This window comes from Ostrinia furnacalis, unplaced genomic scaffold (assembly GCF_004193835.3).
Source record: "Ostrinia furnacalis isolate ACB-3 unplaced genomic scaffold, ASM419383v2 OfSCF1066, whole genome shotgun sequence".
In the NCBI taxonomy this organism is placed as follows: Eukaryota; Metazoa; Arthropoda; class Insecta; order Lepidoptera; family Crambidae; genus Ostrinia; species Ostrinia furnacalis.
Window position 1 is genome coordinate 26,445 of NW_021131305.1, and position 102,458 is coordinate 128,902.

Below are 102,458 nucleotides of genomic sequence, written 5' to 3' on the forward strand. Positions count from 1 at the left end.
CAAGCTCCCAAATTTAATTTGCGGATTTTTATTTTTATTTTTGAAGTGCCACCGCGGTCTCATGCGAAGTGGTACAAAAAATTGTGTTTCATAATGGGTGGATTTTTAAAACCGACCTAAAAAAAGAAGTGAGTCAAGGGTTTCCAGGTCCAAAAACACAAAAGCCGGACTCTGTGCTGACTGACTGACATATCAACGCACAGCCTAAACGGCTAAACGTAGGCACTTGAAATTTAGAAGGGACATAGCTTAGGTACCGTATAAGTGCACTAAGAAAGGAATTCTCGAAATTCCCACGGGAACGGGAATTAGCGGAAAAATCCTTTTGTATGAAAAATCTAAACCGCTTAAGTTAGACGCTTGAAATTTGGCATGCAGGTACCTTAGTAAATTTAGATGAAAAAATGTAAACCGCGTAAGATAGATGAAGGGGGTAAAACGGGATCCACGCGTACCTACGAAGTCGCGGGCGGAAGCTAGTTTTACCCTAAAAGCCGTATTATATAAATAAAAAAAAAGCCGGACATGACATGTGACTGAGGGGGGAGGGGGGAGGGGGGGGGGGGGGCAATTAGTGTCATAGCTTACGAGTGAATAACTACTATCATCATCGGTAGCCGAATGTCCTGATGCGTGCGCTTCATATTATTCTGTGGTTCGACTTTTGCCTGACGCGGCAGCCAAATAAAAAACCTAACAAAAGCCGGACAGGCCGACAATATTTGGCTGGCCAAATCCTAAAAGTTAAAACTCCCTAAATTAAATTATAGAGCGATTTTAAAAATTCTTTGTTTCGTTCGATAAGTAATACTCCCAAGGTGGACCCATCATCACTAAGTCAGGATCTGATGATGGAATCCAATGATGGGATCCTAGGAAAATGAAAGGCAACCCTCAAATTATTTTTCTTTCTTTCTTTCGCAAAGTAAAGCACAAATTACAAAGTTTTGTATTATATTGTTTGAAAATCTTTGAATGCAGTTCTATATCTTTTCAAAAATAAATGAATGTTTTCTTTGAGTAAAATTAACTATCCACAGTATTAAGAGTACTTTCCCTCCAGGTGGCATTACAAAATTCCACCCTGTATAGTCATACTTTCATCATCATCATCATGAGGAACACAGGTCTATTTTGTTTCTTTCAAAGCCATCTTAGCGCTGAATAGCAAGCTATGCAGCGCTTCCAAAAAATAATGTACAATATGAATTACCGACAGATGCTACCTACATCGACGACAATTTATATAATTGACATATTGGCTAAATATAAATACATCACTGGATTATAGACTAGAAATATTGTCTCTAAGTGTACGCAAAAAGTGCGTGAGCGATATTAAATATGCCGCCGGAGATATTTTAACACCGCGATGTAACTGAGCACAGCGACATCTATGAATTGAATGCGGCACTTTTAATAAAACAGAATTTTATTATTTCATACATTTTTCTATTACGCGGTCTACACGCACTCAGATACGCATCAGTAGCATGATTGATTTATGCCATAGATTAGAGACAAAGGCTGCCCAAGTAGCAATTGGTATTAATGGCAAAATCTTACTTGTCTTAACCCTATCTAAATTTACACTTAAGCTAAAACCAAATTAACTTAGAATAGAGATTTTTTTCTTTAACACTTTATATTCTCCATCGAGCGCTACTTAAGNGATTATGTTCGATACAAACAATCATTAAGTTACACTCACCCCAACCGCGTCTCCGCATTGCATCGAATCCTATGAAAATGTGGTTTTTGGACATAGCGATACTTATTTTTCACAATTTTTATTTTTAAAAATTACTGGTCGATAGGTTACTTTATTTTGATGAATAAATTTTATTAAAAGTTTTTTTCTAAAACTGATAGTTTAGCTGGAAAAAAATATTTTCCATCCCAATAGTACGCCGGCTGCGCTCGATTCGGATATAATGACGTCACGCGGCCCTGCGTACGTTGACTTTTAGCGGCAAAAACGGCCTATGTTTATTACTTAATATCTTCGTAAGTAATGGTCCGATTTGGAAAATTCAAAAAGACATATCTTTCTTATGTCTTAAAGATTAACGTAGATACTAGTTTTATTGAATTTTCTACAACAGTACTGATCCTCATTCACCATTTGACCATTCTTTTAAAATATTATGTCTTGACTGACCCTGCGGTAGTTTAGGTACCTAAATTAACATAGATAGCTAATATTCTTATACAAACAAGTGTTTTAACAATTTGTTTACCTTCCATTAAAATGCTATTCTGGTACTTAAATTAATGCCAGTAAAAAAGTCGACATCACGTGATTAAAACTAGGTATTTACATGACAATAGATGCAATTAACAATTACTTACGAGTACATACACGTTGTTAGTACCTAGGTACTTAATACTATGTTTTCAAATTAAACACATCCTTGATAAATCGATGATGAACGACGAGGATCTCGATTTGTTTTAAAAAGATGAATGATGATGGTTGAAGATGTTAAGACTTGAACTTCCCTTAGATTCTATAAATAATAAATAAAATTAATGTCAAAAATTTTAACCCCGTGTTAATGATTCGTTATTAGTGTTTGTAACACTGGGTAAAATCAAAATCAAAAATCTTTATTCAATTTTGACCAGTATTTTGGCACTTATGATTATATTATTTATTTTAAATAACAGGCATTTAACATTGAAAAAGTTAACATTGCCGCTAAAAGGCCAATAAAACGGTCCTAGGTCGATCTTTTCAATAACACAAGAAGTAGTCGAACTTGTTTGCCTAAAAATATGCATTTATTTAATGGTTGTTGCAACTTCCTTGTGTTAAAAACACTTACAAATCTTGTTTTTCGAAATAATTAACGTAAAGCTGCAAAAACGACAACGTTTCTTCTACTGATAATCCAAATACACATAGCAAATTATAATTGCTTGTCAATTTGTTGATAATAAAATAATGGTAAATTGACTCATGAGTAATTTACTGAAAATAACAGCTCGCGGAACATCATAATTTTAGAATAATGTAAGTATGTAAACTTGGGATGCTATGTCAAAACGAAAAGGTCGTTAAAAAAAATAGGGAAAAAAATAATGAATTTAAAAAGGAACGAAAAGAACGTAGCAAATGTACCTAGTATGAAAAGGTCGTAAAAAATAAAGAAAAAATGAATTAATTAAAAATGACGTATGACGGAAGTTACTTCCTATGGTACACCATGCCTTATAATGTGTATGCGACATTAGTATGCTGCATTCGTAGGAGTCACACAAGGACGTAAGTTTAAAATTTTAAATGTCCTTGACTTTAATATTATTTTTATCTGAATACCCATTACTCCTTACCTTTATTTTTCTGGTTCTAAACCTGATGGGTTATTGCTCGAATAACCTTTATAGGTCACAAAACAAACTAAAATTCTTTATTTTAAAAAGGCCAAGTTGGCGAACATTTTAAGCCTTGATAATACCTACCTTACTAGAAACTAATTGAAATTGAAGATCAAGAGCATAGTTTTTCGTAATAACTATCGAAGTGTAAATAAGTAGGATAATTTAATAAGTTTGTAGGTACAATGTTTTCATAGTATTTTTATTATTGATCAATTTACACAGTAATATTACCAACGAAGAATCACGTCATTGTTTAACTTTTTACCTATCATCATAGCTCATAAGTTCGTAACTATCAACTAGCATCTTTAAATCAATAGTTCAGACATGTCAGTCAGACAAATCTCATTCAAGGATCAAGGAAGACAAAAAGTCGCCAAAAAGCATTTGTGGTTTTGGTTATGCTTCTAATTTGGGCTAATAAAATCTATCTCTGTAATTGCTAGTTTTTAAAACGTTAATAATTATAATAATTGCAATTAAAAAGTCTTTTAGTCCGTGCCAATAAATACTGTCAATAACAAATAAAGCCAAAAATCTACCTAATTATTTGCGTAAACTTATCTTTGATTGCAAAATAAATTAAAGAGACATTATGACGCTATTCTCTGTTTGATTTTTATCNTTGGTTGGTACATAGTTTATATAAAATAACATCTTTATGTTTATAACATCCCCAAATTTGAAACCGATCAGCCAAGTAGTTTTTTTCGTAGACACAAAAAACCGGTTCCAAAACTTCAAAACGCTCTCCTGGAAACTTAACATTTTGAAGATACGTCGTTGTTCGGCGACGCCGACGAAATACACTAATCGTCCGGGTGCCCTAATTGGTCCATCTACTGTTCCCAATAGGTTACAATCATTTTCGATCACGAGCTTTACCTAATGGTATTGATGTTAAATAAATAATTTTATAGGTTCCAAAATATTATAGCGGCCGCCCGCGACTTCGGACGCGTGGACCCCGTTTTCCCTGCTGTGTAAACCTCACGGAGCCCGAGACCTTTCCAACGAATGCAAAACCGTGGAAATAGGTTCGTGCGTTCTGGAATTATAGCGTCAGGAAGGAAAACCCGACTTATTTTTATATGTATAGTAGATTTAAACGAAACATAAAAGTCACTCCAAGTTAGTAATGTCTCTGACACCACCTGCGCGTGAGAATGAAATGCATGTCATCGATATTGACGAAGAAATGGACGACATTATAAAGGACACCGAAGGGAAGCGAGATGCCGAAACACTGAATGCACCGAAAAAGCGACTATTAGAAGTTGAAAATGCGAAGAATGCAGCAGTTTTGTACGCAAATGGTAAGTAAGCTACTAACGTAAACCATTGAAGTTAAAGTAAGGGTCATCAGTGTGCTTACCATGAGTTTACGTTTGGTGTGCTCGATAGTGACTGCGTAAATTAATGACATTAAATGTATGACAGATTGTACAGCGCCCCTAGCGGCTACATTTAAGAACTAAAATCTTCATTAGAATTTTTTGACGCACTCGATAACGAGCACACGAGAGTTTGGGAGCTACGTCGAAACATTTAGACAAATACCTGCACAGAACATCACCTCACCTCACGATGAACGCTGACTGACTAACAATTAATAAATTTTCACGTTTGAAAGTCCAAAGGCATTGACCACATTCAGCAGGCTAGCCCATTAAAGGGTTAAATTACAGATCAGGTCTCTATTTTCAGATAGAGATCTAGACTTAAAATAGAAACATCGCTTTTTTCAGTGTTTCCCAGTTTATTCTAGATGTAACACGATTCTCAGTTTAGAAATGGATAAAGATTTATTCAGTATCATCATACAAAGTAGGTAACAAAAGTTAGAACTAGATAAGTTTAAACCTTCCGTGCTCGGGCACGTTAAGCCAGATCAGATAGACGGCTCGCTCATAAAGTCTGGCACTGGTTGTTAAGCATTGGCGATAAAGTAAAAGCAAGTGAAATATTACCAAAGCTAAAAATATCTTATCACTATTCATGCTTTATAATGCTGGGGTTGTCTTTGTTATTTTCATTATAACTTTTGATGGCTCTACCTTTTGCGGCATACTAAAAATTACGCGAAACTGCCACCACCATACAACTTAACTAAGCCTACCTAAAAGCATATTTTTCCGACCCGTCGCTAGTCGTTAGACAAGCACTTAGGTGGGACACCTAGTTTTAAGTTTCTTTTCTCTTCTTTACTTTGGTGTTAGAACGCTAAAATCACAAAAATAAAAATAACCAATTTGAAAATTATAAATAACTTGAAAAAAGATGCGACTCTAAACGCTAAAAATTTAATAAAAATAACCAAGTCTGTAATTCCATAAAACTATCATCCTTTCATAATTCCAATTTAATCAAGGGAACCTCGACAGAATTTCAATCTCTACCATGATTAATGGTTAACTCATTAAACTTCACCTACTTTAAAATTAAATATTGGTAAAGAGAGCTTACACCATGGCTTGCGTGCAGGTAATGAAAGTGTCACCATGACTTATCCAGGGTGAAACTATCGAGAGCAGATATTGTATTTAGTTTCTTCATTTTTAGGGTTCCGTAGTCCTGAAAAGGAACCCTTAACTATTTGTTATAGGTGATCGTTTTAGTCGGAAATTTTGAAAAGACCAGATTTCAGAACCCTATCAATTTTTAAGGAGTAACATAAGATAATTCTGAATAAGTGTCTCTTTAAACACTCGACATTGCCGAACAAATACTCACAATTGAAGCCATTAAACAGCTTTCGTTTTTTTTTTCTTATATGTTGTTTGCCTTGCTATTTTTACCCATATTTGTAGGCAAAAGACAAAAATAACAGATTGACAAACAATAATAAATTCAGATCACTATCTTAAGCTCACGTGCAGTGTGAACCACAGATCCGGCTAGTTACACCCTGTATGTAGAGTGAGAATTAGTTCACTCAACGCAGTATTCGCAATATAGGTACAAATAGCTATCATTAATATATCTCTTTAAATATTATTATAGGAGGCCACTCTTGTAACATAGTCTAATTCAACGTTCTTTTAAAATATGTCAGTCAAGAAGCCCTACGGTAGTTTAGGTAGGTATCTAAATTAACATAGATAGCTAATATTCTTATACAAACAAGTGTTTTAACAATTTGTTTACCTTCCATTAAAATGCTATTCTGGTACTTAAATAATGCCTGTAAAAAAGTACGCATCACGTGATTAAAACTAGGTATTTACATGACAAAGTTGCAATTAGCAAAGAACTACGAGTACCTAATTAATTACTATACCGTTGTTAGTACCTAGTTACTTAATACTAACTTATGTATTCAAATTAAACACAATATGCTTTTTAATCAATGATGTTCGACGAGGATATCGATAGAGATGATTATGATGAACGTCCCTCAGGCTCTATAAAAAAACTAATAAATAAAAAAATATATTAATGTCTATGCACCCCGTGTTATAATGATTTTGTTATTATTTGCAGCACTAGATAAATTTTTAAATATTTATTCAATTTTAATCAGTATCAGATCAGTTTTGGCACTTATGATATTATTTTGGCAATGATTAATACTTATTTAAGTAACAGGCATTTAACATTGAAAACGTTGACAATAACACCGCTAAAAGGCCAATAAAACGGTCCTAGGTCGATCTTTTCAATAACACAAGAAGTAGTCGAACTTGTTTGCCTAAAAATATGCATTTATTTAATGGTTGTTGCAACTTCCTTGTGTTAAAAACACTTACAAATCTTGTTTTTCGAAATAATTAACGTAAAGCTGCAAAAACGACAACGTGTCATTTAATGATATATCTAAATACACATAGCAAATTATAAATTGCTTGTGAATTTGTTGATAATAATGCTGTTATTTTCAGTAAATTAATATCATGATTAATTTACTGAAAAGAACAGCTCGCGAAACATCAGAATTTATACTCGTAATAGATGTAGATGTAAACTTGGGATGATGTCAAAACGAATAGGTCGTTAAAAAAAGGGAAAAAATAGTGAATCGAAAAGAACGTAGCAAATGTAGTATGAAAAGGTCGTAAAAATGAATTAATTAAAAATGACGTATAGCGATCGTAAGTATCGTAACTTAGTATAGTTAGGAAGTTACTTCCTATGGTACACCATGCCTTATAATGTGTATGCGACATCAGTATGCTACATTCGTAGGAGTCACACAAGGACGTAAGTTTAGCCATTACTCCTTACCTTTATTTTTCTGGTTCTAAACCTGGTGGGTTATTACTCGAATAACCTTTATTAGGTCACAAAACAAACTAAAATTGTTTATTTTAAAAAGGTCAAGTTGGCGAACATTTTAAGCCTTGTTAAAATACCTACCTTACTAGAAACTAATTGAAATTGAAGATCAAGAGCATAGTTTTTTTCCGTAATAGGTACCTATCGAAGTGTAAATAAGTAGGATAATTTAATAAGTTTGTACAATTTTTTCATAGTATTTTTATTATTGATCAATTTACACAGTAATATTACCAACGAAGAATCACGTCATTGTTTATCTTTTTACCTATTATCATAGCTCATAATTTCGTAACTATCAACTATCATCTTCAAATCAGTAGCCCAGACATGCCAGTCAGTCAAATCTCATTCAAGGAAGAAAAAAGGCGCCAAAAAGCATTTTTGGTTTTGGTTTTGCTTCTAATTTGGGCTAATAAAATCTATCTCTGTAATTGCTATTTTTTAAAACGTTAATAGGTATAATAATTACAATAGATACTGTCAATAACAAATAAAGCCAAAAATCTACCTAATTATTTGTGTAAACTTATCTTTGATTGCAAAATAAATTAAAGAGGATATTATGACGCTATTCTCTGTTTGATTTTTATCATAATTTATTCAATACATTGCTCTAGCTTCTGGACAGCTTGTGTCTTAGTCTAAGTTTTTCAAAATAATTATTTGCTTCACAAAACACCTCGTGAACACACAGCATTCAGCATAGTATCGTTCAGTAAACATGAGCCCGCCGGCTCTGCAAGACGCAGACCACACTTGCGCGAGCGCACCGAAGGATCACGTACTAACAATCGAGCCGGTTATCGATTGTGTCAAAGATACCGTTCTGGATATCGATACAGATATGGATAAAGGTAATTAATTAATTGTGCAAGTGTTTATAGTTATTGTAGTGACGTGGTATTAATGATATTGTGTCAGTAAGTAGCTAGTAAGTTATAAAACACTGCGCTCGTTGCCGGCGTTTGGATCGAAACAACGTTGCTTCCATTGTTGACAGTGCAAATATGTCACACTTACATAATCGGTTGTTTAATTAACAATGGAACATTGCCTTTAAACTTAATTTACATATTTTATAGTAGGTACGTAGTTTTTATCATAGAACATAATTAAAAATTTTATGTAAGTAGAAGGTTCTGTAAAATCATACTAAAAATTGTTGACAAATACATACATACACTCGAAAAACATAACCCTCCTTCTGGCGCAGTCGGGTAAAAATGGTAATCATCGTTTCAACTTCTTAATAACAATAAAAGTCAAGATTTCAGTATATTAAAATTTGATTCTTTATTGTGGTTTCATGAAATAATAGTATCGTACCTACCTTCTGGACGTGCATTTTTATGACTACTTATAGGTAAATCGTTAATTAAGTAGGATTTTGCTTCCTGCTTAGCCCAAAGGTTACTTAGCTGGCAGAGAATGCCCAATTCCATTATGTACCAACTACAATAAATAAATAAATAGATAGCTATGGTACATTGAATTCAACTAATATGAACTACTTACCTACCCTTCAAAAAATTATACAAGTATTTTTTCTATAATTACATATTTAGAGGCTTGTTCGTGGAAGTTTATTGTTTCATGACCCATTTTTATGTCTTTACTTATGAACTACCTCTTGCCCACTTTGTTTGGCCATATCTATCCATAGATTACTCTACTAATTGAGCACAATCATTAGGAACGAATATACGTAACTGAACAAGTAATTAACATGAAGGTCAAAAAACAACATAAGCGAGCTTAAGTATTGACAGGTAATAAAAAAACTTATAAAAAACATTATAAATAATAAATAAAAATGTTCTAGAACATGTCGGTAGCAATTGATTGATAAAATAGGAGGAGCTTAAAAGTTCAAAGTGATTATACAGGGTGGCCAAAACAGTGAGGTCTAAAAGAAAAATTTAGATTCCTTACATCAAGGTGTACCTAAATCACCCCCATGTATATAATACGATTGTGCTTAGTTTAGGAGATAGAGTTAATTTTGTGATATTTTAAAATTTTATGACCTAGTAGGCTTTAAACATTTTTATCTTTTTTTTGGGTTGACTTTTTTCAGATTTCTTTTTTTCGACAGATTTGTTATTAATTGCAGATGTTTTAAAAAAATAATTACCTTCCTATCTTTGATTTAAGATACAAAAGTTTTGCTAGAAACATTAAAATTATGCTTTTATCAGAACACTATCAAATTTTCAACTTAAAAGTTTAAGTAAAAAAAAGAACTTCCATAGGTCCAAAACGATTTTAAAAACTGCGCCGTTTCCTGAAAATTCATAATAATACAAAAAAACTTGTACTTAATGGGCCACTTTTTCCTGTAATCGGTCCACTAAAGTGGTAAGTCGGAGATTCCGTTACATGTTTTTGACTTTCTTAGAGTGAATTAATATTGGGAATCCTCTAAGTTTACATTACGTAGAACAGATTTAAAGCTGTAACTGGACAGAACATGTTTTTATTCTCAACGAGGAAACTCTTGCCCTTCATCACACCTGGTGGAAACTGATGATTATGCTGAAGGTGGAAGGGAACTTCAACTACAAAGGAACTATGGCTTCCTACCTCCAAATTCCGGAACACATTGTTATTTTAAGTAAGTTTTGATGAACATAAACCAAATATTCCTCCTTCTTCTTCTCACTGTAGTAGGTATTTCAAGGGTAATAGTAAAATGTAACAACTGCCTCTGTCTTCAAGTGGTAAGAGGTAAGCTTCAGAGGTCCCGGGTTTGATTCCCAGTGGAGGTGAAATTTTCTGCTCGGTTTGGTTGGTGGTAGGGTTTGATCTAAGTCTGCCTGGCTAGCAACTCTATTTTCCTAAGTCTGTCACTATAACAATAATGTTAAAAGCATTACTGTATTCCGGCATTTGGAGGTAGGAAGCCATAGTTCCTCTGTAGTTGAAGTTCCCTTCCACCTTCAGCCTAATCATCAGTTTCCACCAGGTGTGATGAAGGGCAAGAGCTTCCTCGTTGAGAATAAAAACATGTTCTGTCCAGTTACTGCTCTAAATCTGTTCTACGTAATGTAAACTTAGAGGATTCCCAATATTAATTCACTCTAAGAAAGTCAAAAACATGTAACGGAATCTCCGACTTACCACTTTAGTGGACCGATTACAGGAAATAGTGGCCCATTAAGTACATGTTTTTTTGTATTATTATGAATGTTCAGGAAACGGCGCAGTTTTTAAAATGGTTTTGAACCTATGGAAGTTCTTTTTTTCACTTAAACTTTTAAGTTGAAAATTTGATAGTGTTCTGATAAAAGCATAATTTTAATATTTCTAGCAAAACTTTTGTATCTTGAATCAAAGATAGGAAGGTGATTATTTTTTTCAAACATCTGCAATTCATAACACATCTGTCGAAAAAAAGAAATCTGAAAAAAGTCAACCCAAAAAAAAGATAAAAATGTTTAAAGCCTACTCGGTCATAAAATTTTAAAATATCACAAAATTAACTGTATCTCCTAAACCAAGCACAATCGTATTATACACATGGGGGTGATTTAGGTACACCTTGATTTAAGGAATCTAAATTTTTCTTTTAGACCTTACTGTTTTGGCCACCCTGTATAGCTGGCTGACAGCTTAATAACAGCGTGGCTCTATCAATCGATATGCAATTGCAGTTCTACGTCAAAGGAAAATTATATGTTGCTTTTTATTTCTATTTTCTAAGTGATAGATAGATCAAAAACCAAAAATACATATGTAGGTACACTAAACTGAGAAAAAGTTATTCGTTCGTTCGTTCGTTCGTTTCAGCCGAAAGACGTCCACTGCTGGACAAAGGCCTCCCCCAAGAGAAAAAGTTATATTGAAATGTAATGTAACGTAAAAACAAGGAAAAGAAAAACCCAATTGGAGCGGTCTTATCGCTAAAAAGCGATCTCTACCTCAATCTGGGAAGAACTGTCATAGCGGTAATGTCTGCATACCATTATTTTTATTAATTTAAACATACAGTTTAAACTTATGATGGAACAGTTAAATTTATATCTATACTAATATTATAAAGAGGAAAGATTTGTACTTTTGTATGTTTGTACTAGGCTCAAAAACCACTGAACAGATTTTGATGAAACTTTACAGTATTATTGTTCATAATCCAGAATAACATATAGGCTATAATTTATGACGATCTGTGACAAACGAAATTTCACGCGTGCGAAGCCGCGGGCGGAAAGCTAGTCATTAATAACACATACACATATCAAGAAACAGTGCCTATATTCAAAGCTTTTTGAATAAATATGACTGTAAGTATGTAAATACAAAGAACACTAACGGTTTCACGGTCCTCAGTTCCTCACATCGATATTTGAACACGGCTGCATAATGACAAAATTTAATAAATTATCGCATCATCAGATTACAGGGACATTAATGTTTATTTAACCTTAACTTTTGCAAATATTACGTCTTTTAGGTGCCAGTCAACTTATAGAATATTATGTAGGATGTCATACAAGTCATACAACTACATCGTATTTTTTTATTTTATTTTGACCGAACCAGGAACCGAACCTTGGGCTTGGACCCACTTTAAAGCCTACCTAAAATAAAATTACATGACCAAGAAGATTATTGAATTCAGAACCACAATAGTTGTTGGATTGTAATACTTCAAGATTCCAGTAGATGTCACTATTTCTAGCAGCGAGTTTTTAGCTTCTGTTTTTCTCAAAAATTTATTTTAGAGACAATGACCTTATAGCTGCTAAGTTTTCCTCTTACCTACCTACAACCTATTTCAATGCTCATTAATATAAATTCTTTAGAAATTGATTGAAGTGGTATTATAATCTATTTAATAGTCGAGTAAGATAAATGACGTTTTGGTGCCGGTTGGTGGGCACCCTAATACAACGTCATTCTCACCGTATTTTATTTATAGTTCCAAAATACTGTACCTCTAGTACGAAAAACTTTCGAGTTCGTTTCGTTGCGTATTCAAAGTGTCATCGAAAAATTTTGTATGAAAAATTAAACAGCGCCCCCTAGGGCGGCTATAATATAGGGGGCGCTGTTTAATTTTTCATACAAAATTTTTCGATGACACTTTGAATACGCAACGAAACGAACTCGAAAGTTTTTCCTACTAGAGGTACAGACTGTCCTGTCGATGACATTGACAGTGGGGCGCCACCGTCAATACTGGATCGCTGGTTCATATTTTTGCCATGTTGGAAACCATATAGTTGAACGATGGTAGCGCCCCCCTGTCATTGAGTTTGGTGGGACAGACGCGTGGGTCATCTATATGCCGATTCGTACGATATTATTAAATACAGATACAGAAAGAGCTTCGTAAGCTTCAGAAATCCCCTTTTTTCAGAACAAGGGAATGTGTCATTTAATTATTTTTGGTCTCTATGCAGTGATATTAACTAGTATTTCGAGCACAACTCTAGTAGATTTGTAATCTGTATTAAAAAAAAAAGACAGAAGGAAAACAGCTGGCTGTCAACATGACTGATGACAGACAAGCAAAGCAAAAACTTGCTTTGCTTTCTGTTTCTGTCTGTATTCCATATGTATTACTTTTCTCTATGCTGTATTCTATTGAATCGGCAATGCTTGTAGTGTGCAGTCATATTTTTTAATTATTACGCCTTTGCGATAATTAATCGTAAATTGCTTATTAGCGGTTTGTTATTTTACGTCATTCCAGTGCGGTGTTGTTGTAATTTAATATAGGCTGATTCCGTAATAAAACTCAGACACGGCTCTTTACTCCGTAATCTAAAAGTTTCGCAATGGTTTTGGGTAAGTTTCTATAAGGATAAATACAACAAAACATCAACAACTCACAGTCAACTCAAGACTGATTCTTAGGACTAAACTTATGTCAAAGAATTGTAGACTTTTAGCTTATATTTTAAGGTTTTTGTACAATATTTGTCTGGTTAAATTATCTAATGTTGTCGAGGATTTGAGCAGGTAGGTAAAGGAACCGGTTTTGTAAATTACATAATTGTTTATGGATTAAATTCGAAAGTGGTGAACTGGTGGATTATATCACTCCTATGCTATCAATTATTCCTGGTTTTCGTCCTGTAATCAATCCTGTATAGTTCTTGCAAGTCACGAAGGCAAGTTAGCTTTACTTGTGTGTGTACTAGTACATGCACATAACGATAGTGTAATGGCTGTCAAAACTTTGAAAAACAAACAGTAGCTAGCCACACATGTAAAGCTCACTTGCCTTCGTGGATAATTGCAACAACTATACTAACAGATCATGAAGTAAGTGCTAAAACTACAGTATTTGGAGCAGAATTAATAAAATTGATTGCTAGCAAAATGTTCTTAAGCTTCAAATTGGTGTAATTAAATATTGAACAAAATCATAGTCACAATAAACATAAGAATTACTAGACAATTTGGAATCAGGTCAATGAATACTTCCAATTTCATAGAGGTCGGTCATTCACCACAGTACAGACTTGATAACATGTTATTATCTCTTGAATATTAATGGGTCTTATTTGTGTTGAGTAAATGTTTGTTTGTTCCAGGAAATATTTCTGAATTGAAGGGCAAATCAGCTAATGTTGCTGAGGTGAGTGAAATTAGTAGCTTAGTAACTAGTATAGTATAGCAGTATGTCTTCATAACCTAGTGTATTACATACTTTGTAGAATTTACTGTTGAAATGTCACATTTTTGGATCAAACATAATAATTACAGGATGTGTATTTTTTTCTAGCTTTAGGGTTGAATTCCTTGCTAGAACAATGTGTTTAAAAAAATGGAATCATATAATTTCTCTTTTTTGTTTTTTTTTTCTTTTTGCTATATCCAATATTCCTTCCTATAGATATAGACATATGTGTTTTTCTGATTGAACATTTTTCGCTGAATAGGTACCTACATCAGGGGTTCCCAAATTTTTTTTGCCAAGGAACCCTAATTGATTATACTTTTCCTAGCGGAACCCCCGTACTACTCCGCCCGCACGCCATGCTCCTCCCTTGTGCGTAAACAAGTCGGTGCGAGCGAACAACGTCGGTCACGAAACGTGGGATAATATTTTTTACGGAACCCTTGCGGCCTTTCCACGGAACCCCAGGGTTCCGCGGACCACCATTCGGGAACCGCTGACCTACATCACGTCATTGAATGCTTTATCATCTAGAAATGCACCAAATTCAAGAAAACTAAAATAGCGTGAATGTTTTTTTCAACACACGTGTTAGTGATGAGCGAGTTAGATGAACCGGCGCTCCGCCGCGGGCGAGACCTTGACCGGCAGCGAACATGCATTTAGCCATTTCTGTTCTTTGTGTTACTAGGAGCTAACATGTATTTTAGTCTAAATGGTTGTTGCTGTTCTTTGTATAAAATACATAGGTAGGTACGTCGCCGCCCCTATAACTAAGTATAAGTTTATCATTTTTGCCATGTCCTCTCTCCTAAGATCTACATAAAATAGGTCTACCTATTTACCTACACTCGTTCGTTTCAGCTAAATGACGTCCACTTCTGGACAAAGGCCGTATCCAAGTATTTCCACAACGACCGGTCTCACGCATTCAGGTGCTTCCCGCGACCCTCACCAGATCGTCATTTCACCTAGCTAGTGGGAGGCCTGTCCACACTACGTATCTTCCGGCCCGTGGTCGCCACGCGAGAACTTTTCTACCCCAACTTTTCTGACCATCTGCTTTACGAGCATTGCCACTTAAGCTGGCCAAAAGGGCTTTGGTGTTCCATCTCCTCATTTCTGATTCATTATTTACGTAGGGTAATAATACTATAATCGTCTCAAGTAACCCAGATATTCCTCTTCAGTCCGTGCAGCGAGCCCGCGACGCTTTCAACAGAGGCGTCACAAAACCCGTAGAATGGAGGCGACAGCAACTGGAGAGCCTGATGCGAATGTACAAGGAGAACCAGCAGGCCATGATCGATGCCCTCAGGGAGGACCTGCGGAGGAGCAAGATGGAAGCCGTGCTGTTGGAGGTCGACTATCTCATCAATGACTTGACGAACACGCTGCATAGCTTGGATGAATGGGTCAAACCTGAGAGAGTGAGTAGTATTATAACTCAATTAAAACGCTGTAAACCTAATTAGTGACAGAACAGTAAATTTTATATCTTTTGGGAGCTCGCCTTCTAAATTGATTTAGGAAACCCTCCAATCATATTTGGTCAAAGCCATCACCGAAATCTGTATTGTTGTTTGGTCATTTATTTGATAGATAATTTTAATTTTACTGTCGCCATTTACATGCCATTTCAACAGTTTAAAACCCTATCTTCTATTTTAGCCATCAAAAGGCCTGGTGAACATACTGGACGAAGTAGTGATCTACAACGACCCATATGGCGTGGCCCTGATTATCGGCGCATGGAACTACCCTCTGCAGCTGTTGTTGCTGCCAATGGCTGGCGCCATAGCCGCCGGCAACGCAGTGGTCATCAAACCCAGTGAAGTGGCCGAGTCTTGCGCCAGATTTGTTGCTGAGATGGTGCCTAAATACTTGGACAATGTAAGTCTAATGTTCTTCTGGTGATTGGTGTGTAGAACTACAATCTGCAGCTATTGTTGATGCCAATGAATAGCGACATAGCCGCTGGTAACGCAGTGGTGATCAAGCCTATTGAGCTGGCCAAATCTTGCGCCCAATTCGTCGCTGAGATAGTGCCTAATACTTGGACAATTTGTTTGTTTATGACTTCTTTCTAAGTCATTGATAGACAAACTGAAAAATGATACTTTGCCCTGAGATTGTTTATCTCTCAAACTTTAATCCAATAAATTATTTGTTGTATCACCATCGCGAGCGAAGTTATCTAAATGAATTACTTATAATGATAAACGATTACAAGTAAAATTAAATGTGTAAAGAATATAAGTTTTGGTCATATAATCATGCCTAGGTAGGTACTATTAATTACATAGGAAAATCATCATAATGTCTACAAAAAGGCTCGATCGTTTAGCCATTAGCTTAAGTCAATTTGAGTGAAGGACACAGGCCTCTACTGCCTCTACTAACTACAATATACATGTCACATTAATGATACAGAACATTATCAGGCATTTTAATATTGATTTACGTGTTAATATCATTTGTAGTTAATAGGTAAACTATCTACATTTACCTACAGTATGTAGTTGTAGATAGGGTAATTGCTCCGGTTTTCCGTCTAGCTCCTGTTTTCGTATATTTGACCGACTTGCCACAAACAAATACGGAAAATTAGAATACAAACCTAACTTTCCGTGCGAGTTTGGACTTGTTACAATCTATAATATCTAAGTAACAGTTCTGCCTGCATGAAAATGTTATTTGACAAGAAATAACTCCAAAAAAATATACGTTAGTTGTTGCTGCACACAGGTGAATGGAAAACGTCGTCAAGTTAGAAAAAAAACGTGCCGGTAGGGAACTTTCATGGTATGTTTAATTACTGTTTTACCTACTTTACGTAATGTTTTTGGCACGTATGTCTAATTATTAGCATAATAAACACAATTTTAAGGGTTTATTAATGTTTTTGTATAGTAATCTTAAATAATTAAGTGGACTAATAGTAACATAACAATTTTGCAAGATTTTGGTTTTCGTCCACGTGGACGGAAACCCTGACACCTAGTTAATAATTTAATTAATCATTTTACTTCAATGAACCTACAAAATACAATGTTTTTTCTTCCAATGTGATCTTTATTGCTATTACATTAAACTTTTTAGTTTACGTCCACTTTTTAACTGTGATGAACCCATAAAATCCGTTAAAAAGATGTGGACGAAAACAAAAAACAGCTTTGAACGTTGTTGTGTTTTCGTCCATGACGTCATGAGCAAGCACTGGGGTGGACGAAAACCAAAACAAGCTATTCCTGTAGATTAATTAGTTTTCGTCCATTTGTCCTTCGACCTATTGAAATATTTTCCTAAATTTAGGTAAGAAACTTATTTAAATATTTTTGATATCATTTGAAAGCTAACAAAATTACCTTTCAAATGATATACCACAATCCATAGTTACTGTATTGTAGAATTGGTTTTAAGTTAATAATTCAACTGCACCCTTTCTTTTACACAGTGGTCGAAAACTAGCGTACACTAGGACGATATTCATTTCGCATCACAAAGTTGGCAACTCCGATAATTGGACGAAAACTAGCGCACTTACCCTACTAATATTTTGTTTTTATGCTTTTTATGGCATGCTCATAGGGTACAAAGTACAAGTGGAAACTAAACAAAACTGGTTTTATAGCAACACACCAAATCAGTATGACGCGTTACGATGCGTTTCGTAATCATTATCTAGTTCTAGATTTTTACGTGATATAATCAATTTATAACAGTCAATTTAATTAGAATCTTCTTTGGGCTAAATGTTACTCATATTCTAAAATTTTAAGCAAAATTTAGATTACATTATAAAGTAGGTACAATTATTGCTCGTTTCTCTTGACTATGTTTACCGTTTTGTTTGTTTAATGTGCATGAACATCAATAATCAATTATGTCTGCATAATTAACCTGATCTTAAAACCGAAATTGATATTTAAATATACAGAAACAAATTTACATTTAAATAATGATGATCAACCGCCAGAAAAAGTATCTAATAATTTTACCTTAAGAGTAGGCGCACACCGTTGATTTTTAGTTGGCCGATAGTTGTGCCCGATTTTAAATTGTATGAAGAATCGGCCAAATCGAATCGGCGTAGTGTGCGCACTTCCATACATGCCCATACTGAGCAACTGCCCGGCTAAACTATCGGCCGACGAAAAATCAACGGTATGCGCCTACTCTAAATATCTACGTTACTATACACGTGTATAGTTTAATGATTAAGTACTAGATAACATTGAAACACCGACAATGCCATGAGTCAAGGTGATGAACATAATTTTTCCCTACAATTACCTACATGGGCGATTTGCGTTTAAACGAATCCAATGAAGTTAGAATCAAAATCATATCATAATAGAATCATTAGCAATTAACTTTTAACTTACAATTTACGAGTTTAAGTTGCAATAAGTAAATAATTTTTATTATTGTTTTATTATTTTAAAATCGTCACCCATGACACAAGCTCAATTCTCTGCATAAGTAATTGTTTAGTTTATTATTATTCCTTTAGTTGACGTAGAAATTGTAGGTATGTGTTTACAAGATAATAATACCTACGAAATTTAGTCACCAACACATCAGACACTTTTGTAGAAAACTAACACCTATTACAACTCCTCAACACAAATGTTTACCTTGATGTTCAGTCGTTGTTGTTAGTCGTTATTCTCATATACAGTGTGAGTCACGTTAAAGTGTACATATGAAAATAGATGAAACTAAACCTATTTTTATCGACAAAAAAGAGGTCAAAAATTTTTTGACATTTTTTTTTAATTTTTTATAGAATTTTTTTTCTTCCAATTACTTATAGTAAAGAAAACGTAATAACTTTTAAACTAAGCGGTATATCCTGATAAAATAAAAACAGTAATAATGCTAAATAGCAGGCGATACTAAAAAAATACATAAAATACACAAAAAAGGCCAACAATAATAAAAAATGATACTTTTTGAAAAAAAAACTGCTTTTAAATTCGTGTTTTTTTGGTTATTTGATAAATTTCTCCAAAAAATGCTTCTATAACCGGTAGTTTTTACTACTTTGTATTATTCTCTATTGTATTACCGTCGTGAAACCAAAAATCGCATGTCTCTATCCCTATCACAACATTTGCAATGATCGTTTGAACTAAGCCTCTCCGAGCGTGCTATTCAACGCTTCGTTAACAACGAAACTGAAAATGGCTCTAGATTTGTAATTTAGATAAAGACAAGTTAAATTTAAATAAAAACAAAAGATTTCGAAGTAAAATAAGCATTTTAGTTAAAATTAAAATTTTCTCTACCTGCAGGCGGAGAATAATGTTGTGGTAGGCCTTTGTTCAAACGCTCATAGCAAATGTTGTGATAGGGATAGAGACATGCGATTTTTGGTTTTACAAAGATAATACGATGGAGAATAATACAAAGTAATAAAAACCACCTGTTATAGGGGCATTTTTTGGAGAAATTTATCAAATAACCAAAAAAACACGAATTTAAAAGCAGATTTTTTTCAAAAAGTATCATTTTTTATTATTTGTTGGCCTTTTTTGTGTATTTTATGTATTTTTTTAGTATCGCCTGTTATTTAGCATTATTACTGTTTTTATTTTATCAGGATATACCGTTTAGTTTAAAAGTTATTACGTTTTCTTTACAATAAGTAATTGGAAGAAAAAAAATTCTATAAAAAATTAAAAAAAAATCTCAAAAAATTTTTGACCTCTTTTTTGTCGATAAAAATAGGTCTAGTTTCATCTATTTTCATATGTACACTTTAACGTGACTCACACTGTATTTAACTGGGGGCTCTGCTAATAGTGTTAAACGAACTCTACGAATCCTTGCTTAAAGTTCCCAGTTGACAACGAACCACTAATCTACTACTTTGCCTGGCCCATTCCCATTTTATTTGGGGTCGGCCCTCCGCGTCTTGCGTCCAGGCGGCTTGGTCCTGGGTTGTCTTACTGTTAACTTGGGCTTCTTTAAGGTCGTTGTTGATTACGAACATCCATGTAATTCGGGGTCTTCCTCGTCCGCGGGGCTTAGTTTGGATGTCTAGCACTTTTCTGGTCATATGGTCGAGTGGTCGCCTCATGACGTGTCCGTACCACCGCAGACGGCTCTCCTGTATTTTAGTTGGGATAGGTCTCACTTTGAAGGTGCCTCGTGTGTGTTTCTTACATGGTCTAGCCTAGTTACATCACCTGCCCATCTGAGCATCTTCATCTCAGCGCAGTGCAATTGGTTTTCGTACTGCTTACGAACCCCTAAACTAACCAATGAAATCTCCAACTATCAACCAACTAATTATTACAGGATGCCGTGGTGGTCGTGCAAGGTGGTGCCGAAGAGACGACTGTGTTACTAAAAGAGAAGTTCGACTACATCTTTTACACTGGAAGCACTGGTGTGGGAAAGATCGTATACGAAGCGGCCACCAAGCATCTCACACCAGTGACTCTGGAGCTGGGAGGGAAAAGGTAACTCCACTCAACTTATTAAGATTCTAAATCGTAAAATAATGTATGATTTTCTCCATCAGTGTGCTACTTTGGAGAATTTGTTGTTTTGACCCCTGACGAAAAAAGAGTTACAATAATGATTGAATGCTATGTGTGTGTTATGTGTACCGTAGCTCTTAAACGAATGATCCGATTTAGATGCTGTTTTTTACGTTTTTCTAGCAATGGCTCTTAGATTTGTTTTATCAATATCATTTCAGCCATTTCAATTAGCTCTTAGTTTTAATTGGATGCCTTTTTTAACAGATTCGAATTTGATTTTTTATACAACAGTCCCTTGAATTCTTATCTTCTTCCACAGCCCTGTATACATAGATAGCTCAGCCGACTTGGAAGTGACTGCCAAGCGTATACTATGGGGCAAGTTCATCAACATGGGCCAGACATGCATCGCGCCAGACTACATCCTCTGCAGCAAAGAGATCCAGGACAAGTTTGTGGAAGCCTCCAAGAAGGTCCTGAAGTCCTGGTACGGTGAGGACCCTCAGAAGTCGCCGGACCTTTGCCGCATCATCAACAACAGGCATTTTAGGTGAGATTTTACGCTTCATAACTTAAAATTTTTGGCCTTTTATGTTTTTAGTATAGACCTTATTTTTAATCAATCAAAAAAGAACTCTTTTTTGTTGAATTTAGCTACAGCCTCCCTAGTGGCAAAACGCCAGAGCGAAGCGATGGCATTCCGAAACGTTTTGCCACTTGTCTAGGTGGGCACTGAAATGTAAATCAAAATATATCCTTTTATGTTGTTGCTATACAAATGTCTGATGGAAAAATTATGTTGACATTAAAATTAATCACAGTGGCACGGATTACGCTATCTGTAAGATAAGCCTCCTAGATAAGTATATGAACTTATGAAGCAAGATGAACGGGCCAGTAGGCTTATACTTATACGCTGTTTTTGGGTCTGGCCTTTGCTTATACGAGCATCATGGAAGCATTATTAAGACATTAGTAGCTCTACTATCGTCAAATTAATAGCATTACAAATGAAAAATCTTTAGCTGTCCAAGAAAACAGGCTATTAAGATCGATACAATGTTTCTCATTTCAAAGACAGGTACTTTTCTAGAACCTTCGTGTAAGGATTATAATAAAACACAAAAATAACATACAAATGCAACGATTTCGAAATCCCATAACCTGTTTATGCTGCGTTGTGATTAAAATCTATTTCTGTACGGGCAAACAAATTCGAGGCGATGACGCACTGTGCACTCTGCCCTGCCTGACGATAGAAATATGTATTTTAGGTTCGAGTCGATATCAAATAATGGTCACATTATGTACGAGCACTACACTTGAATCATGTCAAACGCTCGTATTCACAAACTCTCGTATCACTATGAGGTCTCACAGTGCGCGTGGACGCACAGGGTGACACACGAACCAATCACAGAGCGCTATTCAACGCTGTGCGTTCGATTTTCTGCTTCACTTAAGCAAGCATCGTTTGTGAATATGGGCGTAAGTCTTATTACAGGGGATCAAAGGTTACTACATTGGTCTTAGAATCGGTGCATTCAGCCAGGAATGGCAAAAAGGCGACTATTATTCTTTTAAAATTATGTTTTAGTCTGGCGAATAACATGGTGACGTGAACAGCAACATTTTTGAAGTGCATAAACAACATAGATAGCGTGAAGGAAAAATGGCTTATTNTGGTGGTTGAACGTCATATTCCATAACTTCAGCTTTATAATATTAGTATAGATAAAACATTTTCATTTTCATTACAACTCCTCAACACAAATGTTTACCTTGATGTTCAGTCGTTGTTGTTAGTGTTACATAAACATGAACTAAAAATAAACTATTGTTCTCAAAATTTACCTAACTGGGGGCATTGCTAATAGTGTTAAACGAACTCCACGAATCCTTAAAGTTCCCAGTTAACAACGAACCCCTAAACTACTACTTTGCCTGGCCCATTCCCATTTTATTTGGGGTCGGCCCTCCGCGTCATGCGTCTCCAGGCGGCTTGGTCCTGGGTTGTCTTATTGTTAACTTGGGCTTCTTTAAGGTCGTTGTTGATTACGGACATCCATGTAATTCGGGGTCTTCCTCGTCCGCGGGGCTTAGTTTGGATGTCTAGCACTTTTCTGGTCATATGGTCGAGTGGTCGCCTCATGACGTGTCCGTACCACCGCAGACGGCTCTCCTGTAATTTAGCTGGGACAGGTCTCACTTTGAAGGTGCCTCGTGTGTGTTTCTTACATGATCCAGCCTAGTCACATTACCTGCCCATCTGAGCATCTTCATCTCAGCGCAGTGCAATTGGTTTTCGTACTGCTTACGAACCCCTAAACTAACCAATGAAATCTCCAACTATCAACCAACTAATTATTACAGGATGCCGTGGTGGTCGTGCAAGGTGGCGCCGAAGAGACGACTGTGTTACTAAAAGAGAAGTTTGACTACATCTTTTACACTGGAAGCACTGGTGTGGGAAAAATCGTATACGAAGCGGCCACGAAGCATCTCACACCTGTGACATTGGAGCTGGGAGGGAAAAGGTAAATGCGCTTGGTATATTATGTTTGTTTTTCTTTATCAGGGTAGGTAAGTCAGTCAACTTCTACACACTTACACCACAGAATACATAATAGTAGCAACAGAAATTGCACTCCTTTGTGTAGGATCAGATGCCGACATTTTAACGGTAATAATAATAATGCAAAATATCCAACGCACCTGGTGCATTCGAAATCGCACCTTACTACTACGCTCACAAGAGCGCAATTTTTTTGTGTTCAGAGTTGATATACCTCACAGCTCAAGCGTCAGGGTTGTATAAGCAAAGTAAAATAAATAAAAACTTAATTTTAAGAAGCATTTATTGTATTTACGATTGGTAAACTTTAATCTAGTGGTGTTTGTATAATCGTACTCTCTAAAGTACCTATTAATAAACTTCAGTGTTGCGATATTTCGAAATTGGACAAACAGTTTTAATTGTGTAGTGTCGGAAAATAGACACGGTGAAATTAAATAATTTTTTTGCTACCTTTTTTTTGTCATAAGTATTTCATAATTATTTACAAAGTGTAGCTTTTTTAAATTATTTAAATCACTACAGTTAATTATTATTCCTAAATATTACGATTTTCCATTAAATAAGAATAACAGTGCTGTTGGAACAATAAACCTTGATTGCGACGATGATCGACCGAGCGTGTATAGGTACGCGTGTGTAAGTACACAGGCGCGTGGCGGCCCTGACTGATCTGCAACTTCAAGTTGTCGCGCGCTGTAGGTAATTATCTCGGCCGGCATAGGCGAGTGACGGAGGCCTGCTTACACTTCTTTTATACATTGGAATAAGATGCCGACAACAGAGGGCCCCCGCTGAAAATCAGTTTCAAGACAAGCCCTGGTGCGGTCATGATGTATGCTGAGCGGGTGCCTTTTTGTCAGAGGGGCACAAGCAGCTATCTGTCCATTTTTGTATCTTCTTCGTTATGTACCTATGTCTTGCGTGCTTGTATGTCTTTCTTTGAAATAAAACACTATTCTATTAAGATTGTGTTATCAACTTTTTGGCCACTTTGTGTATCACGACTGTACAAATTCTTGATGCTTTGGACATTACTTATTTTGACCCCCGACGCAAAAAGAGGGTTTTTTAATTTAGATGCTATATTATGTCTGTCTACGAGCTTAGCTCTTAAACGGATGAACCGATGTGTATGTGATTTTTTTAAAGTTTTTCTAGCGATGATTCTTAGTTACGTTTATCAAAATCAGTTCAACTGTTTCAAGGCCCCTAGCTCTTAAAATAGTGAACCTATTTGGATGTGGCTTTTATATTGGCCAGTACATTGCAGCCTCTTAATTTTTCTTTTCTTCCACAGCCCTGTATACATAGATAGCTCAGCCGACTTGGAAGTGACTGCCAAGCGTATACTTTGGGGCAAGTTCATCAACATGGGCCAGACATGCATCGCGCCAGACTATATCCTCTGCAGCAAAGAGATCCAGGACAAGTTTGTGGAAGCCTCCAAGAAGGTCCTGAAGTCCTGGTACGGTGAGGACCCTCAGAAGTCGCCGGACCTTTGCCGCATCATCAACAACAGGCATTTTAGGTGAGATTTTACGCTTCATAACTTAAAATGTTTGGCCTTTTATGTTTTTGGTATAGACCTTATTTTTAATCAATCAAAAAAGAACTCTTTTTTGTTGAATTTAGCTACAGCCTCCCTAGTGGCAAAACGCCAGAGCGAAGCGAAGGCATTCCGAAACGTTTTGCCACTTGTCTAGGCGGGCACTGAAATGTAAATCAAAATATAGGTATCCTTTTATGTTGTTGCTATACAAATGTCTGATGGAAAAATTATGTTGACATTAAAATTAATCACAGTGGCACGGATTACGCTATCTGTAAGATAAGCCTCCTAGATAAGTATATGAACTTATGAAGCAAGATGAACGGGCCAGTAGGCTTATACTTATACGCTGTTTTTGGGTCTGGCCTTTGCTTATACGAGCATCATGGAAGCATTATTAAGATGTAGCGTCAGCGTACACTGCATTTGTTTATTAGACAAAACACAGACAGGAGCCAAAAAGAAAGTAGCTCTGCTATCGTAAAATTAATAGCATTACAAATGAAAAATCTTTAGGTGTCCAAGAAAACAAGCTATTAAGATTGATACAATGTTTCTCACTTCAAAGACAGGTACTTTTCTAGAACCTTCGTGTTATGATTATCATAAAAAGACAAAAATAACATACAAATGCAACGATTTCGAAATCCCATAACCTGTTTATGCGGCGTTGGTGTGATTAAATTCTATTTCTGTACGGGCAAACAAATTCGTGGTGATGACGCACTGTGCACTCTGCCCTGACGATCAGAATTCAGAAATATTTATTTGTTTTTACAAGATATTATTATTACAATTGGCATATCCACAACACATGTTGACTCAATGAGGGTTTTCGCGAATGAAAAATCCGCCAGATGGCAATACGTAGACGCGAGGTCCAAATGCTGCATGATTGGTTATTTTTGACATGACATTGACAGACATGTCAAAATCCACCAATCACGCAGCAGTCAGACCCCACATCCACGTCCCGCCATCTAGCGGATCTTTCATTCGCGAAAACCCTCATTGAGTTAAATGACTAATTAGTCATGCAAATATTGAAAAAAAATTTTGTAAGTACAAAAGAACAATAATAAATTACAGCGTTTGAATGTCATGCTTTACAATAAAATAGATATTAATTAGGTTCGATTCGATATCAAATACTGCAAGTCACATTATGTACGAGTACTACACTTGAATCATGATGACAGAGGAACAAAGGTTACAAGATGGGTCATAGAATTGGTGTATCCAGCCAGGAATGGCAAAAAAGGAGACTATTTTCTTTTTAAATTGTGTTTTAGTTTAACATGATGACGTAAACAGCAACATTTTTGAAGTGCATAAACAACATATAGCGTGAAAAATATGCATAGTGTTGCATGAATGACCTTAAGGCCGCTTGTAGACGTCCGTTTTTTTGACCGGACAACGGCCCGATTTTTTCACCGGATTTAGCGGTGGCGTATGGTTTATAATGAACGTGTGCACATGCATCGGACATAGGTCCGGCGAGAAAATTGACAGCAAACAAAGGATATCCGTTTTCTGACGGTCCGTCGTCCGGTGAAAAAACGGACGTCTACAAGCGCTCTAACGCAGCCTTCTTGTAAAAGAACTAAACAGAACACGTCACTAAAAACATTGTCTGTAAACATTGCTAAATAACTTCTTGCGGAATTTTAATTAAGTAGATTTTGAAAGTTTAGTCAATTTATAATTATTTTGTGTCACAATAAATTATAAAATATCATAAGAAAAAAAACAAAATGAACCTTATTCCCTTCCAGTCGAATCCAAGCGGTCCTCGACGCGAACAAAAGCAAAGTAGTTGTCGGTGGCAACTACGACGCCAAAGACAAGTTCATTGAACCGACCATCCTGGCCAATGTGTCTCCCTCTGACAAGATCATGGAGGACGAAATATTTGGGCCACTTCTGCCCATTGTCCCGGTGGCTGACGCGTATGAGGCCATCAAATTCATCAACGAAAGGTAAGATTTGAAAGTGTGCTGAGTTTTGCAAACATTTTTCGCGGTTAGATGAGCCTTTTGAAGTTATTATAAGGTGGGATAAGATGGAAAATTCAACAGTGAACCCAATAATATAAAACAGAACGTTATTATTCTTCAAAGTACGGAACACGGCATACCTACCAAGCAAAAAAAAGGCGCTCTGTATTTTTAATTACGAAAATTACTAAAAGGAAACTTTTCAAGCTGATGGTCATGACTTTTCCGTAAAAATTCACTAGTTTACAATAGACGTCTGCATTTTGCTGTTGAATTTCTGTCATCTTTTCTCCTACACCTTGTTTTTATGTTCTTAAGATGACATGTCAGTTTTTTAAATAAAAAATCTTGGTTTCACTCTAAATAGTGGCTCATCTAACTTTTTACATATTAATATCTGATCGGCAATGAAGAGACTTTTTGCCGACTATACATTGTTTGAAAAGGGCATCCATGAAAAGGGGTATACTTAATGAGATATTTGATACGCAAAAGATACATTTATATTAATATTTTAATCATCATCAACATACACATAAAACGTAATGTTGCAACGCAAATGTTACGTACAAAAAAGTGTTTGTCAAACTTTTGCTATTGTTTTTTTGCGTTCATGTTGCGTCCAACCATTGGGTGAATTTTTTTATTGTGTTTTAAAGTCATTGGGTTTATTTTGCTTACTTCATCTTGGTTTTGTGTAAATTAAAAATAAATATTAATTTATTACTATTGGCAATTAGCATACGTGAAGGACTTTGTTTTTTTCTTTTTTTTTATCCACAACTAACAATTTTTACAAAACTGGCAACTTTTTGTTTTTTTTTATGGAATAGGCAAAGGCATTTTTCCAATTAAATGTAGTCTCGGTCAATAAGGCTGACACTGCATTGGTACATCACAATACCAGCTGATCTATTGCCTTGATATAGGGCAAGATATTATTTGAAACATGGCCAATATTTTTTTACACTTAGCCAAAACAATAAAGTTGCTTCTACAGAAATTGTAAATTATTTTCATACATACACATAAGAGCGCATTTTAAACAAATACCTTCAATGTGAATGAGTATTTAAATTAGTGTCTGAAGTTAACATCAGTCGTGACCTTCATTTACATACATAGTACTGTAAATGAAACATAAACGTGTACAGGCCGTTTTCACCTCTATAACTACTACTGTTAAGGTATTTTTCTACAAAAAAATCAGTTAAAAACTTTTTTCTTGTCGGTAACAACATGTAATTTTATTTCAAATAGTTTTTACAGATGAACATCTCTTTTAAGGGAACTATTAAGGAATCAATTTAGTGTGACTTTTAGTAATGTATCGTTTGAGAAATTTGTCACAAGGTTTTTTGAGTAAATCCTTGAGATTCTTTCAACATTCCGTCACCATTATCATGTAAAGATGACGGTACATCAAGCTAAATACTATGGCGTCTTCTGTAGTTATGATAAGGGTGATTTTTCAACGGAAATGGCTGTTGAATGTACGGACGACAACTTAATATGAGAGTTAAACAGTGGGATCTTCGTTCGTTTCGTCCAAATAACGTCCACTGCTCGACAAAGGCATCCCCAAGGATTTCCACAACGACCAGTCATCAGATCGTCGGTCCACCTAGTGGCGTCTTCACCATCAGCATCATTATCATTTCAGCCACAGGTCGTTCACTGCTGAACGTAGGCCTCCCAATGATTTCCACATCGCTGGGTTGGTAGCGACCTGTATCCAGCGCCTTCCTGCCTGCTACCTTTATGAGGTCGTCGGTCGACCTTTCGGGTGGACGTTTCACGCGTGGTGGCATATTACCTCGTTGTAATACAGGCTATCTTCCCACAAAAATTATGGGCTGTTAACTGTATTGTATGTATTTTCTTAAAGGTTATTAAACCTTTGTTTGTCACCTGTCATCCCTTGCAATAGAGGGAAGTCGAACCTTAATTTCGAACTCCTATGTTCTTCTGATTATATTAATTTCGTTGCGGGTCCAATAACAGTTTCACTTTCCCCCGGGACAAACTTGACCTTCATTGGTTGGGTTTTTATGGTGGTCAAGCTGTAGATCCTGGCTACACAGGAGTTGGAGCGGTGGGAACGAGAGGTGGGAATAGTCCCGATAACTGTATTGTATAAATAAATAAATTTTATTTATTTCGGACCAGAATAATCTATATTTGTGTTAGTAACAGTTACAATTAATACGTACATTACTTATAAACTACTTAGGGTTAGTAAACAATTAAGTTTGGAAAATTTTAATAATAATCGGAGAGTTGTAGCTCTCCGCTACTGTTTTTAGAATGCTGTTGTGACTATCTCTCACTCTTATTAGCAGAGAAGCTATTTTCTTGCGTATTATAGCTTGAAAACCGTCCGTACGGGCTTGCGCAAACATTTCCGACGCACTGCAATACCGAGGCAGTCCTAACAGCGTCCTAAAAGCATAAAGTACTTATAGGCTATCAGATTTTATGTGAACGTGACATTTCAGGCCACTGCCATTAGTGCTATACCTGTTCAGCAAACAGCGCAGCATACAAAAGCTGTTTACCGAACAGACCCGCTCAGGCAGTGTCGGTATAAACGACACTATTATGTTTTACGGCGGTAAGGTTTCCAACATCATCATTCGACTCCTTTGCAATCGCATTACAGTCTTGATAAACATTACAAGAAAGTAAACAAAGTTAAGTCAATGTTATTACATATTTTTAATAAAGATTTAACCATAGAGTTCTAGCCATTATAGCACTTGTAGTATACAATCTATAACAGACTTTATGATCTGTTTATAAGGTCAGCGATTCTCAAACGATGGGGTCCCAACCCCACGGCTTTAAATATAATTTGATAAAAGAATTGTTGTTGAAGTTAATAGAATTCTGTCTAGAAGGCAATAAAATAAATGAAACTATCTAAGCTAAATCTTTACTTACATTTGACAACTTGAAAAATAATAAAGTATGAAATAAGTCGTCCACAAAACAATGTTTATTTCGACTGAATGTTTTTGCAAAAAAGAGTCCATGGGGCAGGGTCATTATAAGGTTAGGTTAATTCACATTTTATTTCCTTCAATAAGCTTCGAATTTCTACTTAATGGGTACGGTGTTGGTTATGGTATGGTTGGGTATGGTGGTCAGTGGTATTGGTGATGGTTTCTACTTGACATATTTAGTTCTAGTTTAACATTAATTTTTAATCGTAGTTCACTAATTAAATAAACTCTGTCTGTTAGACTCAGAGCAGAAATGTTTATAACAGTAATTGTCAGAAACTACCGACATGTCATCGACATTCATAATGATGTATAAATTACTTAAAAATGTCGATAAAGGGCAAGGCCTAAATACATATTGAAGAATAGAATTGATACATTAATCACTGAATTATATCTTCAAGAATCTACATAATTTTCAAGACATTACTGTAAACATGTAAATAATAAGCTTTGTTTATCTCCAATTCTTCCCAACACTTTCTGCAACTGCATCTCAATTATGTATAACTAATCGGTGGTGGGGGTGTCCGGCTTTGTAGAGAGAAGCCGCTAGTGCTGTATGTCTTCGCGAAAAACATGGGCGTGGTCTCCAGCCTCACAAGCAACACCAGCAGCGGCGGCGTCTGCGTCAACGACACCATGATGCACATGGGAGGTTGGCTCGCACACACTTTACGTTTGCTATTAGCTTGGACACAAAATTATTCCCCCCTCTAGTGAGCTCAGACCAACGAGAGACGAGTAACCGGCCGGTCTCGCCACTGGTCACCAAGGACTGGTAACTAGGCCGCAACAGGAGTCAACGACGACGTAATGGACATGGAAGGGTGGCTCACACTCGCTTTACATTTGTCAAAATCCTTCACCTCTCAGAACTGACCAATGAGCGACGGGGGATTTGACTGCAACTGTCAATGACACTATGATGCACATGGAAGGTTGCTCGCACACTCTTTACATTTGTTAGGACATTTTCTCGTAGCGTGGTCTCCAGCCTCACAAGCAACACCAGCAGCGGCGGCGTCTGCGTCAACGACACCATGATGCACATGGGAGGTTGGCTCGCACACACTTTACGTTTGCTATCCTCGATCATTTCATCCACGTAAGCGCGCCCCACCAATTTTTGGTCGAGGGAAGCGCGGGGTGCGAGAAGTTTGCTCCAAACGTCATTATTGTAGTGTGCATGTGCACTCATGGATAAATTTGCGTGTACCGATAACACTCAAACATTAGCGGAAGAATGGTGGGGCGTCTTCGTGGAAGAAACGATTTATAGCTTGGACACAAAATTATTCTCCCTTCTAGTCAACATAGACTAATGAAAGACGAGTAACCGGCCGGTCTCGTCACTGGACACCAAGGGCTGGTAACTTGGCCGCAACAGGTGTCAACGACGACGTAATGGACATGGGAGGTAGGCTCGCACACACTATTGCTTGAAACTTTGTCTAAGTTCCCCTTTAGTCAGCGCAGACCTACGAAACGTGAAACTTGGCCGCAACAGCTGTTAACGGACGCAAAAGACAGGTTGGCTTGGCTCGCACACTTTACGTTTTTCAAAGTCCCACTTTAGTGAGCATAGATGTACGAGATTCAAGCGACTTAATTGCTTAACAATTGTGGTAGTGAATGGTAAGATTAAGTATATTAAGCAAGCGTCTCTTCAGAATTTTGTCGAAATAGTCTCACTATTTAGCACATTCGCAATTTGTTCGCCTCTCTGTTTTTAAAATTAGCTGCTTAACAATGTTTAACAACTGCAGCCTCCTTTAATTATGCAATCTATCATGCACAAGCTGCCTGCCATGTATGCCTAATTTTCTTCTATACATTTACATAAGGTGCATGTAGCATGACATTTTGTCTATTTTTTTAAGTATAATATTACTTATAATTCGTAAAAAAAACATGTTTCCATGACTTCTGTACTGTCTGTTGTCTGTGAACTTGTTTTCACCAATTTCTTTGTCGTCTTCCTATTTTTAACAAAGAAAACATTTTACTATTACCTATGAATGTATTTTAACTCTTATCTTCTAATATGTAGCATGTTTTATTAAATAAATTGTATTATTTCAGTGGAGACGCTGCCATTTGGTGGCGTGGGCAACAGTGGTATCGGCGCGTACCACGGCAAAAAAACTTTTGACACATTCACGCACAAAAAGAGCTGCTTGATCAAGAACTTCGCTGCCATCGGAGAGAAACTTGCTTCGTAAGTAATCTTAACAAGATTATATACTTACGTATCAAAATTCTTGATGATCTTCCAGAGATATGAGAATTGCAACAATAAAATACTGTACTTTAGTAATATACTCGTAGTACTATTAGTACTATTCTGGGTTACAGCAACGTAAGATTGAGTTCCACAGGACCCATAAGCATTTTCATTTTACACAACAGAGGAAGTAGGGAGTCAAACACATAAGTTTGAGAAACGCTGACTCTATTCTATAAACGATTTATTGATGTTTTAAATAAAAATCCTTCTAAGAGTGTGGTGACCGCAAGTCACATCGGTAGAATCTAGAGATGGGCCGACTAGTCGCCGACTAGNGCAAAGACCATAGTCGGCCCATCACTAGTAGAATCCTTCCTCTGACACACCGGAGTGAGGATAGGTTCTTTTACCACACAATCTAATTAGATATTGTCGCGAGATTGTGGTGTTTGCAAGAAGTTTTGTCTGGAAATTATTGATTAATGATGTCAACTGTCTACTACCCAATTACAGCTCACATCTGTTATACAATACACCGATTTGATATCATAAATTAAGACTTATTTTCCCAATTCCAGGGGCCGGTACCCTCCATACACGGAAGGCAACCTTAAGTTCATCACCAGCATGATGAAGCCCATGCACGGGCCCTCGCTTAAGTGTCTACCGTACCTGCTGACTTTCGCACTCGGCGCCGGACTGGGCTACGGAATATTCTATTGGACTAAGGTAAAGAAGTAAAACCTCGTACTCTTTGGTTGCATTTATATCTGGCCACAAAAAAATAGCGACGATAGGCCTTTATTTATTTTCATATTGTCTATGGTGCATTTGTTACTGGCCATAAAATGTAAGTTAGCGACTATAGGTATTTATTTATTTATTTTCATGTTCTCAACGAAGCATTTGTGTCTGGCCATAAATGTAAAAAAAGTTACCGAAAATAGGTATATTTATATAATTATTTGATCTGATAATTATCAACAATATTACAAAATACGAGTAGCACGACCAAAAACACTTACGTGTTACTTACTTAAATGCAAACAATAATAAAGCATTACACACTGACATTTACATTTACCTGTGAATAGGATTTTTTCCACTGGTAACCTTTTATCTGCTAGTAGCTCAAATGTTGCTATATTAATATTACTGTAATTTTAAAGTAGATAGATTATGTCACCTTGTAAATGTAAGCTTATTTTCCAAAATAACTACATTACCTAACTCCCTAAAATTTTCTAATCACAAACGTATTTTAAAGCATTACATGATTGGAATTTGTAGTAGCTAAGATTTTAGTTTAATATCTAAGTAAATGTAACAAAGCTTAATATGAATATCTTAAAAATTATACATTTGTTAAAATTAATCCTGTTGTTTTATTAATTAAACCAAATTCTTTCCATCGTTAAAGCCATTTTTCATGAAATAAAAAAGTCACAGAACATTACCAGATTCTATTTGAATTTGCTTTAAAATACATAAAACTTTTAATATTTTAAAAGCTGTGGTAGATGGCCAAATAACTATCAACTGCATATTAAAATTCCAGCATTTTAGACATACAAAAGACAGACATTAGCAGAAAAGTTCATAGCAAATATTGTTACTAGGATATTATAAATATTTTGAGATTTCGCTGCTTACAGCTATGGTCAAGAAATTTTTAACTTCAATTGTATAAAGTGCTCACTTTTAACCATGCTTATTGGAAATAATTTTCTCTCTTTAACGAGTTTTTGTCTATGACCTGGAGTCATAGACAAAAAACATACAAATGTATAATGTTATTCTACTATCACACTCACACTCACAAGATAAACTGAGTTACAGTATAAAATCATGCCGAATAATCTATTGACCAATATGTTGCAAAAATGGAGGATTAGAAAAATTTTAAGTCACATAGTACCTCACAACACAGAATACTAGGTACCTGTAGGGATGTTGAAGCGAAAGGTTGACTGACTCACTCACTCATCACGAAAACTCAGAAACTACACGTGCTAGGAGTCTCAAATTTTGCATGGGGGTTCCTTTTAGAACGTAGGTGCTCACTAAGAACGGATTTTACGAAACTCCACCCCTAATCTCAGATAATAAATAATACTCCGCTAGTCTCAGGTAATAGCAAAGAAACTGGTTTTGAAAGATCGGAAAAATATGACGCCATCTACCTATTGATTAGTAGTGGGTAGTTGTCAACATGATGTGTAGGTAGTACCTAAAGCCCGGTCTGTAAGCACGTAGAATTTTGTCCAATGACCCCAAGCTACCCATCCTTATCGCTCGCGCGTAATTATATTGCTGTCGCGACAGTGCGACGGGCGTCCGCAGTGAGTGTGCGAGCGCGACAGCAACATAATTACACGCGAGCGATAGGGATGGGTAGCTTGGGGTCATTGGACATAATTCTACGTGCTCACAGACCAGATTTTAGTCGATGTAGCAAGATTATAGTCATAAATACGGTGCTAAACACAGCCTCTAAGAAGTTAATATTACTGACCGATTTAATTTCGTAACCGTTTGGTTACGACTGTAAACTCATTTAGAAATTCGTGTTATTTAACATTTAACAATTTGCTTTTTTTACAGGCTACATCAGAAGAATTGTGAAGAATCGGCCGAATCAAAATGATAAAATATTGTTAAGTATTTATAGGTGCCTTAATGTTTTGGAAAAAGTTCTCTATGTTGTTATCATATTAACAAAATCGTGAAAAATTGTTTATTGTTCTCTAAAAAGTGCTATATTTTCATATTTACCTGAGTTTTTATACATTTCTTTATGCATTTATTTTTTTGTGGTTTTAAGTTTAATATAATTGTATGTAGACCAGCTAGAAACTTAAGCTCATTCTATATTTTTGAGCACTGATTTGATTATAATAATAATTTTATAATTAATTTAACTTTGTGATATACAGGGCTGTCTTTGGAAATCGGTGGTCCTAATTATTAAAATAAACGAATAAAATATAAATCGCATTATTTTCAAATTACATGGTATCACACAATTCTTGCACAATATTATATTTTACACACTGCAAGTTATTATTTCTTTTTATAACATATTTTATAATATTTTTTATTCTTATATTTTTCTCCTTGTAAAATCGACAAAGTACCGTCTAGTTCAAATTAAAAAATAAATCTGCTCATCGGAAAGAATTGAAGTCACGAAAAACAATGGAGGATAATAAAGTTATTCCTATTTATTTATTATCTAAATGTTTGTATTTAACAAAAAAGAAACGATAATGCATTGTAATTAATATTTTATTTGTGATGAAATTTAATATTATGAAAACCATTTTAAAACAAATCATAGTTGTATAGCTTGTTTATAGAATTGTTTGATATATTTAAAATGTAAATAGGTTGAACTCCTATTTTACTTTTAAGGGTTGAATTGTATTAAGGGGGACAATTTAGTGTTTTTATAAAATAAAGTTATACATTTTAGAAAACTTCTTTTATTTATTTACGCCTAATGCCTATATTGTGGATGTAAGAATGACTAAAGATTATACACGAGTTGTGCAATGTAAGCATAGTTTACTTCATGTTATTAGATTATTTACTCTTTCGTGGAAGTTATGCAAGCAAGAGGTCCCGGGTTCGATTCTCGGTCTAGTTCAAGGCTCGAGTCTGAGGTACAAGGAAACATCCGGCAAAATCCATTGTCATTTTCGTTCTAGAGGAATCAGTTCGAGGCATGACGATTGATGTGTTGCCAGCCAGAGGGTGCTCTAACTGAGCCTACTGGACAGCATCTTAGTTATATGACCAATGTACAATAAAAATCACAGGTCACCAAGACCTCAAGCTATTCAACGGGGAGGTTACTCCCCAATACCTCGTCTCCGCATTAAATAATCTATGAAATAGACCCCTTACTACAAATTTTATAAGATGCTGATTGTGCTTGAGACCATTTTGTATCTAAGTTTAATACAGAATCTGCATATAGGATTAAAGGACAATATGCCGGTCAGACAATACAATAACACCGAAGCTTGCTCTGTATTCGAAGCCGCCTAGCCGAGACCCACCCACCCACCTGCGGAATGTATAGTGGAGCGCCTGACGATTCTCTAATAGCATTGATCATCGAATAGGCGTATTTAATTTATAATGGAGCCGTCATGCATACCAAATTATTTTTACTGCAGATTTTGGTTGACTGGAAATAATAAATTATACACTGTAACCATTGTTGCAAAATTAGTTTAATATTATATTTTACCTGATTTCGCTAAAAACTTGGAGGGACTTGAAAATATCATAAAAATTCCTTCCAACTTATTTTTGAAGTGTATCCGAACGGGTGGAGAGAAATGTCAAAATATTTTTTTAAAATGGTATCCTTTTTAGTTGTCTAGAATTGATTTTTGACGGTATTTTCCCAAAAACATTAAGGTAAGAAGTACTTTTAAAGTTACAAAACATTAAATTCTATATTATAAACTTAAAATTTATTTACTGGATCACACTAAAATAATCTTTGATTCGTCACCACTTGGACAACTTTTTAAACCCTGCAACACTGTCTGATTTTATGAACGAAAGTGCTTGTGATGAGCAAAGACGAATAAAAAAGTGTCGATAAGCCAATATTCCGCAGAAATTAGCCAGAATCTTCAGGTATCTACAAAATATAATAAATAACACCCTCGCATGTGAGGGTACTATGTGGTGGTGCTGTTCTTCTTCCGCTAGTTCAGGTGCTTATTCACATTGAGGGCTTGTCTGACTACTCCCTACCCATATTCCTATACGGCGGCCATATTTATAAGTCATGAAAGGCGTTGACGCTCGACACCATCGTAATTATTTGCGTTGTATTGTTCACAGGACCGATGGCTGCGATACGCAAAAAATTAGTAATCGTCGGTGACGGTGCGTGTGGTAAAACATGTCTCCTAATCGTGTTCAGTAAGGATCAGTTTCCGGAAGTGTACGTGCCGACAGTGTTTGAGAATTACGTCGCCGACATAGAAGTGGATGGCAAACAAGTGGAGCTGGCACTGTGGGACACGGCCGGGCAGGAGGACTACGACCGGCTGCGGCCGCTGTCGTACCCGGACACCGACGTGATCCTCATGTGCTTCTCGGTGGACTCGCCCGACTCGCTCGAGAACATCCCGGAGAAGTGGACGCCCGAGGTGAAACACTTCTGCCCGAACGTGCCCATCATCCTAGTGGGGAACAAAAAGGATTTGCGCAACGACCCGGCCACAATCAACGAGCTCCGCAAGATGAAGCAGGAGCCCGTGAAGCCCCAGGAGGGCCGCGCCATGGCGGAGAAGATCAACGCCTTCGCCTACCTCGAGTGCTCCGCCAAGAGCAAGGAGGGCGTGCGCGAGGTGTTCGAGACGGCCACCCGCGCCGCGCTACAGGTCAAGAAGAAGAAGAAGACCAGGTGTTCTCTGCTGTAATTGTGCCGTTGTTGGGAGAACTCTGATTTATGAATCGTTCGCATACTGCCTGAAAACTTAAGTTTGTAACGACTCGGACTGCAGCAGTCGCGACGTCGGCCAGTGCTTCCTCCCGATACTGACAGCTGCAGCGACGTCGCGGCGCGCGTTGCACGCACACCCACTATATTGCAGTATTCGTGTGGTTACACTTTCACAATTGGTACTTGTATATTTTATAGATTATATCTATAAAGGGTAAGCGTAAATGCCTTAACTAATATGGTCGGGGGCGAGCGTGGGCCCCTCACCTGCGGGCCCACCTGAATTTTCGTGCTATACTATCATGTTATATAACCGATTAGCATTTCTTCAATATAAAGATTATTCCTCGACCAGTGTCGTCTCCCTGAGACTTGTTTAGTTTCGTATTTTGTATTTTAATTTTTTCAATAAAATAGTTATGTATAAATTGTGTAGGTGATGTTTATTTGACATGGAGCGCGAGCCCCAATTCTCAGCTAAGTGCCTGTCAGCTAGACGCGTCTCTGAGACGTCCATCTGATACTGATCACGATTCTGTAGGGCAGTTTTATTGTAATCTATTGTTTGTGTGAAATTTAACTTCCCATATTGCATGATATAATATAATTTATTAGTAATAAAGGAACCCCATGTTTTAACAATTCTTTTCTAGACTCTTTTTGACTTTTATAAAATTTTAATACAGCATTTATAAATCAAAGGTGTTTAGGATGGGGAAATATTTAAGTTAAAATCAATCATCTATGTTATGTTTTATTAGTATTGTAAGTACAAAATTATCTTTCAAATATACATGGATTAACATAAAATAATTATTAGACTTCCTTTTATAATTTAAGATATTTTGGATCTATTCCAATTACAAATTTATTAACTAATCATTGACCGTTTCAATTTAGGAATTCCTTGACATCTTCAGCAGTTGTAATGGATTGAACCTCCGTTTGGGTGCAAACATAAGTTGCCTCTGTTTGAATGTGGTATCTGTTCGGTATGGAACAGTAGTTCCATCAGGCAGGTGCTTTTCCTGACCTCTTAGCTCTGGCACCCAATCTGCATACACCAAAGTATCCACTACAGCCAGTTTTTCCATAGGAGTTGGTGTCAGTACATACAGCATTTCTTTTTCTAAGTCGATGCCTCTTATAAGACCTAAAAAGTAAAAAATTCCACAGTGAAACCATAACCATTATCAAAATTTAATCAGGTATTTATTGCAGCAATTTTATTGATAACACATTGCGACACTACCCAACAGTTTCTTTTAGCATTCAACATAAATTCTGGGAAGATCACATGAAACGACTAACGGTAAAATGCCTGTCACCTAGTTGTTTGCATGTATTAACACTTTGTTTTTGTTTGACCCTGAGACATTGATAACATTAATATCCTTTTTATATCAAACAATGAATATAATTTTGATAATATCAATAGGTTGAATGTAAAACTTATATCAATGAAATATTTTATGGGTCACTTGTTGCATTTTAATAGATGACATCATTAGAGGAAGCCTGTTACGTTGGTTATCTGTAGGCAAAACGAGTATGATTCATCTGTGACATCACAAATAGTAATATTTCAATGTCATTCAAAAGGGGACTTGTATTTTACAAAGGACTAATTAACGATAGTCTTCTTTTTTGCTATGGACAGGTGCTAAATACGTCATATCAAAGGTCACGCTTAAAACCATAAGGGCTACTTTTGTTTAACTTTTCACAAACAGCAGAGATAATGTTGATGTTGTACTTTCATGTTTATACATAGAAGTTATCAAGGGTAGGGCGGATGTTCTTTAATGTTCATCGACGACTCATGATTTAATTCAGATTAATCTTTAAATTATGAATAATACATTATGCAAAGATAAAGCGAACATACCATGTCCGTGGCAGACGAGCGGTTTATCTCGGAGGGTAAACACCTTGCCACTGTTATCGTGTGTCGTCAGTTGACACAGCGCTATTATTTTGCCATTTATAACTTTCGTCACGGCTTCATTTGTGATTTTTATATTCAATCCGATATGTAGGTCGCTCAATTTCACCCTGAAACAAAAAGCATGGCGTTATTTATAAATAGAAATAGATTTCGTGCAACATAAACAAGACTTCTTGCCTTTAGATCTGCGTAAAGTTATTTTTTAGGTTGGTTAATGACGTCATATATTTTCGACGACTGACCACAACCAAAACATGACACTAATTATTCGCGCTGAGCCGATTAGTGTGAATCACATTCGATTCCGGGAGGGACCATTATCTTGTTAGTCACCAGTCTGCAGATCTATGTAACGAACGGTGCTGATACTGATAAGTAAAAGTCGTTTTATATTATTTTCTTAATTAAGGCAGTTAAGTACTAAGAAAGTACGAATCGAAGAAGAATCTTAACAGAATACTTCCAAAGATCTTATTAGATTTAAAACCTATTACATTTGATCTGAAGTAAAATAAACAGTGCTCGAAAAATACGCAATATGACGTCACCAGCCTCCATGCATACTATAATGATATTTATGAATAGCTGATGCTGCAAGTACTTACTCGAAGGGGGTAATTCCCAATAACGTGGCGTCTGGAGTTTTTAACATCTCACCAAAATACGCTAAAAAGTTAAGATATCTTTCATCTCTGGGCGCCACCGAGGTTTTATTCTTTCCAGAATTCGTTACGTGATTCGCTAAAATGAATTTATAATTGAGCCCCATGTTTGGGACATTTCTGAAAATGAATTCGTGTCTATATCGGTCATCGTATAGCTTCATAACATTGTGTGGATTTAGATGTGTTTCGAATCTCTTTTTAGCGTTTTGGTGGTCAATCTGCAATAGGTATGTAGGTTGTACTTGTAAGATGACTAGTGCGATTAATTTCAGGCCCATAGCGTTGCACATTCCCATTGTGTTGACGATCCAGGGCATTGATTTCAATTGCTTGTCGTTGTTGCAGTGTCTAATTAGGTCGTGCACTGCCGCAGCGTAACGTCTCGGGTTGTCCATTGTGCTGATCATGCCTAAGTTCAACATCCTGGAAAAAGAAAGTTATGTAAAACGTTTATCGCTAAAAGTTTATATGGTTTGTAAATATCGTAAACCACGACTCGACAGACGCGTCAAAGCTCGGATGGCAGTATAGACTAAAGATGTGTTTACACTGTAACTTAGTTGACTTGCGAGATAATCGAATTCTTCGCTCGCTCGGCGATATCATAAAAATGTCTCAAGCTTCGCGCTCACCACGTACAATGTCAATATAACTTAAAACTGCGGCCTGTGGTTTGCGACACTACGGATTTGCGGTGACCGCCATGCCCGAGTGATTTAGTAGGTAGCTGGAGAATGTTACAATGCAGAAGATTTGTTTATTAGGTCAGTCTGGTTTACTAGGTCTATACCCTGGAGATAGGAGAAGAAACACGGTTTACCTACGCATAGGCCATAGGTGAATATCATGATCAGTTTGAACTTGATTGCTACTTGTGTAAGAATCTAGCAGCTGACTTGTTAACAGGTGTACCGCGTTTTTGTAATGCTTACGTTAGCTGAGCAGCTGAGAGCAGATGTTTTCGCGAATTCCTTTCAAGTCGGAAGTTGTCTCCGATTCTGAATAAATATCGCAACCAAAAGTTTCGATGTCCTCCAGAAACCAGAAACGTTTTTCTCCATCAACAGAAAGAGGAAAGAGAACAAAATGGTAGGAGACAACGGGAATAGTTGCATAGGGCCTGCGCTAAAACGTACCGCCACCACGTAGGCACGTCACACACATGCAATCCCGTTTCACGCGCCGCGCTGCACAAACTATCGCGCGAGCTGTTTTCTATGTATAATAAGCATGTATTTACAAAAAAAAAGTATTTAAGTATGTTTATATCCGTTGTCTAGTACCCATAGTACAAGCTTTGCTTAGTTTGGGACTAGAAGCGCAGTGTAAAATGTCCAAGGATATTTATTATTATTATAGCTTTGGCGTAGGCTTAGTGAGCTGCCACACTGGCGGATTGCAAGCGTTTTCAAAGCGGAGCGGCGGCGTTTCTAGGCGGAATATGTTCGCCGCGCCAGCGTGTTCATTGCGTCGCCGCTCCGCTTTGAAAACGCTTGTATAATCCGCCAGTATGGCAAGAATATTTGAATGTTACAAATCAGTCTTACTTGACTGGAGTCTTCAGATGTGTGAAGTTAGGTCCCAACAGTGGCTCATTCACGACTGTAGCCGATATATTCCCGGCGACCGTGAACTCCGCCTGTCCAGGATCCAGGTCTACCACCAGCACGGGACCCCGCCCCAGGAGGCGGTTGACGCAGAACCGCAGAAAGGTGGACTTGCCGAGCCCTTTGCCGCCGCACATTATACCCCGACTTTGTGGCTCTGAAAATAATATTTTACAATATGTTAGTGCAATCTCATAAGTCATAAAAGTTAGTAATCGATTGGAAGAATAGCCAGGGCATACCACTGAAGGATGAAGAGATGTTGAGAGCAGATTCATACTTTAGTGTAACTGTGTAACATTATAATAAAGAAGTAGTTATATGGAATATTTTCATTATTTTTGAAAGAACATTCATTCCAGTCACCAAGCCGCCAGGAAAAAAATCCTTTCTTGCATTATCATCATATGCATTTACTTATAATGTGCAAATGGCATCTAACAAGGAAATTATATGATAATTTTTACTGAGGATATTGATTTATTGAGTAAAAAAGGTTAAGGATAGTTTTCATCATCAATCTTTTCTAAGAAAATAATTATATTACCTGAACCACAATGAACTGCTTGCTTCCAACATGGTATCTCTTCAAATACTGTCCATGGTTTTGTCAAATATAAGGAACAGCCTAGAATTTGAGATGGTTTCCTCAACATGTTGTCCACATGCTTCCCCATTTTATTGAACAAATCCGCTGCACTAAAGTTGTTTTCTACAAAATCTATTTTAGGGCTAGAAAGCTTTTTTAAACACACAACACCATCATTTGTTCCTAGATCTGTGACTATCTCTTCAGAGTCAGCAATAGAAACACCTTCGGAGGACAATTTTCTGAACAAACCGCTGGAGATATTCTCACTTTCAACTGTCTTCAGACAATACGCATAGTTATAATTTGGTGCATATACATTACATGGCTTCTCTGTCAATGTGTGCCCGAGTATTTCCATAGTGCCTACCAAAGCTTTTACTTTTACTTTGCCATGGATGTACAGTTCTGCCGGATGTTTCAATACTAAAATACAACAGGAATGTCCATAGTAAACTTTTATTGAGCTTAAACGACTAACGTCTACTGTTCTCAGTGACGTATCTTTGTCTGATGTATCTTCAGACAGCAGGGTGGTGTCACAAATGCTAGTAGTTTCAGAATGTGGTTGTGTACTTGTATCATTATCGGAAATATTTACAAGTTTGTCCATCTGTTCTTCATTATCAGAACTGAAATATGATTGGGAGTTCATGTTTTCTTCGTTTATCTGTATGTCCTCAACGGTCATATCTTCTACAGAAAAAATGCCAGAATTATTAGTTGAACACTGATTTTGGCATTCCGATGGAAGGTTCTTTGTGGTGGGATGTTTGTATTCACCAAGAACATCATAAAGGCTTTGTGTAGCCATGTCAGTTGCAGATATTGATTCAAAATCTGCAGAGGTAGCATCACTATTGCTACTGTCATGTGACAAGACTTTTTTCTTTGCTTCTTTCAACATATTCGCCCCATTATCATTGTCACTTGAACTGTCTTCTAATTCGTCAATAATCATCTCTTCTCTAATTTCTTCAAAGTCATGATCAATATTCTTATCAATTTTTCTTTTTTTACCCCTCTTTTTAATTAGTCCTTCCTTCTCTAATTTTTCTTTAATCTTATTTGCTAATGAACCATCTACATCAAATGGCTCAGATTCGTCAAAATCATTTTCTGTTATGCTTTCTGCCACACTTGTGTCTAACGATATCATATCACTGGTCATGGAGCATGAATCTAATGTCACCTCCAAGGAAACATTGTCAGAAAGTGTTTGTATATCATCATTTAAGTCAGAAATTGAATCTAGACTAGCAATTGAATTGTCACTGATATTTTTATCAGAAGTTGATGGTTTATTTGTCTGAAGCTTTTTGGTATGCTGACTACTCTTTTCCTCTTTGTCTGAACCTACCGTCACATTGTTATCATCCATTTCAATACTCGAATCAGTGAGATTTAGGTCCGAAAAACCACTTACTGAACTAGAATCCTCTTCAAACCTTTTGGAGTCAAAAGTATCTTCACAGCTCTTTATGAGATTACTGTCGTTCTTCTTGTAGCCATGTAACATCTGTTTTAACTGTTTCTTCACCGCCACTTCTGATTTATGGTCTTTTCTTGATGAATCTCTCTTTACAATGTGAGCTTTTTCGAAGAAGTCCATTTTCAAGATTTCTCAATTAATTTGTACTTAGATACCCTGAAAGTTGATAAAATATAATTAGAGAATAAGTTTTTGATTTAAAATATAGTCTTTATGTCCATGTTTATGTATTAATAAAGATGTTTTTCTAAATTAAATAAAAGCGGCAGGTACCTCCACAAACCAAAATCGATATTTTCCACGTTGACTTTGACATGTGTCAATTTGACATATTCAACTTTTAATTTTTGTCTCAGGAAATGAAGAACCTAGTATTTACATGCTTGCTAAAAAATATCGAGTGAAATTAATTAAAGGCTGGTTCACTTCCATTCCAGACAGAGCACTAAAATTTTAAGCTGATGCAGCTTTTCTGCAGCAGCCAGCCGTATCACCTCCTCAACATGTTGGGCACAGAACAGCTCTGCTATTTCTCATTCATGGTGTAACATCGTTTCTCTACTGCATGCTGCAACCATTCCTTCGCTATAGTTTAGTTGCGAAGCAAGGTGGTTGTACTAATAATCGTACAAATCGACCGTAAAGTTGGCTCGAAACGAAATTTTCGACTGATGGAGGAGACAATATGCTATAGCAGCGTTCGTTCGAGAGACGTGAGAACTCAAATTTTAATGTTCTTTGGATATGCAAGGCGTGCGAAGGTATTATAGTTCCAAAATACTGGACTGTCCTGTCGATGACATTGACAGTGGGGCGCCACCGTCAATACCGGATCGCTGGTTCAGATTTTTGCCATGTTGGAAACCATATAGTTGAACGATGGTAGCGCCCCCCTGTCATTGAGTTTGGCGGGACAGTTCAGCGTGGTTCATCTATAGTGGGGAACGGGATGCTCTGTGTCTGCACATATTTTCGCTATGCTGCCGCCCCTGGCTTCAAAATGAGATCTATCGCTCGATCCATTTCGACTAAACCGGGATAATTATGGAAATAAAAAAATCTGACTGGACTGAATCTGGTAGAGAAAGATCAAAACAAATATTTTGCCTGTGTCATAGAGCACTGTTAAGACTATTGAAACATACTGTCGCCATTCACCTGACTGGGATCGGATGGATCAGGATAAGTAATAAAAAAACCAAAAACGTTTTTAAGAAGTTTAATTATGTATAACCACTCCTGCCTCGAGATAAATACATTCCATGATTGTATCAACATTCAATACAGTCCATACGAATGATAACTACACTTACACCATTAGCGGAGACTGTGCTCGCCAGGAGCAGAATTTCCGCTAATAAGCTACTTAATATTTTATTGCTGGGTTGACATGGGATTGTACTGAGTAATCAAATGCCGGGTACAATGTCATGTCGACGCCTATTCGCGAAGTCTACGCTAGGGGCTTCACTGGGAAGAGAAGGTCGCGATGAAGTCAGTGACGATCTTCTTGAGGGCGGCGTCAGATTCGGGCGTGATCTGTCCGTCCTTGGCGATGGTGGCGAGCAGGCTCTGGTGGCTGGTCTTGATGTGCTGGGTGAACTCCTTCTCGAAAGCGGTGATCTTGGTGGGGTCCAGTTTGTCGAGGTGTCCACGGACACCGCAGTAGATGATGGCGACCTGAGAAACAAAAAAAACATCATATTCTTGCTCATAAGGCATCTATTTTAAAACTCGTGGAACTAACAGAAAATGGGTCAACATCAATTATCAAACGCTACTCGCGTTACTATGTGTATGATGGGATATTTCCATTTCAGTTTAGTGAATGAAGGGCAATTCACGCTTAGAATATCTGTGACGTCACATCTTTGGCAAACGAGCGCATCCGTTGCCGTGGCAGCGTCGTCGAGCTAAATACTGTACTATTTGCTGGCGACTATACAATACTATAGTAAGAGGAACAATGAATGAATGACCTAATGTAGCATTTAGCTGGTAGACATTGTCAGCGACACTCAAAGAAGCTAAAAAGTTCGCATCGCGTTATTATTACTATTGGAATAAAGCAGTGTTGCCAACTTTTTGGCATATTTTGTGTGTCACGACTATTTGAAGCTGACTGTACCAGTCCCAATATTTTGTGTAGCATTTTAGTAACGCGCGGGTTTTTTACTACAAATGTCTAAAGGCTGCGTAATTCCATTTATATCGCTACAAACGCGCTTCAGACATAGAAAAATGGTGTCCTAATAGAAAAAAGTAATTAAAAAGTTCCCTTACCTGCTCCTCAATAGCCATGGGCACGTACTGTCCCTGCTTGAGCAGTTCAGTGAGACGCATACCACGGTTCAGCAGTTGCTGGGTGGCGGCGTCCAAGTCAGAACCGAACTGGGCGAAGGCAGCTACTTCACGGTACTGGGCCAACTCCAGCTTCATGGAACCGGCCACCTGGTGAGAGGATTGGGTTTAGTTGTGTATTTTGTGATTGTTTATTGGGGTCTGGGTAAGGATGAAATGAAAATAAATCTCGTTTCCATAGCTAAACTTTTGTGTAGCCAGGATCTTGACAGAAAAAGGGATGATATTACTTAGGTCGCCACATTTGGGTTATAGAAAGATTTTTTTGTAATCTACTGGAGAGACGCGTGCAGATATCTCTGTTTGGATAATTTGTTATGTTTCGCCAAACTAGAAAACAGAAACGGCTACAAGCGTCTTCTATACGCGGTCGAAGTCGCGGGCGTAAACCTTTGTACCCATATTATGTAGTCTGAATCTGATAGTTGATTCAATAGATAGAATAATAAATAAACTTCAAATTTTGTGGAAGAAAAGTTATGTTTCCGGGACCGCGTCGTTTTTGCTAGTTGGTAGGGCAGTTCGCTTATTGATGTGTCGTTGATGAAGGAACACATAAGAACTCCCATGCTATTGGGTACGGGTAGTACCCAATCCAACGCTTTTAAGTTACTCATACGTTTTGGCGCGCTTTTAGCAGCTGACCGAATCTATTAAGCCGTGAAATTATTTGAGTAGAGCAGTTATCTAAGATGTACCTGAAATGTCATGCACTAAAAAACAACCAACCTGCTTCATGGCCTTGGTCTGGGCAGCGGACCCTACACGGGACACGGAGAGACCGACGTTGATGGCCGGTCGGATACCCTTGTAGAACAGCTCAGTCTCCAAGAAGATCTGTCCATCAGTAATGGAGATCACGTTGGTGGGAATGTAAGCGGACACGTCACCGGCTTGGGTCTCGATGACGGGCAGAGCGGTCAGGGAACCACCGCCCATCTTGTCGGACCTGGGGAGAGAGATTTGTTGAATATTTGCACATTGTGGATGATGGGTGGTGCTCAAATGCCACAATGTTCCTACAGGAACAATATCCACATTCATCCAGTCATCAGTATCGGCTGATTGGTATGCGGACGTTTTTTTTTCAGTTATTTTGATCGTATGTCTTCCTACTGTATGTAAGAGGAGAGTCTGGGTGTTAGAACAGATATTCGATCTCTAAAAGTCCATTTGGTTATGCTTGTAGTAACTACTACTTGTATGTAGAGTAACATTAATCTCTTTTTCTATCTCTATACGTCCGAAAACTTGGAAGCATATGCAACTACGAAAGATAGAATGTTTTTAATTTTCTTGCAGACTTGTCACGGGACATGGTATTTTTTTTATGCAGAACAAGGCAGGTATTTGGGTTAGGATGGTAAATATCTGCCCTATAAGTGCCTATTCACTCTCGCCTTGAAAAGGCTCGGTTTATAAGCATTCGGGAAAGACAGCAGTAGGCAGCAAATTCCATCTATCTATTATCTTCTTCTGTTACTTGCTTTGTAACTATTTTTTAACTACAATAAAGCTTATATTTTTTGTAGATTTCCTGATATTGTGATTAGCTTACATCTTGGCGGCACGCTCGAGCAGACGGGAGTGGAGGTAGAACACGTCACCGGGGTAGGCCTCACGACCCGGGGGACGACGCAGCAGCAGAGACATCTGTTTACAACATTTTTTATTATTATTTTATTTACTATCACTTATAAATAAATAAATACTCCATAAAGGTTCGTTTCTAGCAGTTGTCTTGGTTGATATGGAACCATCTACCATTTAGAAAGAGAATACAGACAGTAAAATTATTCTTTAACCTTTAACCGACGAGGTGCGGTCTCACAGACCGCTCCGGCTTTTGAAATTTCTGGATTGCAATGTTCTACTTACTCCCGTGTTCCGAGCGTCTCAGTACCTTCGAGTTTAGTTGCCCAAACGCCATTACAGGTAGTGGTTATATCGACGAGGGCAGTTTTAATAAGATAATTCGATTTAAAGTTCAACAGCGGTCTGTGGGACCGCACGTCGCAGACTACGTGACATTTTTGTACCATACTGAAATTGGCGTTTTTGTTTTAGACGACAAATTTTTCGTAAAAATGATGGATCCTGGGGCACCACAACCTAGGAAAAGACATTTCCTAATGATATATTGATATTTGAACATAATATTATGTAAAATATGGTAGTCTGTAAAAAAATACCGCGAAACTGGTGGTAAAGCAAACAGTGACATGTATTCTAGGCTCTGACATGCCAAATCAGCCTGATGTCATTGCACCAGCTGCAAAAAAGACGTACATTTTAGTCCACCTAACTTGAAAACGAAATTATCTTACAGGTGCTACCTATGCATTCCGAAAATGCTTGTCATGCGGTAAAAAAAAAGGCCTGATTTTGCCTGATGTTTACCCTACATCAATTTTTTTTGTGCATGTAATTTACGTGTCATTTATTTTTATTTTATTCATTATGTTCTCTATATTTAGGAAGGAGTATAGTTTTTCTTGCTTTGATTAAAATTTACAAGTTATATAGGTATTATTGAGCTCTAGTGTAATTTCAATGAAATTAAGGGTCAAAAAAGTTTAAGCCATATTTAAATAAAAAATATACATTGATTCCTCGCAAATTATACGTATGTTTATTTGTAATACTATAATGTTCTAAAAAAATATAAAACCAGTATACTTTTATACAAAAAACATTACTTTTTGAGTAAACAGCGGTCCCACAGACCGCACGTCGCAGACGGCGTGACAAAAAAATCACGTCGTCGGTTAAAGGTTAATATCAATGAGTGAATTGAGATCACTGAAATCAGAGAGTTATGCCCGTTTTCACCATCAATCCCTAATTTTTAAGTGACCCCTATGTAAACAAAATTCCTGTTATTTGTTACCATAGGGGTCACTTAAAAATTAGGGATTGATGGTGAAAACGGGCATTAGACAAGTTAGCCCAAAGAGAAGAGATAATTCAGATGGCAATGATGTAACTTACACTTTGATGTGAGAGGATGGCTCTGAATTGACTGTATAAGTAGCATAATTAATTTGAACTTCTTCAGGAAGTGATATGGAGCATTTATTCCCACTTGATTCTGTCTTCTCATGCTGATTATAATGCAAAGTTCTCACAAACCTGACGGTAGGCCACGGCCTGCTTGGACAAGTCGTCGTAGATGATCAGGGCGTGCTTGCCGCTGTCACGGAAGAACTCTCCCATGGCGCAGCCCGAGTACGGAGCCAGGTATTGCAGGGGCGCCGCGTCAGACGCAGTGGCGGACACGATGATGGTGTAGTTGATGGCACCTGGAAATTGTGTTCTGTGATAAACGTCGTAAGATACAAAATAGAAGACAAGCTGATGGTGAAGTTCATTACACCTGGGTAACATTGGTATACTGTATAAAATACACAATAAGATATGCTAGCCTCTGGTTAAGTTTACATAAATTGGTTCCTATTGTAAAGCTATGTGTATGTGTTACAGGAAATGTATGAATTCTAGGAATTGTATACTATTCCTAGGAAATGTATACAATTCCGAAGCTATTTAGGAAATGTTTAAAATATTGCTTCAGAGATTTTTTAATACGCTCATATCCTAGGAAATGTATACTTTTCAAAGGAATTTTATAGAATTCCAATATTGTATTAGGAAATGTATAAAACTAAGCGCCACAAGCGCCTTCGCGTGATCGGGTGCCCCTCGGTACGCCTAAAATTTCATTTAGCCAAACCACATCGGCCGATAGGTACTTTGAACTCACAATTATTATTATTATTGTTTAGCCTGCTGACAGTTGTTTTCGCACTATTATACTTTGGCCGAAAAAAATATTTGCATAAAATTTATTGGCATACCTTTCTTTCGGCATCACGCATATTACGCTGAAGTATTTGTTTTTCCCTAATTTTAAAACTCTTTTATTAAACTTTTATTGACATGAAGGTTTTAGTACTCCTGTAGTACAAAGTCTCGGTTAGGTTAGGTTAGACTTGCGACCTTACACATACACAGCTGCCGCGGCGCGGTAGCGCCATTTAAGTTTCGGGAGAAAAAAAAGTGGCGTAATAAAAATAATTTTGTGTAAAAAAATTTTAGGCTTAAAATTTGTGTGCCATAGACAACTAGGCGTATAAAAAATTTGGCGATTCGATAGACCCCGCGTAATCGGATGATGCAATATCCTCCCCTCGCACCGCATGTCCACTCGTAGGTAATTATTGAAATCTTAATTACATTTCCGATTGCTGTTTAGAAAATGTGTAAATTTCCTAGGAAATGTGTGTAATATAATTTACATCACACATTTCCGGGTGATTTTAGGACTTATACACAATTCCTAGGAATTGTATACAATGACGGATTTCATACATTTCCTGTAACATATGCACAAATCTGTGTGCACCAAGATGCAACATTCAAAAGTCGATGACCTATTTTAAATCCAGTTAGTGTGACCTAGTTCATGGAAAATCTATAATAGGCATTATGTAACAACTGGCAAGCATTTTGTGTGGGAAAAATGGGGGAACTACGAAGACTTGTTCAGTAATTCATATAAGATGAACATTCTTTTCCAGAACTAGTGTTGCTGTTCTGATTTTATTTTAGGACTTTAATTCATAAACAAGTTCCAAGGGTTCGTTTTGAGTGTTTCTTGCTGTATTTCTCCACCGCTATATAAAAAATAGAGGCTTCATCATCCTTCAGTGATTTTTGGAAAATGCTTACATATTCTTCAAGTTTAGGTATTCTTATAACGCATCTTAGTCTTGCATGACTTCAAAAAGAAGAAACTATTCTATGTTGAATTTTTAGGTGGCAATATAATACGTAATAGCCAGCATTTTTAAATGGTATGTAGCACCTAACTGCTCCAAGCAGAGGCCTTAGTGGCATGTACTCTTTAGTAGGCACTTTGACCATCTTCTCCCAGAAAAAAACACCTAGAAATTCTTTGACAATGTAAACCACTTACCAGCGTCAGTCAGCCTCTTCACGATCTGAGCGACGGTGGACCTCTTCTGTCCGATGGCGACGTAGATACAGTACAGCTTCTTCTTCTCATCCTCGCCTTTGTTGAAGCGCTGCTGGTTGATGATCGTGTCGATGGCCAACGCAGTCTTGCCGGTCTGACGGTCGCCGATGATCAACTCACGCTGACCACGACCGATTGGCACGAGCGAGTCGACGGCCTTGATACCTGGGTAGATGGTGTCAGTAGAATCAATGGGTTCCAAGAGATTTTTGACGTAACTAGCTCGCGCCGTCTCGCGGGGTTTGCGAAGTGGCGTGTGATGCAGCCCTGGGCATTTCAAAGTTTCTTTGCGGGTTCTAAGACATGGCGCATGGTTCGAAGTGATTTCTTTACACATTTTTTTTCCATTAGAAGTGGCGCGATTAAGTAAATTAACATTATAACAGGCTATTCTTGATAAGTAATTTGATTTAGTTAATGTCACAAAGTCTTCTACTTATTTCATATAAGTTTAGTAGAATGATGATTGGAAAACTTTATGTAATTTTCCTATTCTTTTGTGTGAAAAAAAAATTAAGAAGACTGTAATTTTCCTATTCTTTTGTATGAAAAAATTAAGGTCAAGAGTGACTATTTATCTTCAATAGTGCAGCTTTTACTTTGTGAATTGATGATGTAAATGAAAAGATATGAGACACTTTCTGTAAAACTGTTTCTGTCCAACTTTCTGTCTGGACAGTATTTCAACAAATTATACTGCAAATAAAATATAATACATACCAGTCTGCATAGGCTCGCGCACAGACACACGCGGGATGATACCGGGGGCCTTGATACCGACTCGCATACGCGACTTGGTGTCGAGCGGTCCCTTGCCGTCGATGGCGTTACCCAGAGCGTCTACGACACGGCCGAGCAGTTGCTCGCCTACTGGCACGTCGACGATAGCGCCGGTACGCTTGACGATGTCGCCTTCCTTGATCAGCTTGTCGTTACCGAACACTACCACACCCACGTTGTCGGGCTCCAAGTTGAGGGCCATACCCTGGGTGGAAAGAAATTTGTGAAGATTTTAAAGATTTAGACAAGCTAAGTGCCGCCGTGTGGTGACGGCAGAGTAGAATACATTTGTCACCAACCCCTACTCTTCCCGCGGGTGTCGTAAGAGGCGACTTAGGGACTACACATCAAACAGAGAATGGGCAGCAGCGCTCTCTGAAAAACATCAATCTTTTATACTGCGATCTCCAACCCGCCTGCCAAGCGTGGAGATTATGGCAAAACCCTCCACTATAGTGGAGGAGGCTCATAGTCCAGCAGTGGACTGTAAAGGGCTGTTGATGAAAGGGCTGTTGATGAGACAAGCTAAGGTGTTGCTAGGATTGTACTAGCAAATGCCTTGGATATTCGGGGGCTTGGAGTATATCTTACAAACCTGGCAATAGCTTTGCCCTTAGTTATTAAAAGGACATAAAGTCATGGAGTATATCATAAAGAATAGAAATTATTTGGCACACAAAATGCAAAGGACAAAGTGGTCCGACTCATTGTGACAATGCTGGTTTTGCCTTTAATCATAATCATTAGTTCATTTAGTCTCCACTGAAATATAGGAATTTATGGACTGCTTTGCTTATTTTTATTTGACTCATTATTAATATGTTTTCAAATAATTCCTGTGTAAACCGAAATCTTTCTTACCTTGAGACCAGAGGAGAATTCCACCATCTCCTCGGCCTGGATGTTCTTAAGACCATAGACACGGGCGATACCATCACCAATGCTCAACACACGGCCAGTTTCTTCCAAGTCAGCCTAGAAATAAAATAAAACCTATGAGTATTTAGGCACAATTTAGACCTCTGACCTATAGAAAAAGATTTTAAAATAAAATTCATCTATTGACTGAGATTTTATCTCCTAAGTTAAAAAATTTTCTATTGTATTTTTTATTCAAAGTCAAACCAATTTTTCCCTTAAATAGTAAGAGATCAAAAACTAATATTGAGGTTGTGTGTCAGAAAAGAAAAACATATCATACATTTGCATCAAGATCAATAAATAGGACCAAGATTTTTTTTTTTTTCAAAATAAATCAATACCCACATTGGTTGTGATAACCACGGAAAAGCACGTAACAACATCCTGTAACTTACTATCAATGGAGTAGGTACGTCCCTATAACCTCTCTGACAGGGATGTGTTTATGTAATAATGTAATAGATCACTGACCTTGGGCGCGGCTCCGAGAATTCGCTCCTCGAGGATCGTGGAGATCTCGGCGGCTCTCTGGCTGCAGGAGACATGGATCTTGCGGGAGGCTACCGCCACGGCGGGCACCGCGACCTTCGATACCTGTGCCACCGAACATAACCAAAGTCATCATTACCACATCACTTAACGACACTATATAATCACTACTGCTCGTCGTCCAAGGGTATTGGACGATTACTTAACGTTCATCACCACTTAGCAACCCNCTGTCTCAGTGATTTCCAAAGGATTGTGCCCTTTTTTGCTTACCATTGTCTTGGGGCATAACTTCAAGATTTCTTGAGTGCGACTATTTTCTTGGCCAAGACAACGGCTGGAATTAGGCTACTAGTCTTCAAGATATCTTCAATGCCGTATGAAGATAATCTGTTGCTACTTGGGTGAGTTGCACCAACTTACTTTGACCGTAACTTTAACAATAACCGGTGATTTTTGTATGGATTTTGACAGATTTTTGACGTTTGTTAAAGTCAAAATAAGATGGTGCAACTCAGCCTAAGAGAGACCAGAGGGTCTATTGTGAGTTTACACCAAACGTGCTCACTAGTGAGCGCGTCAAAAATGACATTAAATGTATGACGGATTGTACAGCGCCCCTAGCGGGAAACGTTCAAGAACTAAAATTTTCGCGCTCACTTGTCTCAGCCCACTGTAAGTACGTGTGCTGAAATCCGCATTACAGGAAAAAGGTACTATAATAGGGTCTATTTTGCTTTTTACCGAAGAAGGTTTACGGTGCCAGAAGGATGTATTTTAAAACTATCTATGCGCTGAATAGCAAGCTATGCAGCGCTACCAAAAAATCCGGTACATACAATATGTATAAGTACATAAATAAATGTAAATAGGAACTACATTATATTAACTGGTATAAAACACTAGGGTCTCTAAGTGTAGATGCGAAGAATGTGCGTGAGCGATATTAAATATACCGCCGGAGATATTTCAACATCGCGATGCAACTGAGCACAGCGACATCTATGATTTTAAAGCGGCACTTTTTACTACTCTCTCTAAAATACTTGATATCAAATAAAAGGAAAACCAAGAACTCATAAATTATTTACGAAAACTGAGGTGGAATTGTGTAAAGCAATCGTTAAAATTTGATAGTTCATAACGTACGATTATTCTGTCAAACGCTTTGTTTAACTGACTTTATCGTACGTTATGAATTGTCAATTGATTACGATTGCTTTGCACAGTTTCACCTCTGGTATGGTATGGAGGTGAACTTTCAGAAATCTATGAATGCAGATTTCTTTTCTAAAACAAAGGATTTTTTTATTTGAGTAAAATTTTCTATCTACAGTCTTAGGACACACTTTCCCTTTAGGTACAAAATTCTACCCTGAATTTTAGATAATTTAATTCAGGTCATGTCGAATGGCACATGGGTGACATGGACGAATGTCGAATGTTAGGTCTACTTTGCTTTTTACTCGACTGCACCAGAAAGAAGGTTATGTGTTTTTAAAGCTATCTTTGCGCTGAATAGCAAGCTACGCAGCGCTTCCAAAAAATTTGACAGCAACTCGAATAGCCGTTATTGTCTCGGTAAAGGTCTAGATCGACGACAATGGGAACATATCGAATATACTACATCACTGGAATAAAGACTAGAAATAGTGTCTCTAAGTGTTGATACGAAAGTGTGTGAGCGATATTAAATATGCCGCTGGAAATACTTTACCATCGCGATGTAACTGAGCACAGCGACATCTATGATCTTAAGGCGGCACTTTTTTAACAAAACAGAAGAGATGTTTAGAGCTATTTATCCCATCAATCCCCAAGCAATTAATTATTAGTCTTTCTACTACTATTTAATACTTTCCAAGGTGATTTCGATCAAATACGAGTAAATAAATTGACAGTTTTGACATTTTCCCATACTGAAACTGTCAATGTGTCAGTTATATCATGAGTTATTCTCGCATAAAAGTTTGGTCGAATCGAGCCTTAATGGGACACTGATCGATTAGTACGGCATCTGTTCTGCGCGACAAAACATAGATGTCGCTGTTCTACGTTGAATCGCGATGACAAAGTTTTTCCTGCGGTATATTTAAGGTCGAGATTGATTTTTGTGGTATTGGTAAAATGTAAATTTCACAATCACAATAGTACAAGCTCCCAAATTTATATTTGCGGATTTTTATTTTTATTTTTGAAGTGCCACCGCGGTCACATGCGAAGTGGTACAAAAAATGTTGTTTCGTATTTATACATATAGGCAAATGTTTGAGTCTTATTGTGTGGGTGGCTATTTTTAAACGACTTAAAAAGAGGTGGTTCTCAATTTGACTGTTTTTTGTATGTTTGTTACCACAGAACTTCCTTAAATATAAACCGATTTTAAAAATGTTTTTTTTTGTTTAATAAGTAACGTAAGTGCGCCTATTAACGACCCCCCAAAATTTGTATCCTATTACCGCCCTATTTTTCTTTCTTTCATAAAAGACATAATAACAGGTTCCAGAAAACACGTTACTTAAAAAATATCTAGATATGTTTATTGACTATCAAAACGATTAAAGTTTGTGTTCGTAAATAACCAGTAAACGGAGTTATTTCACATTAAATGGGACGCGCCCGCAACGGACGCACTTTTCATACTGACGCGCTCCCAGCTACTTAAGGTGCACCTTGTTATTAATTAGCGATTTTAACACATTTAAAATGAGTATACCAACATGTTTTTGCATAACAATATTAATCCGTACTCTAGTTTCCTTAATAAACCCTCAATATAGCCCTCTCGCTGTATTTATGTGGCTTAAATACAATTTTAAATAAGGGCGGTAATAGAAACACTTTTCATAATTTGTTTTCTAATACCGACCCATGGCGTTGTTAGAATTTTGATTAAGTTTCTTATTTTAGTATTTATATCTTTAATTACGCATTTAACCTCCACTTTGTTGTCTTGATCGATTCATAAGAATATTTCACATAATTAAATCAATTAACGCCATACATTAATTGTCATAGGTTTGGCATAAAACTGCAATGAACATTAAAGAATATCTCTAATAATGTATGACAATAGATTTTATAAAAACCTGTTAAATTCTAATTAGTACTTATTTGATATAAAATAAAACCTAATAGAAATGATACTTCACTGATCACGTCTTCGTTAAAGTAGATATTTTAGCTGGTTACTGTTTTTTTTTACGGTCGGTAATAGAATAAAGTAATATTCATACTTAATTCTATTACCGCCTCATAATTATAACGCCACCTGCGAAGACTTATAAGCCTGTATTTTGTATATAACTAACATTTATGACATGACACCTAACCAATCATGCGTTATCACAACTACTATGTAACTTTTTAAGATCTTTTGGATTAATAAAAAAAAATTAAAATAATTATATAGACATTGTCCAATTGTCCATAGTTTAAATTAAAATACACAATTACACACAATTAAAATCAAAAACATCAGTCAAAAACGAAAGTCAAATTAAAAATAAAATATTAAATGCAAATTATTTTTTATTAAAAACTCAAATATACATAGTTTAAATAATGACCCCCACTACTCACTAGAAGACCTGGTATCGCGTAATCAAGTATAATTGAGGAATTTATTATTCTACTATTTCTGCTTGATTATTTATTTATTTTCGAGAAGCGTGCCTTTTCTCTTTTAACAATAAAAAAAAATAACTTGAAAAAAAAAAAACAAATTTAACTAAAACTAAAAGCAAAACAAATTTAACTTGAAAAAATCAAGTGGTTCCCGAGCCTGTGAGCGGGAATCGAACCCGTGCCTCTTGGAATATACCCAATTGAAGAGCAATATTCTTAGCGGTCGGTAATAGAAACAGAAAAAACGTTAATAGAAACACACCTCGTCTATAGGTCGGTAATAGAAACAACTGCTTATTCAGATTAAATTGCTATTTATTAATTATTGTGTGATTGAATACTCATTGTTACTACTTGAATTCAAAGATTACTTCATCATTGTTATAAATAAATTAAAGTGTCTTTTCTATCACCACGTCTTATATCTAATTTTCTAAAGTTTATCCGAAGTCAGCTTAAACTGGCGGTAATAGGCGCATTTACGTTAATACTCCCAAGGTGGTAGAAATTGAAAGGAAACCCTCAAATTATTTTTCTTTTTTTTTCGCAATGTAAAGCACAAAATGACAAAGTTTTGTATACTACTGAAGTCCATTAAACAATCAATCAAAAGCATTAAAACAGATCTGCCATGTTTTCCGTTCAACTACCTCCACGGCATTTCGAGTTTATTTATGTCCCTATACCAAACATTCAACATCCACTTATGGTATGGTGTTCGTTCGTTCGTCCAGTCTGGACGCACCATTAGAATGAGGCCTAGGCCACACCTAGGCTTGCAGCGGGACGTATACAGGGTGATTTTGTTATCATTGTCCAAATTTTAACTCAGAATCTGTAACTTAATAGATTTACGTAAAAAAAATTTTTTTTTTCATATTTAATTATTTTTGTCCGCTGCGCGCCGTTTCAAAATTAGCACACGTGGATAATTTGCTTCGTTCATGGAAAAATACGTATACACGGTTAACTGCAAATAATAATAGACATAATTACTCGTTAGCTTTACATCAAACCCTAGTGGTTTTTAAAGCTATCTAAATGTAATTGTCTCAATGTAACTGTCTTTAAGTTGTTAAATAAATTTAAAAAAAAATTGTCCGCGAAAATAAGCCTTAACCTTTAAAACTTAAGATAATAATTATGGGCACCCGCGAATCTATAGAGTTTATAAAAAAAAATGGATACTGATAACAAAATAACCCTCTATATGCCTACTTTCATCATCATTTCCGCCATAGGACGTCCACTGCTTAACACAGACTTCCCCAAATAGGCCTTTTTTGCTTTTTTCAAAGCTATCTTAGCACTGAATAGCAAGCTATGCAGCGCTTCCAAAAAATGATGTGCAATAAGCATTATTGACATATTGGCTAAAAATACATCACTGGATTATAGACTAGAAATAGTGTCTCTAAGTGTACGAAAAAGGTGCGTGAGCGATATTAAATATGCCGCCGGAGATATTTTAACATCGCGATATAACTGAGCACAGAGACATCTATGATTTTAATGCGGCACTTTTAACAAATCAAGATATGGTCAAAGCTGTTTAACCCATCAATCCCCAAGAGGTCAGCGTAACAAAATAATTGATAAATCATAATAAGTTCCGATTACGCTCTTATTTTAATGAATAAACTATTATTTATTTTATTATTATTATTATCTATTGTATCTCGATTAACGGGGCTCAAAGGGTGCCTACATCTACGTGATTGGTTAAATTAATTGCAGCTTTTACGTCTCCAAGTCAATGCGTGTTGACATTACAGAAGGTGGAATTTTGTATCGCCACACTTGAAGGGGAAGTACTCTTAATACTGTAGATAGAAAATTTTACTCAAAGAAAACATTACTTTATTTTTAAAAACAAAGAAAACTGCATTCAATTGTTTACGAAAATTCTCTTGCCACACCCGGTGACCAGGGAATCGAACTGAAAGTCTGTTAAAAATTACACACTGTATTTTTATTGCATCGATCATCGATCGTTAGGATTCATTATAATGATGTTAATCTCTCAAACAAACTTAATAAATTAAATGAAAGGAAACCATAAATTATTTTTAAATTATTTTATTTATTTACAAAAAATGTTATGGTATAAGTAGATAGTAGGGTTTCTGCTCGAGCTTTCTCGAACTCGAGAAAACTCGAGAAATTTGGCTTCATTCGAGACGAGAAAAAAATTACCGGAGCTCGAGAATTCTCGAGTTTCGATTTTGAAGCTTTAATATTCTTGAAAGCCTATTTTCTTAGACAAAAGTAAGTTTTTTTTATTATTTAATAGGTTAACATTGCTTTTAGACTGGCCCAGTCTTTCGTTTTTTAACTGATTTGATTTGCAAGTAATAATCTCAATCGAAACTAATAATGTTCACTTACGAGTATGCTACATTTATTATGTTTGTTTAACTGACTGATTTAAAGATTGAAAAATATGTTAACTGTCTGATAAGTTAGGTACTCGTAAATACGTTTATTCAAGTCTTTATATTTAAGAAATTTAAAAAATTTCTAAAAAGTTTTTTTTGTTTATAAATGTAGGTTTAGTTAATTAGGAATTTGGATTCGTATTCTTTGGAAAATAAGTGATTCAATTGTAGCTCCAGATTGTTATTGTTAATTATCCTTAAATTACACGCGACTTTATGAGTTTTGTTCCTTTAGTTAATTACTAAGTTATGATTATTAGTTAGTATTAATTATGAAGGAAGATTTTATTTTTTGTTTATTTCCTTACCCAAATAAGTGATACTAAACTCTAATTTGATTGTTGGGCAAAAAAGTAGGTATATTAGATTTAAAAAAAACTGTGTTTTTATTAAATTTCAGCCGATTTCAACAGTTTTAATTAAAAGACTCGAGACTCGAGAAAACTCGAGACTTTGGCTTCGAGAATTCCCGAAACTCGAGAAAAAAAATAGGTCGAGAAATCAGAAACCCTAGTAGATAGTGTTAAGTTTTCATAAATCGTTGGAAATCTTTGAATTCAGTTCTCTTTCAATTAAAAAATAAACGAATATTTTCTTTGAGTATTTTCTGAAACGGTTGAAACGAAAATGTTCTATCTAAAGTATTAAGCCTTGATCACACGTACCGAGTAAACGGGCGAGACAGTAAAATGTTTAGGTACTCGGTCGAGACAGTTGGGTGAGCGAGTCACATACTCGAGCGCTCGGCCGAGCACTCGGCGTAATGTTCATACACACCGAGTACTCGGCCGAGAGCACTGTCTCGCCCGTTTGCTCGGTACGTGTGATCAAGGCTTTATGGGTACTTTCCCTTCAGGCGGCATTTTCATATTCCACCACAAAGCTATCTTAGCGCTGAATAGCAAGCTATGCAGCGCTTCCAAAAAAAATGCAATATCGTAATACCGACGCCAATTTATTGGAACATAACGAATATACTACATCACTGGTGTAAAGACTAGAAATACTGTCTCTAAAAGTGGATACGAAGAATGTCCGTGAAATATATTAAATATGCCGCTGGAGATATTATTTCAACATCGCGATGTAACTGAGCACAGCGACATCTATGATTTTAAGGCGGCACTTTTTACAAACTACTTATAACCCCTCGGGGTAAGCTAAATATGCCAGTGTTTTGATTCGGTTCAGTAAACCCGCGTTCCTTGGATCATGAGTCGGCCAGTCTGACAACTTCACCATTTACCTTTCGGTTAAAACAGTTTACTACCGAAATTTATTATATAAAAAGCAAACCAATTAGTGCCTTTTTCCTATGATGCGGATTTCGACACGCGTGCGAATCTGGTCGTAAAAAATGACATTAAATGTATGACGGATTGTACAGCGCCCCTAGCGGAAACGTTCAGAACTAAAATTTTCATATTTTTTTCTAACGCGCTCATTAGTGAGGACGTTTTGATGTAAACTCACACACAGATCCGCACGCGTGCCGAAATCCGCGTCACAGAAAAAAGGCACTTATTGCTTGCGATTTACCCTTTGAGTTTGTTGATTGCAACGAACACAATAGGGTCTATTTTTCTTTTTAAAAGCTATCTTTGCGCTGAATAGCAAGCTATGCAGCGCTTCCAAAAATCCGGCAAATATTATGTATAGGAATACAAATGTAAATAGGAACTACATTTTAATCTTTGGTATTTAACACTAGGATAACCTCTAAGCGTTGATACGAAGAATTTGCGTAAGCGATATTAAATATGCCGCCGGAGATATTTCAACATCGCGATGTAACTGAGCACAGCGACATCTATGATTTTAAGGCAGCACCTTTTAATACTCTCTCTAACATACTTGATATCAAATGAAAGGAAAACCATGAAATCTTAAATTATTTACAAAAACTGGTGTGGTATGTCACTTTATTTAAACTTATTAATTACTTTGGAGGTGAACTTTCAGAAATCTGTGAATACAGTTTTCTTTTCTAAATTTCTAAAATAAAGGATTTTTTATTTGAGTAATATTTCCTATCAGTGTTCACAAAATTCTACTTTAGAGTATGTACCTACTACTTTTCCTTTAGGTGGTACTCGTATTACAAAATTCTACCCTGTATTTCAGTGGGCTGCAGAGTGTGAGTAAAAAATGTATGAAAATTTTAGTTTTTGAACGTTTCCCGCTAGGGGCGTTTGTACAATCCGTCATAGTACATTAATAATGTAATTTTTTCACTAGGCCCTCTGATAATTTAATTTACCTAGGTCATGTCAAAATATTATGACACTAGCTTTCCGCCCGCGGCTTCGCCCGCGTGGAATTTTGTCTGTCACAGAAAAACTTTATCGCGCGCGTCCCTGTTTCAAAAACCGGGATAAAAACTATCCTATGTTCTTTCCCGGGACTCAAACAATCTCTATGCCAAATTTCATCAAAATCGGTTGCGAGGTTTAAGCGGGAAAGCGTAACAGACAGACAGACAGACAGACAGACAGACAGACAGACAGACAGACAGACAGACAGACAGAGTTACTTTCGCATTTATAATATTAGTTGGGATAGACGAATGTCGAATATTAGGTCTACTTTGCTTGTTACCTAACTGCATCAGAAAGATGACTGTGTTATTAAAGCTATCTTTGCGCTGAACAGCAAGCTATGCAGCGCTTCCAAAAAATCTCGTAAAATTAAGACCTATGGTACCAAATACAGTATCATATCGAATAATTATAGGAACTACATTATTACACTGGACAATTATAATACTATAATTAACTTATCTACCTATGTGTTAATAAGAATGTCCGTGAAATATATTAAATATGCCGCTGGAGATATTTCAACATCGCGATGTAACTGAGCACAGCGACATCTATGATTTTAAGGCGGCACTTTTAACAAAACAGAAGTGATGTTAAAGGTGTTTAACCCATCAATATCCAAGCTGTCTCATATTATGACTGCGTAACAATTGATTTATCTATTAGGCACCTTTATGTCACTCATTAAACTTACTTTTTATTTTGGATTGATTTGACATGACTTAAATTAAATTATCTTAAGTACATGTTGAAATTTTGTAATACCACCTGATGGGAAAAAACTATTTATACAGTAAGCTGTAGATACAAAATTTTAGTAAAAAACATTTTCTTTGTTTTTGAAAAGAAAGAAAACTGCAAAGGTACCTCTAGGATCAAATTTGTAGGATTTTTTTCCAAAAATGATGATAGCAAATTTCCGATAACGTACTATTTATACCTATGCATAATGTTAAACATAGGCTTATGTCAACATAATATACCATTTACCTAACACCCTGCAAAACAAATTATTGTTTATGTTTACGTTACGTTACTCTATAAGAATACGAACAAAGTAAGAAACTTCTACACTCCCACACTATCACACACGTTACCTCAGACCACCCACCACACCACTCACACTCACCACACACCACACGTTTAAATTATGTATTTTCCAACATAATTAGTAAGAAAATAAACCTTATATTAATTCTTGCATTGCCATGTTAGTTTAGTTTAGAAGCATTCTTTCTATTGCGTTATTTTCGATTTAAGAGGTGGAGACCTGGTGTCTTGTATTACAGGTGGTCTCAACCCATATCAAGCACCAATCTTCACAATAAGTAATATTGGTTAAAAATGCGTTATATTGTTAGTACATGTAATTGAAAACTTACTTGTGAAGAAATTAATAAAGATTTATTTATTAATTTATTCATTAATTTACTTTTCCCTTTGAGTTTGCTAATTGGGACTGATAAAGGTCAACTTTGCTTTTTCCCCGACTGCGCCAGAAGGAGGGTTATGTGTTTTTAAAGTTATCTTTGCGCTGAATAGCAAGCTATGCAGCGCTTCCAAAAAATCATGTTACCTACAATGTAAATCTACATTAGTAAATACAGAACATGTGGATGAGGGTATTATAATCTAACTGGTATAAAACACTAGGCTTATTGTCTCTAAGTGTAGATACGAAGAAAGTGCGTGAGCGATATTAAATATGCCGCTGGAGATATTTTAACACCGCGATGTAACTGAGCACAGCGCGATCTATGATTTTATGCCGGTACTATTAACACAGCAAAAGAGGTGCTGCTTTTTGCTAAATTGATTTCCGCTGCAAGAATAACGTGACATCTTATAAAGTTGTGGTTTTAAAAATATTACGTTATTCTTGTATTGCGACGTATAAGTTAATTTATGAAAAAAAAACGGCAATTTTTTAATTTCTTATCTAGAAATTAACAAATTCAATGCAGTTAGTTAACATCAAGGAAATAAATAAAAAATTTATACTTTGTTTTTGATTAATTATTTTGATTTAATGAGTTAGTCACCCATTAATGTTTCGTACTAATAAATAAATAGTGCTGCTTTAATATACAAGCAAGCAGCCCATCCAAAAATAATCTGTACTTAGTAAGACATAAGCACTCCGCAGTACATTGCACAGAATATGACGTGAACATACTAGGTATAGTGTTTATAGTCTACCTATAGATACATAACACTACACAGTATATTGCGCAGAACATCACTGGAATATACTATGTATCGTGATACTGCCGAGCAGGACGTTCTACAATAAATACACGGTTGAAAAAACTTCGATACCGCGATTCAAAGGCGTACAGCGACATCTATGAGCGTGAAAATGAAGCTTTAAGTAACTTTGAACTTTCGTAGCTAAGTAGCTACGTAAAATGTAGGTACCCATCTTTTGCAATATTGTAAATAATATGAGTATTAACTTACAAACGAAACGAATTTTATAGTCACACGAGTAGTTTAAGAGCATTCAGTTGATATATTAGGGCAAAACAGACTAGCTTAGTTTTTCTTAAAATAAATATACATACTAAATGCTTTTTCTGTTATTGAAAATGGCTTTTTCCCTTTTTTTATTGAAACAGAAAAACTTATTAGGTACTTTCCATCATTCTTTAATTAGCGCTGCCCGAATCCAAGCAGCACCTACAAAAATTTTGATACAATAAATATCGGTGTCTTTAATAAATTAACTTATTACTACTGACTGGGTATTATACTGGTATCGTAACATTTTAAGTAGAACCGCTTAAAAAAGTTCTTATGCTTATGTATTAACCTGAAAAAACTTTGTCACCGCGAGTTAATTGGGCACAGCGCCATCTATGAGCTCGCTATGATAACGTGGAGGAGGAAGACAAATAAATTCGACTGTCGTGTGAATAAACAAGTGTTTATAATTCGAACGGATCGGTTTTTTGCGGGACACTGCATACGGGATGTACGTGTGGATGGACTTTAACTTAATATTAAAACAATATACTGCACAGGATGGCAAAAACGGCTGCTCTTATAGTTCCGGAAAAAAATGGCTGTGACATACGGACGGACAGACGGACAGACAGACATGACGAATCTATAAGGGTTCCGTTTTTTGCCATTTGGCTACGGAACCCTAAAAAGGGTCTTGACAGACGGACGGTTGGACAACAAAGTCAAAAGTGATCCTATAATGGTTCCTCCTTTTGAGGTACGGAACCGTAACTTATTTACTAGACTTATGTACTATTATGTACGTAAAGCTGCTTAATGTGTAGTTTATTTAGTCAATTAAAAGTAATGCCGTATACAATGTCTATACACATTCCTTTTTTATTTAGCGCTGCTTAATTGCGACTAAGCAGCACCTACAAAAATTGGTTACGATATTATCATTCATTATTTATTAATAAATTACCTATTAATAAATTAACTTATATCTACTAACTAGTATCAGACACTGGGACCGTAACATATTAAGTAGTACCGGTTAAAAGAGTTCAGGTGGTTACGTAGTAATCGGAAAAAGCTTTGTCACCGCGAGCTAAATGTGCACAGCGCCATCTATGAGCTCGCTTTGACAACGAGGAGTGAGGAGGAAGAAAAATAAAAACGACAGAATGCGGTGGAGATTGTGACATGTCATTTTTATGTATTTTTAGGTATTACACTTTTTTTTGTTACGATAATTAAAGCAAAATAATTAAGTTTGGTTACATACTAAATTGATGAATCAGTGAGATAAGATAGCTTTGTCGCAACTATTTTATTACGCGTCTATAATGTAAATTTTATATGTATTTACATGAAACGTAAACGTAGCCGCCGTAAACGTTTTATATTATATTTTACTAGCTTTTGCCCGCGGCTTCAGCCGCGTGAAATTTAGATTATCACAGATCGTCATAAATTATAGTCTATGTGTTATTCTAGGTTATAAACAATAATACTGTAAAGTTTCATCAAAATCCGTTCAGTAGTTTTTGCGTGAAAGAGTAAGATAAGATAGGAAGTAAGATCTATAAAAGTAAAACTTTTTAAGCCTCATCTAATAAGACATCGAAGGTAGTTTTATTATATTATCCGGAATCGTTATTTTTATTTTTCTACCCTCAAATTATTCATAATAAATTGTTAAATAAAAATATAGGTATTATTTTTAATTCGATTTCCGGTGTAGCCCCGTCGAAATCGAAACGTCAGGCAAAACAGGCAATTTTTATCATTGCGTAGGGCCCTTTCCCACGACAATCCAGTACGGGGTCCAGTAATGCAGGATCCCGCAAAACTGGACTGTTATGTGAACATAGGTGTCTGTTTGAAATTCGAACGGATCGATTTTTTGCGGGACACTGCAAGCGGGATGCTCGAGTGAATGTTAATGTATAAACCTGCAAAATACAGTTCCCGCATAAAACGGGATGTCTCTGTGGGAAGAAAATTAAAAATTAAAGGATCTTTAAAACCTAAAAGTCATACCAGTCATACTGAGAACACACTGATTTTTATTGGTCAAATTTTATTATTTAACCACGAGGCCGAATCCACTTGGATTCAGTTTGAGCGTTATTTTGAATGAGAATTAATTAGCGCTGTTCTGCCATAAGCATCCCAGCACCTCAAAAAATTGGCTAAAGGCAAATTAACTCAATGTTAATAAATAAGCATAATCACTGGATTCGTTACAATCACTGGTACCGAGTGAAAGACCGGCCACTTTAAATACACATGCCGGTAAACTTTATCACCGCGAGTCTACTCGGCATAGCGCCATCTAGTTGTTTTTTCTCGTACTTTCTCCTTCAGGCATAAATATTGACTGATGATGCTTTTTTGTTCTATTCGACTCATGATATCAAAGAGATTTTTTTGTCTGTATCTATGGTTGAACGCGTTGAGCATTGTTGTTGTTGCAAAAACGGAAATTATTCAAACAATTTTCACGCGTACGAAGTCGCGGACATGGTTACAATAAATAATGACAATAAATATTGTCAAAAAATTAGGTAGATCTTAAAAACCCGAAAAACTTAATTGATTAAGTATAATAAAATCATACATTTTGGTTTTCGATTGGCTGAATTCAAATATATAATTAACACACTCCACTCATAACACAAGCTTATTTATATTATTATTACAAGCTTTATATTGACTTCATTTGTTATTATGTGTGGGACAAATCTTGCAATGATGGAGTCAGGAGGTGGCCATAGGAACTCCTAAACGAAACGGCGGAAGATTGAGATTGAATTAATTTACTAACAATATTTTTCGTGGGAATTATTTAGCACTGCTCGGCCATAAGCATCGCAGCACTTCAAAAATTGTTCATACTCTTCTTATTATTAAAGCAAATTAAGCCTAGTACAGTACCGAGTGATAGATCGGGCCCTTTAAATACACATGCCGGAAAACTTTATCACCGCGAGTCAACTCGGCACAGCGCCATCTAGTTGTTTCTACTAAAGCCTGGTCCGTGAGCACGTACTAAAACTCGCACACTCACTGCGGGCGCCCGTCACACAGTCGCGACAGCAATATAATTACGCGCGAGCGATAAGGATGGGTTAGATGGGTAGCTTGGGGTCATTGGACAAAATTCTACGTGCTCACGGACTAGGTTTTAGTACTTCTACTACCGTACTACTTTTTTCGAACATAAATGATGCTTTTCTGTTCTATTTGACTCAAAGAGTTTTATGTTCATCCTAGTCGTAATTATGGTTGAACGCATTAATCTCAGGAACTACTGGAAGGGTCGAATTAAAAAAAATGTTTTTGTCTATAGTCCATTTACATCACGCAACAAGCAATAGGAGCTGAGTATCTATTAAAATTGTTCCAAAATTGGGATTGCACGCGTAGTAAGTCGTAGGTAAAGCAATAAATAAACATTTTAAACGAAAAATATAGGTACCTAAATCTTAACAACTTGCAAATCATACTCAGGTACCTACTTATTATTAAAATCATACCTAGGTAGAGTGTTTTGATTGGTACTTAACTAACGCCCGCCGCCCACGACTTCGTACGCGTGGATCCCGTTTTACCCCTTAAGGGTTGAATTTTGCAAAATCCAGTCTTAGTGAGGAGCACCTACTTTCTAAAAGGAACCTCCATGTAAAATTTGAGACTCTTAGCACTTGTAGTTTCTGAGATTTAGTGATGAGTGAGTCAGTCAGTCAATCAGTCAGTGACCTTTCGCTTTCATTAGATAGACTAAATCAAAGACAGAATATTAGACTGAGATTGTTAAGTTTATTTTGTACGGGAATAATTAGCACTGCTCTGCTATAAGCATCGCAGCACTTCAAAAATTGAAAGATTGATATTGAAAAGTATTAAATAAGCAAATTAAGTCTATACGTGGGCATTGTCACTGGTAACGTTGCTATCACTGGTACCGAGTAATACACCTGACACTTTAAATACACAACTCGCAAAACTTTATCACCGCGATTCAACTCGGCACAGCGTCATCTAGTTTGGTTTTGGTGATACTAACTTTCTTCTACAAATTGTAAGATTAGACATAAAATTATACTTGATGATTTTCTGTTTGATCGAGATTCTAAATATTTTTAGGAAAGGGGTTACGGTAAGAATCATTTCAAATAGATTTTGCTGTACAAATTAGAAATTATTAGTTTTTTGACTGTCTCAAAAGATATTTTTCGAATTACCGGTCTAGGAATCTAGGAACTACTGGTCTGATTTGAAAGATTATTTTTGTGTTGGATAACTCATTTTATCGAGGAAGGTCTAAAGCTTGATAACATCACCCTACAGCCAATAGGGACGAAGCATTAAAAAAATGTAAAATGGAATGCAATGGATGGAAAATATAATTCAAACTATTTTCACGCGTACGATATCTCGCGGGCACAGTTAGTAAGAGATTATTTCTGTGCTTAGGTAATTTTTGGTCAATGTGGCGCGAACAATGTACGTACGTGCCTGATTTTTTTTATAATTATTAGATGAATACTAAGCCCAGCTGATTCAGGTATTTACATCCAAAACACGAATGTTTTTATCTTTAGGACAGCCTGTATATTCTGTATACTCCGTAAAGCTGGGCACACATCTATTAACGTCAAGCTGCCAGTCTGTTTGATTTATACATGCCCTACATGAGCAACAAGCGTGTGTCATCTGATCGTCTTGTTAGGGTAAACATGTCAGGCGATAATGAAGCTTGTTATAAGTGTTATATGGGTTATATTCGTTCACACATGACTGACAAAATATTCGTTATTGGAAAAGACAATGCCGGAAATTGGCGTCTTTTTTTTTTCGCGCGGCCATCGACCAAACTTTGTTTTTTGATTACAAAATAGTGTAATAAACCAAACTTACTATGACATGTATACCTCTAAACTCAGTCTGAACTGAGTTACAAGCATTAGAAGTTTGATGATTTTCATACTAGATTTGCTTTTTGCGCGCAAAGTTTTGTAAGAAATTGCAACAATTGTTGCACTAATTACTACTTACTTACTTCTTACTCTAATGCTTGTAACTCAGTTCAGACTGAGTTTAGAGGTATACATGCCATATTAAGTTTGGTTTATTACACTATTTTGTAATCAAAAAACAAAGTTTGGTTGATGGCCGCGCGAAAAAAAAAAGACGCCACTTTCCATACTAAATCTGGCATTGCCATTTTAGCAGACTTTTTGGGATATACAGAATCAGAATCATCATTTATTGCTTTAAATAATAATATGGTACAGAAGATGGATAGGACAGTAGTTAGGACAACTATAGGACAGTTTTCTCCTTAAAATCAATACAGATCGAATATGAAACACATGAAAAAATAGTATTGGCGCCTACATTTCTTTTCATAGCCAGAAATTTCACTTTCTTAATTTTGCTTACCTACAATAAAATTGATGCTGAATATTCGGTTACCGATTGTATTCAATTTTAGATAACAATATTTAGAAGAAATAAATTATTTCTTTCTTATTTTCTATCATTTGAGTTATATCATCGATCGACACACGGGCTGTCATGATTTTTAATCGACTTCTTCAAAAAATAAAGTATTAGTAGATGAATAACTACAAGATAAAATAAGTAACCTAAATGAGCTTATACTAAAAGGTTTTCTTCTAGTGCCTTCAAAAGTGATAAATCAGCGATGATATTAGCCAAAATCTACCAAAATTTTTACTAATGCACAAACATTAATACAAAACAACACCTGTTTTACCTTCCAATCTGCGCACTACCCCATGCAGGAAAACGTCATCAATATTATATTCAATTATACCAACATAACCCCACAAACGGAACTCAGACCCAACTGTAAGTTACCGGAAGTTCGCGGAAGCGGCCGACTGTAATGGCCGCCGAGCGCTTCCGGTAATGGCCAACTAAAACAATATTAGGCTTACTGGGACGAAGTACGGAACTAAGGTAATGTGTTTGTGTGTATAGACACATGATGAACAGAATACTATAGGTCTGGCGCTTAACTTAGACAGTTAGTAGTGTTTTCAGAACGACAAACGTCAACGATCCTACTAAAGCCTGGTCCGTGAGCACGTAGAATTTTGTCCAATGACCCCAAGCTACCCATCCTTATCGCTTTAATATTAAATATAATTATATATTTAAGCACGGACCGGGCTTTAATATTATAAATGCGAAAGTTTGGATGTCCTGATGTTTGTTACTCTTTCACGCCAAAACTACTGGACTGATTTTAAAGAAACTTTACAGTATTATTGTTTATAGCCCTGAATAACATATCCCAACTAATATTATAAATGCGAAAGTAACTCTGTCTGTCTGTCTGTCTGTCTGTCTGTCTGTCTGTCTGTCTGTCTGTCTGTCTGCCTGTCTGTCTGTCTGTCTGTCTGTTACGCTTTCCCGCTTAAACCTCGCAACCGATTTTGATGAAATTTGGCATAGAGATAGTTTGAGTCCCGGGAAAGAACATAGGATAGTTTTTATCCCGGTTTTTGAAACAGGGACGCGCGCGATAAAGTTTTTCTGTGACAGACAAAATTCCACGCGGGCGAAGCCGCGGGCGGAAAGCTAGTAGGCTATAATTTATGACGATCTGTGACAAACTAAATTTCACGCGGGCGAAGCCACGGGCAAAAGCTAGTATGTCATAATTATGTACCTGCTTTAGATTTGTAGGTTCTGTCACGTCATAATAGCAATCGTTCGTTCGTTCGTTTCAGCCAAATGACGTCCACTGCTGGACAAAGGCCTCCCCCAAGGTTTTCCACAATGAACGGTCCTGCGCTGCCCGCATCCAGGCTCTTCCCGCGACCTTTACCAGATCGTCGGTCCACCTAGTAGGAGGCCTGCCCACGCTACGTCTTCCAGCTCGTGGTCGCCACTCGAGAACTTTCCTGCCCCAACGCAATAATAGCAATGTGACCCCGAATTTCTTAGAGAATATTACATGCGAAATGACAAAGCTGCAAACTATTGCTTTGCAATTTAAATGAGCGTTTGCATGAATACATTATAAACTGTTAGATTTTATTTTAATTTAGATTTCTATTTTACTTAAAATACTATACTTAGGTTAGAAACAAAATACGGCATTGGGAAAAAAATTCACACGAATTATGTTATAAAAGCGCGTAAAGTGGAACAGCTTTTTAAAGATAAAATACCGTAACATATTGTTTTTAGATTTAGCTATACGCTGCTTCTTATAGACAGTATCAGAATCAAACCCCTTAGAAAAAACTGAACTACCTATGTATTTATTATAGAAAATCCAAACTACGATCGGCATTGACTATACAACACCACAAGGGCTTATTATAGCATTTTACACAACAAAAATGATACCCAAACAAGCCTCCCTGAGGGCAGCTTTAGAAAGGCCAAGACGGTCAATGCAAATAAAAATTGATAGATAAGAAAAAACCATATTTCCATCAGGATCCGGGACAATTTGGGAAAATACTCCGGATGCCCCGGTGTTGGGGTCGCAAACGCAACCCTACCGGGATATCGATAGGGTTGGGATTGTTGGATGTATCGATATCGATAAGTATAGAAAGAAAGAAAGAAGAAAAAATATTTATTTGACATCTAATACAAAAACAAACACATAAAAACAATGGAGAGAAAAGAGGAAAAAATGTTGTCAAAGAGGTCACCCACTCAGTTCATTTTGACAGTTGACATGTTACTGCTAAGTGGTTGTCAGTGGGTAGCTTCTACTGCTTCTACGCAGGGGCATTAAGTATAGATTATTAATTGAGTGGCCTTCTTATGACAGGCTAAAGAACAGATAAAACATGGGCACGTGCAAGTTTTAAAATAATCTGTCTTCTCCTGGAGCGATTTATTTCTGTTTGAAATGCTATAGTTTTTGAAAACAGCTTTGTGCTGGTTTATTTAAGTCTGTTTACTGCTGAATGAGCTTTAATTACCTACAAAATAATTAACTTATTGCTGCATGAGATAAACGTCTTTACTACATTTTTATGTTTGGTAAGATTTTAATTTGAACAGTTTCGTAGCCAAAATGATTTTAAAAATATGATTGTTAAATAAGTTTAATATTTTTCACAACAAAACATTATGGAAACTTAAAATATAATACGGTTTATGTGTTTTTTACTGTATCTTATATAATATTAATATAACTCTATGTTTCTCAAATATAAATAAATAAATAAGTACCTACTTACTTACTAACTAAGCGTTTTTGTTAAGCCACTCCTTGGATATGCTGCTTGGCAAAAGCTCTTTCTTAACAATTTGCTAGAAAGATCAGAATTCTAGACCCCCCAGCACCCTTAACTTTTGCATTTATTAATAGATCCTGTTAAACTTATTTTCTTTTAACAATTATCATCAACCTCAACATTATAAAAAGCCCTACAGTAATATCGAATAACTGCCTATTTCTATCTTCGAACGAGCGGGTCCCAAAACCTTAAAGAAATCCATAAACTATCGAGTTTTCCCCACACTAGTATCGGTACGGTTTTTGCCCTTTTTAATCGACAAGCCTTCAAGGAATGCCGGGTGCCGAATTATATTAAGTGGCAGGGCAGCATCAGGGGACCACGACATAATAAGATGTGCACCTATAGATTTTAGTATGGAGGAAAAAATGTGCAGGGGTCTTACGACATAAAGACAGCACCTATAGATTTTTTTAGATAGGTAGGGGAAAAACTGTGCAGGGGTTCCATAAGTTATGTATAGAGGGGCCTTAAGTGGTTCCTTTCAGAAAAAAGTTAAACTGAATTTAAATTGAATGATGATCTTTATTTTATAAAAAACATAAACCTCCTTCTGGGAAATTCGGATGAAAAATAACTCGCATGAAAATTAAAAAGTTATTTTTCCAGTTCTGCATTTATGACTACTTACTCGTCCACTTTATTAAAATAATAAAACTTTAATTCAGTCTCTAAATCTTGGGGGAGTTGGCCTTTATTAAACACGATTTTATTACGAACTAACGAATACTTACTTAACAAGTTTTTTCTATTACATTTTGAGGTAGTAATTTCCTAGTAGTTAAAATATTTGTGTTTATCGTGGAAGCATAATATTTTACTTTAAAGCTCTGAGTGTATTTTTTGCTAAAAATATTCGTGAAGGTATTTCAAATTTCTTTTCATCACTTCTATTATCATCTAGAATCTAGACTAGATCATAGTCGCATTTTCTAGAGCAAAATCATAGAAAAACAATATTATTTATTTTAATAATTTACTCGTATTCACATACTCTCAAATCTTACAAAGACGTGTACGTCTGATATCTTTAAGACATCAACTTACCTTCTAAAGTTCTCAATAAAACTTTAGTAAATTCATAATTAATGTACCTATCTAACTAGCTTTTGCCCGCGGCTTCACCCGCGTGAAATTTAATTTGTCACAGATCATTATAAATTGTAGCCTATATGTTATTCTGGGTTATAAACAATAATACTGGAAAGTTTCATCAAAATCCGTTCAGTAGTTTTTGCGTGAAAGAGTAACAAACATCCAGACATCCAAACTTTCGCATTTACGAGTATAATATTAGTAGGATACGAACAAAGTAAGTAATATAAACAAACTCTCAAACTAACTAACAATAGAAGTCCCAAAGTCATACCAAGCTTATATCTGTAACTTGCAAAGCTCGATCAGTCGATAGCTTAAAGTTTAGCCTAAAGTTCCAAACTCCGAGGTCTTTGGCCGTTATAAATCTAATTGTGCCCTCAGAGATTTTATGTCAAACTTCAGACATCTTAAAGCTGATAGTTCGAAGTAAACTCATAAAATTAACTGTGCTGACTGATTGGTTTGTCAAACAACTAACAAAAGTAGGTACTAGAGATGTTTATTGCCTTAGTTTATTTTGTTACAAAAGGCAAACATTCATTGATTAATTGTTTTCCATTGTTATAAAACCTTATTTGAATTTAGTGACATACAGATAAAAAAATTAAAAATGGTTATTTAAAGTCCATATTTAACTAAATTAGGGTTTTGTAATTTTCTATGTTTTTGCTATTCACTCTCAGTACGCAAGTAGGCTGATTGTAAAACATTGTCTTTCATTTTTTCTTTCTTACCAAAGTGTGTTGCAGTTTTAGGGTCTCAAAAATTCTATTTTAAGTATCCATAGAAATAAAAGAAACGAGTACCTACATAAACCATCTTACCCAAGTCTGTCACGACGATAGTAACATTGTTTTGTTTTAGCAGTTCAAGGTAAGAAAGTCAGATAGGTAATTTTTGTTTGGAGATTCCGGTCTTTGGGCTAAATAAACTTATTCCAACAAGTTAGATGCAGGCCAAGAGTATAAAACTAATAACTACACTTACCTGATTTGCACTTAGCCCTCGCGCACTTGCACGTGACGTCTTCACACGGGTCGCAGTGGCAGCTCTCCACGGCTGCGGTCCAGGATGGTGATGAGGTACCTCCTGGCACCTGCAGACAGGAAGAGAAGGTACTGAATACTGATGCATGGGTGTACCCAGGGGGAGAGGGCAGCTGCCTCCCCTGAAAATCTCGCAGAAAATATATAAACTCGCTTCGCAACATGTCTTTGTTACAATTGGAATTAGGTTTGTGTTGTCAACTCGAAAAACGTAAAAGTGACACTCAAAGAGGCCAAACCTCTTTGGGTGTCACGAATTATTTGACGCTGACTATACCCACACAAGTTTGACGTCATTGCAGAGTTTATGTTATCAAAGACAGAACGTCTATTTACTACTACATAAATCATAGCAAATGATCGGAATTGTGCCAGGTTTCTATAAAAAAAAACTTCTTTTCTAAGTTACGAGTAATTCAGGGAATCTGAGATGACAATTACAAAAAAAAATGCCTTTCCAAACATTATTCAAACTGCGACTCACCTTTTGTTCTAAGCTAGGTCCTAGTGTAGTAACTTTCAGTTCATTCGCTTCCATGACGTGCCTTCCTTCATCAGCAATGATGTCCAGATCAACTCTGCTAACGCCATCTTCCATCAAGCTCTTCAAACCGTCAACTTGTTTCGTTCTTTCGCCAATTTCTGTGTAAGTAGGCTCTCTATCGACCCTGGGTGGAGTTGTTGTGAGTCTTTGCATAGTGTCGATATGTCTCTCGCTTACGTTATTACTATTTCTACTGGACGGGGCAACTTCTAGTTCAGCTGAGAAGGAAACGTCTTTCTGGTATAGGACATCTTCTTCTGTATCTGCCGTTTCGGTTGATTTTGTCGCGTTTAATTCTGTAACAAGGAATATACGTCAGAAAGTCAATGTAGGTAAACCTATTAAAGTTCAAACTCTTGTAGAAAAAATGCCTGTTCCCATAATTTGGATTGTGGATAAAAAAAATCTTACGAAAAGTACGATAATGTTGTCCCGAGGTATGATAGGGAAAGCTATACTGGGATGATGTATCGTGTATTACTGTGAAAAAGGCTTACATCACATAATAACTTCGGAAGACCTACCTGATAGGGATCGTTGGATCTAGACCTAGACTTAAACTGACCTAGACTGATGGGATCTAAACTTAAAATAAAACAATATTTTATCCGAATTTGTATTTATTCACTCAGAATCAGAAATGGAAACCTTAAAGTTTTTATAATACTCCTTCCACGCTTGCCAATTGGACTTCAGCATTAAAAAACAGATGTCGATAGTTGTAGTTTGAACTGCGAAAATAAGCTGAGCGAGCGCGTACAGCACCGGCCAAGCATTCGGCTCGGCTGCCACAACCGCAGCGAGCATTACAGCTCCACTCATGAGTAAAGTAAAAGTCGCCGCTTGGGTCTTCACCCTCACACTCTGAGTCCCTCCTTTCAGCAAAGACTGCAGCACAACCACGTATATCACACAGTTGATTATCAACGGAATAAGCAACATTACGTCGTACTCTATAAATGGGCGCAATCCGCCCCATAAGGCATGGTCGACCACGCTCACTACAGTCGTCATTGTAGCTACTCCCCAAACGAGCAAATTGCTTTTCAGCATCCGTCGAGTGATACTACTCTTGAACACTTTCACTAAGTCCATATAAAACATCACAGAGGCGACAAGCAGCCACCAAGCGCACGCGCAAAGTAAAAAGTTGATTGTCTCTTCAATCCAGTATTTCTTGCCGAGCGTTCGGCTCGCTTCGAGTACGCAGTGTAACGCTGCGAACGTCGTCACGATCATCATGAAAACGTGGTTCCTGAACGAACGCCATTTTGGAATCAGTGTCCAACTGGACACACTTACTAGGGCCGTGATCGTTGACAGCACCATGCTGATAAATAAAACGTATTCGATATGGAGATACGCGAAAGGTTTTTCTGTCATTGCGGCCGATAACTGGTATTTTATTTGATCCTCAGCGTTTGTTAGAGCAAATTTAAAATTGATACTGTTGTCATCACTATTGAAGTTGGCATCATCAGTATCATACTCGTATTCGTCACCACGATACACTTCGTAATACGCATTCTGTGATTGAGATGGAGTCTTCAACAAATCGTTTGCGATCTTCATTTTTAAATCAATGTTGTTTTGAAACTAAACATGCAGTGGTGCGTTTATTACACCGTTAAATTCCAACTGGTGATATTTCCACTGATTTTAACCGTAATTAGATATTATTATGTACCTACAACCAGTCATTAGTTTGTATTCATTAATATTTTTTATCATTACGTGCATTTTTGTGAAGGTTACTCGATAATAGTGCTTTTACATCACTTATCTGCTACTTATCAAGTACCTACTCTCATTCATCGACAATAATTTAAATATAATTAATTAATGGGCATAATGATTACCTAGTATTGCTATAATTATTTATAGGTTGTTTATTTAGTTACTACAGCATATTAATTAAGAAAACGGATGCCCTAATAATTGATACCCGAATTTCTAACCTTATTAGGCTTTGGTATAATATTCGTATACTTAATAACAAACGCCTAAAACACAACTGATAAAAAGAAAAGATAAAGAAATTCTAGCACTTACTTAGTTCCTTAGACATCCGTATCAGTTACGTGTAGCACGTAGCAATACTACAGAGCACCCACACAGATATTGTTACATGCTACACGATTACACTTAGAGTTTTGTAGCATGATAAACATTGTAGCACGTAGTGATACTACAATGCCCTCACATTACGTTACATGCTACACGTAGCTTCAGAGTTTTAGCATTGTAGCGCTTTCCTGCATACCCGTAGTCATCACTAACGTCAAGCAATACTTCGCATTCACACAGAAGTTATTTTGACGTAACACAAAAGGTAAACGACACTTATAAAGACCTCTGTAGTAGGAGTAATTTTGTAGCACCCGCTCGTAGTCGTTACGTGTAGCACGTAGCGACGCACGTAGCGTTACACGTAGCGTCTGAATTTCGTAGCGAAAGCAACGTTGTAGCACTTACCTAGACACATTACTACGTGCTACATACACGTAGCACATGTAACATGCTACACGTAGCTTAGTTAAATTGTAAAGCTTATCTAGACACCGTAGTTGTTAAGTGTAGCACGTAGCGATACTACACTGCCTTTACTCGGAAGTTACATGCTACACGTAGTTGATGAGGAATTTTGTAGCGAAAGTAATGTTGTAGCACTCAACTAGACACCATTGACTAGTTGAGACACGTAGCAATACTACAGTGCACTCACCACAGAAATTATAGTAGTAACATACTACACGTAGCTTAATTCTATAGCGAAAGAAATGTTGTAACGCTTATTGAGACACTAATAGTCGTTACGTGTAGCACCTAGCGATACTAAAGTCCGGTCACCGAGCACGTAGAATTTCGTCCAATGACCCCAAGCTACCCATCCTTATCGCTCGGGTGTAATTATATTGCTGTCGTAGTGTCGTGACTGTTCGACGGGCGGCCGCCGTGAGTGTGCCAGACGAAATACTACGTGCTCGGCGACCGGACTTTACACTGCCTTCACGTAGCTAATAAAGAGTTCCGTAGCAATATTGTAGCACTCACCTAGACACCCGTAGCCATTGACGTGTAGCACGTAGCCCGGGCTACAGCCACATTCATAGGTGCCATCGTGTAGCTCTCTGCATAGTTGCTCGCAAGGGCTACCCTCGCCGCACCTCCCTGCAACAATGAACAAAATTACACCCTTTGCTATTTGTGATAAAGAAGGTTTTACAAGAACAAATAGGTATAAAATTATTCCATGTAATTATTGATGACATAACATATAAACTCATTTTATTTTTGTAAGTAGGCTTTTAAAAAGCACTTTTACACGTCCCAGTATTAACCCTACAACTGCTTGGGGCCAGTGCTGAGAAAAAGCAGCGCAAGAAACTCAGTCACTATTGTCAGCCTTTTTTCAAGGGTTTACAGTCTTTAAAATAATAATTATGATTGTGTGTGTAATACAACAGAAAATCTAACGTGTAACTTTAGAATAGAATAATTTGTATTGTACGTAATGGTACTTTACTAAGGTAATATTTTTTGGTTAACACAATTTTAGTAGCTGTTGCAATGGACAAAAATAGTCATCTATTGACTTTCGTTTTCAACGACAGCTGTATCGCAGAATCTGATCCTATGTAAAAACTTGTTAACACTCGTTCAAACAAACACTCCTTGACCCCTTTTTACCCAACTTCTGCAGTTTATCGAGAAACTACTGGCCATAAGCAATAATTCACGAAAAAAGCTAAGCGCAGTTCGGCAAAAAATCGAAAGGGTATGATGGACGAGCGGCCCCGAAAATATCTGGCTGCTAAGTACAGGCCAGAAGTGGTCGCATTTTTAGAAGGAAAGTATACAGGGTAGTCGCCATATCAGACTAGCTATTCTTGGCAAGGGTTTTAACCTTTGTTTGTCATCATCCGCTTTGCAATGGAGGGAAGTCGAACCTTAATTTCGAACTCCTATGTTGTTCTGATTAATTTCGTTGCGGGTTCAATGACAGTTTAACTTTCCCCCGGGACAAACTTAACCTTCATTGGTTGGGTTTATGGCGGTCAAGCTGTAGATCCTGGCTACACAGAAGTTGCAGCGGTGGGAACGAGAGGCGGGAATAGTCCCGTTAACTATAGTAGCGCAGTGCTTGAGGTATGGGAGCGGTATGGGATTGTGTATTGGTGACGTCAAACGTTAGATGTGCTTCAGACTGCATACTCACGTCGTATGTTATTTCACAACACTCCTTCTGTGCCTTTCTTAGACCCCAGAAAATGACTCTGTTGTTCTTAAAATCGATTTAACCAAAAGTTGTCTGCTGCTGGACAAAGGCCTCCCCAAGGATTTCCACATCTACTGGTCCTGCGCTGCCCGCATCCAGGTGCCTACTAGGACCTTTCGGTCCACCAAGCGGAAGGCCTGCCTACACTACGTCATCTATTCCGAGATCGCCACTTGAGAACTTTTCTGCCCTAACGACCATCAGCTTTGCGAGCTACGTGCACCCGTGCCACTTCTCGAGCTATTGACTATTTGAAAGCTTATTTGACTATTCCCACCTCTCGTTACCACCGCTGCAATTCCTGTGTAGGACCTACAGCTTGACCTCCAATAAAAATCCAACCAGTGAAGGTCAAGTTTGTCCCGGGGGAAAGTTAAACTGTCATTGGACCCGCAACGAAAGTGTGAAGAACTTATTTGCAACTTTTGAAGATAAATACCTATAGTGTGCTTACAGCGCGGCATAAATACGTTTTGCAAGCCATTATTCAGTTACTGTACGAATCTACACAGTACGTTAACATACAACTTAAACGTTACATGTACACCTACACGTTTTCTACGAGAAATTAATCGACTAAATGTATCGATTCACGCCCCGACAAAGTGCCTAACCACTGACGATAATCGATGCATCGGACGCGTCGATTTCATTACGATGGGCTGTGGTGTAAGTTACGAGATCTGATGGATCTAAAACACTATCATAGTTACATCATCATCATCATTTCAGCCACAGGACGTCCACTGCTGAACATAGGATAGGCCTCCCCTAATGATTTCCATATAGCGCGATTGGTAGCGGCCTGCATCCAGCGCCTTCCTGCTACCTTCATGAGGTCGTCGGTCCACCTTGTGATTGGACGTCCCACAAGGTCCCATATTATGTTACACCACTGAATAATTTGGTTACACTGGGTGTTTTTTTACCCAAACGCCGATAGAGGTTTGGAGTTAAGTATACTTATGTATTAAGTTTATTTTTGCTGCCGGTTTTTCAAGTGAGTGAATAAATAAATGAGTAGAGTAATAATAAATACGGCGTCTATAAGAAAATCGAGTCAAACGAAATAAATTAACGTTCTCAACGGTACATTGTACCACACAACAAAATGGCAGGTGTTGCCATTATAAGCTACCCCTTTGATCTTTTAACACTCACTGCACTTTAGCACACACACACTGCCTATTAATTATGATACTTAGTTGCTGCACTGCATAATTATAATACTTACAAAACACTAACATCACACACTACAGTATTATTGTCCCGAGAAAATCATCATCATCATCATCATATTAGCCATCTTAGTGTAGATGTCATGCCCTGAGTGCCCAAGCAACTGCACTCAGGAGGATTTGATGAGTGCTACTGACAACGCCACTCTTGTGGCGGAGTTTTGGGCTGACACTGTGTAGGTTTGTTGTCGACACGAAAAGAAGAAGAAGAAGCCATCTTAGTCGCACTAGATGCAGGCAGGAACATGGAAAGCATTGGAGGAGGGCTATGTTCAGCAGTGGACGTCCTATGGCTGAGATGAGGGTTAAATACTTAGACATTAAAAGCGATTTTTATAAGCCCACTTTAAAAAATATAAGTTATTAATGAAAGTTTTAATAAAACTAGGCAATAAAAAAGCTATGAAAAATGTTTACCAAGATCTTTTAATCAACTGAATTCTTTGTTAAAAAATAATTCCTATTTGAGAGAAAATACTCCGGAGCACCTAGTAGCTTTCCGCGATGTGGAATTCGAGGAAAATAATTACTAGGAATGTTTGAATTCCACGAAATAAATCCATTTGTCATTCATATTCAAATTACTTTCTTGTCGCCACTCCATAGTCCTCGAACGTAAAAAAAAGTTTAAAATATGCGGAATGTCTAAAATTTCCAGAGAAAATTAAAAAATGTGGATTTCCAATGATTTTCAATTATTATGATACATAGCTCGCTAACAAACTTTTTTCCACTCACACCCTGTATAAAGTCAGCGTGATAAAAATGTCTATACTGAAAACTGCGCAGTCTAATTGGCGCTCTCATGGAAGGCTGGCCGTGATGAAAATACGTAATTACGAGGAGCGTTGGTTTGTCGTGCCGCCCGCCATTAGAGGCGTAGAACCTATTTTGCGAACGAATTTTCACGAGGCTGGCAGGTTGTGGCTTCAGTATCAGCGGAAAGGTGTAAACAAAATTAGAAACGATGGCTTCTACAACTCTAATAGTCAGCGTTTTGGTTTCTTTTTAGAGACTTGAAGGTATCAATCCGGGCTTTAGTATATTACTAAAGCCCGGTCTGTGAGCACATAGAATTTTGTCCAATGACCCCAAGCTACCCATTCTTATCGCTAGCGCGTAATTATATTGCTGTCGCGACTGAGCGACGGGCGCCCGCAGTGAGTGTGCGAGCGCGACAGCAACATAATTACGCGCGAGCGATAAGAATGGGTAGCTTGGGGTCATTGGACAAAATTCTACGTGCTCGCAGACCAGACTATACATAATCTTCTATCTATACTAAGGTGCAGAAGATCTCATAAAGGCAGCAGGAAGGTGCTGGATGCAGGCCATCATTACCAATCGATCCATCTGGAAATCATTGAAGGAGGCCTTCAGCAATGAACGTCCTGTGGCAGAAATGATGATGATGATGAAGGTGCAGAAGAACGCAGACCTTTATTACTTACGAGTGTTAAGAGTTGGAGTTGTTATTACCTAACTTTGGATCGTTTTGCACAAGATTTGTGTGTACCTTAGGTATAGATAATTTTTGCCTACCTTATACTAGTGAATAATGATCAGATTTTTAGAACTTAGCTATAAAAATAGTAACAAAATAATTCGTTTGTTTGGCTTCCCAAAACCGCTCAAACCACAGCTCAACTCTTCAGCTATTCGGGCGGTCAGGAATATTATATTGTCGTAATTATTCCTTGTCGGCGCCTAATAGGAAGGCTCCCGCAACCGCCGCGTCGGTGGTTATGCTACATTGCCTCTGTTTTCTTTTCAGGCGCTGCTATTTTGAAGAACTTTATTTTTAACTCGCTTCTGTCCGCTACTGCTTAAACGTTAATTTCCTTCCAGAGAAAGTCCCCTCAAACAAAATTTGTTCTTAAGTATCCCACCAGAGAAACAAACCCAGTTCCTCAGGAAAATGTACAACCAAATTGTCAAGAATCTATTTTAAATAGCGGAATAATAAAATGTTGCCGTTATCTATAAATTATGTCGTTTAACTCAATAAGTACTGAATGTTAGAGGACATAGTCTAAAACAACAACCAGTTCATTCTCATCAACAGACTCCTTAATATTTCTAAACATGGTCCTTCGAGCCGGATACACCAAACTAACACTTCAGAAGTGCAACCACGGAACTGTACAACCGGAAATAGGACTTTGGAATGGCTGCAGACGTGTGGGGTCTCATTTAGAGTTTTGTTTCGCCCATTATACGGCAAATTGGACGGACAATTAAATCTTCTATTGACGGAGCTGGAGGCAAATTGTGTTTGGAGTTTGCTTAATTGGGTTCATGGTGCTGCGAGATGTTAGTAAAACTTTAGATTGGGATTTTACTGAGTAATTCGTCATCGTTTCCATCTTTGTGTTTTCTATGTATAATAAGTATGTACACACACCGGCAGATTTAGCGGAACGCAAAAAAAAGTATGAAAATAAGGAAAATTACTACTGATCTATGAAATATTTATTATACAAAATAAAGAGATAATTAAAATAAAATAAAATAACATATATTTTTTAAATATTTAGTCGTTTTTATTTAATAAAAAATCATCGAAACGAAATTTCAATTTTTCAGTTTTGAACAAAAATTAGAAATTGTGGCCAGATTAAAAATTAGGGTAGCTTATCACTATCCAAATGAATGAATTAATGATGGGTATTTCCCCCTCTTGCTCTGATGATGGTTTCCATTCATCTGAGCATGCTGCAGTTAATGATATGAAGGGTATTTTGGGGCAATGTCTGCCATTCCTCTAGTAACGCGTTTCTCAACACCACCGGTGGTATTCTGAGTTTAACACATCTTTTAAGAAAGTCCAAGACATGCTCTATAGGATTCTTGTCTAGGGATCTTGCCAGCCACTGCATCATGGGTATATCCAAATGGTTTAGATGTGCCTGTACTGAGCGAGCACTGTGAAAACGAACATTATCGTGAATTAAACTAAAGGAGTCCACAATAAATGGAGTAAATGGCACATCATGTTCTTCTAAAATGTTCCTAGTGTACCATTCAGAAGTCGTATTTCCTCCATCACCCACCACTAACTCCGTGCGAGCTCCCAAAAAAATCCTTCCCCACACCAGAATTAAGCTACCTCCATAAACCACGATATTTTCAAAATTAAGACTAAATGTTACGTTCTCTTTGTGTCTCCATATTCGCTATCTTCCATCGATCTGGTTTAAGAGAACTCTGCACTCATAAGTGAAGAGATCATGCCTCCAGTCGTTCAAGACCCAATCACGATATTCACGTGAAAAGTTCAATATGTTTTTTCGGTGCTGTGTCACAAGTTGGAGCTTTCTCGGGTATGCACGACCCTATACCAACTTCAGTAAATCTCCTGTGAACTGTGGGCTCAGTCACTCTTACTCCTCGAGTGTCTTTAAGGTTATTTCTGGCTTGAACAGCAGGTAACCGCGACTTTCTGAAAACTCGAAGTTGTAAAAAACGGTCATCCCGTCGCGAAGTACGCCTTTTTCTGACTTGAACCCTCCTCCTAACGACAGAAATGATCAATCTGTACCGTTGGTTACTGCCATGGGTGGTCGATACTGATCAACGACGTCTTACGGCAGCCGATTTGTATGCATGGCCGTTACTTCTCATTTCATCTGCCTTAATGATTTCTGACGGTGCTAAGCTGGGCATAATAAACCCTTATAAGTAACTGAATGCTTACACAACAAAATTCTCAGAAAAAAACATCTTTCACGTAAAAGAAATCCAAATTAGCAAAAGCTTCATTCAATTCAAAACACTCAACGAAACTGTTGATGGGGTAATTTAAACAAAATAATTAAAAAAATATACTGTTGGCAATTATTTTTTTCATATTTAGAATTAAATTAAAAAATAATGTAATAATTAGGCATTTTTTTTCCTAAAATAATGATGATATTGATGCTTTTTTTTCCGTTCCTCTAAATCTGCCGGTGTGTGTATTTACAAAAAAAAAGTATTTTAGTATGTTTATATCCGTTGTCTAGTACCCATAGTACAAGCTTTGCTTAGTTTGCGACTAGAAGCGCAGTGTAAAATGTTCAACGATATTTATTATTTATTGTTATTATTTGTTTATAGTAAATTAACACCCGTATTCACAAACATTACTATGAGGTCTCACAGTGCGCGTGGACGCACAGGGTCACACGCGAACCAATCACAGTGCTATTCAACGCTGTGCGTTTGATTTTCTACGTTACTTAAGCAAGCATCGTTTGTGAATACGGGTGTAACTTTATATTTCTTAAAACTAAAGTTTTGTCACTATAGCGATTAATATTTAAAGTGCTCGACAAACAGCGAAGTGATGGCTTAATAATAAGATCCCTTCGGAACCCCTTGGTATGGAACTCAAAAACTCTTATTTATGTATCAGTTCGCAGTGTACTATTTATGTTTTTGACTGACATCTTAACCTACGTTTGAATTTTACTATTTTATAAATTCTCATGGTACTCATAAAAAACATCCAAACACCGTTCCTGTCGTAAATTCCTAATCTATTTTTCATAAAACGGCATGACAAAGCATCCAGTACTCGGATGATTCAATAAACCCCGGATATAGGTCAATGGGTATAGATAAATTACGGTTTATGGTGTAGGAAAACCATGAGACTGGATATTTGCAGGACTGGCTCTAGATTTTATGGTCTGGAATCAAAAAGACGAATGCTGTGTCTCTTTTTTGCCTCTATAAAAAGAAAGAAAAGAACTTTCACAGTACAGCAACCTTCGATTATTGTTAAAAGCTAGGGACTGTAGTTTATTGTTAACAGCTAGCTTTGTTAGACTGAAATTTACTGCCTGCTGCTGTTTTTCCCGAACACTTTATTCTGGGCCACTTCAAGGCCTGACTGAATAGGCACTTACAGGGCAGGTGTACCATCCTTGACTACATTTAACTTAACAGCAGGTGCCACTTTGATGACAATCCATCCTGAAAAATCCTGTAATGCGGTCTCCCTACTCAGAACTAACATGAATCCGATTTAGCACCCTCTAGTGGCAAAGAGTAGCTAGAATAATAGCTACTTGCCTGGTGAACGAATAAAATTAGATTGAATACAATGAAAGCAAGCAAGTGGTTGCTACAGAGTAGAATAAAACCACACCACTACTTCTCTTCCCGTGGATGTCGTAAGAGGAGACGAATGGAAACAATATGGCAACAACAAAAATAAACCTCCCCAACCTGTCTGGCCAGCGATGGGAGTATTGACCAAATCTAAATATACGACATTTATAACTCAAAGGTGACTGACTGACTGACTGACATAGTGATCTATCAACGCACAGCCCAAACCACTGGACGGATCGGGCTGAAATTTGGCATGCAGGTAGACGTTATGACGTAGGCATCCGCTAAGAACGGATTTTACGAAACTTCATAATAATTATTTACTATAATAAACGAATACCTAATATAATTTTAAAACGAATAATTTTAAGACAAATAACTAGCAACTGATATAAAATGGTTTGATATAATGAATATTTTCTATAAAACTTACAATGTATACTATTTAAAACAAATAACATTTAAATCATATAAAAATAAAATGTCGAACAATCAAATGAGATAAAATTCTTTTCCTATAAAACTTAAATCATATAACAATAGTAATTTTACATAAAGTTCAATTGTTATAATAAGCATTGCATGCAGCAAGCAAACAAGCAAGCTAGCAAACGAGCAAGCAAGCAAGCGAACAAGCAAGCAAGCTAGCAAGCAAGCTAGCATGCAGGCAAGCAAGCAGCAAGCAAGCTAGCAAGCAAGCTAGCAAGCAGGCAAGCAAGTAGGCAAGCAAGCAGGCAAGCAAGCAAGCAGGCAAGCAAGCAGGCATGCAGCATGCAAATTTGACTAAAAACTTGAGACTTCTGTCACGGCTCCGGCACTGCGGTGGTCTGGCGGTCCCTCGCGTGCTAATCGTCGCAGATGGCTTTCGCTCGACACCGTGTCTTCGGCTTGCTGGCCGGCTTCGCCGGCCAGCCTCAGCCGCGGCGCCTTGCTTCCAGCCACCTGCTCCTCAGCCCGCGGGCCGCCTCGCCCCTCCGTGCCTACGCGCTTCTAAATTACACTCTAGGGGTAGGGCAGACAAGACTACGTGGAGTCGGTTTTACGGCGATTCGTTTTTGTCACTAAAGTCATTTATTAGTCAAGCTAAAGAAGAACATACTAAAAGTCATATCTATCAGAAATTATATCAATTACGAGTAAAGAGTACTTATACCAAATAGTCGTTATAACCAATAATATTTATTTTATGTAATGGTTATTATTTATATTAAACAAAATTACATCAAATGAGTCTTAGATCAAGTAAAGTTTATATCAAATGTCTTTATGCGTTTTGATTGGTATCTGAAATGACATTATTAGAAATTATTTATTATATGAAGTAAACATTATTATGTAAAAAAATTATATCAAGTGTTTTTATAACATACGTTTATTATACAATATGAACGTTATTGAAATGAATGTATATCATATAAACTTATATAAACTGTCACGCACCCCCGGGCAACATAGAAAGCATTGGGGGCGGCCTATGTTCAGCAGTGGACGTTCTATGGCTATGATGGATGATGATGATTATCATGAATATTAAAAAGAGTTCGAAACTACTGAGCTGAAAATTCTTTCACCATTATACATATTAGAATCCAGTAATGCCATTATAAGTTCGTCAATATTGCCATTTACGCCGAAGCTCTTCTTAATAAATCACAGTAATCACCCTGAGGATACTGGCTCTGAAATCGATAAATCATCAAAGGGTTGTCTTATTTAAATAAGTATCATTTCGATTTAATTAAAACCGAAGCCTTCCAAGTTGAAATTACAATATAAGTACCTTAGGCCCCTCGCCCACGGCGACTTTTTGTAGCGAAGCATTAGCGATTCTGTCGCGCGTTCGCATCGATACAGTCGCAAATTATGTTCGTCCGTTCGTTCTTTTCAGCCAAATGACGTCCACTGCTGGACAAAGGCCTCCCCAAGGTTTTTCACAATGAACGGTTCTGCGCTGCCTGCATCCAGGCTCTTTCCGCGACCTTTACCAGATCGTCGGTCCACATAGTAGGAGGCTTGCCCACGCTACGTCTTCCAGCCCAGCTAACTGTATCCTCCCATAAACACGATTTAGCCGTGTTGCAAATACGATACTGTCGCGCTTCTGTCGCGATGCATACGCGATTCAGTAACGGTACAAAATTACCTCCGATCGCTGCAGTTACCGCACCACCCTCCCTCCGTTCTCTCCCCGATGTCGTCCGATACGGTCGCGCGTTTGCATCGATACAGTTGCGCTGCTGTAAACGCGCGACAGCATCACTGCAAAAAGTAGCCGTGGGCGAGGGGCCTTACATAATACAGGGTGACCTTTTTAAATGTGCGTGGCGGGCAAAATCTGAAATTAAGGTTGCCCGGCCTAATAAGCCTTTATTGGGAACATAATCTTTTGAAATGAAACAGCTGGTAGGGCAAAAAGATTATGAGACATGTAAAGGCTCCTTAAGGGCAAAACTGAAAGTTTTTTATTATTTCTTTTGTTTTTTTTTCTCTAATTAAATATTTTTCGATTCTAAAGTCTATATTATTTGATTATTATATTACTCAATCATAAAAGGTTTCTTTCCTTGTACTTGAACTGTATTTTTATAAATTTGGTATTCTACCTTCATAAAGAAACTGCCTGTCTCTACTTGTACATATAGAATCTCCATCTATGGAGTCTGTATTTTTTAGTTTTCCACATCTTCTTTCACAAAGAAACTGTCTGTACTTGCACAAGTACAGAATCCCCTCTAAAAGAGATATTAAAGTCACTTTACGTCTAAAACGTCTCATAAAACCAATTTGGTCAGAGGGTCTTCTTGAACCAAATCGAATTGAGTGGAGCGGGGAAGTATAAATTTATCAAAGTCGCCTGAGGTGTACTTGGGAAAGCCTGGTCTTGTAGTGTTGCTGGAAATAGATAAAAATATCGATAACATTCCAAAATATTACCTACCTCCGTAAGTCGCAAGTCGTAAGTAAGCTTTGCAATGGAAGGAAATCGATATCTCGGTTTATTTTGTTGCCAAATTACAGTTTAACTTTCCCCGTGACTAATTTAGCCTAAATCACTGTTTGGGTTTGTATTGGCGATCAATCAAGCTGTATAACTTCGAATAACAGGAGTTGCAGTGCAGTGAAGGAAAAGAGGGGTTATGTACTTAATATAGTACAACTATTGATAGTAGGTAACAATAATACGAACGAGACATTACCATCGCCATAAAGCAACTGATATTACTGTGGTGGTGTACGATTACTAATCCAAAACTATAGTCAATTGCTGACTTTTAGAGAACATTGAAAAGCTTATCGATATTTTTGGCTGCTCTAAATAACTCGCAGCTGCTTTATGGCTATAGAAGCAATCTGACTATTCCCTTTAGAGCTAGACGTGACCACTGGAGCGTCCACTACAGACTACAGACTTATTGCAGCAGCTATGCGCATTTTTATACAGCCTTTAGTTCCATTACAACTATACAATGGTGTAAGTACCTGTGTATACAATGGTGTATATATTTTTTTCGTCAGAATGGTCTGACGAAAAAAAATTATCCTGTCCTGTGCTTATGGAAGCACAGGACCTGATTTTAGTACTTTTCTACATCATATTCCATTTACCTACTTCACTCTTACTTTAAAATAAACGACTTTATACCATTGAACGTTCCTACTTTCAGTGAGAGTTCCTCAAACGAATTTATTTTAGTCCCAGCTGGAAATCGTATCCAAAACTTAAGAGTTTACCATCAATTAAATACTAATACCATAATTTAAAAAAAAATTCCTCCAGTACTGCAACCTACCCCAAGTAACATTTTACTCCATTTAAGAGTTCACATTTAGTTCCAATGTGTACTAAAAGCATTAGTACAGTTCACTCGTGATGTATAAGCTGTATTATTGCAATTAATTACACCTATACCTGTCTAAGGGACTTATAGGAGTGTAGACTAGTGTAGAGTTATACTTTTATACGATTGTTGGTGTTATAATACTCTAACAACTATCCTTTAGTCAGCCGTCTGACTAAGAGCATTATAGGAGGGTAGAGATACGGCAACTGCTGTTTAACGGCCTACTTGTACGATGTTATAGAGCTAGCATTTTAATAGAACACACGTGGTCATTTATAAAGCCAAAGGCTGTTATGTTTACTTGTTTTAGACTGTTATACAGCTAGTAGCTGTAGTAGGACTTGTTTGTGTACTTTTGTCGGACTTTATAACTTTGAAAGCTGTGCATTTAGCCACTTGTTACTCTTTATTGTCCTCACGTACGTTGTATGGTTCACACTGCGTCCCATATAGTGCCGTAAGTCAGCCTTAAGTAAAATAATTTTTCTTTCTTTCTTTCTTTCTATGTTACTACTTAAACTGCTATTATAATGCTATTATACTGCTAATGTACAGCCATAGTGAACTTAAAGCTGTCTAATTTGTGCCCAAACTGGTTCTATAAAAGCATTATAGCAAGCTATACAGCTCGTATACAGCTGACATACACAGCTTGTGGAGTACATGTGAACGACTATTGAACTCTTAAATGGAGTAAAATGTTACTTGGGACAGTAGTGCAATATACCTACTTCCATTTACCTACTCCTAGTTCAAAATAAAACATTTGTAGAACTGTTATGTAACATTAAACCATTCGCAGAACTTCCAGCTTGCAATTTGAAATATTTGTGAGATTTAGGTAGCACTTTAGGATCTAGACCGAAACGCTTTCAAATATTCACGCTTCAAACCACCTGTAGTCTAAATCTAGGACACTAAAGTTAGTATTTTGAAGGCTAAATCGGGTAGCTGATGTGATTTTTCTTTCATAGTCACTGAGTTTCTTGCGCAGCTTCTTCTGGGCCATTTATTGTCCCGAAGCAGTGGTAGGGTTAATACTGGGACGTGTAAAAGTGCTTTTTAAAAGTCTGCTTGAAAAATAAAATGAGTTTTGAGTTTTTTATACTCGTAGCTACTAAGCGACTGATTTATTATCCAATACGATAATGTTATTGTTAATGGAATAAATTACTATGACTATGACTATGATTTGACGCAATGGCTGAGCAGCACACAGATAGGTACAAGAGGTTGCGGGTTCAACTGCGTATACTCCACGATAAAAGCGTATAGTATATTATTAAGCATCGAGTAACATCACTCATACTCATGACAGGAGTAAACCTATCTGTGATTGCCAAGCTAAAAATGCTGAGGCGACTTGAAGATCATAATGCAGTAATAAAGTGGTGTCTGTATTGGCGCCATATACACAAGTGTGCGAGTAGACTACAAATACACATTTAGCTTAAAACGTGTATTAGACAAAATTTTAGTTTTGAAATGCATTCGGATTATAAAACCGCTAGAAACAATTCGCACGCCAAAAGCTTGAAACTCAACGTTTAAAATAAAACATATTTGAAACGTCCTTCACAACTTCTCTCTGCGTGCATTTAACTCCATTTCTGCTCCGCGCATTTCAAACTGCTTTTAGTGCTTCAAAAAGTAAAAAATACCTACTTTTAACATTTTACGCCGAATGTGTAGTTTTAGATAAAACTAGCGGCCGCCCGCGACTTCGTACGCGTGGATCCCGTTTTACTCCCTTCATCCATCTTACGCGGTTTAGATTTTTTCATACAAATGTTTTTTCCCGCTAACTCCCGTTCCCGTGGGAATTTTTTGCAATATCTTGTTGTAACTAAGCTTTACGTTTACACCTTAGTAACCTGCACGCCAAATTTCAAGCGTCTAACTTAAGCGGTTTAGATTTTTCATACAAAAGGATTTTCCCGCTAATTCCCGTTCCCGTGGGAATTCCTAAGTATACTATAACCTGCCCAGGAGTATGAAGAATAATTGTACCAAGTTTCGTTTGTTTCTATAAGGAACATACAGACAGACAGACAGACAGACGGACAGACAGACAGACAGACAGTTTCAGGCAAATGNAATTAATAAAGATGTTTTTCTAAATTAAATAAATGCGGCAGATACCTCCTCCACAAACCAAAATCGATATTTTCCACGTTGACTTTGACATGTGTCAATTTGACATATCCAACTTTTAATTTTTGTCTCAGGAAATGAAGAACCTAGTATTTACATGCTTGCTAAAAATATCGAGTGAAATTCATTAAAGGCTGTGAGTCACTTCCAGACAGAGCACTAAAATTTTAAGCTGATGCAGCTTTACTGCCAGCAGTATCACCTCCTCAACATGTTGGGCACAGAACAGCTCTGCTATTTCTCATTCATGGTGTAACATCGTTTCTCTACTGCATGCTGCAAGCCATTTCTTCGCTAGCTAAGTTTTGTTGCGAAGCAAGGTGGTTGTACTAATAATCGTACAAATCGACCGTAAAGTTGGCTCGAAATTTTCGACTGATGAAGGAGACGAGATGCTATAGCAGCGTTCGTTCGAGAGGCGTGAGAACTCAAATGATGCCTTTGGGTTTACAAGGCGTGCGAAGGTATTAGTGGGGAACGGGATGCTCTGTGTCTGTGCACATATTTTCGCTATGCTGCCGCCCCTGTCTTCAAAATGAGATCTATCGCTCGATCCATTTCGAGTAAACCGGCATATGGAAATAAAAAAATCTGACTGGACTGAATCTGGTAGAGAATTGAAACATACTGTCGCCATTCACCTGACTGGGATGGGATGGATCAGGATAAGTAATAAAAAAACCAAAAACGTTTTTAAGAAGTTTAATTATGTATAACCACTCCTGCCTCGAGATAAATACATTCCATGATTGTATCAACATTCAATACAGTCCATACGAATGATAACTACACTTACACCATTAGCGGAGACTGTGCTCGCCAGGAGCAGAATTTCCGCTAATAAGCTACTTAATATTTTATTGCTGGGTTGACATGGGATTGTACTGAGTAATCAAATGCCGGGTACAATGTCATGTCGACGCCGATTCGCGAAGTCTACGCTAGGGGCTTCACTGGGAAGAGAAGGTCGCGATGAAGTCGGTGACGATCTTCTTGAGGGAGGCATCAGACTCGGGCGTGATCTGTCCGTCCTTGGCGATGGTGGCGAGCAGGCTCTGGTGGCTGGTCTTGATGTGCTGGGTGAACTCCTTCTCGAAAGCGGTGATCTTGGTGGGGTCCAGTTTGTCGAGGTGTCCACGGACACCGCAGTAGATGATGGCGACCTGAGAAACAAAAAAACATCATATTCTTGCTCATAAGGAATCTATTTTAAAACTCGTGGAACTAACAAAAAATGGGTCAAAATCAACTAACAATCGCGAGTTACTATGTGTATGATGGGATATTTCCATTTCAGTTTAGTGAATGAAGGGCAATTCACGCTTAGAATATCTGTGACGTCACATCTTTGGCAAACGAGCGCATCCGTTGCGGTGGCAGCATCGTCGAGCTAAATACCTGTACATTTGCTGGCGACCATACAATAGTATAGTAAGAGTAACGATGAATGAATGATCTAATGTAGCACTTAGCTGGTAGATATTGTAAGCTTCGAATAGTTCGTGACACTAAGTAGCCAAAAAGTTCGCAACATTTCGTTTACCATTGGACTAATGTAGTCTTGTCAACTTTTTGGCCACTTTGAGTGGGCTACCTAAATAAACTCCAACACTACTGAATATCGACATGACTTCGACACCACTACTCAGACAAAGGCGTCTTGAGTAGTGTAGTGTCGTAATGTCGAAGTAACGTTTGTCGGAGTATAAATTTCCAGCCCTTTGGGCACGCTTTGGGTGTCACGAACTATTTGAAGCTGACTGTACCAGTCCCAATATTTCATGTTGTATTTCAGTAACGCGCGGTGTTTTACTACAAATGTCTACAGGCTGCGTACTTGCATGTATATCGCTACAAACGCGCTTCAAACATGAAAAAATGGTGTCCTAATAGAAAAAAGTAATTAAAAAGTTCCCTTACCTGCTCCTCAATAGCCATGGGCACGTACTGTCCCTGCTTGAGCAGTTCAGTGAGACGCATACCACGGTTAAGCAGTTGCTGAGTGGCGGCGTCCAAGTCAGAACCGAACTGGGCGAAAGCGGCCACTTCACGGTACTGGGCCAACTCCAGCTTCATGGAACCGGCCACCTGGTGAGGGGATTGGATTTAGTTTTGTATTTTGTGATTGTTTAATGGGGTGTGGGTAAGGATGAAATGAAAATAAAATTGCTCCCATAGCTACAACTTTTGTGTAGCCAAGATCTTGACAGAAGAAAGGGATAATATTACTTAGGTTGCCACATTTGGGTTTTAGAAAGATTTTATGTGATCTACTGGAAAGACGCGTGCGGATCTCTGGATATTTTTTTATGTTTCGCCAAAACTAGAAAACAGAAACGGCTAAAAGCGTCTACTATACGCGGTCGAAGTCGCGGGCGTAAACCTTTGTACCCATATTATGTAGTCTGAATCTGATAGTTGATTCAGTAGCATCAGCATATTGAAGTGATACTTCAAATTTTGTGATAGAAAAATTGTTTCCAGAACCGCGTCGTCTTTCCTAGTTGGTAGGGCAATTCACTTATTGATGTGTCATTGACGACGGAACACATAAGTACTCCCATGCTATTGGGTACGGGTAGAGTACCCAACGATTTTCAGTTGAGGCGATTATCACACTGCACCGCGCTCCGCGTGATTACATAATAACGAATCCCGCGCGCAGACGCGTTGTCAGTATGTTGTGCCGCGCGTGTTTTCTATACAAACTGAGGTACTTGCATACAATGATTAAATCTGTCGTCCCGCGTACCGCGGCGGAGCGCGGTGCAGTCTGATAATCGCCTTTCTCATACGTTTTGGCTTGCTTTTACCAGCTGACCGAATCTATTAAGCCGTGAAATTATTTGAGTTGAGCAGTTATCTAAGATGTTCCTGAAATGTCATGCACTAAAAAACAACCAACCTGCTTCATGGCCTTGGTCTGGGCAGCGGACCCTACACGGGACACAGAGAGACCGACGTTGATGGCCGGTCGGATACCCTTGTAGAACAGCTCAGTCTCCAAGAAGATCTGTCCATCGGTGATGGAGATCACGTTGGTGGGAATGTAAGCGGACACGTCACCGGCCTGGGTCTCGATGACGGGAAGAGCGGTCAGGGAGCCACCGCCCATCTTGTCGGACCTGGGGAGAGAGATTTGTTGAATATTTGGCACATAAATTTTATCTGAAACGAGATGCAAGAGGAAAGATTGGGTATTCATTCAACCACACAAAGTCCACTTGGTTGTGCTTGTAGTTTTGTGCAAACATCAGTAATCTTTCCCAATCCCAATCTATCTTGATTTGGGGCATTCACAGACAAACATTACTAAATGGATTTTGGCGAGTAAAGTGGTGTAGTAGGGTTAAATTATTATCATACAGACTTTTTTGTCACATGACAAGGTTTTTCCTTTACACGATTTTCAATATTTTAAAGTCTAAATCAAATTCCTTTATTTGCAACACGGGCTATAGAAAATAGTGCGTACACGTAATCGTCAAATCATTATGTATGTAATTGTTATCTTCAAGTCAGTAAAGCTCTGTAGATTTTGCTTACATCTTAGCGGCACGCTCGAGCAGACGGGAGTGGAGGTAGAACACGTCACCGGGGTAGGCCTCACGACCCGGGGGACGACGCAGCAGCAGAGACATCTGTTTACAACATTTTTTATTATTATTTTATTTACTATCACTTATAAATTAATAAATACTCCATAAAAGGTTCGTTTCTAGAAGTTGGCTTGGTTGATATGAAATTAAACATCTACCATTTAGAAAGAGAACCCAGTAAAATTATTCTTTAACTAGCGGCCGCCCGCGACTTCGTACGCGTGGATCCCGTTTTACCCCCTTCATCTATCTTACGCGGTTTTTTCATACAAATGTTTTTTCCCGCTAACTCCCGTTCCCGTGAGAATTTTGCAATATCCTGTTGTAACTAAGCTTTAAATTTACTAAGGTACCTGCATGCCAAATTTCAAGCGTCTATCTTACGTGGCTTAGATTTTTTCATACAAATGTTTTTTCCCGCTAACTCCCGTTCCCGTAAGAATTTTGCAATATCCTGTTATAACTAAGCTTTAAGTTTACTAAGGTACCTGCATGTAAAATTTCAAGCGTCTAACTTAAGCGGTTTAGATTTTTAATACAAAAGGATTTTCCCTCTTGTTACCGTTTCCGTAGGAATTTCGAGAATTCCTTGTTGTAACTAAGCTCTAAGTTTACTAAGGTACCTACATGCCAAATTTCAAGCGTCTAACTTAAGCGGTTTAGATTTTACATACAAAAGGATTTTCCCGCTAATTCCCGTTCCCGTGGGAATTCCTAAGTATCCTATAACCTGCCCAGGAGTATGAAGAATAATTGTACCAAGTTTCGTTAAAATCCGTCGAGCAGTTTTTGTTTCTATAAGGAACATACAGACAGACAGACAGACAGACAGACAGACAAAAATTTTACTGATTGCATTTTTGGCATCAGTATCGATCACTAATCACCCCCTGATAGTTATTTTGAAAATATATTTCATGTACAGAATTGACCTCTCTACAGATTTATTATAAGTATAGATATCAATGAGTGAATTGAGATCACTGAAATCAGAGAGTTATGCCCGTTTTCACCATCAATCCCTAATTTTTAAGTGACCCCTATGTAAACAAAATTCCTGTTATTTGTTACCATAGGGGTCACTTAAAAATTAGGGATTGATGGTGAAAACGAGCATTAGACAAGTTAGCCCAAAGAGAAGAGATAAATCAGATGGTAATGATGTAACTCTCACAATTTGATGTGGGAGGATGGCTCTGAATTGGCCGTATAAGTAGCATAAATTAATTTGAACTTCTTCAGGAAGTGATATGGAGCATTTATTCCCACTTGATTCTGTCTTCTCATGCTGATTATAATGCAAAGTTCTCACAAACCTGACGGTAGGCCACGGCCTGCTTGGACAAGTCGTCGTAGATGATCAGGGCGTGCTTGCCGCTGTCACGGAAGAACTCTCCCATGGCGCAGCCCGAGTACGGAGCCAGGTATTGCAGGGGCGCCGCGTCGGACGCGGTGGCGGACACGATGATGGTGTAGTTGATGGCACCTGGAAATTGGGTTCTGTAATAAACGTCGTAAGATACAAAATAGAAGACAAGCTGATGGTGAAGTTCATTACACCTGGGTAACATTGGTAAACTGTAATAAATACGCAATAACACGCTGGCTCCTGGCTAAGTTTACATGAATTGGTTCCAATTGTAAAGCTATATTTATGAACAAATCTGTGTGCACCAAGGTGCTGAAGGAGTTAATGCTAAATGCTTACCTTGACAAGGTAGTGTTAGAGCGATTCTTATTGTGAACCCATTATGCACAAGTCATTATGCACCAAGAAATGATCATGGTGTCAGTGATGGCACCTAGGAAAGCTTAAGATCTTAATTGGTACCTGTAGGAACCCTTATAAAGCACATGTCTGCTTGCAACAAGATTATGACAGACATGTTCTAGCAGTCTAATCTATAGGTCTAAGTTAGTTCAAAGAGTTGAACATCTTCTTCTTTTCATGTCGACAACAAACCTACAGTGTCAGCCCAAAACTCCGCCACAAGAGTGGCGTTGTCAGCAGCACTCATCAAATCCTCCTTAACATAAATAGCTAAATATCTTAGTGGTGGTTTTTAAGTTTGGTTAGTAAGTATGAATCAACTAATTTATCTGATAAGAGAGATAATTACGTGCAAGCTGTCTCTCAGTCTAGCTAGTCAGTACCTATGGAAGATGAGGCTAATATAATGTCCTTAATATGACTGCATTGCAAATTGTTGCAAGCCTGTGCAACATCCAAAAGTCGATGACCTATTTTAAATCAAGTTGCAGAGTGACCTAGTTCATGGAAAATCTATAACAGGCATTATGTAACAACTGGCGAGCATTTTGTGTGGGAAAAATGGGGGAACTACAAATACTTTTTCACCTCCTATAGTGCCTGTTTCGATTTTATTTAATCTGGTAATAATGCTTTTATTTCAGAGACCAATTTATTCCAAAGGAGCATTAATTTGTGTTTCTTGAAGTATTCGCCGGCCGCACAGTCAAAAATCGATTCCTCTGTGATTTTGGGAAAATGCCTGGACTATTTTCATTAAAGTTTAGATATTCTCAAAAACCATCCTAAAATCTCTTGCATGCCATCCTGTGTAGCATTTTTAAATGGTTAATTAGCACATAAATTTATTTAGGAGAGACCTACTGACAGGTACTCTTTTAGGCACTTTGACCCAGTGGCGGATTTACAGTTTTGCCGCTAGGGTGGGGTTGGATCTTTATTTAACTTTTATCTTCTGAAATCAAGTAAGCGTCATCTGAAATCTGCCGCCCCTAGGCCGCGGCCTATACGGCCTATTGACAGATCCAGGACTGCTTTGGACCTACTGAGAAAAATACACCTAGAAATTCTTAGACAGTGTTAACCACTTACCAGCGTCAGTCAGCCTCTTCACGATCTGAGCGACGGTGGACCTCTTCTGTCCGATGGCGACGTAGATACAGTACAGCTTCTTCTTCTCATCCTCGCCCTTGTTGAAGCGCTGCTGGTTGATGATGGTGTCGATGGCCAACGCAGTCTTGCCGGTCTGACGGTCGCCGATGATCAACTCACGCTGACCACGGCCGATGGGCACGAGCGAGTCGACGGCCTTGATACCTGGGTAGATGGGGTCAATAGAATCAATGGGTTCCGAGAGATTTTTTACGTAGCTAGCTCGCCGTCTTGCGGGGTTTGCGATGTGGCGTGTGATGCAGGCCTGGGCATATTAAAGTTTCTTTGCGGGCTCTTAAGAAATGGCGCGTGGATGCATGTAAACTCTTTACACTTTTTTTTCCATAAGAAATGGCGGAAATAAGCAAATTAAAATTTTAACAAGTTATCTTTGATAGGTCCTTTGGATGTAGTTAATCAAAAATACTCATGTGATATGCACTTAGAAGAAAACTATGCAATTTTGTGAGAAAAAAATATAATGTCTGACTTTGGTCCTATTTATTTTCAATAGAGCAGCTTTTAATTTCTGAATTGATGATGTGAGTCAAAAGACTTAAGGTGTTTTTTGCAAGACATAATCACATCTTTCTGTATGATCAGTATTTCAACAAATTATACTGCAAATAAAATGTAATACGTACCAGTCTGCATAGGCTCGCGCACAGACACACGCGGGATGATACCGGGGGCCTTGATACCGACTCGCATACGCGACTTGGTGTCGAGCGGTCCCTTGCCGTCAATGGCGTTACCCAGAGCGTCTACGACACGGCCGAGCAGTTGCTCGCCTACGGGCACGTCGACGATGGCGCCGGTACGCTTGACGATGTCACCTTCCTTGATCAGCTTGTCGTTACCAAACACTACCACACCCACGTTGTCGGGCTCCAAGTTGAGGGCCATACCCTAGGAAAGAAGGTATTTTGTGAAGATTTTAAAGATTTAGACAAGCTAAAGTGCTACTATGATTGTAGTAGCAAATCCCTTGGATATTCAGGGGCTTGGAGTATATCTTACAAACCTGACAGTAGCTCAGTTATTACAAGGACATAAAGTCATGGAGTGTATCATAAAGAATAGAAATTATTTGGCACACAAAATATTTCAAATGGAAAGGACAAAGTGGTCAGACTCATTGTGACAATACTAGTTTTTAGGATGCCTTTTATCATTATCATCAGTTCATTTAGTCTCCACTGAAATATAGGAATTTATGGACTGCTTTGCTTACTTTTATTTGACTCATAATGTTTTCAGATAATTACTGTGTAAACAGAAATCTTTCTTACCTTGAGACCAGAGGAGAATTCCACCATCTCCTCGGCCTGGATGTTCTTAAGACCATAGACACGGGCGATACCATCACCAATGCTCAACACACGGCCAGTTTCTTCCAAATCAGCCTAGAAATAAAATAAAACCTATGAGTATTTGGGCACAATTTAGACCTCTGACCTATAGAAAAAGAGTTTAAAATAAAATTCATCTATTGACTGAGATTTTATCTCCTAAGAAAAAACATAATTCTATTGTATTTTTTATTCAAAGTCAAACAAACCAATTTTTTCCTTAAATAGTAAGAGATCAAAAACTACTATTGAGGTTGTGTGTCAGAAAAGAAAAACATAATATCATACATTTGCACCAAGATCAATAAATAGGACCAAGATTTTTTTTTCAAAATAAAACAATACCCACATTGGTTGTGATAACCACGGAAAAGCACGTAACAACATCCTGTAACTTACTATCAATGGAGTAGGTACGTCCCTATAACCTCTCTGACAGGGATGTGTTTATGTAATAATGTAATAGATCACTGACCTTGGGCGCGGCTCCGAGAATTCGCTCCTCGAGGATCGTGGAGATCTCGGCGGCTCTCTGGCTGCAGGAGACATGGATCTTGCGGGAGGCTACCGCCACGGCGGGCACCGCGACCTTCGATACCTGTGCCACCGAACATAACCAAAGTCATCATTACCACATCACTTATCGACACTTTATTATCACTACTGCTCGTCGTCCGAGGGTATTGGACGATTATTCAACGTTCATCACCACTTAGCAACCCAATAATCTGATAGAAGACCGAACACCCACTTATTACATAACACGTATCATTGAGAAAATACATCAAAATATACATTTGTTCACTAAAGTTTCAATAAGATATCGAGGTATATGCAGTTTAGAACAATAAGGCGGTAGGAACTTAGGAAAATATGGATAATTGAGTAATGGTTGCAGTTCGATCATGTTGGTGTTCAGCAAGACCCGATCGCCGGGCGCAAAAAATACCTTTTACAAACGTTGAAAGCACTTCTAAATATACGAATCGTGAAACAGTACCTGTGAGGCAGCATTTGGAATACGCCTGGCCACGGAAGAGGCCAAACGAGCGGAGATTAGAGACATTTTTCACAAATTCTTATTTCTATGGCAGACAGAAGGCCCGTGTAGTTCTCCGCTCGCGACTCGTTGCGGTAGAACCGGAAGTGACACAATCGATCTTTGTCTATGGTTTGACCGCATTGATCATTTCGTTCAGAAACTAGTGAAGTTCCATGAATTTGGAGCTATGAAATTCATAGCTCGTTATTGAATTCAAGTCAACAACTTTGAAAATAAAATTCAAACGATAAACCTAAATGATTTTTTTCATTTTTTAGTGAGAACACTGGGAACTATTAGAACAACGATAATGAGGAGCACAATGACGGTCAAGATAGTATTCGTGAAACGAAACGCATTAACTGTCAATGTCAAATATCTGTCACTGCTGTCAGTGTCAATCGCGCATGTCATGTGCAATGCACATGCGGTTTACTTGTTGCAGTGCCCGGCTACAATTTCTATTTGATAAAAAAGTCTAAGTAATGGTGTGAAAAATGTCTTTTGTTGATATTTTTGTTGCTTTAAAAGATGTCTGTACGAAGAGTACTCTGGAGTCAACAGCAGAGGTTGAGGAAGTTTTGGTTAGTTGTGTTTTACATAGTTTGGTAAACTTGCACCCTGTTTGGGGCTTTAAAATCAATAAAAGCTATTTTATATATAACGCACAAACGTTAGTGAGGTTACATGACATCTAGGTGCAGTGAGATGATCTTGATTGGTTCAGAAAATGACCTCCAATCGATTTTTTAAGTTGATGCCATATGGGCATAATAATAAATTTTAAATGGCACTCTCTTTAGTTTTTTACATCGTTATTAAAAATTAGAAGCTGCAAAAGCTTAAACATTAAGATAATATTACTGGTTGTAACTAAAAACATATACTTTTGTAGAGAAAGTACTAAAAAAACAAATTATAAGTTTTTACTCGGAATACATAATTATTTTCCTTAAACATGTTTAACGCTCTTGTTGCTCTTTATACTCAACGCTGAAATTATTTGCAATAAAATGAAGAAACCAGCCAATAAATAATAGTTACATAATAAATTAAATTGTTTAAGTTCTTAAGTTACTAAAATAATAAATTGGGCAGGCTGCTATTATTCAAGGTTATGTCATGCAGTTAGTATCTACATTATATCATGCTTTTTAACATATTGGTCCCAATGAAAGCTAAACAAAAATAAATCATGGCCAAGGGCATAATATAGCCTTCAATTTATTATGACTATACATAATATTGTTTCAGAAATCATTGTGTGGCAGCAAAATAGAGCTTCAAGATGCTATAGATAGATTATCAGATCATCTTGTGAATACTACTAATGCGGAAATATTAAAAGAGCATGTATCCAATTTGCTATTGGCATTGGTATCGTCGAAAATCCCGCTGAAACCCATTAAGAAAAGCACTGACCATTATTTGGATTGGCTTGTTCATCTCGACAACTCATATGTTTTAGCAATATTAAGCGATCATCCAGATATATTGCAGTAAGTAAAACTTTTTTAAATAATATAGCTATGTATTTATTTAATTTTTTAATTATAATTTTTAATGTTTTTTCAGATATGCCCTTA

General features: G+C 37.3%; 5 protein-coding genes across 12 annotated transcripts; 2 read left to right on the forward strand and 3 right to left on the reverse strand.

Annotated features, from left to right (window-relative positions):
• The first annotated feature begins 4,532 nt into the window (after nucleotides 1-4,532).
• On the forward strand, nucleotides 4,533-35,398 carry LOC114350996 (Aldehyde dehydrogenase type III). 7 transcript variants are annotated; one of them, XM_028302012.1, is made up of 11 exons: nucleotides 4,533-4,700; nucleotides 14,208-14,251; nucleotides 15,484-15,723; nucleotides 15,965-16,186; nucleotides 20,603-20,766; nucleotides 21,110-21,340; nucleotides 26,696-26,899; nucleotides 29,416-29,531; nucleotides 32,008-32,143; nucleotides 32,731-32,881; nucleotides 34,757-35,398. In XM_028302012.1, exons 1-11 carry the CDS (start codon nucleotides 4,556-4,558, stop codon nucleotides 34,775-34,777), a joined length of 1,674 nt encoding a protein of 557 aa, XP_028157813.1. In that variant the 5' UTR covers nucleotides 4,533-4,555; the 3' UTR covers nucleotides 34,778-35,398. The 7 variants fall into 7 exon arrangements, with proteins under 7 accessions (XP_028157813.1, XP_028157814.1, XP_028157811.1 ...); XM_028302013.1 differs by lacking the exon at nucleotides 29,416-29,531 and adding an exon at nucleotides 30,465-30,580; XM_028302010.1 differs by lacking the exons at nucleotides 20,603-20,766; nucleotides 21,110-21,340 and adding exons at nucleotides 23,164-23,327; nucleotides 24,666-24,896.
• Nucleotides 35,399-36,673: 1,275 nt separating this feature from the next.
• Rho1 (ras-like GTP-binding protein Rho1) lies at nucleotides 36,674-38,179 on the forward strand. Of its 2 annotated transcripts, none has more exons than XM_028302008.1 (2): nucleotides 36,674-36,808; nucleotides 37,019-38,179. In XM_028302008.1, the coding sequence occupies exon 2, from the start codon at nucleotides 37,024-37,026 to the stop codon at nucleotides 37,600-37,602; it is 579 nt and encodes a 192-aa protein (XP_028157809.1). In that variant the 5' UTR covers nucleotides 36,674-36,808; nucleotides 37,019-37,023; the 3' UTR covers nucleotides 37,603-38,179. The 2 variants fall into 2 exon arrangements, with proteins under 2 accessions (XP_028157809.1, XP_028157808.1); XM_028302007.1 differs by having other exon boundaries at nucleotides 36,705-36,888.
• On the reverse strand, nucleotides 37,649-44,249 carry LOC114350994 (polynucleotide 5'-hydroxyl-kinase NOL9). Its single transcript, XM_028302006.1, has 6 exons — nucleotides 44,200-44,249; nucleotides 42,393-44,082; nucleotides 41,786-42,002; nucleotides 40,179-40,661; nucleotides 39,514-39,680; nucleotides 37,649-38,778 (listed from the first exon to the last, which is right to left on the reverse strand). The coding sequence occupies exons 2-6, from the start codon at nucleotides 44,044-44,046 to the stop codon at nucleotides 38,522-38,524; spliced, it is 2,778 nt and encodes a 925-aa protein (XP_028157807.1). The 5' UTR covers nucleotides 44,047-44,082; nucleotides 44,200-44,249; the 3' UTR covers nucleotides 37,649-38,521.
• Nucleotides 44,250-45,129: 880 nt separating this feature from the next.
• On the reverse strand, nucleotides 45,130-85,768 carry LOC114351008 (ATP synthase subunit alpha, mitochondrial-like). The gene is made up of 13 exons (XM_028302039.1): nucleotides 85,753-85,768; nucleotides 78,398-78,514; nucleotides 75,284-75,639; nucleotides 74,741-74,849; nucleotides 53,498-53,634; nucleotides 52,967-53,080; nucleotides 52,046-52,310; nucleotides 51,266-51,490; nucleotides 49,420-49,589; nucleotides 47,846-47,940; nucleotides 47,017-47,236; nucleotides 46,210-46,377; nucleotides 45,130-45,606 (listed from the first exon to the last, which is right to left on the reverse strand). The coding sequence occupies exons 1-13, from the start codon at nucleotides 85,766-85,768 to the stop codon at nucleotides 45,394-45,396; spliced, it is 2,205 nt and encodes a 734-aa protein (XP_028157840.1). The 3' UTR covers nucleotides 45,130-45,393.
• Nucleotides 85,769-92,642: 6,874 nt separating this feature from the next.
• Nucleotides 92,643-101,009, reverse strand: LOC114351019 (ATP synthase subunit alpha, mitochondrial). The gene is made up of 10 exons (XM_028302056.1): nucleotides 100,831-101,009; nucleotides 100,306-100,428; nucleotides 99,771-99,884; nucleotides 99,123-99,387; nucleotides 98,419-98,643; nucleotides 96,872-97,041; nucleotides 95,503-95,597; nucleotides 94,862-95,081; nucleotides 93,877-94,044; nucleotides 92,643-93,119 (listed from the first exon to the last, which is right to left on the reverse strand). Exons 1-10 carry the CDS (start codon nucleotides 100,894-100,896, stop codon nucleotides 92,907-92,909), a joined length of 1,659 nt encoding a protein of 552 aa, XP_028157857.1. The 5' UTR covers nucleotides 100,897-101,009; the 3' UTR covers nucleotides 92,643-92,906.
• Between the last annotated feature and the right edge of the window lie 1,449 nt (nucleotides 101,010-102,458).

Bases quoted from the DNA above. Each gene is read 5' to 3' on its own strand.
- LOC114350996 (XM_028302012.1), top strand. From the start codon at position 4,556: ATGCATGTCATCGATATTGACGAAGAAATGGACGACATTATAAAGGAC. The intron at 16,187-20,602 runs GTAAGTCTAATG...TAATTATTACAG, and splicing joins TGCCTAAATACTTGGACAAT to GATGCCGTGGTGGTCGTGCA. The intron at 29,532-32,007 runs GTAAGGTTTCCA...GTATTATTTCAG, and splicing joins CACTATTATGTTTTACGGCG to TGGAGACGCTGCCATTTGGT.
- Rho1 (XM_028302007.1), top strand. From the start codon at position 36,855: ATGTGGTGGTGCTGTTCTTCTTCCGCTAGTTCAG. The intron at 36,889-37,018 runs GTGCTTATTCAC...TATTGTTCACAG, and splicing joins TTCTTCTTCCGCTAGTTCAG to GACCGATGGCTGCGATACGC.
- LOC114351008 (XM_028302039.1), bottom strand. The intron at 51,491-52,045 runs GTATGTATTATA...CCATCTACCCAG, and splicing joins GCGCGAGCCTATGCAGACTG to GTATCAAGGCCGTCGACTCG. The intron at 49,590-51,265 runs GTAAGTGGTTTA...CACAATTTCCAG, and splicing joins GAAGAGGCTGACTGACGCTG to GTGCCATCAACTACACCATC.
- LOC114350994 (XM_028302006.1), bottom strand. From the start codon at position 44,046: ATGGACTTCTTCGAAAAAGCTCACATTGTAAAGAGAGATTCATCAAGA. The intron at 39,681-40,178 runs GTAAGTACTTGC...TTTTTGTTTCAG, and splicing joins TTGGGAATTACCCCCTTCGA to GGTGAAATTGAGCGACCTAC. The intron at 38,779-39,513 runs GTATGTTCGCTT...TTTACTTTTTAG, and splicing joins GCTCGTCTGCCACGGACATG to GTCTTATAAGAGGCATCGAC.
- LOC114351019 (XM_028302056.1), bottom strand. From the start codon at position 100,896: ATGTCTCTAATCTCCGCTCGTTTGGCCTCTTCCGTGGCCAGGCGTATT. The intron at 99,388-99,770 runs GTAAGAAAGATT...CTTCTTTCCTAG, and splicing joins AATTCTCCTCTGGTCTCAAG to GGTATGGCCCTCAACTTGGA. The intron at 94,045-94,861 runs GTTGGTTGTTTT...TCCCCTCACCAG, and splicing joins AGACCAAGGCCATGAAGCAG to GTGGCCGGTTCCATGAAGCT.